Below are 144,179 nucleotides of genomic sequence, written 5' to 3' on the forward strand. Positions count from 1 at the left end.
GCGCGTATGGCGTCTTAATAAGTGATACTCGACTTAACTCGAAGCCTAATGCTAGATTCAGAATCAATTCAACCAGGTGCCGGACTGCCGGATTCATCGTCATGCTCTCAGGGCATTTTTCAAAGCTTCTTTTTCACAATAACTTTGATACCCGACTGCTGAAACTCTGACGCCTTGTCTTCTCCGCCAGGTATTTGTACTCTTGTATAATATCCAAGTGGTATGCTTTATTATAATGAGTGTTGTTAAAATGCGAATCCGCACAAGACACACGTTGTTGGCCTATATGGCGATACACAAGACGCAATGCGGTTTTTAAATTGGCTTGGGTCACTTTTCGGGTGAAGGTCAGCAGTTCACCCGTGTTGTCTGCGTATCCGAATAGTACATGGGCGTGCGATAAACCCCTCCAATTCCCCGTCTATACGTACAATTTACATCACCCACAAAGTCTACGTGCTTGACTAACGTCAGTTAAATCTGCAAATAGCGCGCCGATTCACACGGCGCGACACCTCAAAAATGTTTTCACACATGGATAACCGAAACAATTCGATTGGGGTTAATTTCCGCAAGTACTTACATAATAGAAGGGATAATGTAGACTCATAACCGGATATTGTATTAAAACGAGCTCGTTGTTATGGTGCTGTTACAAGTTGCTGTGTCACAGGTAACGAGGTCATAGTTGTTCAAGTTGTGGTAGACACAATTTGTGTTATGGCTGTATAAATTATGACAAATTGTGCACCTTGGAGTTTACATGTGTATAACGTCATATTATAGCATGATGCTGCAATCGTCATTTCAGGATGAAATCAATCAGTTCCTGATTTTCCCCAGCTCTAGTGTTTTGAAAATATGATGACTTGTATTAGTTATGCATTTTGACAATCCCACTCAAGATGACTATACACTCACATACAGTATACACGATGCAGCTCCTGCACGATGCGTACGTCATCGCCCACAAGACTATACGATATAATTTACTGGGTTAATGAAGTAAGCTATATACACATAATTAAAATTAGTCATCCCCGACCTAGCATGTGAGGTTTTGTGAACCTGTTCCTAACGGCATGCGGAAATATGTTGCTAACTCATATCGATGCCACCAACTTGTGTCGCATCAACACATCCAATCACATGTGGGTAAAGAGGTCTTGAAGTATTTAAATGTTAGTGTCTATAAAATAGCATGGGAATGGGAATGACACTAATGCTATCATGTAAAAAGCGTCTAGCTGTATGTACACCGCCTCAAAGGAAACGATAAAGGGGAGATCAAACTACCGATCTCGCAATTGGTTTCAAGCTCCCGGCTATCTTTCTGTTTGTGAGGTTCTTTATCGTTCTACGTGTCAAAAAGCATTCGTGCGCTTCTTTGTGGCCAAACTGTTAGCGGCAGTTGGACGGATGCGAACGCGGATGAGACAAAGACCTGCTACAGGCCTGCGTCGCTAATCAATCACGCTGTACAAAGGAGCAGGATCGATGAATCATTATTTTGCAGCAACACGCAGACCTATGCGCAGTCAGCGGATCGCAACGCCGACAGGTGTCGGCTGTAGATCTATAGCTTTCGATAACAGATTAATATTTGACGACGTCGAATTTGATTAAAACTCGAGACAGATGCTGTATATGCTGTTTTTATTGTGCCAGGCAATCTGACTGTTGGAAAAAATTATTCGAAATATTTAATTTTCATCTTTGAAGCGATTTGCGCCGTATTTTTCACGACTTGTACGAGTTGACTAATTGCCGTAAAACTATCATGACTAAATCGGGAATGCTGGCGCGGACTTCGGGTCAATATTTTCGAACAGTAGCGCAGAAGAAATGTAGCCAGAAAAAATGTTTTCTGCAATTAAAATACGCGCGAGTTGCACTGTGACGTCACGCAATGGAAATTATATGAACAACGCTCTCCCTTTTATATTTGGGTTCAAATAACTGAGCTGCTATGTTTTAAATTAGTAAAGGGCATATTGTAATTTTCTTAACGCACCCAAATTTCACCAATAAATGCTAAAAGGGTTGCTGTTCAGTATCCATGGTGTTTTGACATCTATGATCATGGTCATTTACACCAGACCAATATTACTTGTTATGATCCCGTGTAGCACGGAGCTCGCCAGTTAGTAAAGATTTTAACGTTGAGATGAATAGATGGATGGGTAAACTAATATATTAGCGATATGTTGGCGTCTCCTTTGACTGACATTATCGTTACCCAAATCTAATTTGGATATAGCCATAATCACAGCAATGGCTATGGTTGTGGGTAAATTTTGTGTCTTCTGAGTTTTTCGAAATGCCACAACCCGACTAAAGGGGAAAACGTTGGAATATCATTCTCGAGCCGCAGTGGCGATTCTAAGAATTCGCTCGCCAATGGGAACTTATAGCCGTGTGCTTACTCATTGCTACAGTGATGCAATTGCACCTACACTTCACCTGGTTATTTAATATCGATACTGGATCATTTGATATGTCACTACAGCTGGTCAACTCTACGTAGGACGCTGCAACTTTGATGCAGATGTGAATGAAGAGAATAAATTATATCTCTTGATATAAACTAACACTGGATGCAACTGTTCCTGTGTGGGAGGACAGAATAGAAGGCTGCAAATCTTTGAGAACGAAAATTCTTCGATAATAGGCAACCCATATATATGTAACCTATATGGTACATATATAAGAACCTCTCTTTCGTAACACAGTGTTGCACTTCCAACCTGGTGATCGATCAAATTATATCTTCACCGGTCGCCAGAACTGTTATTTCGGGACCGCGTTCTCTGCGGAATTCCCCGACATTATGAATGGGGAATTCTTATCGGTTCGGCGATTTTCGAAGTACAGTTGGCAACATTCGATGTTGAACTTTCTGCATTGTTTCAGCAGATGTGCGCGTTAATACAGAATTATAGCTTTGACTGAAATACGATTTGCATGACTTCCGTCACACTCTAATGTTTATAAGGCACAAAAACATCGGCTCTCATGCCTGAGGTGGTCAATAACGAATTACTTCTACTTTTTCGGAGTACGCAAGTAGATTTTGCCTACCTGCACGACATACTCAAGTATTTATGTGTTAAGGCTACTTCCACTTCTACTTGGTGTAATTTTCAATTAGTTGGGAAGATGCATCTTCCAATATCGAAAGTAGGAACCTCCGATTGACTGCTAACATATGCAACCCCACAATCGAGTCTACTTTGGGGAAACTACTTACTTGAGTACTTCTCAGACTCTGAAGTATTTTCACCGTGTTTTAGAAATGGTAACTTGTGGGTATGGAGATATGTTTGGCGCTCAGCAACTAGGGCTTTGCGCGCCAGGTCCACCTGGGAGGGTTGATATGGGGTTATATTCCCCTTCCGGTCAGTATCACATAATATATTATTGGGTGTACCCCGGGACTACGATATCGTAGGCCCCGGTGTACCATTATACGATTGTCAGTAGTACATTAAGTTCCGTTGGAAGGTGTTGCAGAGTATGCAGACTACACGCCCCGAGTATATATGTAACCTCTGTGGGATCGGTAACACGTACGGTTGCATTTAAAACAAAAATCAATTTCAAACAAACATGTTTAAAACATGTTTTTTATTGTATTTTTTTTAAGCAATTACGTCACGAATATTTAATTGCGACGTCATAGTGTATTGACAATTGAAAATATAGGGTAAATACAGCTCCTTTGACGAAATATCTACATAATACTATAGCTTTTGAACCGACTATTTTGAGGGTTCCAACCATCCCACATCGTACACGTCGGCTATATTGGGTGGTAATCGTCCGTCGGCTCATACAACATGTTTTTGGGAAAGTATTTACAGAATTATGGCATAATTATACAACTTGAAAAACACATTTTTTTAAAAATGGCCTTTGTTTCAAGCACTGTTCAAAACATGTTTTAAACAAAGTGTTTCAAACAACCATTTGTTTTAAATGCAACCCTAGTTAACGCGTGGATGTAAAAACGAAGTGCTCTAACGTTTTGTACACTTGGCCTTGTTCACAAAGACCACTGTCATGCTGGCCAATTCGATGCATGTGTGCATTTAGTCGAAATTGTCCTGTTTGATGACGAATCAGGATTGAGTTTTGATGCGGTTTTCACGCAGTTTTCATCAGTTCAAGTAGGTAGGTAGTAAGCAGTTTGTAGGTAATGCGTACAGAATTCACAATGCGTACATATCTTGAACACGACTCCTGATCAATGATCACTTATCTCGTTTTTCCATTTTGTTCGACAAATGATAACTTGTAATTCTACTTTTACTTTAGCAGCAACTCTGAGTCGACACGAGTCATCAAAGTTGATACTCAATGAGGTACTCGAATCGTTATGCGAAGCCCTACCTATTACCCAATGCACGACGATACAATTCGTGATGAATATTATTTCTTGTGAAAAATCTATGCGTCATTCGTTGTTCAACTGTTTTGCAGCTTCATAAGAAATCTCTAATTATTAATCCTATATTAATTCCCACAAACGAAATGAAGCCTGAGCGTGGAAATATCCTCAAACCTTGTGTGGATGATTGTGCCCGCAGGTGTTTAATCGCTCATTGTCAACAGATGGAGCGGAAATTGATATTGTCTCCTGCACTTGTCCGCAGTCGTTCAATTCCAAGCCATCCGTTCAAAACAATCGGCACTGATCCCGTATTAGGAAATCAGTCATTGAAAGTTAAGTATCATAATAGTCTTGTATTTCGCAATTATGTGAAATAGGGTATCACGATTTCGAAATTCAGTGGGGAAAGGAGCTTTTGAGGAATAAAACCGAGCTAATTGACGCGGCGCGGTGCGTTTCGAAAAGTATTACTTGGCAATAACACGCAATGCGTTTCGTATCTTACACAGTACGCAGCAATACTACGAGGATCGACATTATGTTTGTCAAATTCGCTTGCGAAAATGAACAACACTCGTGCGTTGTGTCGCTGACTTTCCGCACGATCAGCATTCGACTTCAGCCGTGCTTCGTCATCACATCAAAGAAGGAGGTCAATATTGGTTGGATTGTGGATATTATTGTTGTGTAATATCTGTCAAATTTTGATATCTGCAGATTGCATGCGATGTAAATAGCGGGTATCGCTGGCACATGATGAAGCGCATCCGAAATTCGATTTTGTGGTACAGATTGGAGTCGCCACAAACACTCGTTCGGGTGTTAGCAGATACCAGATCTCCTGATGAGTGAGTGACTCATGACATGAAAAAGGTCAACTTGTAAGGCCACTTCAAGAGGCAGATACGCTTTCCATGTTTCGGATCCGATAAGGAGAATCATCCTCTCAAATATATTTCACGGTCCAGACCCTTCTTTAAAAGAAGAAAAAAAGTGCGGAGTACGTGGTTGAGCACAGCAGGATAGTAAAATATCACTCATGTGTTCAAATAATGACTGTATTATAAGTGTATATGGCTACACGGAAAATATGTGTTTTGTATAGTCATCATAAAAATTGTTTTTACTCAATTATTATTCACTTTGTGATAGCCGTCGAAAACATTATAAGCGAGTATGCTAATTTGGAGAAGATAGGCTACTACTGGTTCTACGCCGTGCCACCTGCTGGCACATAGATATAACCCAACAGCTCGTTAATGTGGAATAGCCGATGTCGTGACCGCATCAGACCGAAAGACTACCTTCTTCATGGCTGTAAGCGTGAAGTAAATGACATTTCAGTCATTTCAAATCATTTCAGTACACCACAAGACTGTGATACAATGAAAAGATAGATAGGTATCGAAGCGACTTGGAGTAGTCTTTGAAATCAGGCGCCCACCTGGCCTACGCGACGTAAACAGCACTGAATGAAAAGTAACCATAGTGACGAAACATTGTACTGCATATAGGGGTTCTAATGTAAATGACCAATGACCGTAGATGTATGAGAGATAATTTAGTACATAGCCGTTTCGAAACAGGCCCCAACATCCTTTGCCGGATCAAATCACACCACTATTTTTTGCACATATATTTTGGAAACTGAAATAAAATACGAATATAGTACTTGGAATGCCCGTGTCTGCACTACATATGTGCTATGTTCAATAATTGCATTGTATATCCGGGCATCCGCGTGGTCGCGTAGGTTAGTTAACATGGTTGTTCTGAACTTTCAATCCAAACTAGCATGTCTAATGATAAAATAATAAGTACTTGCGATGCGGTTATTCCCTGTTGATTCGATAGACAGACTTGGTTCGAATCGCAGGGCATTAAAGGGGAACGAATCAGTGACTCGCATTGCTCAAAACTGTTGTACTGGTCATCAGATATCGCCGAGGCGGTCAGTACGAATTGAAACTAGGATTTCCAAGGTTTTAAAACACCTGACAATTGGAATGTAAACTTCCGACTTACTGACAACGGAAATTTCCAATCCCATCCGACCCATCATTCTCACGGAATGGTCGCGAAACTAGGAGTCCCTAGGAAATATTCCGAAACCCCTTCGAGCAATCTCGGATTAACTGTGACGGCAAAAGTCCGTTCGTGCGATAAGCAGCGTAATTCTAGATCTCCCATCTTGATTATGTGATAGCGAAACTGATGCGCGGAGATAGGTGAACGCGGGAACGTCCACGTGGAGCCCAAAAGTGGTCACGTGATGATGTAGTTACGCTGAACTGCCGACTATTTCCACATCAAATATCGTAAGCGAAGTTTCACTTGCGGAGACTTGCAAGGAGATTTCAATTAAACTGTCCCTTGTCACGTACGACCTGGTAAACGGTTGCTATATAGATAGAGTTATTTACTTCATATCAAGTAAAATGTGTTGTACCAACAGAACCCGAAATACACCGAGTACATTATGAACAAGAAAAATTCTTCAAGGTGTAGTAGTGGTATGTATAAAGACTGTATAGTACGCAGTATGCGGGCCCACAACCTTGAAGAACTCCAAGCATTGTGACCACCTTGTAGATATTGTGGCGTCATTATAGGCGTTCAGTCACTTCCGGAAAACCCTATTTGCATTTGAATACCTACGTAGTAAACATTATATATTTCTAGTGGAGGTATGTGCTGTACGGTAGACTGCTTGACTTTGTCCACTCTTCCGGAATTCTACGTATCCGGAATCTAGAGAATTTCCCCACTTCTATATTTGCATTAAAGAGATTTAGACCTTGAAGAATGTGACTTTTTTGATCTAGGTATGTAGTCGATGCAGGTCAATTCACTAGGCGTCTAGTATTTTCTATGATGCTATCGCCGCATTCTTTTTAGTGAAACTTTAGTAATGTGTTTTCTGCCTTGCGGGTAATCGTTTACTCTAGTGTCGTTGAACAGGAATTACGTAACACTATAGTAATTTGATGAACCCTTCCGATGAAAAAGTGGCGGAAAAGCTGAGTTTCATATTGTCAAATGATTAAAAATACGCTATTTACACCTCGCTACTTGCTGATATTGACTACTATTTTCGCGCCGTTTCGCTATCAAGGAAACGGATGAAAATGTCCACGACTTCTGACGAAGAAGCTACTTGAAGTGGGGGAGATGTTAGCTCTTCCAATGCGATAGCTAAAAACCTCGCAATTTCACTGAATTATGTGTTGAATATGTTGATGTGCACATAAACTAGTGAATACATATAAACACCATTTTAGCGGTACCCTTCATCGCATCTGCAACGCGCGTTGTGGCTATGACAGTGCATTATTGCGTACACTCTGGAAACACATGGAAATATAGCAATGTATTTTCGTGAGACATTGTTTACGGCCAGCATATATGTTGACGACCCATCGACCAACCGCGAAACTAATAATTTATCCATAATAATTACACACGAAGTGGATGTTCAAGTATAGAAACCGCACTGAACAAACATCGCAAGATACTTAGGCCTAGGCTACTTTTTCGGTGTGTATGAGAAATTGCCTGAACGTCATTGTTCTATATCTGTGCGATAGCCTTTGGCAGAATATGACTCTCATGAAAATTTATTAGTACCATGGATTACGTGACCTACTGGCGGTTAGTGATTGCTTTCGAGCGACGGGAAAATTTTGCAGACGCGTGCTGAACTGATGAAGGACACACATCTTAACGAAACTGTATCATTAGTGATTATCGCGTAACAACAGTGAAAACTCCCTAATCAGATATATGTCTTGAGTCAGTAAACCCTTTTTCAAGCCCAATGGGTCAGAAGGCACAAACAGTATAATCCTGATGGTGGCTTATTATCAGTTGAGATCTTGTGATACGTGACGTACATCTGGCTGATTAGCTCCGTGACATATCTATCTCATTTCAGTGTTTTTAACTGATTCTATAAACAATCTAGCCTACTTGGTTTACTTCGGATTTACTTCAGACTTTAGTAAGGTCGCTAGGATTTTTATATAATCTAGTATTGCCATATTTTTAATTTGGAGCCCAACGCAAACTACTGACACATGCGCTACTGTAGCAAGGCAAAGTTTAGAAAAAAGGATTATCTGCCTACTGTCCAGAAATCGGCAAGTTCTCTCCAAGTATTACGAAAACGTAATTAAGTACACAAGACAGTCATATACTCAATACTCATAAAATTGATCTAGAAGAACAATAATGATTGTAAAATGGGCGATCGGCAGTTTATAGGTTTGACTCAACGATGAGGCTGCATTACAAGTAAAATAATACTCATATTTACAACCACACAATTATGAAGTATATAGTTACTGACAAATAGTATAATAACGAATTGACACGGTCAACTGAGACGACATTGTGAGCAAGCACGAAATCCAAAATCGATTTGTTAGCGAAGCGAAATAAATTCGCTAGTTATTCCGTATCCTTGGACCGCTCCTGCATCGTGTGAGATATTTTTGATATATATGCTGAATTGAACAAATTTATAATCCAACCGACGCGTGCCTTAGCGTGCAAGATTTGGCCATCGACCCACGTTGCAGTTACTGCATAGGTGGTTGCTCTTCGATTTACACAATTTATACGACGCACATGGTTTTACCCAAATATAAAACTTATTAGCAGGCTGCGTTAGGAATTTAGACAGGATGAACAATTTCGTAATCTAAATATTCTGGAGTAAATGTATATAATAATAACCATATTACATTTATATTATATATCATATTATTCATGGCCTTATTTTAGATTTGAATCAATGTAATATCCTGCACAATAGTGTTTTAGCCATCTTTTTCAAAATCATGCAGAAAAAATGTAATTAATTAGAAAAGACCAATAAGATAGCCGACCTTTAGCATCAAAATATTTCGCAGCTTAAAGATGCTTGATTCAAAACATCGAATACGGAATTTTAAATCATGAAAATAGAGCCAACACTGACCAATCAGTGCAGCCTACATCGAGCAAAGCTACATACTGTACTATAATCCTTGACCTTGGTCTGTGGGTGAGCTAGACGTTCGCAGAAACACATTTTTGTTTGTATACCATAAGGATTTAAAGCTGGTAAGCATCATTCGGTCGGATACTGAACGTGTGGGGTCATGATCGTTCTTCTGAGTTCAACTTATCCATATATAAGACGGTTTCCTAAGTGTTCAGAATCGTGTACCGTTTATGGCGGCGAGAAGTCGTATATGAATTTGGGAGTCAATTTAAAAAAATACCACAGCGCCACCTCGCGTAAGTTAATACCCAGTACTGACAAATAACCCAAGCTCTCACAAAAAGTTAAGTTCAGTCGCGTTGCAGGCATCGTACACTCATGTTTTTTCTCGGTGTGCACAGCCATCGATATAGGAAGGAACAGTCTGTAGGTAGGTCCAAGGTATATCAATACTAGTCGGCCAACAAGATTACCGGGCCTATCTTTTAATTGTATCGCAATTTTTGTGGTGTATTGAACTGATAAAAATTGCTAATAAATCATAAATCATGGTAATATCATGAGTCGGTGTATATGCCGCAAAAACATCAAGGACAAAACAAACTACGCCCTTTCCTAATAAACCGAATCGAACCGAACAATCTGACACATCGACCTCGCCTACCGACGCATGCCGCATTCGTTTTCGTCGCTTCCTTTTATGTTATCCTTCCTTAAATCCGGTGTGCTGTGCATGCCTGTTATTTACATGCTCTTAGTCCTGATTTAAAGACTACTGCAAGTCGTTTCGGCATCATCCTATCTTTTTATCATATCACAATCTTGTCGTTCGGTATCCTATCTGTTCATTATATCGCATGATGTCTTATCGCATTGTACATGTGTGTATTTTGTTCATATGAAAATATAATCTGACGATTTATTGGTAGATTGCGAAGCTATTTCAGGTGAGTCGAGAAGTATTTTTAAATGTTGCAGTTTTCTATTCAATATGTCAAAGAGGGCAGCTATTGGTTGGTATGGAATACCAGCAATATCAAAATTAATTTGATAGCAATTTGATAGGTATATAATTATAATTAAAACACCTTTATTCAGGGTTGCCATCGACATGGACCCAAAAATAAGGACAATCGAAAAATTAGATTAGCATTATAAAGCGTTTTTGTACATACTTTGTATTTATACGAGCCGTGGCATATCACATTCCATACTTTCCGCCAGAAACAATCTGTTCCAGCAACTCCTTGTTATTAGAAAAGGCTTTCATGGATCTCACGACAGCTCAGGTCTAGGTTTAACTTTTCTTGGGGTTGAAACGGCACTTCGTCACCCCCTCCAAAAAACCTTGGTCTTGGGCCCCCATATGGTGATTGATCAAGAAAAATTCTTCACCTCGTTGTGATTAGAGGCGTCAACCAAGATGGAAAAAGGCCGTAGCCTACACCAAGTTTAGACAAAATCAATTTTTGAGCGTATGAGGCGAGAACTCCAGTAAGCTCGTAGTCTTGGTCCTAGCCGAAGCAAACTTCTTTGCGATGTTGGAAAGAGGAATATTGCTTTAAACAATTGCGATGAGCAATCGTTGGTGAGGAATGATTGCTGGAGTTTGACAGTATGGAATGCCCAGGTACCCACAGCAGCAGCTGCCTTGTAGTCTGTGGTCGTTGGTGCCGATCGAATTGTGAAAAAAAATATTCATTGACTGGCTAGAGTTGATCATTATGACACACTTCTTGTGTTTTGTCTATCAATTTGAGTTGAAATAGCGGTTATTCCTATAGCCTCCAGGTTAATGTCACAATTGCAGAAATTGCAATGTGCGAAACACTCGCCCTTTAAGCTTCGTTAAATACCTTTGAATTCTCTCTCATAATCGTCACTAAAAACGTTTTTACGCCTGCTCATTTTAATAGGTTTACCATACGTCATCTTTCAAGAGGATTTGTCGTCTTTTTTGAAAGTGTAATGGGGGGAATCCCAAATATCCTTTTTTGAGAATTTTGGGTAAATATATGGCAAAGTTTGACTGAGATACAGTGAATCAGCACTGAAGTAACGCCGCGGCGATGAAAAAGCGTAATTCGTGGTTCGAGCCGGAAAGTTGACCTTTTATTTAGTAAGCCGACCAAGAAGTGCAAAAAAATTATAATATTCTTAGTATTTTTCTCCGGTATTGCAAGTCAAAAAATTTGGAAAAGGTGTCCTCTTTCCTCTTTTCACATTTCCAAAATATGGTAACCCTAATTTTAAGTAATCAGATTTGGCCTTGTCAATAGCTAAAACTATATGTGCAATATAATTTAGATAATTTTATCGATGATTTATAGCTTTACTACTTTTTAACACAAATGTCGACTGCACTGCTCCATTTTTCACTACGCAATAAATGCTGCCTTCCCCACAGCTTATTCTGCTGTAGACTAAACAGCAGGAACCTGGTACTGCTAAAATGACATCCGCTGCGACAGCTTGGTACAACCAAAATGCTATGCCGCCACTCACTGCCCTAGCTACCTCACCAGTTAGAAGTCAAATCCTGCGGTTTGTGTACACCACGGGAGTTCCATTGATTTATGATGTCATAAAACCTCAACGCAAAATTTTAGAATATTATGCATCACGAATACCAGATGAAAACAATCGAAGTTCTGTAGTGGTTGAAAATAACACAAAATAAGGACGCAAGACGAAAACAAGGACATTTCTTAGAAATAAGGACAGTCGAGTTTTCTAAGACGTGGCCCTTCAAAATAAGGACAAATCTTAGAAATAAGGACGGTATGGCAACCCTGTTTATAATGATGACGATCTTACATTAGGCTACGTACATGTACTTGTACAAGGTACAGTAAATGTTGATCGAAAATGTACCTCAATTTTCAGCATTCCTGGTTATTTTCCAAATAAGAAAACGAAGCCAATTGAGCCTAGTCTTGATCTGACAATATCTAATAGACAAGCTCAACTTTCGCATTCATAGAAAAAGGGATGTGAAAACACTGTTTGATTCCTCATTAATTTGTTTTTAATCGTTTTTCAATTGTGGTCGTACTCCAGTGTAGCCCGAATGGCGATTTCGAAATGTTGAACCAAATTACAACGTCCGGGATTACCGTTGACAACGCATATACGAGGGGCCAATGTCAGATCACGACCAAAACAAATAAAAGTAATCTTGTGGTGCATTGATTTGATAAAAAAATTCATGAAATGATGATGATGATGGTGATGATGTAGGATAGTGGCTCTCAACCTTTTCGACATCGCGGCACCCTATCATAAGAGAAAATAGTTCGCGGCACCTCCATAACACGTAGTGGTACATTGTACCGCTGCAACACAAATGGGTCACGGATAGGGCTGGGCACAATGATTGGAGTACTCGAATCTGAGTATTAATATTAATGATTCGAGTCGAGTAGTAAAAGGCTATTTTTTCGAGTATTGAAATCATATACGCTCCTCGCAACTGAAATTTAATTTATCAACGAGAATTAAATTTAGGATACTATTTTCGACTGTGGTAGCCTTGAAACCTTGATTGTCCGTATCACAGCATACAAAACATAGTAAAAAGCTAAGAACGTTGCTATAGAAAGAGCACATTTACGAAGTCATCGTTATCCCACAACATTATCACAAAGTGCAATGAAATCGGTATGGTCGAAAAACACCCAAGACCCAAGTATCTTTATTGTGATGAAAAACAGGCACTATATTCTTTGTGGTGACATAAAAGGTACATATTTGAACTTTGACATATCACATTCTGTCTTGACGTCATAATAAGTGGTACTCGAATACTCGACTCGAAGCACAATCCGTGATTCAGAATCGAGTGATTCAGGTACTGGATTTTGCCCAGCCGTAGTCACGGATTCGAGACCAGGATCCCTTGCTAAGTGTTGGACTAGTTGGAGGTATATCTGTTGCCTCCTCCACGCCCTCCGATCTGCATCAGCAGTGTCTTACAAACAGCCTAGAGCGAAAGTGGTCCGTGCTCCAAGTGGGCATCTCAGAAATCACTAAACAATATCGGTACGGGGAAAAATGACCATAGATGTCGAAGATTTGGGAAGATGATGACTAAAAAAAGATCAGAAAAAGATCATCAACCAGCGTCATGTCACTGTTCAGCATCCAGTTATGACGGGAGTGACTAGAAAAAAGGTTAACATTTTCGTCCACACCTCAACATCACGGTCCAATTGTCCGAGTGAGGACCTTGTTTAGTTATCACCGTCCCAAATGCTACCATATTCATCATCATCATTGGTTTATTAGCAATTTTTATTAGTTCAATACACCACAAAAATGAGATACAATGAAAAGATAGGAAAGTGTCGAAGCGACTTGGAGTAGTCTATGGAATCGGACTCCCACCTTCGCCTAGGCGATGTAAAGATGGGGCATGCACACTGAATGAAAAGTAAAAGAAGATAGTTTAGAAAAAAGCAAACGACAAAAATGGGATGACATGTCATGGAAGGCGAGATCAATAGGTCAGGTCTTGGTCCGGTACTCTTGAGGACGGACTAAAATTTCTTTAGTAGTGATTGCTTGTATTTCGACTTGAATGTGGACATGCTCGTCGACTGTCGGATGACCGGCGGGATACTGTTCCACACGTGAGGTCTGGCATATTTGATAGAGCGATGATCTTTTCGGTCGATCGTATGATATTTGGACGACGTGGACGCGCGTGTGTTGTACTTGTGCGCTTTCGATTCCAAGGTAAAGAAATCGTTGAAATATTCAGGGCAATGACCGCAGTGGAACTGATACATAAACTTGGCGATTTCTAGTTTCCGCATATCTTCTATGTTTAGGACACCGAATCTCTTCCAGCAGAGACTTGTTGTATGGAAAACCAGGCTCCCTTGGGGCCCTAGCTACGATACGGATTACGTGGACGAATTAGCGTATCACCACTATTGGCGGCGGAGGCCCCAGTTTGATTCATGACAGTAGCGAATTCCGAAGCGTCGGAGATTTATCTGAGATCCCCCTTCCATCATTCTACCAAGGACCAATCCAAGGAGGGGAGGATGAAAGGAGCGAGGAAGGTCGAACATCGACTGATGAGGATGACTGGTATAGATGCCAGATTGAGAGACCGTAACTGATCGTTTCGACATCCTTGTATCTATTCATTGCATCGCATTGCACATTGTGTGTATTGAACGAGTAAAAATGTTAGAACGACCGATTAATACACACTCACTCAGAATTTGGATTCCTTAATTTTTGTTGTACGTCGACCTTGTTTTCTACATTTGCTCTCGAATACGAGAAAAGCGGGTAATGGACGATTTTCATTTTTGCTCTCGGGCGCCGCCATCTTGGCCTATATGGTTGGCCGTAGCTGAATCGAGCTTCCTATTTCATAGGCGCAGGTCCAGGTGGCTGTTTTGGAGAAGGTTACGTTATTTAACGCCGTGCGTTTTCGCTTTATGGTGGTTCCGCGTTATGGTGCAAATAACGGTTCAATGACGATGCGTATATTAACAAATCCTCCAGCACACTGAAGGGAGGATACACACAAGTCTTGAGGCATGGTTGACTGCTATATTCTATCATAGCATGCAATCCTTTCATTTCCCATCTGTTCAATAAATAATCAACTTTCGACAGTTCTGTGCGTTATTTTATATTTACGAATTAGGCACGTAGACAATGGACGAGTTATTGACAATGTATTGGCCATTTGCTAGAAACTGGCCTGTTATGCAGAGCTATCCGGGGCACAACTGGAAGTAAGGGGTTTGGTGCATGAAAACACCATGGAGACCAAAGTAGAAACCCGGTTAAAATGAAAGATCTCCGAAAGATCCCTTCCATATCCAGCAAATGGGTTCGGTGTCACTGACAGTTCTAGGCAGTTCGTCATCAGATCTTGAAATAATGTCCATCGTTCCATATGGTCCACGGCGTTGTGGTTGGTCAATATGGCACATCTGCACCTGGAAAATAAGAATATGCGGCAGCATTTGTACTCGTATAATTTATATCCTTTGTCTTTATTATTTCCACTGCCCCTCGATTCACTGGCAATCCTGTCTACGCCAGCAAAACTGAACGTGGGTAAACCCGTCAACAACTCAGAATATACTAGTTCCATACTCTCGGTTCGATTACTGACTAAAATGTTCCTGCCATTTGTGACATTGGAGATAAACATTGGCATCAGTGCATTTTGGCAAAATACAGTTTAACGCATAAGGATTCACAAACAACTAATGAAGAAATAGGGGCCTGATTTCGCTAGCAATGATATGAAATCAGTCATATGAGGTGTAGCAATAACTAAGAACTCATACGCTCGCAGTAAAGCGTCGCCAGAAGGGGAAAATAATGAGATTTCCTCTGCTGATAATGCTAGCCTTATGGAGGCGAAATCACTACGGCCAACCGTCCAAAAGGGGCGCTAAAGCGGTGAGAATCGTCTATTCGGCAGTCCAATCAAAGTGATGACCTGTTTTAGTCGTTACGTAGGCCTACTGTTGTCCAATGCGCCGCGTAGTGATCTGGTGAGTGCGCGCAGACTCGTGAAAAATTAGAGGGAACATTGCTGAGCAGTCCAATTGGTACACTAGTGTGACGCGGTTGAGAACCGCTGATGTAGAAGTATATGCACAGAAACAAGCATGAATAGAAGTATTCCCACGTATATTGTCGTTTGATCCACTGTATCGGGGGTCTATAACTGTATTCAATTGATCAATCATTGTACTTCGTAATTCTGTTGTTTGCGAGTACAGGTGTTGCTAGATAGAGCCTCGTGATCTGATCTAATAAAGCATACTACTATACATTTACATGTTCTTGATAAAAAGGCATTCAAATGAAAAACAAGAATGTGGATATAGAGGTGCTATTTTATAATGATTTGACTGGTCCAGCCCCAATGCGACCAAAAAGGTTTGAATCCAGCCCACGACCGAAATTGAGTTTGACACCCCTGCTGTAGAGTGTGCAAAGTTCAGCTATAATTTGGGCATTAGGCATATCAATTTACAACGTATGATTTAGGCTTAGATTTAATCTTCCTCTGAGTTTTGTCATCTGCTTCTTGGGGTTGGAAGTGGAATTTTACAGTTCCCCACGATAATAATGAATATGTTATTATAGTGATTAGCCGTCTGTGGTAATGTTGAGAGTCTGGGGTGGAAATTTCTGGCTTGTACTCTTAACACCATGGAGATTGAAATTAGTGGACCACGACTTCTTTTCTCTTTTGTTTTGATGCTAGAAGTGACTGTGAGTGATCTACGAGCGAGCTACGACAATTCGGTATCTAGCTAGAGTACGTGGGAGGCATGGGTTTTCACGCGGCTTGTCTGCACACTGTTGCAATTGTCATTTCAACGTAGTTTTCGATAATTCTACAGTACGATGTAATCATTTTTTGTCAATCAAGTCGATATTGCTTCGCACAAGGTTTCTTTCTTTATGTATCGTAATTCTAGATTTGGATATTCATTGCATGGGGTTGTATCACTAGTGCAGTATGACGCACACGTCCCCTGCAACGTCTTGTTCTGTATGTTTCTTTATAGAACTTTCAGCTACCACTATACGCACAGCGGTACAGTCATACAATTGGGCAAGTTATCAAAATTTGATTCATCCTGTTCGTCACTCAGTGATGTGATGTCACATCGGATTCACTAATGTTTACATTGTGGATAATATTTTCCTAATTGTACTGTGTGGTAACATTAACTAACGTAGGTTTCGCTTTGTTGCTTGATCAGATGGTGTTGCAGTGATCCGCAAGCTGTGAATCTTGATATCAACCAGTGAGGCATGTGATTTTTCAAGTGTAGGAACTTGGTATCAACCAAGTTAGGATGGCCAGTGGTGGAGTGTGGTGTCTATGTTTTGTGTTGTTGAGTTACAGATGGCGACGGCTGCAAAGGCTCGTTATTAGATTGATTTTCAACGTCATCATAACATGGTTATGTATGATGGAGATGGAAACTACTGCTTTATAATGAATATTCACTTGAAGTCTATATACCCTTGAACCAGGCATCTTGAACAGAACACCAATAGCCTGCTAAAAATTGAATGCAGTGGTGGACAGGTTGCCTAGAGCCTAGCCTACTGACTTGAACAATAAAGTGAAACCCAATTTAGGTACAATACATTTCTCCAGCTTGGTAAGCAATTGCACATGGCTCACTCACTAGCAATTACAAGGCTTTGAGTGGAAATATTTCTATGTCGACCATGAAAACAGAGGTGTGTGCAAATTATTGGATATTGTTTGTGTTCATTTTGCTTGATGCTGATTCCGAACCTAAACTATGAAAATTTGAATAACGTTGGAATGTTTCGGTCTACACATATTGGTCTGGTTGCCAGACGCTCTTATCAACTCTCTATTCAATGTGACTGAACACTGAACTTTGTCAGATGAAAATGGTTACTGATTTGGTTTCTCCTGAGCTGAGTATGGTAAGCATATAAAATACATTAACATTGTCGTGGAGTTGTGAAGTACATCCATAAGCCTAAATTTGGATGTTCAGCGCGTGAGTTCACGTTTTCCTGTATGAGAGATTTCATGTGGGCAAAACCAGATATCTTGAAATTATGCAAATCAAATATTTCGAATGTTGAGTGGACGAGTTTGCATTTACCTATGGGGATCTGAGAGATTTTACCTGGGCAGAACCAGATGCAACGTAAATGCAAATATCAACAACAGTTTCATACACATTATGACATGCAAAAATGGTAAGGAGTGTGTCAGTTTTTTGGGCTACTGCTGAAAGTATGGCATGGCACATTGACACATTCCACCATGTCTTTACTCTAGACATTTGAAACCTGTTTCGTTTTTCCAGGTTTTCCTCTCTAACATATGAAGTATATGCAAACACAGCAGATCCATCTAATAGTAGTACGACCAAGACAGGATGTATCGCTTCTAATGTATAGGGCTGGGCACAATGATTCGCGTACTCGAATCTGAATAGAGTATTGATTTTAATGATTCGAATCGAGTAGTAAAAGGCGATTTTTTTTAGTACTCAAATTATACGTGTCTTGTGACTTAAAGTTAATTTATCAACGGGAATTATAGCTTCGATACTAGTTTTTACTGTTGAAGCCTGAACCTTGATAGCATACGAAACATATAGTTCAAAGCTACGAAGGTTAGTGGACGAAGCACATTTCATAAGTCATGATTATCCCACAACAGTGTCACCAAGTGGAATGAAATCGGTATGGTCGAAAAATACCAAAGTATCATTTATGAGATGGAAAACAGACATTATATTCTTTGTGGTGGCATAAACGGTACATATTTGAACTTTGACGTATTACATTATGTTATCACATCATAATGATTGATCCTCGATTACTCGACTAGAAGCATATTACGTGATGCAGAATCGAATCACTCAGGTACTCGATTTTGCCCAGCCCTACTGATGTGTCAAGTTGTATTTTCATCGAATAATGAAACCTCAAAATGCCACAATGACCGTCTGACTTCAAGATATATTTCACATGCAAGTAGAAAACATTACATTTCATTGTAGGGTTTGTTGAACAAGTTGAATTTTTTAGGAGTATTTATGACAAAGTTCAGACAGTTAGTTGTTGGTATCCATTGTGGTGTGGAAGATCACCTGTTAACAGTTGTTCAAAGGAAAGCACCCCAGCACATTCGTGGAACTGTATGTTTTGGTGTCTGCCAGTATTTCCAAATGAATGACTTCTGTATGATGGATGGTTGTAATTCAACTTCAGAAATTACGCGTCCATGTAACATAGATGCTTTCTAGATTTCTTGGGTCACTTCACCCGACTTGGTTTGTAGGACTTGCGTGCTGCATTGTGAATTAATATAGTCCATTCGATTCTTAACTGCTGGTGTTCGTAGCCTGTTAATAAGGCTTCCTTGTGTATCTATATGGTTCAATAGTACAACTGTAACATGGTTTATATTTACCAGCTATATCGTGTTTTAACTGTGTTACCTACATTATACATATTTTATCACACTGCCGCCACCTGCAGATATCGACTGAGCTGTCATCCAAAGCCGCGTGATTTCAGATCTATATATTTCAAAGGAAATGATCAAAAAACATTGGCTGCCACGTAATATTAATGTGGGTTAGTCACCTATTAATGAAATATACGAGACTGTGAAGAATCAGACGTAGCTGTGAAGCGTTTACGTGAAATGGATATTCATGGATTGCTTCAAGTATGCGGTAAGTTGAACCAATTATTTCAGGATACTGCTAGTGCTATCTTATTCTTGATGTAATGTGAGCCTTGTTATGGATAATGTGCAATCAATAGGCTAGCATAGGATATGCCCATTGATCGCTAGGTGATTATATTTATCATACTGGTTACTTAGTTCCAATAATTTCAATTGATTATGCAGAGTTTTTTGAGTGACGAAATCGTGTAATGGTAGAGGCCATAGAGCATCATCTTCCCGAATGGTAGGTTTGAACCCCAATCGGGTCGGACCAAAGACTTAGTTGTAAAACTGGTATCTTCGGCTTCCCTGCTAGTCGCTTGGTTCTGTGGGATAACGTAGAGGGGAAAATCGTGGCAGTGCTGACTTAATCACCTTGGCTCCTTCATGTCTCCAGTTGTCAAAGCACCACGTTGGTGTTGATGGAAACAAACTGCATGCCTTTTTTCTTTCCTCCTGTGCAATTTTCTGAGGTACCAGCTACGTCTGACGAATCCTTGCTTCACCGGCATTTCCATATACTGGTTATTGAAAGATGCAAGTTGTTATGATTGTTGCTAGTATTGTAGTATGTGATACATTCCTCATCAATGATGCGTTCATTCATACGAAGATTTCTGCATTTAGTCATGCACTGTATGAAGCAGCCTATATTCAGACAGGATATGCCATGAATTATTCATGGGCATGAGTCTGACTTTGCTGTGCGATATCTTTGTCACTTAAAAGAATTTTCTTCCAACTAACATAATTTGTCAGCATATAAGAAAAAGCGTTGTCTTTTCCAGACTTGAAGTATTTGAATTCTTGAAGTTACTGTATTGCCATCCTTAGTCGAACATGATTACTTTTGACGCAGCAATAAAATATGTATCTGTCTGTCCGTCTCTCATTTTGACTTAATTATGGTTTTACAGAAATAGCCTACTTTTTTTTTTCAATTCACAAGTTCACCCTACCATAACCTAATAACCTATACCGCAATCACATGAGAATGTGTCGTCGTAGATATTTATATGGATTTATAAACTCCATGGACATTGTTATCATGCAGACAATCTTAAATTTTCCTGTAGCGAATGTTATTTGGATATAAACTTCCATTTGGCACTTGGTGAAGTGGTTATATCATGCATATGATACTAATTCAGTATCTGAAATGCTGGAATTATTTTATAGAATACCAGAGCTGTTGACTGTCACAGCATAGTAGGTATATATAAGTACTTTCTAACATACTTCGTTAGCTTCCTAAAATAAATGTTGATCGTTTTGTTGAAATTTGTTTCAAATTCAGCATGAGCCATCAAATTAGATAAATGCATATTTTTAGTGCAATAAATACGCTTGCTGATTCTTTTCTACTTGAAGATTGTTTAAGATGACGAATCAGCTGTTGCCAAAATTTGTTATCATAGATCCGATTTTTACACTCGGAAAACTTAAATATCTAATTCATAATTACTATGTTGAGAAATGAAAAAAGCCTTCCAGGATAAAACTATCAACTACAAACAAAAATGCTCTCACATTTTAGTGTGGATTGAAAATATTTAATACAGGCCTACCTCCAATAGGAAATTAACATGTCAAATAACAGGGCTCTCGGATAACCGGTGCTCTTGTAATACAGGATACCATATGGATTTCAATTGATCTAAACTTCACTCCATGAAACGTCAGTTAGCGTTTCATCTGCCAAAACCTCATATCACCTACTGAACAGTACCACTGTCTTTGTACAATGTGCAGTTAAATGGTTGTGATTGTCAGGTGTCGGTGTTTTATCACTGTTATATTGACTGCTATTAAGATTTAATGCTAATTTAACGCTATGTAAAACAGTGATTATGAAGAGTGATGTCAATTTGTTTGTTTATATCGAACATGCATCGAAGATCTTTTCAAATGATACCTGAAAAAATGAATGTTTATCATTTTAGCAACGGACACTGAGGAATATGTTACATTAAGAGCATAAAATAGTTGATGCACCGCTCCATACATGTTTCCATCAAGGCTTGACGAATCAAATCCGATTCTGCAGATTATTATGAATGATCAGTTTTGAGTATTGTTGAAAGTAGTTCATTTCCATAGGGGCATGATAATACATAAGATTATTACAGTAACCTTCACTCAATTGAGTCACAGCACGAGCTCAGCTTTATCTCAAAACTCTCTGCAAGCCTGCTGATTAAGGTTGTGACTCTTGGATAGAAAATGTCACATTGATAATTGCAGTTAATGATATTCTACTGTATTTTTGTTGCTGTGGTGGACTGCACTTGAATTCATCATGAATCATACATGGATTAGCAGTCAAGGAATTCATAATGAAGTGAGGAATGTTATTGACTCCAATCAATCAGAGTGCTGCTTTCGCCGAGGTCCATGTTGTAAATTCTGTTGATCCAAGCTTTAGGAAATGTTATGGAATATTGATATCACTGGATGGGTAACACCAGCCTTACAGTAACTGCTGATTTAGCAATTGTCAAGTGTAGAAAGTACAGATCAGAATCTCAATGATTGGTTTAAAAAAATATGGTTGAATGCATCAGACAAAACAATATATGCTAACATCTGGTGAATCTGGTGATCCTAAAGAGTAGAGAATTAATTATTTGATACAGGCATCAAATAAGCTCTTTCTCCCTCATTGAGATCTGTGGTCCTAGTCCCAGAAGTAACTTTTCTATCAGTCCTTGCTGTCAGTAATGTATTTTGTAATGTATTTTGTTAATGTCGAATATATTGTTTGGATTGCACCTAATAAACCATTTTACCACTCGCCAAATTTGAAGTACCAGTAGCCTATGTTAAGGTGGTTAATAATATAATCTTGAAAAAGATTTGATTCCACTATCAGACATTAGGCTAATCCGTTGTAATTTGGTAGATTTTTCTGCAGTAGCCTTCTGTACTGCAACAGTGATGATTTTCAACTTGTATCTTCTGTTTTGAAACCGGCTATCATTCTTAGGATATGTGTATACTTTCAGATATCCGTGGAGTCCCAGCACATCAATTATCTTGTGGACAAGCAGCACCCACTCAATGGTTCTCCAGATATTGCTATTTGTCAGAGGGGAAGATATGGATGCTCGATCCAGATCAGGTGAATTGGCTGATCTGTACTGCTATCTAGCTGCTGTCGGATACTATACCAAAGCTCCGATCATGATCTGTCTGAAATTTTGCAATAATCAATGTCATGATCTTGCTAAAAACCTCCCAATCCATGTATCAGCACAACACAAGATCTGCACTTGACGACCTTTTGTCTCTGTTGTTGCATTTTAAATTATTTGGGATGATTTGGTATCGCTCTCAGCTAAGGAAATGGACAGTTGGCGCTGTACTAGAGTGGCCACCAATTGTGAAACTTGTTAGCTCCATGAAAAAGAGAGAGATAGTTTATTTCAGAATCACATAAATATAATGAATAAAAGGAAATACATAGTACAGTACAGGACATCAGGACAACTGGTTACTGAGGAAATGAGGCATGATGTCCATGATTTGAGTGCTAGCCTAAAGAGCACGTATTTGAAGAGGATAAGGGATTAAGTTAAAACCGTTGGATTATCAAAATTATTTATTACACTTGACTGACTCAGGATGTTACACCATTACTGCTTGAGTGGAATTGTTCAATCGATACACAAATCTTTAGGTTAAATCCAAGCAATAAGGCTCTCATCAACCCTGTTTTTTGCTCATTGCTACAATAACCATGCTATTAATGCTGTATAGTACATATCGGAGCGATAAATAATTCTTACGTTTCGAACAAGTGCATTAAATAACACGGGTTTATTTTGTAAACGGCCCAGTGCCTTGATAATGATGTCGGTAATCTTAGAACCGTCAACAAAAATGAACACATCACACGATTTGGTATCTTTCGTACACAAGATTTTATTTCTTGAACATGATTTTGCCGCGTAACAGATTGAATCCGATTATTGATGCCTTTCTTGTAGATTCAGTCGTGATGTTAATCATGTTGAAAACATTGTAGTGGTACCATCATACCATCGTAGGAGTGTGGAGTCGTTATTATAATTTTCTTATGAAAACTTTTAAATGGTACAATGAGCAGTGTAGCTAATGTGTATATGACAGTGTTGAGTTGTTAGTGTTTTTTGTGGGTATTAGCTTGCTTAGATAGCTAGGTGTGAGTGTGATTGACAGAGGCCTTTCCCCAGGCAGATGTTTTCCTGGAATTGGTGCATTCCAGAAACAGCTTACTTCCAACCATGCTATTTCTAGTGGCTGGCAGATTTTGAGATAATAATATTCCATGTTTTCTTAGTTATACTGTTGCTGCCTTATGCAATGTCACCTGTGACCCAATTTAGCTCTAAATGTTGTGGTTGTGAGCATTAAAATGTTTTGTTGGTCTTTTGACCACTTGAGAACTGTAATGCATTGGGCATTGCATAGGCTCCCTGTTCCGTGGCGGAATTCGTACTCTCAAGTCTCAACCAATGTATTTTTTACAGCTGTTGCAGAAGTTTATTTAAATAGGGGTAATTTCGACTTTGTGGTTACCAGTTACCGCTCTTACCAGTATTTGGCTGTATACACAATACCTGAGAATCTGAGATGGTTTGTGCATATTTCGTAGTAGGTCACGATTTGAACTTATTCGATAATTACCTAATTGATGCACGAAATCACAATACAATCACTCAGTAGGCTACCAACTCTGCATTTATCGATGATGATCGCGTGTGGTAATATATTTGAATGAATTGAACGGTTATCAGTGAAGTCGGCACTTGGTGCCCCTGACCCTAAATTAACCCTTGAACCGATTACACTATTATATACATGACAAGTACCCAGTGCCGAATTTAATTGGTGCCGTATATTCTAGGTCATATTCATTGAGACATTATCTCCGAATTTATTGATACGATACGGATGCATCGCTTTCATAAAAATAATAATAGTTATTACATGTCTAGTGCCAAATTTACGAAGTGCCGAATTCACGATGTTCCGAATTCACTGGTAACCCAATTGAACGTGGATTTGACATTTTCTAATCTAACATGCCTACGGCATACTGCACCAAATGCGATAGTTAATTCCTAATTGTTTCGATCGATGCGCATTGCACATAGTAATGTAATTGTGAACATCAAAAACTTTGCAACCGCGCAGCAAACCTGTCGTTGTTGCCGATAGTTGCTAAATTCAATATCTTGTATCTTAGATGGACATGAATGGCGATGGACCGGAAAGCGAGCATGTGAATGGTGACTATGCGGAAGGGGTTGCTGCTTCTGGGGAGATCAGCCCGAATGGTATGTTAAATATATTCATCTTACAACTGCTGCAATTCAAGTAGTGCCTTTCTGGGGTAAACTTGTGTGACGGTGACGTATTTTTGCTGTTACCGCCGCCATCGAAAATGTCGTTTCTGAAGCTTGGCGAGCATGCCCCAATGCATATGCAGATTTCGACTTTCATGGCGCCTTTGTCCTCTTGCTGTGTGCTGATTATTTGAGATTGATATCTTGCATATGTTCTAAATGTCCAACGTAATGTGCGATTACTTCCTATGTCTGAAGCAGTTCCAGCCTGCGTCGCGTTGTTGAGTTAGTCATGATTAATTCATTAATTACATGCCGAGTTAGTCGCGCGAATATGTGAGATGTTTATGAGTCAGAAGAAGGCCAACTGCCCAGTGGAAGGGTTTTGGCCTGAGTAACTAACAACAATCGCATTGCGCCGTCTAGCTTTCGCGTCTTGGCGAATTGCTTCTCTAGGTTTTGTCTATAAGGCCTCGGTTATATGTTGTTATCGGGCAGCGGTATCTCGAACCTGTGTCTAAAACAGACCACGATACGAGATTGATGTTATCCAGCGCTCGTCTATTGCAGGCAAATTGACAGTTTACTTCTGGTTTATCGAGAGCTTGAAGGGGTCGAGAATGTGTAAATGACCTCAATTGCCAGAATACACACGGCCAGAGTCGGGCTACAGTTTTTATTATCATGACGCCACTTGATTTGTTGCAGCGATTGCAATTACCCGCACTAGAATAGCTTGGGCTGTCGGCGATGTGTACTTTCGGACTTATGATTATTTTACGAGCGTGCCCGTTGTGGATTCTGGTACAGTGTCAATTCCGACCAGTAGAAGCGGAGTTATGTAAGTTTTTCGTTGATAAATCGCGGATTATCACCGATCAAGGATAATCCGAGGATTATCATCGAAAAACTCACATAACTCCGCTTCTGCTGGTCGGAATTGACTCAAATTTGTTTTGCAACGTCTTTGAAGACAGCTCAACAATTTCATGGGGTTGGCAGAAAAATTTGGAAATTTTTTTTTTTTAATTTTCCATAATAAATTAAAAAATTTAATTGGGTCTGCGGAGGCCGTTACTGGTTGGAATCGAGTGAGATTTGGTGAGCAAGGTTTTCTACTGCAACCTGACGATTTAAGAGGTGACCGGCTTGAATCGAAAAAAAAAAGTTATTTTTGAACAGCCCTATGGTACACCTACCCGTTGCGTCGATGGCGTGCTTCACGCAATGAGCAAGCCTTTTCAGATAGGCACTCTGAGCCTATGATCCATTCATTCGTGGTTGTAACTGTGTTTATATGTGGGTGTCTCTTGTCTGCCGCTCGTTTCGATGGCACTTACGATCGCTTCGAACACTTTACTTGACCTCTCTTCGGTTTTCATCTCCAAATAAAAGTGAGTTTGGCTATTTCGTGACCCCGCCACGGTGCGTATGTTTGGTGTTTTGACTCTCGGTTACGTTGGTGTAATTATCGGGAGTATCGTTGTGTTTTGTCATAACATGACCTGTACTGTACTGCAGTTCAAGTGTAATTCCGTCTCGCTTTTAAGGCTGCATTGTATCTCCCGCTGATTATGTCGATAGGATATAATTGAATTGGAGGCAGTGCCGTTTTTTCAACGCTGATCTACCTGTATATGACCTTGCCGGTATTGTGTGTTTTACACGTCGTACGCCGTTTTATTCACTGGGTGTATTGTGTCAAGAGAAGGACATTGGATTAACTTGGCACTCCTGCTTGACCCGGCCGCTATCATTACATTCCTAGGTGAACACTGAACGGAGGGAACGCTTAAGGTCGTAAATCATTCCTAGGCGTGCGCAATGTACGGGTGTAAATCGGCTGCCGTGGGCAAATACGACGGTCGGTTTGGGAAGCGATTTGCAAGTCGTTATGAATTTCCGAGAACGCTTGCAAATAGATTTTCAATGTGTACTGAGCTACTGACTGACGGTATTCTCAGAAATCCCGCTGGCACCGGCAGTCTGCGTGATTGATGTATTGAGATTTGGCGTCTGCGTTCAGATATATATGAGTGCGCCTTGTCTGTGTCGGTAATGGCAATGTACGGAAACGCGTACCGGAACCCAGCCTCGAATCCATTATAGTTTACAATGAAACCTGATTATAGTAGTGTGGCATATCCGTCTTTATTGGCAAGGTCTATAGCAGGGGTCACCAACCTTTTTGCAACCGAGGGCTACTTTTGCGTAATGATTGGGGCGGCGGGCTACTATTAACTCCCGCCGTTTACCCGTACCACACTGAATTTCCGCTTTGATATTTATAGCACTGGGCAGGACTGGACATCATGTTATCTGTTTCTATAGCAGTCAGTGGGAAGCCTGGTATTGTATGATATCAACTAGTGCGCTGTACTCTGGTATTTAACTTGACACTGTAATTCTGAGTGAGTGTTCCAGATGTGCAATAATTAAGCGTATTTTGTGTTTGTTATTTATGAAGTTCATGTCCGAAAAGGCTGATTCACAACGATAAGTTGAACCATAGACGCTTGCAACCTTCATAGTTGCTGCGCATACACCACTGTACCTCTCCGTATCAACAATAATGCACCAAACGTTTGCTGCACAGTGAGGTGGGGGTCATTTTGCAGTGTTACAATTTCATTCTCCTACTGTTCAGCATCCAGAAATGACAAGATTTCATTATACCGGACAGCAGCAACGATTACAGAAAGTTAGAAACATGGTATATTAAACTGTGTTGAGTGTAACAGACACAAGCTGTGCCAAAAGATGCAATACGTAATGGGTATACAGATACTGAAAATCTGCTAGTACTTCACGGCTATCTGAGTCCGAATAGTAAATATTGTTTACTACTTTGGCGTTGTCCTGGTCGTCGAGCTATCGTAACGGAACCCCCCACCATTTCAAGAAGACTGTGGACGGCATTCCGTCATGTCACCTGTATAGGCAATGCGCCGTATTTTGAGTTTCTGGTGATTCTATCACATACATCTATATATTACTATTTGTAATTGAAGATATTTTTAAGTGTTTATATATGTAAGTTACATGCTAGTGTGTTTTAAACAAGAATAGCTGAATCAATCAATCTATATTTTTAAAAGCTCAATGGTAATAATCTGACGAATATTGGTAAATGCTGCTATTCCACCTATTTTTAGAATGGGCTCGCGGGCTACTCATCTAGTCCTCGCGGGCTACCTGGTGCCCGCGGGCACCGGGTTGGTGACCCCTGGTCTATAGTTACTAATTGGCTAATGGGAATGGTGGATTAATGATGCATCAATGTCCGAATCCCGGCTCGGTTTCACAAAAGCACGCGCCAACACGGTTTTAAGTCTTAACTCCATTCGGTTGTAAGATGAAAAAATCACTCCCTGATCCGAGCTAACTATCTTGACCTGGCTTGGGCTCGGGCAAATCGAGTATCTGGGCGATTCGATTGTGAGTCTAGTTGAGAATTGGAGTACCACGAGTGATGATGACGTAGAAAGTTCAAATATGTATCTTTTTCGTGACCACAAGAAAAATATTCTCATTTACAAGTCATTCAAGATAATTTTGTAAATCGCGATGACCATGACTGTTGCATAGCGCTTTGTGACCAAGCTCTGGCTTCATTTGCGTGATCATTACCAACAGAAATGTCCAACATGCTTTAATCCCAACCAACCAATCGAGGTTTCAAGGCTGCCACGGTGGAAAGAAAGTACCGAAGCTATATTTCTCGTTGATAAGATAATTCTTGTTCGCAATGACCGCATGATTTCGTTACTCGAAAAATCGACTCTCACTATTCGATTCGTTTCATTAGAATTGATGTTCGATTCGGATTCAAGCGCTTGAATCGATGTGCCCGCGGCCCGGTTTACGGTTTACAGGCGCGTATGTTCGGTTTAGTGTTAATGGCGGCTTGATTAGGATACTATTGGCTAACGGCGCGAGTTTTTTTTAAACATATGGGCTGCGTTATTTTCATTCGTATTCATGCCACCGTTTTGACGGGTGATTGTCGGGTGTCGGTATCATCGCGGATAAGCTTGGCACGTGTGCGCTTGGAGCGAAACTTGTTGATCGCGAGCCAAAAAACCCACTGTTACGATTGCGCCAATCACGGAGATTTTGGCGTGTCGCCGGGTCTCGTTTTGTTTCTCGAACTCGATTGAGTCGGGTTGGCGGTGGAGATTTCTCTTTCAGATTCGTATATTTGCCCGTTCCGTTCAAAGTCATATGATGACGTTGCACAGTAGAGTCACTGTAACGGAAAATATGCACTATACAGTGTGTGCTTTAGCAGCTGCATTCATTGCCCTCTTGTCGGTAACCGCTGGCCACTGGCCACTCGAGAAAATAAGGGTATTCCGCATGGCGGACTACGCTCACTCAGGACCGATGGCGTGTTGATTCAAGAAATTTTTGACAGACTCCCGAGATGTCTTTCGGGTGTACCTCTTGAACAGCCACAGTTACTAACCAAAAGACTGACACGCATCTAACAGGATCAACTTTCGTGACTCGTTTATAGTTTGTAGTTTGAACGACTGGCAATGCATTATGCAACTATTTCGAAGTAGACGCAATGATGCTTTGCTTACAGAGATGATCAATAACGAAGCAGAAATTGTATTTTACGATAAGCGCGGAACTATAGCGATATTGCGAGTTGTACGTGTACTGTACATCTATTATCGCCGATAACCATCTCAACACATGCGATATCGTGAAAAGTTTCGTGTCATACAAACCATCAATCAAATCGACTAATTCGGCGGTTTCCCGATATCTCGTACGGTGTTTTGTAATGTCCTCCGTTATCGGATGATAATTCCGACACGGTTCCGAGTTTCGATAAAGTACCGATCAAGCTTGCGCTCGTCGCCTGATGTTTGTTTTTGCGTTTTTACTTCGTAGTAGACCTGCCGCCAAGTTGGTTAGACTCTGGCTTGTATGATTACGCCGATACGGTCACTGCAATGCTTTCATGCCGAATGCCCTGCACGGGTTGTGAAGATGAATGTGATATAATTTACGCGATTAATGCCCTATTGCCGCGTCGCAATGCATAGCGTGGGAATAGATTTGAAGTGTTTTTTTTCGCCGAAGTAAACGGTGGCTCTGATGAGTTGCAGTGCATTGGCGAATACTTTTCCTCGCATATCTTGTGTGTTGGACTGTTGGGTATTGCGAGTTGTGACATCCGGGCCTTATCGTAGGCCCGGTTACACCATATTAGTTCGCTACGCCGCAATTTATCTGTGTGCGACTCAACGTATAAAAATTTTAGATATATTTTCTAAATATTCTGCTTCGCAAATTTGATCTAACGACCGGGGCTTACGATGCGATATTGTCGCCCACGTAACGTCGCAAACTGAAATTATTATTTGATGACTTGAAATGGACTCAACTCCGATTTTAACTTGAACCACTTCGGAAAGTCCCGTGTCCTAACTTGTGACTTCACTTGGAAATGAAAATGACTTGACTTGACTCGAGTTAAAATTGTGACTCGGAGGTAGTGACTTGACTTCCCACTCTGGTGTGATTGAGTGTCTTTATTCAGTTTCAACACGAAAAGTACTATAATATTCACAGAAGAACTATATGCGCCCTACAATCAAACCGGCGCCGCCGTTACCTGATTTGTTGCTAGACCGACATCGACATATTCGAGATTAACAAGGAAATAATACGAGTTTGTGTAAAGGTAAATAAACTTCGTAATTAGGGATGCATTTAAAACAAAAATCAATTTAAAACAAACATGTTTAAAACAAGGCCCTAATTTAAAACATGTTTTTTATTGCTGTTTATGTTTTTTTAAGCCATGACGTCACGAATATTCAATTGTGACGTCATAGTAGATTGACATTGACAATTGAAAAAATAGGGTAAAAATAGCTCCTTTGACGAAATATATGTACTATTGCTGTTGAACCGACTATTTTGAGTGTTCCACCATCCCATATCGATATACGTCGGCTACATTGGGTGGTAATTGTCTGTAGGCTCATACAACACGTTTTGTAAACAAAGTGTTTTGAAACAACGTTTGTTTCAAATGCAACCCTATTCGTAATAGTAAATTAGCATTTGCTGAATCACGGCGATTCGCGAGATGTAAAAGACCAGTTGTGAGGGGCGCAACTAGGACTCCGGAAGTGCAGGAAAGTCGGTGACATTACTTCTCCCGCCATCAAATTTAGAGGACTTTTTAAAGTTTCATTCAGGCCACGATACCGAGACGGAGGTTCAGCTTTTGGATGCAGGTCACGTGGTTGCTTTCAGCGGGTTTCTTGCAAGGTTCTAACGCCGGCGCCAGCTGACGTGATCGCCAGAGGTCAGGAGCAAAGTTGTACGACTAGAAGCTATTCAACTTTTCCAAATCAGATTGGCATTAGAGTTGCTGAATTCGCAAAAACAATGAGCTGAACTGGAAGGAAACACAACAAAAATCAGGTTCTGTTCATATCAAATCAGAGTTATGGAAATGACAAAAGGTTGTACACGAAACTTGCCTCGTTTTGCCTTATACAGTTCTCTTGTAGCATTTTCAGGAAAAAACAGAAATTAAACAAGAATTACAATTAGAGCATAGGGCATCTCGCTGTAATTAGACAACTGGAACTATGACCAAGTCTTGTCAGAATATGCTGTCGCGCATTTTCAGTATTTAAAGTATTTTGCGGACTCTAGAGAGTCCGCGAATAACGGTTTTAATCAGCCTTCCCGCGAGTCACTATTGTTTGCCCGCGCGATAGGCGCAGAAATATGAAATTTGATACGCCTCGTCTGTTTACCTATCTGGCACCGAGCAGCTGGTGCGTCAATGATGCGCGCAGCCGATACGTGACGTAGTTCGGCGACCGTGCAGTTTTTATTTGCGCCACTCGATAAATCCATCGGTTGAAAGTAGGATTTAATCCCTCGCCGCCCTGCCGTGGACGGACGAATCATAATTACGGCTCGGCAAAATCGAGCGATTCGATTTTGAGTGTCAAACTTGGAGTCGAGTCCAGTTTTTGAGCATCGCTCATAATGACGACACATACGCAGGTAAAATCGGAGTTGAAATGTGTACTCTTCATGCGACTACGTGTACCACTAGACCGAGATGGATACTTGATTGAGAGATCGAACTATCGCCTAGCTTAAGGCGCAGTTCTAAAACTACAGAGTATGTAGTTGAACACTGAACAGTTTCACGGCCATAATCGAATAACCGTGCTCTTACATGAAATAACTAGAAATGCTGCATCTGGACTCCTGTAACTGTAAGATATATGAAATGTAACAATATTCTCAGTCAAGCAGTTGCTGACTGTGACTGTAGTTCTATCTACCATGTTCTGATGTAGCGAGATAGCGTAGTGGTATAATCCACAGTTGCAACACGAATGGGTTGCGCCGTTGCGGGTTGAGTCCGACCGATGTTGACTCCAGAATTCCTGCCTAAGTGTTGTGGAGGTTCATCCAGGCTCCTCCTCGCCATCTCATCCGTGCAAGCGGTGTCTTATGAAAAGCCTAGAAGTGGGCCGTACTACAAGTCGGCAGCTACGGAATAGAAATGAAGAAAATTGGCCTGGTGTAAATGACCGTAGTAGTCGACAAACACCATGAATCCCACAAACAACAACCATGTTCTGACGTCACGAAAACTGCCGTTTTTTTGCCTCTTAACGATCGACACCGATATTTCTGGATTCGATAGTGTGGTGTGAAGGAATTGCCTAAACGACAGTTTTCCTTGGAAAAATAATTCTCGGTCGCAAGTGACGTGCTCGGGGAAAATCGACTCGCACTGCTAGGTTTGAATCGTTAAAATCGAGAGCTCGAATCGTTGTGCGCAGGCTATAATCATGATTGAATTCTTTTTATGTCATGCCGCGGAGCGCCGTGATGCGAAGGTGGCTGCGGTTGTCTTTTTCCACATTTGTTGGCGCGACGATATTGTCGCTGAATATTTCATAGGATGAGCCGGCGGCCGGCTGGCGATTGTCGATTTTCACGCGTCGGTGTTACGCATCCGCGACGGTTTATGCGGAGGTAAAGTCTCGGCGTAGACTTATGTGCCGTCCGGCGATTAGTGCGGAGCTGATCGACGAATTCTCTGGTCCTACTCGGGTCCTGTTTTTTTAAAGCTCTGGTCCGACTCCCAGGCCGGAATCTAGAAATGACCGTGATTCGGTCCGAAAAACTCTCGGTAATAATCATCAACTCACAGGACGGTATTGAATATTGATTGAAACAATGCAAACAGGAAATTATAAACTCACAGATCAAGCCCAACCCTTATCTGAAGTAATTTGCCAACTTGGACTTAGCATGTGGTTTATTTCCATGAACGTTGTTTCACTTAAACTATTGATTCGATGGTGGATGAGGGCAAGGCTCCGAACCGGCTCCGGCCAAAAATGAGAAAATCCAGCCGGATATCCAATCCGGCTCCGGTCCATGCCCCGCTCTACTGGCGACGCGACGCTAAGAGGTGTTCAAAGTATTCTGCGTTGCTATTCAAGCTATTGTAGTATTAAGTTAGGGTTACCATACGTCCTAGCGATTTAAAGTGAAAAATAAGTATTTCAGACCCAAATTTGCTAAAAAAAAACTGATGACTGTTTAGTAGAAGTAGTTTGAAATCATAGCTGCACTTCGTAACTGACCAGTGACCACCTCTGTACCTTGAATTAATGTTGCTGTCTTTCCTTCTGGATTTGCCAGCGCGCACCAGCTACGTCGCTAGTGGGCGACACGGAATCGATTCAATCCTTGATTAAAAAATAGACTGAGCGGCTAACTTCTCTCGCAGCAATGCAAGACACCCAGTACTCATCCGTTGCGATTATATTGAGGGCTAATCCCCGTGTTTAGATTCGCTTTCTCTAACTTTTGGTTTTAATTATGTACGTAATTGCGATATGAGGCACGATTACGCTTGTCGTAGGCTACTTAGCGAGTGGTGTTACACAACGCTGTCCACTTCAGACCACTCAAATGGATTGTATAATGCGTGTTCCGGGGCTTACAGTGTTTATTGTCCGTTTTGTCAGTGAATTTCGAGTGCGTCGTCCGCTCGTGAACTTTGATTCTAAAGGGGTGCTCGATTGAAAAACGGTCTTTCCTAGTAGGTATCTCTGGCGATAAGGCGACTGTGGTTTCCGTAGATGCGGGGTGATTTGTTTTGGCGTAAATTTCAAATTCTCGCCCGACGCTGTTAGCCAAGCCGGTCGCCGGTCAATCAACAAGCATTATGGGCTGACGTTTTCTCCGCAACTGTAGCAGAGAACCATCCATAGCCGCGTGAGGTGTAATTTTGCATACCCGGACAGTATAAACCTTGCTCTTTTCGTCGATCGGCTCGTGTTCTTATTTATCGTATCACAGAATTTTAAATTCCTTCAAAAACGACTTTCGACCTTTTGATGGCATAAATGCGAGTTCGGCGTAACGGAAGCTCATTGAGGCTCCCCTAAATTGCTTGGAAGTGTGTCTCGTTAAGATCGTGGCGCAATTCGCCTTGACCAGGCGGCTACCGTCTCTGATGAGAGAATCGTCAGTATTTATAATTCAGAGTTGTTTCAATCTAGTGCTGAATGATATTCCGCCCGTAATCTGCACGGTATTACCCCTTTTTGCTTGAAATGTATCTGCGCTTATTCAATTCACCTGCTCTCGCCAATAAACCAGTCGCCAACGCAGATAATGTTTCGTGTTTGATGCATATTCGGCCCCCTTCAAAAATACCGCATCCGAAACTGCGATGCTAGAACATGGAATTATTATTAATGACTAGGGCCGGGCACTCACTATGACGTCATACCAGTAAACCAGACTTGACTTGTTAGAATGTGTGCCTTTTATGCGACCATAATGTAAATAATGCCAGTTACATACACTTCGTGATTAATTGAATCCAATAGATGAAATACGTCATAGCAATATGTAACATTACGACAGGTCGATCACTATTACACTATGCGGGTATGTCGTTTCTATGAAGGCGGGTAGGCTTGTCATACATGTCTAGAACGATATGCTACCTCGTATCGATGTTCTAAGGTTATCGCAATGGATAAAATTTTCACAACTGGACTCGAATCCTGAATGCGGCGTTGTGAATTTCCGGACAGAATTTTCCGTGTGATTGTGATTATCATATTTTTATTATCGGCCCCGCCTGCTCACCGAGTCGCATTTGATAACGATCTATACTAAAATAATGCCATCAGCGCTTGTGGTCGCACCGTCCTGGCAAACGCCGGCGACCTATAATAATTTATGTAACAAGTCAGCACCGCTAGTAGGTATTTCTTTGATTGTGAGTCACGAAAGTTGTACTATCAACCGTTTTGCTTCGCGATTTATGATTCCCATAAAAGTATAGAATATCGCCGTCGAGTGTCACAACCCGGTGCCGTAAAATAGTTCTTTAATTGCCGCCAGTAACAATCCCCGAATGGTAACGCGCAGCGGCGTGATTCATATGCGCGCTCTGGCGTTATGAGACGCATCTAGCTGCTGCACGGGCCAATGCCGCTAACTGTTTAGGTTCGTGTCCTACGTTAAAAACGCGTAGGCCGTTTCCCGTTATATCATCATCAAGTCGGCTATCGAAGAAATTCGACCGTTCGCGACGCAGCGCGCTAGTTGCCACGGATAGCCGCTGGAAGCTAGCTGAGATTGTACGGACTATACAGAAAGTTTGCTGCGACCTGCGAGAATAGGCACTAGGCACTTTAGGCAGTCATTGTAATGGCGACCGCCGTTACCTCTCCTGACAAGCACGCCGGTGTTAGGAGATCTCTAGGCGCAAGAGCCATTGGGCGCATCAGAAAGTCGTTTTCTGTGGCCGATTTCAGCAGCTTGGAAACATACCGGTACGATCGTGGTAAGCAGATTTTCCACGATCTATTACTTTGAGTTACATTACGAAATCGTGATTTTGATTGCTAATCCGTAAACCTGCTTAGAATACAGTCTCCACTCTGTGACTTGTGTATTTTATGGTGAATTCCTACGATGTAGTAGTAAGTTGTGGCCTCCGTAAAACGAGGTAAGTTTCCTGTAATCCGTTGCAGGCAGCTGGTTGCATTTGGAAGCGCTTCTAACAATGGTATACTCCAAGGTTTATTGCGTAATAAGGTGCTTGGTAAAGCGGAAGCGGCATACGCAGTTTGACACTCTTTCAAATTACTTTGAATAGTCGCTGAAATGTGTACCGTACGTGATGTAGTGCGGTGCCGTTCTTTCAAACTTGAATTTGTCATGGCCGATGTGGCATGGTATGACTTAATGCGTGCGAGTGTATTACTGTGCGCCTTGTACGGTGATGCCAATTGGAGCACTCTGTCGAAATCTCGGTTTGCTGCTTCAATAATTCATTCCCAGCCGTTGCCCGTGTGGTATGGCGAGATTTTATGCGTGTTTTTATAACCGTGCGTATCGTTTCACCGTGATAATGCCAATAATTTCAGTTGTTTGCTTTCGCGCCCTATCCGCGTGCAATCGACTCTAGCGGCACAATCTTCGGTCTTTATCGCTATTCTTTTTCATGAAATCCGAGTTGTTTGCAGTCGGTACTATGTTTTAGCCAGGTATTTAACTAGAGTAGGTATGACCAAGCCGGCTGAAATAGCGTCTAGCGCGCGACTGCAATTCAGCATTATGACTACCTGTCCTGTGCGCGTAGGCACAATGCACTCACTGACGGTTTAGGTATATTTCTCATTGAAAGAGGTATGATTGCTTGCCGAGTCATTGAGTTTTGTAACTCATATTTGATGCTCGTTTCAATGATGTTGTGTGGGCTCCTTTTGCTGTGCTATGTGGAATGATTGAGGCCTTGATAATTATAATAATCTGAGATGATTGTTCCGAGGCCTCCATTGTGTATTTACTTATCTCAAAGCTTCGTCATTATATCCCTTCATTGATGCGGTTTTGCTACTGCACGCCGCGTGCCGCTTTGAAGTTGTGATAAGCGTCACTTCCGACAATAGTTGTACAAATATCATTATGCGCCGTGAAATGATACCCAGCGATGCGGTTACCAACGCAAAAATCGATTGAATCGAGAAAAGTCGATATCCCGTCGGCCCTGTAAGGCCTGTTTACACCGATTTAGTAGCACTTGTCCCGTAATATCGTCACTCGTGTCGTGACTGTGATTTTGGCGAATTCTGACCCACGTGTATCATAACCTGCATAAAAGAAGCTTGGAATCGACCCGTACATTGAAAACACTCTGAAACCAACGACTTAGCGGTTTACGGGCGATATTAATGATATTTGCGTGTTGACATCTGTCGCGATTGCCACACTGCATTGCCTCATCTCGAATGGGTTGGTTTCATAGCTATAGGCAGCGGGCTGATAGCCGACCACGCATTGCATCGGCTTTCGGCTATGAGCCATCATGCATTGTGTCCCACTGTCCAGCATTGTTCGACCTACCTACCGATCGAAAGAATTTGAGACTATATTGTCACGCTTAATGCGACGTTGGATAATTGTAAGCCAACGAGGCAATAATGATGACATGGCTAATTTTCTCATTAAGAAAAAAGTCATGATCCGATTGGGCGACTTAGTCGCGTTTATCCTCACAAATACTCAGACATGGTACACGATCAGTGTAAACATTGGAAATGGTTCGTTCTCGTGTGGCGTTCGCCTGTCCGAAACGTGGCTGGTGATATGTTTCAACATTCGTAGTCAAATAAATGTCAGATACTATGAACTTTTCTCATACCTGCTGCAGAGATGAGTCATTAACACGAAAATACTGATATTTGATCATTTTGCTTGGTTGAATCATCTCTACTTCCTTGGGTGTCTTTGTTTTCATTTTGTTGCGCTCTATTGTTCAAAGTCTTACGATCCAGGCGCTTGGGTGTTTCGTGCGGAGGCAGGGGTTGAAAAGCGACTTTGGTCGCGTGGAATTGATCCTTGTATTGTCGCGGTAATAATTATTTGGCCATTTGGCATGCGTCACGCCTTAATCGACTATTGGGTGGAAGAAGAACAAGTCTTGGTTTTATTTTTTGCGTTTCGAAATTTTCAACGGTATCGTTTGCTCTTCCGGGAAGGAATTGAAGACGCTATTGAATGATTTCGAAATCTTCTGCATTTCCTTGTATTTGGGATACTTTTGGTGTGCTTTGTTAAGCATACTGGGACCTTAGAGTGTTTTTACTTCCTCTGAAGCAGTGGTTTTCAAGCGACCGGCCATGACGCATTGTTAGTGGGCCATAGAGCTTGCGTGGTATTATACCGTGATATCAGAAATCATGTTATTACGAATATATAAGGAATTCCACAGGTAAATAACAAACAAGCGACCTAATGCAACAAACTCGGCCTATTGTTGCGTTTACGCCATCATTTTTTGTTTACAATGGTATCTGCCATGGTTCTGTCGCATTCGTTGGAAATCTTAACAATTGGCAAGATAATGCTGCAAATGGATTGCTAACTTCGACATGTTTCACAGTTCCGCATGTCTGTCTGATATGGACGATGATATTAGAGATGAAATGGCTCCTTGGTACTGTATAAACTGATTTCAAATCCTACTGTCCAAAAATTAGCAGGTATCCTTTCACACTGATTAGGATTCCTTTTCCAGTTGCTGTTGAGTAAGTTGATGACGTATTGCGAGATGAACTAATTGACCTTAGAAATATTCAGGTTATCGCGACCCGGGATGTCTAGCTTTGAATTCACGATCCAAGTCTCCTCAACATATCCCCAAATTAGCAGAAACTATACGGCCATTTTCCACAACAGGGTTGTGTGAGTCAACATTTCAATCCCTGATAAATATCAAGCCCAAACCTCACAAGTTGCCGCAACAGATTTGGTGTTGCAGCTGCGAGACGCTGCTCACTCTCATCGACTACATCCAGAATACCAAGTCTTGCAAACTATTCATCAAATTTGAGCGAACTTTCATTTTATTAATTTATTGTGTTGTTGAAACTTTGTTTTTCATTGAACGTTGATGGGGCAACGCCAATTTTACTAATTTAGTGGGCCCTGCGCTAGAAAGGTTATGAACCCATTTATAAAGTATGGTTGCCGAATCGGCATTCGGTATTATTATAATATTATGTTATGGCACAATAGAACGAGCTATTTAGCCTCTTTGTCTTCATTCGTATTTTAGGCATCAACTCCTGTCTAGCTTCTGTTGTACATAAGAAAAACGCATGTCATTCTGGGTCTGTCTGGAAAATGATTAAAATGAAAAAATGTGACGAAATGAGCGATGTCGGTTGTGCATTGCCAAGATGTTTGACACCATGATCGCATTCGGCGCGTTTCAAACTACAAATTCGGACCCGGATTATCTCCGACAAGAATATCCAAACCAAGTAGGCCTACTTTGCATTCTGCGCTCGGGGAGTTACGTGCTCTCTTCTTGTACGGTGTACGTACATTCAGGCCGATCTTTGTCGTCATTGTTGCTCCCACTGTTTATTATCCTCTCTGAACAATAAGCTACTGTAGTCAACACACGGTATTCTGGGTTTTCTTGAGAGACCAAGGCAATGTCATGACGCTAGATGCACTCAGTTGTTATCTTTACGCAAGCGCGCGCATGTTTACTATTTTCTGCGTTGTTTTGGTGCGATGTCGTGACTAGAGTGCTGTAGTTGGTTGTGCAATTGTGCGTATTATAGCAAGCCATTGCGCTGGCGAGTCACGTGCCAAGACAGTCGTGAGCGTTGGCGCACAAAATGTCAATTTCATGAAGTAGCGAAGTAGCATCTTAATAACACTTGTAATTCATTGGCGTGACATTACCATGCAGTATAGCAGCCAACACGGACTGCTGACTATGTGGTGCAGCAATATCTAGTTCTGGATATCCATGATGTAGTGTATGGTATGGCCGTACGATATCGAAAAAGGCCTGTAAACCTGGTTACTTGAAAGCTGTAATTTGGCGAGAGTATTAATCTTCCCCGGGAGTATGATAACTTTGGATCAGCTGGAAGAGAAAGGGAATCTATTATCATGTCAAAATTCAAACAATAAATTCTAATATAACTGAAGCAAAAGCATTGTTTGAAATTGTGATATAAAGTGAACATTGTGTTGTGTTCACTTCGGGATTGTTAACAAACATGGCGGGGGCTCTCTGGTGTGGAAAATCGACCGTTGGTAGGCTGAGGTGCTCGCCCAATTATTATCAACCCGATAAAGTCGCGATGTCAAGGACTTTGTTACGTGATATTGGAATCCACTGGGTGTATTTGCGATTGAAAAACCGTGATTCTGCATCAGATTGGTACAAAATATTGGATTCTCGAAATGCGCAACCGGAACTAGACCTTTTCAAAACTAGCTTCTACAACTAGAACAATGGGCATGTAAACATCCGCAGCTAACAGCTAAAACACAACGAAGTAGATTCAGCTCGGAATCAACTTTAAATTTTTATTTTATCGGAATCGGATCGACTTTCCGTATTAACATCGTTACAAGTTTGAAATGGAAGGGCTTGTTCCCCCCCCCTCCCCCCCCCCCCACTGTTAGCAGTGATGATTCCGAGCAAGCAATGACAGCAAGAACATCGCACTCGAACACCGGTATTGCGATTCACGCCAAAAAGCGACACGTGTTTTCTAGTTGTTTGGCATGCAATTTTGTAATTTTAATGGGCAGCTAGAACTACTATATTTTCAAAATCTGCAACTCGAACTACAACTGCTCAAAAAGCAATAGTTAATTGACCGCCAACAAACTAAATTGCTAGTTTGTACGAGTCTGCTCCGCATCATTCGATTTGCACCAGTATAATATATATCAAATTCGACGCAGTCGGGACATACATACATTCATCCATCGACACATACTGGCAAATCACAATTGTAAAGTACCAGCATAGGATTTCCACATGTATACTGCGTACAGTACTTGGGCAGCGCGACTGTTTGAAAAAGAATGCTTAGTGCTATTCACCTAGCGTCCCTAGCTAGCCATACAATGTAAACGGGCCCTACCGGCACGAAATTAACGTTTGAGTTTGCACTGTGCAGTGTGCACGTTGCAGAGTACATCGCTATTGTTTACAGGTTTGCGATGACATTAGCTGTAATCGATTCTGTTCGATAATACCGGTCGAATCAAAGATGGTTTTGCGGCTCGCGTATCTTCGCGCTCGCGAGATGGCGTATCCGTGTCTTAGTTATCGCGCTTCGGCGGTCAGCGTGCAGCGATTTTTGTGTTCTGAACCCGATTTGAATCTATTGCGTGTCATTTTGTTCCGTTTGCCGCGACCTTGCAATCATGCCAATCAATTGGTAGAATCCTAATCGACGCAAATGTTATCTGTGCGTTGTTTGCTTGCTTAACTCGCATCGGTTTGTTAATCAATATCGATTTAGTCAACGTCAGACATCTGTGAGGTGTTCAAACTGGCGAAATGGTGCTAAATGAGCCGTCGCCGCGGATTACATTGTTATAGATTTTCCGTAAATTGAGCCTGGCTTGAGTAGCGAACGGACGGCAGACGCCCTGTCGGACTTACGGATGACTGTGACGTCACATTGAAGCGTTGGCGTGCGGTCGTTTTCGACGATTACGTGTTGCCATCATGAATTCGGGACATTGTGACGTCACGTTTTCTACCCTCTTTTCCACCCTCTCTTCCCTTTGACTGTAGCGTGAAACGGTATCTGTAATTAACTAGTTACGGTTGCGTTTGACCAGGGTATGAACAATGAACATGTGATGTTTTTGTAGTCCCCAGAATCGAACGACGTCTCTTTCGGCGCGAGTGCCGCGAATTTTTTGTATTGCAATTTCCTGAAGAGGGGTTTGTCGTTTCGATTCTGACTCCCGCGGGACGGCGGAAATGACGAATAGGCCCATGCTTCGGCGTGCGGCATTTGTCATATTCAAATACGTGTCCGAGTCACCCCGTCCCGCTTTTTCTGCAAAAGTCTGCGTGTTGATTTGGATCGAATCATGGAGGGCAGAGGACTATTTGCATATCTTATAATCCCGTATAGTACTGGTCTGGGCTATCCGTTCCACTTTGGTGTTTACTACGGCTCATTGCGCAGGCTGCGAGTTATTTCATCGACTGGAAATGTTGTTTCAATGCTTTCCTTTCGCCGTGGCAACTTACCAGTATACAAAAAACCCTGGGGCACATTGACGGAGGGGCATTTCTGTCAAATAGTTTGATAACCCGGGGCGTTGTGATAAAGGCCATATATAAACAATATCGTGAAAAATACCAAATTTTCTACATTGTAGCGGTCTGGCATCATTTTATTTGTGGTCTCATAAAAGTTTCATATTTCAAAATATGAGGAATCCGTACCGCGATTTGCCCAGCGCTAGTGTTGTTTAGTGACGAAATACATTTCCGTGGGTAAGACTGACATACGTATGGTATGCTTGTCTTAGGGCGAGATATTGTTTTGTGAGATTCGGACGTAAAAACGGCATCTTTTGTATAGTCTCACAGTTTTCAGTGGCGGACATTCGGTTTCAATTCCTGTGTATTTCAGCTCTTATTCGTACGCTATTCTGTCTTGTAGCCGATCGGGATTGCAGGATTTTTGTTCGTACAGCGCGTTGCGTTTGTTGAGCTATCGCATATCCTATCCGTCCTGCATTTTCAACGAGATACTTTACTTTTCAGATGTCCACGAACGGTTTCAGCGAGGAGAACCGGCGTCGGGACCCGGCAGCAAGGTAAATTTATATCAATCATCTACTATACCTAGATTGACTGCGTGCTTGCATTGGCAAATGCTACCGAGAGCGCCAACCAAGGAAATATTTGGAGTCTGCACCTACAGAGGCTTTCCGCCTGTACGTACACCGTAAATAGCCTACATTGGCGGAAAATATGTGTTTTAGTGTTTGTCAGATTTTCTACTCTAGCCTTGGCTGCAAATCACTTCTTGGTATCGCCACTGATTTCACACTCATTCCGATGGAGGAAAACGAGTCGGTGGTTCGTATGGAGATATGTCCCAGGGGCGGAGTGGGTTATGTGTATCATCTCTTTGCGCTTTCTTGGGATGCTCCTGGAATATAACTTGCGTAAGAATCGGTGTATTTGGCATGTTTTCACTCATTGGAATGGGCGTGAAAGCAAAATTTTGTACCAGAAAGTGTTATTGATCTTCGCACTGTTCCATGGTGGAAATCTGGAGATACGCGATTTCGTTTAAATACTGTCCTGATTTACATCCAGTAACGGCGCAAATTCATGCGCGAGTCTGGAACTTCACGTTGCGTCGCGATTCGCCCGTTTTTATCGCGGTATGACGTCAAATCCGCCGTGTTGAAGTTATTTAGCGATATCGGAAACCGTCCACCGACCATGCGGCTAGTCATTTCCCATTGCGCGTGATACAGTCATACAGGGGCTATTTCACCCTAATTTTACGACAATGCTTAGCATAAATGTGGTGCAAATAGGCAAAACGTACTGGAATCCCCCGAAAAAGTAGAAGTAATTCGTTACTGACCACTCTGGAAACGAGCGAGGTGCCGCTTTGCGTGATTTCAGATATTGACCCTCATCGCCGCGGGTATCGAGATCTGCGGCAAGGTACTGAGTCGTCGTGGCCGGTATCGTTCGCGGTTTCGCAGATCAGACTTGGACGACTAGATAATTCTAGTTGTCTAATTTCACTAAATTAGAGCGAAATGCCAGTAATCTAATTCTAATCTAATTTGTGAAATGCTTCCGTGCTCTAATTCTAATCTAATTTGTGAAGTGTTCTTATGCTCTAATTGTAATTCTAATCTAATTTGTGAAATGTTCTTATGCTCTAATTCTAATTCTAATCTAATTTGTGAAATGTCCGTATTCTCTAATTCTAGTTCTAATCTAATTATTGTTTTCCTGAAAATGCCTCTTTGTCCGAGGCATATTGCACTATTGCAGTGAGTTGAAAAGAATGTCCCTCTTGCGCAGGGAAATCCAGTGCCCAGCCGCCATCGCCTTACTTACACCGTGCAGTCATAGTAGATATTATGACGAACAATAGCCTGCTAGAGTAGCTTGTAGTCTGCGAACAACATTCTAGTTTCTAAAACCTTACGTTAGTGCATCGCCATTCTGACTAACATGGGCGATGCCCACGGTTACCATAAAAGAAGTAATATTTCATTAAAGTATAGTAAAAATCGAGCCAAGCTTGGTGTACAGAAGTTAACCATTCTCATGGTTATGGGAATGCACTGTTATTGTTGTTTATTAAACAAAAATATGTGGCGCTTATCGCCTCACGGCCTTTTGCACCACGCACTGTGATTTGATGCGAACTGCATTTTGCTGTATTCATTTCCCATATACAATTTCATTCAATTTCCAAGTTTTTGCGAACTAAGTAGCTCTAATTCCAATTATAATGTAATTTGGAAAAAGCTTAGTAGCTCTAATTCTAATTCTAATCTAATTTGGAAAAAGCAGTGTAGCTCTAATTCTAATTCTAATCTAATTTGGAAAAACTGTGTAGCTCTAATTCTAATTATAATCTAATTCAGAAAAGCTGAAAATTTTCTAGCTGTCCAAGTCTGTCGCAGATCGCACGATGCCCGAACGCGATATGCTATTGCCGGTTGAGATGTATCGAAAGTAATCCGTGTGAGATCATCCTTTGAGGTTTTGGAATTTCGCGGTGACCCTTGTACTTCGTTGGCGTCGAAATGAATCGCTGGCGATCCATGCGCTGACTGGTGGTTCTTCCCAGTCGCCGTGTGCGATACGCGGGCGGTGAAATGTCACGGTTTCTGTCGTAACGGTTGTTTAGGTGTATGGCCGTTTTCTGTGCGCGTGACGTAGTTTAATTGCCCGGATCCGGTGCCCATTAGGGACACTCATGGATGATGCGTTGTGTTTAGGGCTGTGTTTAAAACAAAAATCAATTGAAGACACAAGTTTAAAACATGTTTCTTTTTAAATATTTTTCAAAGCAATGACGTCACGAATGTTCATTTGTGACGTCATAGTTGGTTGAAATTGACGATTGAAAATATAGGGTAAATATAGCTCCTTTGACGAAATAAGCTTTCAACCCCTGTCATATACGGACCAAAAATATCTTTACCAGGACTACATCGTCATGCAGCATCTTTACGATCGGCGGTCATCATCATCAGAACATGCATTCCGTACCAATGAGCTATATCTACGTAATATAGCTGTTGAAACCAACTGTTTTGAGGGTTTCAACCATCCCATGTCGTATACGTCGGCTATATCGAGTGGTAGTCGTCCGTAGGCTCATAGAACATGTTTTTTGGAAAGTATTTACACACTTATGGCATAATTTCATAATTATACGACTTAAAAAACACAGCATGTTTTAAACAAAGTGTTTCAAACTACCATTTGTTTTAAATGCACCCCTAGTTGATTTAGTCAGCTTAGCCGTGTAAGATGTGCGGGGCTTGCACATGTGCACAATGCACATGCACATGTTATTTGGTACTGGCGATTAGGGATGGTTGGAAGTAGAGACTTTAGCTTCCTGTATGCTGGTGACGAATAGTTTAGGCGTTTCTTGGATGAGGCCGGGCTAGTTCCGCTGCTATGATCTCAGTGGCGTGGGGTCTCTCGGATATTCGTAATTTTTCGCGGGGTTTATCCGTCTGATAGTGTAAATGTGTCTATAGGCGTGACCAGGATGAAAACTTGAAGTGACATCTGATAATTTTTGGGATGCGAAATTTGCATTACCAATGATCTGGCGTCGTGGATATATTGTGATGTATAATGAAACAGTTGACGTCACATTTTCGCAATCGGAAATTAGAGTTGTCAAAGACGAATTTCGTCTCCCTGACTAATCCCCCTGTTCGTGGAATATCAACATAATATCACTTCTTCCGGGTTCAAGGCGAATTTGGCCTCGCTGGCTATGCCCCTGTTTGTGGTATATCAATCTAATATCACTTCGTCTGGGATCGAGCGTGCTGCGAATCTGCGATCATAGATTGTTATTTTATTTCAAACCTTGCGTATTTGTATGCGCAACGTTTCAGGCGTCGTGGCACAGCATTTGTCGCTTTATTACAGGGGTCGCCAACTCCAAACGGGTCGCGGGCCATTTTTCAAATTTCGTACAGGTCGCTGGCCGCATGAATTCAATATTGAGATAAAATACGCCACATAGATTAATAACCATGTTATTAAAACTTTACGCCAGTACAACGCTCTCAAACATGGACGACGGGCATAGTTACCGCAATAGAAATAATCTTTTAATATAAAAATACAAATTAAACAAAAAATATTATTTTCATCACTTTCATTATATTTTTAACCATGAGCGGCGCAGGATACCTGCCAACACTATTCAGCGCAAAAATCCTCGATATTGGGGTTAGCTAGACATGGTAGCCTACTTGCTGGAAAACTATCACCTCGTAAAGCTTGATCTTGTGGGGAAGCAATATACGACCTTAATGGCCGCATGCGGGCCGCGTGTTGCTGACCCCTGCTTTGGAACTTCAGTTTCATGTCCCGAATTCAATTCCTGGCATTTCCAATACCTGACCGTGTGATTTCTCGCGATTTAGCCAAGAATCAGCGTGGAAATCTATAATCTTTCGCAATTTGGCGTCTCAATACGCCTCCGAACTTGATTTCGTGAAACGGCGAGTAGCGTTGGGACCCCGGGAAATCCCGATCCCGGGATCCCGGGATTTGAAGCAATCCCGATCCCGGGATTGGAAGCAATCCCGATCCCGGGATTCGGGAACAGCATCTACCAAGGCTTATGTAGCGCCATATCTCTTATTTTGGTAATAAAGCAGTGTCACATACTCGGCTGATTGTCTAGAACAGTGGCCTCAAACACGCGGCCCGCCAGAACTGTTTCTGTGGCCCACGTCGGCGTTTTGACTTTTCAAGCATTCGACAATATTAAACTCGAAAATTTCAGATTTCGGATTTGAGAACTTGAAATTTCATTCTGAAACCACTCCAAAAACCTGAATCGCTATCACACATCAAACGTCCCCTAGCTGCTAAATTATAATGCGACAGCTTTTACGATGACACGATTCATTTGTCGTCTCGCATGGTTTCTAACTGTCTATATAACTCCTTATGTCGCCAAATTATGCCAAGCACAACAATATTTTCAAAAAATATTGAAAAATATGACTTTTTCGTGGCAACTGTGAATAATATTACAATAGTGTATTACATTTTCACAATGTGTATGGAATGCCAATCTGCAAGGTCCTACAAAAAAGGCGTACTGGGAAATACATATTATACCCCTATTTGATGCTGCTGCCTGCCGCGTCATCAAAAACTACGAAATTGCCCCGCGATAAAATTGGAGTTTGGGACCCCTGATCTAAACGATGATACTCTTGATGCTCTTATGTTTTGCGTCAATTCAATATCACAAGGACTAAATGTTATTTGTGTAACTTGTATGTCTATTTTACTACTTTTCTAATCCCGGGGAATCCCGGGATTGAGGAGCGAAAATCCCGGGAAATCCCTATCCCGGGATTTCAAATTTGATCCCGAAGTCCCAACCCTAATGGCGAGTCGAGGGCGGACGAAATCTGGAAATAGTTTTGTCATCTTCACGTCCAATTACGTGCTCTCGTCTCTGGTCGCTTGTTATCATAGCGCCGCGACAGCAAGCGTCGAATGTTATTAGTTGCTAAACGATCACACTAGTAAACATTGTTCCGCTGCGTAAGCAGAAACAAGAATGATGATTCCAGAGGCGCGCACTTGTTCATTTATTACTGACTCGCAATATTAGACGATTGGTCCTGCAGTGACGACTATTTCTTCCCACCACATGGAATTCTATTTAATAATACGATGTAAAAGTTTTTTCCGGATTCGGTTGTGGATCCGGGATCCGGACTTGAACTCCGTGTCCGGTTTATAATATCAAACACTCTCATCCTACAGTCCTACACCCACGGTCGTGCGCAATTAGAAAAACATTGGTAATTGTGAATCGGTTGCGTCTGGTCCAGTCTCTAGTGTAGAAGCTCAAATGTGCTCTGCTAACGAGTACATTACAGTGGACAAAGTGCAGTTAGCCAGGCTATTGTTCATCGGACTAAATTCTCTATTGCCAGCTAGCTTATTTGAAGCTGCTCAAGGTGATTGTAGGCTGTGATGTGTCTTTCCTTATGGTGCATATAGTATCGGCAACGCTGCGCTAACACGAGCCTTGCGCATGCGTCGAACGTCTGTCTGAATGGCGGCTGTTACGTCACACTAATCTAGATCATGCGCTGAGTTCGGTGATTCAATGTCGTTTTCGTGAATGGAGCCCGGGCTAAGTAATATCTTGTCATGAAATGACGAGCACACATTCGATAGCGCGCGGGCCTTTTCCTGTTCTGTGTCGTAACAATGCTGCAGATGAAATGTACCGCTTAGCGTGCGCTTACGAGCGGCCGGATTAAGCCGCGCTGTCTTTATTTGGGATTGCGGCGGTTAAGTGGCGGTGTCATTAGGCGCGTTTAGCTATAATTTTAGTCTTTGTCGTGCCGAGATCAGGCTCGAGTATATGTTCAAATTCGGGATTTATAGAATTCGCTGGGTATTTATAAGTGGTTTGATGCGCACTGTCTCAAACAGGGTATTCGCAGGTACACGACATCTGTTGTGTAGCCACGAGAAACAGTCGCAGTAATAAAGCGTAGTAATAAGTTAGGTCTTCCTTGGCGAGGCTAAAAAAACTAGGGCCAGTGTCCGACAATGTGCCTTTGTGGACGGATACAATCTGGTCGACTTACCAAGCTGTAAACCACGTCACGTTTCGGTGATGACGTGACGAAAACCCGCATTTTGGCTGAGCTGTTAGTAAATATGGCTGAGAAGTACATTCGTGATGCTTCAGTGTCTTGTGTCAGCATTGTTTGGGTGTGTTACTCCGTGTAGAGGCGCGCACAGTTGTCACTAGAGATGATCAAGGAATCCCAAATTTGTACTCAAGTATAGGGAGAAGTAACCGTTTCCGAGTAAGTAAAAAAGTAAGTATTCTAGGCCTGATTTCGCCTAGTAAACTGAAAACTGTCGAGTAGAAGTTGAAGTAGTCTACAATCCTAACCATTTGAGTAATTAGTAGCCAATTAACCTACTTTAGTGCTCAGAAAAAGTAAGAGTGCTTTGTTACTGATCACCTGGAGATCGCGTCGAAACTTTTTTCGCGCACGGCGCGGCAGGAGCCGGTCCTGTGTATTCCATGCTGCATTCGTCGAAAGTCCGTTCTCCCAGCGCTTCCTAGGTCGTCCATTCATCGCGCTTGTGATCGAGGCGCGTAATGTCGCGCTGAATAAACTGCTGGCAAAGACGGAAATTAGTAATACCGCGCGTGCTCCCCGCGAACCCCGTTAATCGAAGGTTACCGGATTGAAACTTGCAGAACCAGAGACCAGATAGCATTTATCTTTGTGGCGGTAGTAATTTAGACATGCGACCCGTCTAGTATTGGAAAACGCCGCAAAAGTTGTACTTGCGCGATCGCATTGTTCTGACGATGGGAACACTGAATACAGCGTATATAGCCTGGCTCCATACGACAATGCATCGTTCAGCGCCGGCGTTGGAAGTGTGCGGATGTGCTCATTCAGAAAAGTGTGGCTCACCCGACGCGGGGTTATAGACACAGTCGCTCATAATTCGAGTCCAACTTGCAATGAACGGAACGGGAATTGATGTAGGCCAGAGGTGGCAGGCGCGTCTGTGCCGCGCTGGAATTGGCTACTTCAAAATCCAGCGGAAGTGGGCCGACTTGCAACGGGTGTACGGTTACAGATTGCGGAGTTGTTAGAAACGTAAAGCGGGTGGATGTTTGCCGCGTTTTTGATGCCGCTGTCGTGCGCGGGCTATGTTGCTTTTCGCCGATTCACAGGCAGGCGTTCCTATGGATGTTCAGGAATTTGCCGTGGCTATAGTTAACCTATCGATTGACCCGGTTATGTAATTCGCAGATAATATGACGCATTTTCAAGTTGAATCAGCAATGGAATTACACTTGAGAGAGATAGAGAGACCGCGCTAACAGTCTAGTTGTGCATTGTGCATGGCTGGTTGGTCTCGTACGACGTCATAATCACAATTATTTCGAAGTGTATTAGTCGTCAGCTAAGTGAAATATATCAGGAAGTCGGTAGTACCGTGTTTTTCGACTGTGTTGAGGAATCTTGAATTGTAAATAGGTTGTTGGCGAGTTAGGAATTTCACATTTACTTCACAACTTGGTACCAGAGCTGTGCCTTCGGTGGTGGGGCTCTTGGAGCATTAATATTTAGTCGACCCCTTGGCTCGTGACCGGAAATGCCATCAATAAAGGTAGTAGCGGATCGAGAACGTTGCTGACCGTGGTTTAAAAGTAACGTACGCGCGTTTCGTTACCGTCAGCGTTTCTCTGTTTGATCATAATACGCCCAATACAGGATATCTCCTTGACGAAGGCCGGTTGCGGCGAATGTAATCTCTCCCGACTCTCAAAAACTGATGCAGTAGCCTGCAGCTGGAGTTAGCGCGAGGCCAACGGTGAATTGCATCAAAGGCAGCTTTTACGTGACTACCAGTTATTAATTTTGCTTGAGGTGCGCTTCTGTTAGATCGCGATTAGGTCGGCCGATAGCTTGGGAATTGGCAGATGTGTGGGGTGTGTATTTGAACAACTGCGCCGCCGTTGTGACATTCCGTGGGTGTGTTCTGATAATGGAAAAGTGTGTGCAGCCTGTGCTGTTTGCGGTATGCGTTATCGCGTATCGGCTGATCAAGATGAACAGTTGAACATGAACATGAACATGAACATGCTATTGCATCGATGCTTGCAGGCAGAGTGTAGAAGCAATTACCTAGCTGTGCGATGACAATTCTTATCAGAATGCTGACGGTGGCGTGTTTAAGTGTCTTTTGTCGCGATTTTGTGATTTTAGGAGAGTCTATGGTCGGTTGAGGCTTATAGTGGAATTTCGGCGGACCGAAATATTGTAGCATCGATTCTGAAGTGTTTTCGAATCTTCTGATTGGATTGCGCTGAGTAGAACATAGGTGTAGCGGCCAATACTTTGTGAGATTGGACGTAGTTGGTTTATTTAACCATCGCTATTGCCTTGTCACACGTCGAGAATGCATGTATTGGCCTCGTGTCGAGGGATGATAGCAGCTATCAAGTTCGCGGTATTGAAGTTTCTCCGTCGCGGCCGATAATGATTTTAAATTGGGCGGCGCAATAGGAAGGATGACATAATGTGAACAGTCCTCACCTCACATTTTGCGTTTATCTTATGACGGGCCGATGCAGCCCGGGATGATACACAGATTTAGTTCGACTGTATTATTTTTGGAACTAACGGTATTGGTTGCTTTATTTGAGGCCGCATTCAGCGCACAAGTGTACGTCGTAGATTTGTTTAACCGCCACAGAGTGGTAATATGAAGTGTATGTATGGTCAACAATTATCAGGCACATAGGTAATTACCAGATACGGTCAACTCAGTCATTATTTAAGTAGAAGTAGAAGTCGTAATTTTCTACTCTAGAAGAAATAGTAATTTCCAAGAACTATTCTAGGCCCAAAATGAGGTGTAAGTAGCCTGAAATTAAACTATTTTTAAACCAGCGCAAGTAGACTAACTTTCCTCCTAAAAAGTAGAATTACTTAGTCACTGACCAGTGACCACCTCTGGTAATTAGGCATGCCGATACCAGTGAGGAGCGGATATTGATTTCTGAGAATCCGAAAGACAGTCGAAGTCTGTGAGGATCTATCCGTCCTAATCTGAACCAAAAAATCCGCACGAATCCGAATAATGTCGCCCAGAATCTGAATTGAATAACTTCTCCGAATAATCCTGATTATACATATGAGCAGAGTAGTCTTTACAAAGGCTAAGGTTAGGGTTAGCTGGTTTCTATTTGCTTCGACCTTTGGCAAACATCCGAAACAAAAGCTGCAATAGAATCCGAATCCGACCTCAAAATTGTGCAAAATCCGGTCCGAACTCTACCCGGTTCCGAACTCTATCACTGGCCGACACACTTTGATAGCGCTGTTCTAGTGTTCTGGATCCTCGGTGTATAGTTCTCCGTACTCGGAAGGTCGGAAGTATTGTGAACGCAGGATGAAAATATCGCGATTTCCCTTGATGGATTAAAAATGGGAGTCAGGATTGTGTGTTATGCGGATGAATGATGTAGGGATGTAGCCATACAAAGATTCCCTATTTTCCGCTCTCTTAACGTTTCGATTTTTCCATCGGTTTCGAGCGGCACGTTTTCGTTTTCCGCCGGGAATCGACCTCAATGGAGCATGTAGTCTTGGTAGTCTGCATCAGCTTTCCGCGTAAACCTGCGACACGTGTCATTGTATTCATTCGTGGCAGTCGCCGAGCTACGCCACTCGTTAAGAAATCAGTCACGGTGAAAGTTAGGGTTTCGGCGAACATTGTGGTTGGGTTAGGGGAAAGCGAAATATTCCACGAAGTTCGGATGTGAGTAGCTCCGCCGACACTGAAACCGTACCTTCAAACCGTTTCGCACGAAACCTGCACATCACCGACCGATATACAGTGACTATGTCTGTCGCACATGGCGATTTTGTCACCACCCCGAAGACGTTTGAACTTGCGATGCGCACGACTCTAGCGTGTCATATGCTGGGTAATCTATGATTCAACAGATCGTTGTATATCCTGCTGATGGCGAACGCAATTTTCCACTGGTTGTGACCAATTTCGATCGATTAGAAATGGCTCCGTTCGGAACCGGTGTGAGTGCGTAATTCGTTTCACTCAAGAGAAGGAAAGGTTGGTTCAGGTTCAATGTCAGTTGTCTATACGTTATTTTACCGTGTTGGACACTGTTTTGAAGTAGGCTGCCTGTGCAAAGCGGACTGGTCAAACCTGTGACTGCTCCGTCGGGTAAAGGCCCATGTGTCTATTAAACTTCCAGTAATAGAAATACATGCGCGCGATTCCATAATTTGTCTGATCGGTGTTTTCTAATACGTCGCAAGTGAGCTTACGTGGTGTATTGTACATTGTCTATCCCGATAGTGCGTTGGATCCGTAGGCCTGTTTGCGATTCAACAAAAAATATTGCGTTTTCGGCAGTTTCGAGCTTTCGTTTCCACGCTTCATCTTACAGACATAACGCATATGAGATAGACAGCAATTGAATCATGACGTTACTTTCATGTAACATGTTACTTTTCGGGCCAATTTACATTGTTTTGTGTCTGTTCCATGCGTGTAGATCTGCAGCAGGGTCACGCCCCTGTGTAGTTAGTGTAGAACCATGGCAGCCTTCGAGACAAGGGGCCAATATATGCGCAAGAAGAGCTTTGAGGCCGAAGACGGGCTGGGATTATCTGGATCCGCGCGGAGATATTTCGACACCGGCGGCCTGGCGTCGATACCGGACAACAGCCCGTTGCCCTCGCCCACCGAGCCGTACGGCCGGCCCACTTCGCGGTCGGTGTCCAGCCGGGACGCGCTGTACGTGCGGAAGAACCGGTCTTTGCCCCGTACGAATTCCGATTCCGGGTTTTCGTCGCATAAAATGAATATCGCGGAGGTTAAGAGGAATAAGTCGCTGAAGGTTGGTATGCTACCTGTTGTCGATCCAGACTGGCGTAGTTGGTCGCCGAAGATGCGTTCTTACCCCTCAAATTGTGCCACACACATTGTTATGCCATTTCCTTGCGTTACATGACGATGAATCCGATACGTAACCTCTTTGTTATTATTATTTTTCCGTTCTGGTTACGTCACTGCGGAAGCGTTGATATGAACTCGCGATCACGATTACAGCAAAATCTCGATGTGGTCAGTTACGATTACGATTACATGTAAAAGTAATCACGATTATTAGCGATTACATGTAGATCGGTGGCTCTTAACGTTTATCAGCCCGGGTAACCCTTGCGGCATTCTGCTGACATACATGGAACCCAAGACTGTCGCTGGGTTATAAAATCGAAAATGTACATCATCACTCATGGTGCACAAAATGAACTATGCATCAGCAGAGTGTTCAAAGATCAAAACCGTTAAATATGATTTTCATCGTGTTTTCACGCACAACAAAACATTGTAATGAATATATTTATTGCGAATCTGCTGTTCCCGTTCAGACACTAGAAATGCGAGACTTCGCCTCAGAAAGTGCCATCGTATTCTTCGGTGGAAACGCAACAGCGGGAAGCCCGGTTGAGAACCACTGATTTAGATTTCTACAATGAGCGCATATTAAAAAATAACAGCGATTGAGACGAGGCGACATCATGAAAATTTAACTACAATTACTTGTAAGTCATATGTCCATTGCGTGACTTCGTCGCGCCCACCAATTTTCGTTCTGACTCAAGCTACAATATGATACATATAATATATAGTCTGTAGATTCAAATTATGAGTAAAGAGTAGCGAAATAACGATTCGAACAGCTTTGTGAGTCGATGTAATTTGTTATGACGCAATCAATGAGCACAGCTAATACTTAAATATGTGTAGTGATTAGCAGCGAAGCTCACAAATCCGATGTTCCCACCGTCAATAATGTGATAAGCCATTTGGGGTACAGAACTTCAGAATAACACGAAACAATAACTTCATAGTGTTAATTTATTCGCTAAAAGCTTTCGACTGACTCTCATCAGGAGCGAACGTCAGTAATAGGGTGAAATCAAATTCGAATGTCGAAATTCTGTATGTGATACAACACATAAACTTATGTTTACAATTTATGTCAAGGCCCTTGTAAGACTAAAGACTTTTGTAATCGTTTCTTTAAAATGAAATCGATTACCTTTACTTAAACATACTGTAATCTTTGTAATCGCATATGATTACAAATCATGATTACCCCATTCAGGCTACAGATCAAGTTCGACCTATGACCTTGGATGTGCGCCTACTGTGTATGTATGTATTCTGAGCGCGAAGCTCCCGCGAACCGAGTTCGTTGAATCTCAAACGTACACCGACGGGCTGCATTATAGTGTAATAATGGAGTGGGAAAATACCAGTCAATCGCCAGCCAAATTCCGACCCCATAATGACATGCGTGCGATGATAAACCCGTGCGGTGTATGGCTTCTAATTCAGGTGTAATGGGAGGCGTTGATATCCCGAAATGAGACATGACGCACACGCGCTATAAAGCCTAATTGCACGGTATCGCATTCCCACAGGCTGTTTGGATAGCTATTTCTGCGTGTGTCGCAGGTGTCTCGAAAACTCCTTGTACGCACTCGCTGTGAGCGACGGGAAGTGTGAATTGAATATGGTTAACGTCCGTTCATTAGTGTCGCGCAGTTACAAGTCCACTTCTGACTTCGTATTATCCTTGTAAGCGAAAAATCGCTGCCTTATAGAAACCTTTTTTCTTTTTTGAGTCGAAGGGTTTATTTTGAAAATTTGTGATTCAGATAACGGATATTGCTGCTGCTTGAGTTCAATTGCGTATGGCGCTCGGTCTACTCTTTGAAACATCGCAATGTTAGATTTTGCCCCTTCGCAAACCTGTCGCTCACCAAGGTTGTTTTAAATGTTAGAGTTGAAGACTGTCTATTACAACCGAATGCCAATGATCAAGTGTCAGAATCGAACGCCTTGCATTACTTTTCTGTCTGTTACTAATGAATGGACAGTGGACACGATAGCGGCCTGGGCACCGGCATCTTGTCGCGGAAGACTCGAAATAACTTGCTTCCGCAAATGCGACTGTTAACGCCGGTTTGCGTCATACCGAAACCGCCCAACTTTGCGAGATCATTTACCCAAGCAAACACGCATATTCGGCTTAATTTATTCAGCATATCGATGGATGAACGACTATTCTGAAAGCCTTATAGAACAGAAGTGAATATCAAAGCACGGAAATAAACGCATCGGAATAAGCGGCATAGCCCATGTCTTTAAACTGTTAGCTGGGAGACCAACCCGCCCTTTTCAAGTTGCCTGCCAGACTTCGTTCAACACGAGCCTGTACTTTAAATGCGTCCCCGTCTCTACGTTTTGATCAGTTGACGTTCTTCGTTTGATCGCGGTCTGTGTTGAAGTAAGCTTCGATTCGAATCAAGTATTCTAGTATGGCGTCGCATATAGTAAAACAATTGAGATGTGTTTCTTCTACATAAGGTAACGAAGTATATATAAATATAATTTTCGACCGTGCCAGCTCCTTATTATCCAAAATCATTTCGTTTTTCATATCCATCACCATGATACAGCCCTTTTTGACAATGCTGCGAATCGGTTAAGTCACAGAAACGACATTTCCACGAACATGCGTAGCGCTGTGCTGAGTGTCCAATGCCCCCCACTCCGGGAACAAAGTATGGAAATAATACTTCTCGTTAATAAAACATCGTTATTTGTAGAGTTACCTGATTCCGGTATTCAAAAAAACTTCGACATGGATTTGTTACATTAGCAAATTTTCTACTACTGTCCGAGTCACGTTACGTAATTGCGGTAATTGCAATCCATATTAGGATGTCGCTTCTCGCTAGTATAAAATATTTTCTCTGTTCATTGGAACGCACTTTGTATGAACGCCGTCAGTGTTGATTTATACTTATACGTATGCCGAACAATTTGTAGTTAACTATGAACATTGTGATGACAAAGGAGGGATTATGAGTACACACTTCTTGTAGCTCGCTGCGGGAATTATCAACGGAAGTCCAGCCGCTTTCGAAGACAGACGAGCGGTCTGTTCCACCGTTTCGCGGTCCCGCTCCGTCATTACCGAAATGCCCGAGAGAAATTACCGTTTAATTGCACCCTACACTGCCCGTAAATTGTGCCCAGGAGGCAAGGCTCCGCGGCGTTACTTCTACTAAACGCGTATCGCGAATATTGCACGAACACCGCTACTGTTGGTCGGTTGCCGGTTAGCCGCGATGGAGTGTTGGGACGAGGTAGCGCCGTCTGTACGCGGGTACTTGCCTTTCGCCATGAGAAACTTTCAGTCCTGCACCATACCGATACCGTACCTGTCGCGCGGGCGGTCCGGGAAATATTGCTTCCGCAAGAAAGAGAGGTCGTACTCTTGCGCTTATGAGGTAATGACTTTGTTGTTTCGTAACAGACGCCTGGTATTGGCGTTGGCATTATCGCGTTCTGTATGACTTTGCTGCTGATGATGTCTGAATCGTGTGATTCACAGCGCGAAGGGCAGTGACGGATGTTGTGTTGTTACTGGTAATGCAGAAAGCCCGACTATACTGGGTTTTCTAGGGTAAGCGTGTTTAGAGGCGTCAAGTATTCGGAATAAACTATATCTCCGGGCTTGTTATGAGAAGGAGTGGGCTCAAAGGTTCGAGGGTCAGTTTTAATAATTTGTTTCGAGTAGCGAGGGTCGATAATTTCGAGTAATTAAGTATACGCCTTCTTATCAATGGTAGTATTTTTATCTTCTCAAAATATAGTTTCAATGCTGTATTGTATATGCACGGCTGGGGCCTGTAAAGCTTGGTTGCCCGTAGTTCAGCAATTCAGCAAAGAAAAACTTGTACGAGGCTACTATTATTATTCATGGAGCGACATTTCTAACGTTACTGTTATGACGTCATAATATGCGGTACTCGTCTTCCGATCAAACTGGATGATCGATTTGACCTTGATTGGATGTTTTGTGTCATATATCTAAAGTAGGTACAAAATATTGCATTCGACGAGTTCAAGTTCGAATTATCCGCAGCGTAAATGCTAGGGCTGGCTACATCGATTATGTATCTGATTTGTTTCGGAATTAAGCATACGTGTGCCACTTATTATGACCTCATACCTAGAAGAATTGGCGGTTTAATGCAGGCACAGCGAAATCGTGGCGCTTAATATAGAAAAAAACTTCGCATTTCGCAGTCGAAAAAGTCGTTAGAGGGCTTAATTGTCGTTTCACGAACAGATATATCGCCTATCGCTACATACATTAGGTTTGGTCAATGTGTTAATGTCACGGCGTATCAAAGTCCCGAGGCTCCTTCGGAGAAAAGAAAGCGTCTAATCAGCCGATAAGTCGCGTAGATAATGTCATAATTCTTAATCGCAGCCGCGCGCTTTACGGTTCGCCGGCAGAAGTTACACGCGCGGCAAGACCCGAAGCGCATTGATTGCGGTTTTATGGAGATTTTTATTATGCGTTCCGCGTCAATTATTCAGTCCGGGCATCTCTTCAGACCGAATGAACTCTGCATCTCTATACTGAAATTGCAGACCGCTAATGGATGGGTCGATGGTCTCTATGCGATGATGCCTGCGCCTTTAATACTGGCGGTAATTCTACAATGTGTGTGCGACTCTGCGTAGGATCACAAATGTGCCTGGTGCTCGAACAGAAGCTCAATCGTATCTGTATTGAACGGTAGTCTCGCGCGCGGCCGAGTGAAACACACATTTTGCGACAGCCGTGTCCGTGATCCGTTATTTTGTATTCATCCTCGATATGTAGCGAGGTTGCCGAATCGAAAATTGCAATTGTAGGTCGAAAAGCGGATAATGGTAGAACCTCTTACTCATCCTATAGGAATACTTTGTTTATTGAGGCTTGGGATTGCTCGCTGCGTGCGGTTTTTGTGTCCTGCTGCGTGCATTACGTATTGTTTTCTTGGCGGTGCGTCATGCCTTCGCATGTAATCGGTCCTGTTTGCGAACGATTTTTGATTTGTGTTTCGCGTTTGTCAGTGTTGTGATGACCGGGCCTTTGTTAGTTACGTTATGGCCGAACTGAAGCATAGCCGCTATGACTCTTAGTTTGAATAACTGTATCGAATGTTACCTTCTCTGTAGAATTAATTTTTTGAGCGACTATTTGGCGAGGGCTTTGATTGTGAAATAACCGTGTGGTATTCGTCGTGGTAGCGAACCCAGAAGGTGTAATTGGGCCGTGCACACTGTATATTGAGCACAAGACAAGACAGCTGGACTTGAGTCACAATTATTTTCTAAATTCGAGCCCGTACAATAGGCTTGGTCCGTCCGACTTACACCTCTGAGCAGACCATGATCACAGTCCTATAGGACCTAGCTCAATGTTGGGCTACGAACTCGTTTGGCGGAACGGTGTACTTTATTGCCGACATGACTTTGGTTTGCCTGAGCTTTACGAAATGTCTACAGGTTAAGCTTTCTTTTATAAGAGTTCTGAAAAATAATATTATAAAGGCCTGTATTACGATGAGACAGCCAGAGGGTATAATACGCCTACCCCTTAATTGAAAAGCACGTTGTGACGTCATTTGAGAGTTTAGTCGCAATAGAGTGTTTGCATGCCATGAGGATGGACTACTTGAGTAACGAACTGAGGTTCTCAAGTAGAAATAAAAATCACGTACATTTTTAGTCAAGTAGCCAGAAACCTTCAGTCCTTCGAAAAGTAGAAGCACTTCGTCATTTACCACGTATGGTAATGAATGCATTGCTTGTGAAATGAGTTTCCAATTTGGCCATTTACCCGTCGCTTGACACAATCCATAGTACTGTGTATGCATATATTTATACCAACTTAGCGCTCCAGTTGGGACCTGCATATCTTCCTTGATAATTATTTGATTCCGCTGCGAATCGGCTTTGGCGGCTGATAGATGCTTCGCGAGTTTCCGTCAACCGCCTCTCGTCCCGGCCACGCCTCCCATTCACGGCCGCGTGACGTACGCCCCCCTTCCGTCAATCAGCACGGTTCGTTCGAACGATGCATCGTCACTAATACCCTGTCGCCGGTAATGAGAAGGGCATCGCCATTGCCGAGTTGTTTTAATTTCGCCTTCCGTTATTCGATTTTTACGTCACTAACTCATTGAAAACATCATTTTCCTTCCGTAAACAAGAAGCATTTCGACGCGTTATCGCCATTGCGGGGGCACAGATAATCCCCGCGACCCGACAATGAAAATATGACCGCGCACCGCAGGCTTAATGAGATCCAATCGACTAGGGCTGTATTCGTAGCGTGTCTGGCTGTAATCAAATCATCGCCGCCTTTGCTGGTATCACGTGACAAGATGTTATAGTTGTAAATATAGTTTTTGATGATCTCACTGCGGTCTGAAATCGGTTAGCCGAAAGTGTAGAATTATTTATTATTCGCTACTCGCGTACGATGTATGATATTCTGCCTCAAGCCGATAGCTGTAAAGACCTTGTTTTTGTGTCGACGCGCGAAGTGTTTTTACGAATTTGAGTGACTTATTAAATATTCGCGATGCAGGCTTTCTTCGTAGCGTGCAGATGTCGTTTTACGACGAAAAGTTAACTTTTACAGGGCTTTATCGGCAGGCGAGGGAGGCTTCTTTGTGATAGGCTGTTTTTTGCGTTTGGTTCGTTTACGAATTTGAGTAATGCGACGATTGTGTTATAGAATTTATGTGTCGCTTGCCAGTAAGGGCGACAGTGTCGGTACAAAAGACTTTGATTGGTTCGGCGGAATTGATTTCCGGTTTTCTTAAGTAGCGAATGAAATCATGGGCTTTACTGTTCAATACAGATACCCACAAGACGCGTGTATAGACTATTATAATATTTCCGCGCGTGGTCGCTGAAACAAAAAGTTTTCATAGGCAGGGCTACTATGTTTGGTGCTGTTGTTTTTCAAGAGATTGACGACTCGCGCAGTGATTAAATGGATCTGCTGCCTGTCGGTAAACAAGGATTGCGCATCATATTGCGCGCAACGTCATCATAATAGTATGCATTTGGTTATTGTGTCCCTGCTATTAACATATCTATGTGTAGTAAGTATCTATGTAAGCTATAAGCGTCTTGATATAGTTTCGACGCTCATCGTTATCGTGAGCTGCTGTTATTGAAGAATTAGGATTATCTTCATGGTTTTCAGTTTGGCTGATCGTGTCAACATGACTGCTGGCAAAAAGAAGGTAAAATCCCCGTTTTTCGCGAAGATATTCTCCTTTTCGGGATTGTGTGTTTAGGGATATTATCAGCTGGCGCGTCGGAAGCAGTTGTAATTGTACGAAGTTTGCGGAGGGTTCACCTGCTCGTGTATCTCCGTTTTGACGTCATTTAGTGTTTGCGTTGCTTATTATTTTGTGAATGTCCTACCGTAAAATGGTCTGGCGTTGTAGCACTTCATGAACCGGCCCGCGTTTATATGAGTTACTTGGCCTGTGAGATAGTACTCAGGTTTTCGATACAGGTGAGGCTGTAGCGTAAAGTCTAGCGTCTGTGTTATAGTATTCTTTGCTCCACTATTGGCGAATCATTGACGCATGCGAAGGTCACGTTCGTTGTTAGAAGTTTGTTTTGATGTATCGCTAACGCTCGGTCAAGTGCGTTGACGCATTACATCGAAACCCGATACGGACGCTGTGTGTAGTTGTTTCGACGCGCTGGTATAGGCTAACGATGTGTGCCCAAAACGGTCCGTTTTGATGACGGAATTGATATGGTGAAACCAGACACAGGCTGGCGGTGACGTTTGGTCGGCGAAGACAGTTAAAAATAGATGCTACATTTTAGGAGTCGGTAATGATTTCAATAACGACCTGTCCTACGGAATACTTCACGAAAGAAGTTGTGTGGTTATATCACCCGCGCGGTATAGAAGTTGCTTTTCTGCGCCTGACCTGTAATCTGGAACGACACATGTCATCATATCATTGTGACGTCATAGTTAATCACGAGTTCGTGTGGTCCCAAACACGAGCTTGAACTTATTAGGGTCTGGAGAAGTGTGTTTTTATCCCGATACGCAATATATTGTGTTATTTGCACTCAACTCGGAAGATCGGAATTGTGGATTGTATGTTTCTAATCAAACTTATCGCCGTTGTGATCGTGATTGGCTTCATCAACTGCAGACATAGTTTACGGTACGAAATTTAGCAGCGTTTAATAGCCGATGCACGGCTTGTCGCTGCTACGGCGAAATTCAATCGGGTAATTTTTGCCACTTGCTATGACGCAATCGCGCACATGCTACAGTGATTACTTTGTTCTGCGTGCCGCTCGGGCTATTCCCAATACGCTAAAACCTGCAATAGAACGCATTGACACCAGCGCCTTGTCTTGCAGAGCTACATACAGAGGAAGATCACGCCGGCCAACCGCTTGGCCAGATCCGCCCGGATGACGCCTGGAAAGGAAAACGTACCGTTTGCGTCCACCTCGTGAGTTGTTTTTTACGTCATTATTGGCTTGGCATCGCGCGTCAGCGACACTTCGTGAATAGACTTTGCAGGTCGTGTCGTCTTAAAGCTGGCACACTTTCGTATCATGGTTAGATGCGTTAATCGATCGCTAGATTGTTTTAATATTATCCTGCGCTAGGATCGGGCGCATTGCGAAACTGCTACTGCGGTATTGGTTTTAGTTGTGAGCCGTTTAGGTTACTAGTTACAGGGCGGTAAGATAGTGAATCTGGCTACGTTTTTGAAGAAGCTGTTTCTTATGCCGGACGGGTTTATCTTGAAACACTTGACAAAGTCGACAAAGTAAGTGTGGCGGTACGTTTATGGCCAACGACAAACGAGTGTGATAGGGTTTTATGACGGTTTATCTGCTAAGTGCAGTGCTGCGAGCTTATATTGCTTAGGCGATGTAAAGTCAACTACAAGAAGTTTTGTCATTAAGGTATAATAATAGCCTGACATTGTTTTCCAAAGGAATTGCCCTGGTGAAATGTAGGAAATTGTAGCTTTCAAAAGTAGAATCTCTTGAAAAGTAACTTTGTGATATGTGGTCACTGGTCATGGATTAACTTCATTAACTCCATTATGAATGTCTTTGTGAGTTGTGACTACCGACGAGCATTCAGTTGGTAACAGTGCAGGGGCAGTCTAGAATATCTTGCTATGGCAATTATTTTAAACTCTGAAAATCGATTTTTAATGTTTGGTGTTCGGCTAGTAATTAGTACTTTGTCATCAACATACAAGTCCACTTTCAAGACTATATTCATGGTTGATTTATACATTAACCCAAGACTTTTTTCATGTGTAAAAAAATTCAAGTCTTGCTAAAATATAATTATTGAGGGTCTTCGTGTTGAAAGCAGTCTTTGAGTTTTGCATCACCCACCATTCACCAACCATCTGCTTTCAATATACTGGCAAATCTTGAACCAAAGATACCAAAGTAACCTGGTAGTGTGGCCACTATGTTGGAGAACAATATTATGTTCATTTCCGTGATTGCGTCTGGCAATAAATCCCGTTCGACATATATCAGATAGAGGTGTTACCAGATTGAGAAAACGCTTGCTCAGGCAATCAACAACAGATGTGGATGCTGGTATTCTTGAAAACTGTCACCAAGCGTGATACCAATGTCAAAGCTCTGCCAATGCAGTTTTCATTAGACCGAGGAATTTTCCGTGAGAATTTTCCTTGCGTCTCGGTGGAATGACACGTCTTGAGGTGTTTCCAGACGCCGTTGATACGGAACAGGAAAGCGTGACTCATCTTTCCTATAGCTGCATGCGAGTCACCTGCTTGCACGACTCTGCTTAGCACGTAACGGTATATGAAGGAAGGACTATGATGGTGACGCATGGATATTACCGAACACGTCCGCTAGCGCAATGTATTGCGAATATGGTAGTGTGTCAGTGTTTTATACGATAGCGAGGTGCGGGAAGGTGATTATGCTGTGTTTGCCGGGTTTGAGACGGTCCTTTTGCTGCTCGGGACTGCTATGTTTCGGGTGAGGCATTTAAAGTTGTCTGAATTCGTAGGCGGGCGTCGTTTATTTTTGTGCTTTGAGTCTCTCGATTGGCCGCTAACAATCATAGCTGTGAGACACAAACATGTTGTTGTTTCCTGTCCCTCGCACCATTAATGCAAGCAGCATTGGCCTTCGTTGCACTGCAAATCATCTGTAAGTTTTTTGTAAGCTAGCTGGTTACCTGTTTCTGTGTTTCTTGCGAGATTTATCCATGCATTCTGTGCGATCTTCTATCTAAAGTATATGAAGCATTGAACTAGCCAGGGAGAGGGAATGGTTGGTATTGTAGTAGATGGATTGATGATGCATTCATGCTAGGCTTGTTCGGTGCCGCTTAGATAAGACAAGTCTTGAGAATGAGCGTATCAGCTTTGTGACAATTTCCTCTGTGTACTATCGCAGCTCATATAGTTCATTGAACGTGCACCTTTCATTAATTTTCCACCCTTTCTTTCTCGAGTTCTTCGGGGGCGAATTTCCTTCTGGCATCATTTTCATGCAGTAAATACATTGCACTGTACAGATACAGGAATAGGAGATAGAAGTATGTGTTGAATGAATTGAGGCTTGCGAATTGAGCAAGATGCAGGGAGAAGTGGGGAATGCAAAGATTTAGTGAATATTTTCACATTGAAATTTGAAGCCAGTCGATGTGATTTGTGTCATTATAAATTGACGCTTGCAAACGGTGCCGTGCTCCTTGCAAATATGCGATACTTTGAATGTTGAAGCTATCATGTTTTTTCAAACGACACCGTTCAAGACCTTGCAGCAAAAATTTGAATAGTGTAGCGTATCAAATGTTTGTGCCTAAAATTCATGACTGAAACCAAATACTAACTGCTAAATGCTGCATCTTGCAAATCCTGGTTGGGTTTACTTATTTTTTTACCCAAATACAAGCTCACAAGATCACTTTCTATCTTTCTTTCTCTCATTAGATCTCATTTTAAACTATCTGGCAATAGGGTCTGTTATAAATGGAGTGCAAATTGCAAGTCTAGCCATCCAAGCATTCACATTATAATATTGTCAAGTCAATCGAAAATAGTTTTTTGATTGTCCCGGCAATTTTTTTGTACCATGGATAGCGAGTGGCCCTGTGATAAATGGGTACTGTAATAGTTATGCTATGCTATGCTATATGCGGATAGTTTAATGCACGGTTCCAAGAACAACTGTTATTTAATAAAAGATAACAATTGCTAACCAATTTACAGAGCGATGAAAGCAATGTAGCGCTTCGTGACTAGGCTAATAATTATGTGCATATTACTCAGGTTTCTAATCCCTAACAGGAAGTGTTGGTGTTTGTAACTTATATCGATACCTGAATGTGTGTGCAGTGAGCACTCACTGGTTGTTTGAATCTGTTCACTGTTTATACAAATGAGTCTACAACCATATGCAAGGACTTTTGATTCTAATACTGACTCATTCTCTGAGTGATTTTGGAATGGTGGCTGCTAAGTAGCATTTGTCTAATTATGAGCACTGCGGTTCCATGTCACACTCAGGTCATTCCTGTCTATGCAGTGCTGGAAAACATATGCTTTAGTAGCCGACATGGAAGATATGTGATACACACATGGAAGATATGTGATACACGTAATGTTATTTCTATTCTTGGCTTGATTTATGGTTGCAGTAAGAATGCGGTGTCTTCCTTTTGGCCTTTATCAATTCATTATATGGCAAGCGGCGTGTGATATATGAATTATGCAGGCTTCAATTCGGTGGGATTAGATCCTGATATTGGTGAATGGGAGTTTAATCTGGAATCAGTGAGAATATGACGGAAAAGTAGACCTGTGTTAGACTTGAAAGGTATCAATCCGGTGAGCGCAGAGGGTATAAAATGTGAACTGGTGTTATTCTCAAAAGTGCGAGTTTTTGGGAATTAGCAATTGGGTGAAACTGCAGGCTGGTGCGTAAAGGATATATTTGTGATATGTATCAACGGATAACATGTATCTGTGACTATCGGTCATGCGATGTTGTATTTTGATAATGTGCGGTGATGTGGCTCACAGCAAACAAAGTTTGGAATTTCCATGTGTATCAATTTTCTGAAATATAGCTTAGAAGGTTTGTTCTAGGATTCAAGTCCAATGGTATCAATTGATAGAAACTATAGCCTGTGAGACTAATTTTACAATCTTAAAACTGCTCATTGGCCCATAAGATGCGTCAGTTTTTGTACATTGATAGCCTTCATGAATGGGTGTGTACTTGGTAGTGCTTCATGGTAGGATTTCCATGATAAATTGCAATTTGCATAATCAAACTATTGGCCTAGTTTTGTCAGGTTAGAGAAGGTCAACTATCTGTCGCATATGCATTCAGAGATACTTCCCTTCATAATGTTATCCCACTCACGCTGGGATTGATGCTCTGTTGCATACCAGCATACTGTATTTCAATCCCGGTGTTTCCTGCCACTATCGCAACTCTGCCTGGCGCTTAAAAATTTAGATGCTGATCACCATACTATCTGCAATTGTCTCAACTTTCTGCAGGCTGATGGCTTAGGATTCTATAGGTTTGAAACAGCTGCAATAACTTGTGTCTTGTAGTTACGGCTTCAGATAGCATAAAGTCAATTCTTATTGATCTGCCAATGTAACACTATTAGGTTTATTGGTCAGCCATTAGCGACCTGACATTATTAATAATTTGCAATGTTGTCTCAGTTCTGAATCATCTACTCTTATTTTTTTAATGATGATTTAAAGAAGTTTCAAAATCCATTTGAACATAGTTTTTGGTCTGCCAAGTCTACTTGTAATAGAGGATTTTTGTACAATACCTAGGACATTAAAAGCTGGTCCATTGGTGCATGTATTGATTAGGAATTTTTCTCTACAAGCGAGATGACAGCTTATAAAATAATGATCACCTAGCGCATATGCATTCACCATTTACGGGAATTGGAATTCTTGACCTATCACGGCGTTTTCAAGGAAATTTATTCTTGTGACCTCGTTATCTCTAAGATCTGTGTGTCTCTTCCTGTGTAAATAAGTCAGTTTCCAGTGGTGAACAGACCGATTTATAAAACAAAAATCAAGTTCTGTTGTGCACAAATGCACAATTTTATTTTGTGTTTGTGTCTTGGGTACGGACTATTTTAGCATTTCGCGCCAATATTTTGTTGTCTTTTTTCAGATCCTGGGTGTCGCAAGGGGTCGGCAACAAGCCAGAGTCTGAGATCGGATTGAATTTCTTCACGCCAACTATCGAAAGTCCCGAGATGTTGGATTTAACCGTAGAAGACGATGCCGTCATCAGGCCGTTACATCACAGTATTTTGGGAAAAGAGCACTGTTTTGAGGTGAAAAAATATTTTCTGCTATTATTACGTGCAAATTCAAGTATCAAGTGTGTTGAATGTAGCAAACGCAGCAATAAATATCATATGCGTTAAGCATGAAAGTTAGTTACACAGGTGGTAAAATTTTTGGTATGTTGTCGCTGTCAAAATGACATCAAAATTCAATATAGCCTACAAATTCCGGGACACAATGCATATTTCCTGCGTGTTATGCCGCTACTCTCACATTGTGTAGTACAAAGTAAAAAGCAGCACTATGCCGCAGTTTCCAGGAAGACTGTTTTTGCTGTCACCTTATTGATCGCGTGTGATTTTTGTAAAAATCGTGGTGCTAATTTGATAAGGTGGTTGCAAAAACCGAATTTGTTATCGAGCCATTACGGGAATTCGCATGCAGTCAGCAATTGGGGTGCAATTGCGTTGACTTGAATAATCTGAAATTTTTTGCCATGAGAGTTTTTCCGTTGTGGACAATAGGGTGTGTTGCACGATAATTTCGAGCCACCGCTTCCTTTCCGAGTTATTAATTTTTTGCCCGCGCAGGTCATCACTGTGAACGGAAGTAGATGTTTTTGTTGCAAGTCTGCCGGCGAGCGCGAATCGTGGATCGAAAAATTGAAACGAATTCTTAATCCGAACTTGGTGAGTATAGTGCTATTGTAACAATTAGTGAGGTGTGTCTCGTATGAACAGGGTCATTGCTATTGTTTCTGTCATCCGTTTTCAATGTATTTTGTTAATTCACTACCAATTAAAAATAACCCCAAACCTATCCTGGCCTTGCCCCTAAGCCTAACCTTAACCGTAACACCAGCTAACCCTGAGTCGCTCTCGTGAATGCCTTGCTATTTCGGTACTTGATGTATTTGTTAGTTCAAACCTTTATTTTTATAATTATTGTAGGCATCCCCTATCTTTTTGTGGCAGAGGAGGTGCTGTGGTGTCACTGACGTCTTTTCTTTTGATTTTACGTCGTCTTTCGTGCTTTTAGGACAAATCCAGGAGAATGGAATATCAGCTCAGTTTGTGGGTGCAAGAAGCCAAAGGAATCCAAATAAAGAAAAAATACTTTTGCGAGATATGTCTAGACCGGCAGTTGCATGCGAGGACAACGTCAAAATTGAAGGAAGATGGGTAAATGTCAAACTCATTATTGTTTGGTAAAAATGTTTGCTGACCCAGGTCATTTCAGAACTACGTTCTGGGGCGAGCAGTTCGAGTTCACTTCAATACCTGACGTGGAAAACATCACCATTCATTTGTATAAAGATTCCGATAAGAAGAAAAAGAAAGAGAAGGACTATGTCGGCCTTATTAATATATCGATCAAATCATTGCGGAACAGACAGACACACGAGAAATGGTATGCAGGAATGAATGACGTTTTTGGCAACTGTCATTACTTGTGAATTAGCCGCACAACTGTGAACTGCTGATATTCGGATTTGTGTCACGAAACCATTCGCCCTAAATGTTGTGAAGTTTGGACTTGTAGCTACCTTGTGCGATAAGTTGAGAGGCTACAATCGATCTATGTCTTGTACTTGGGCAGTGGGCACATCCTGTATGCTGATTCTGAGCAGTTCCCGTTTGAATGTGTGGTGTATTTGGTGAATTTAGTATCCTGAAGAACTTGATTTAAGAATTTTAGACTTCTGAACAAGTAGAAGTATTGTATTCCTGACCACCTTGAGTTTTAGGTAAGCCGAGTATCGTATTGACTTTAACATATTTCTACAGGTATCCTTTATCAACGCCGAGCGGAAAAAATAAGAACAATTCCGGGGAGACGATGGCCATTCGAATAAAAGCCCGTTTCCAATCGTTTTGCATACTTCCGATGGACGACTATAGCGATTTGAAGGGTTTTATCGCCAACGACTACATGAAATTATGCAGGGCTCTACACGGGAAGCTGTCGGTTTCGAAAAAAGACGAGTTGGCGAAAATTTTAGTCCATGTCGCGCACGGAATGGGCATGTCAAAGGTATGTGCGCAACGTGTATCTTCCCCGGTAGTCACATTCACAATGTACTTTCTTGTGGATTTGAGAGCAGTTTTTGTCGCTGCAAAATTTTTCCCTTTTGAAGTATGAACATTCTTCTTTTATCCTGTTTCGAATTCTTGTTACGAAACTGCTGGACAAGGCCGTTGTCTCTGCAGCACGTCATCGATTATGACATGCAGTAAAAACGTAGCTCAAGTTTTGGTCCTTTGTATAGTTGTTGTGAAATGCCACCTACGTCCATTCCAGTGACTTCAAGGGTAACTAGCAGCCCTCATTGACGCTATTCAAAGCTGTTTTGATGCATGTGTTATTAATGGGATCGTGGCGTTGCGTAGGAGAATGCGTGAATTCGTATTTCCGATGTCATCATCTTGTGACGCCGCTAAATGTTATGACATCGTCGTCGACATTCTGCTAATATTAGCGTTCCGGGAGCAAGTTGTTATTTTGTAACGCGAGTCTAAATCCACGTTTCCTGAGATTGAATTTGACGCCTTTCTCAATTCCTGTTTTCGAGCAGATGCGTGTCTACGCAGATCCTGTTTACGAACTGCCGTTACGTAAAAAACGAATAGGCATTCGGCACATGCTGAAGGGTTTGGCGACATCCACCTGTAGTTCTGAAACTGACATAGCTTGATATTTCTTATTGTCAGTTTGGATGACCAATTCCCAATTATTGTAGCCGTCTTAGGTTTCTGCCCAAACGCAGACGTGAAGTTTCTGGGAGCTTGAATCTCGATAATCAGAACCCAAATTTGTTCGTTACCTCTTTTGTAATATTCCTGTGCAGCAGAAAAGGCCGATTTGGTAGCCCCCTAGTTCATCATTCAATTTTGCATCTCCGTACTGACTTTCCGCTAGCCTGCCGCTTGATATTTTGCCAGGACTGGGTATTTAATATTGCGATCTTCTTTCAGGAGTTCATGAGCGAATTGGTTATGAACGATATCGCTCACATCGACGACGAGACCCTCATTTTTCGTGAAAACACCCTCGCCACCAAGGCGGTCGAACATTTATTGCGGCTGATCGGGATCGGCTATCTACATAAAACTCTCGGTAAGCCACATAAAATATTTTAATCACTACCTTACTATCGTTTTTACAACAATACTCAGCTAATAGGAGGTTCGGAAACGTTTTACATTGGCTACCACTTGTTGTGACTGCTCCTTGCGAAATAGCGCAACCTCGCTACCTTGATGTGTATTGTAAACATAGTGGCAAGCTTGCTTATGGATGTTTGCCCGTGCTCAGCGCTTGTGACTAGATACCTGTCTTTGTGGGAAGGTTTTTACTTGAAGAAACAAAGTGTTACTCGAGCAGATGTGAGGGCTTAGGAATACTTGCTGATCTGGCTGTCAAGACATTGATTGAGTCATGCTTGGTATTGCAGATGTTGCATAACAGGCTGTTGCAATGACTGGAGTGCATATATGCATGGGTTTTGGATTGGAGATTGTGTGTATCGTGTCCTCTGCCCCGCGGTAACCTGGCCTCATGCAAATGAATTGTATTTCTGTGTCCAAGTACTAGTTCAGTATGTATGTTCTTAGCTTGTTATGCACAGGCGCATTGTGCAAATTAATGAAATCAAGTGATTCAAAACTTTTAAACCTATTTGTTGTCGTGTAATTCGAATGTGCCGATGTTGAGTCACTTGAAAATTGGAGCTTGGAATGCTCAGAATATGTTTGGTCAGTCATTTTTGGCGAGCTATATGTCTATGATTGTTTGTCGCAGGTGATTTTGTAACTGCCTTGTACGAGAGCGACGAAGATTGCGAAGTCGATGGCAGCCGGTTACCGATCAACGCGGTCTTACACACGAATCAAAAAAATCTTCAAATGTGCTGCGAAATCGCAATGCACAAGATCCTAGGATCGATAAAGTAAGTCTTTTCCCCAGCTTCTTGCATGTTGTGTAGTCTCTTTCTCGTTTGCTGACAAGTTTGCGTGATGGCGCAACAACAAACTCTACAGTGCTCTTTCATTGCCACCTTCCAGTCAAGCCAATGTCATGCTTCGACAGTTTTGTAATCGCTGTAATATTCCCAAGTCTGTTAGACGAGGTACAGCAGGCGAACCTACTGCTGGTTCAAATGAATCATGTCTTAAGCATGCTAACTTGCTTGTGAGTAACCGAATTCATGCATTGCGCACGGTTGCAATGCTTACATCTGTCTGAATGCAAAAGTTATGTGCGTAGGCCTATAGAATTTTTAGGAGTCTGTCTTCGTAATAGCATATCCGGCCATTGGTGGAAATTTTAACGCACAGTAGCGATATAGAGAAGTTTTTTGCTGCAACTACATGCATTCTGTACTTTTACGCACTTTACGATGGCTTTCGTGTTGGCTGATATGTTGTGCCGTGTTCATGAGTGAATTACTGCTAAATAAGGATTATTACCAATCCACCACCTATCTTAATGTGGTTATGAGTAGTTTAATGAATAGACTGTACCTTCAGAGCAGTTAAGCTTGGAATTGGTCAGTGAATAGTGATGCTATACATTAATATCCGTCACATAATATCAAGCTCTTCTTTTCTTATGCTTTATGTCATTTCAGTTTTCTTGATAATCCTTTCCGTGATCAATATAAGGCCTATGAATCACTGCAAACTTCCAGATGCACAATGCAATCCTGTGTTTTCCTGGTTCATGTCCTATTTTCATTTCTTTTTTGTTACGTAATCGCTACAATAGCGATTATTGGTGTTCGCATATCAATGAAGTCATGATTGGTTCTTTTTCGGATATGTTTGGTCTTTTTAAATTCTTTCCCGTTTGTTAACATATTTCTACATTAATATTGGCTGCCTTGTGGTTCTTTAGGATATTGACGTGAGCGAAAGATTCGGTTAGGTCTTCATATGCTATTCAAGGATACCTGTCTTAGTCCTGTACTTGCACCCCGTACAGGCTTTGCGTTTTAAAAGACGATTCACACATCAAATTTGATAGGGTTACCATATTCTGCATAGGGTTGTTTAAATAACTGCCTTCAAAACAATTACTGCGCTCAGCTTGAGTCCTAAAGCCGCACAGTTCTAAATAGTTTTGCGCAATGACTTCCGCGGTTTCTCAAATTTCAATACTCTCCGACTTGGCGGGTTATTAACTGCTCTTCTTCGAAACGCCGGTATAGTCAAAGGTAATGTTACAGAGCCATGGCGACTTTGAATCTATCAAGACACGCGCTGTATGCATTGCTGCTCGTAGTACTAGCTAGATTGAATTTCCCCTAAATTGAAATGTAATGACAGTTCTCTCGATCGGTTAACTACAACAGGTTTAAATGCAACAGAACTTTCTAGTAACTTAGAGCGTGACGCTGATGTAGCTATCCAGTCATGTGAATATGACACGTTTTCACTTTGATATTGAGAAAAACGTTTTTTTTGCCTTTGGAATACCCCAAACACGATTCATGTTCTCTTCTGAAACAATCTATTCTGTGGTAAACGCATTGGTAATGTCCGACGGGGAACCGCAGTCAAGAGAAGTGCCTAGCAAAGGATGTGACTTGCAGAACCCAATCGAATTCGTAATATTTTCGTCAACGAATCGCTAATTTGACTGATACATGTTTTACTGTGGAGTTGAAGACTTTTTGCCTTTACATTCGTGAGATCATGACAAACTACACCCCGAGCCTTGTGGCCTGAGTGGAGACCTTGATATTCACCCTTGACGCGCCTCCTTATACCACTATCCAGGGTTGTAACCAAGTAGCAAGGTTCCGAGTCGTAAGTCAATTTAAATTTTAAGTTTTGACTCGAGTCCAGTCAAGTCATTTTCAAATCGCCATAGATTCAAGTCCGAGTCCAAGTCATTGTGTTGACTACTCAGTTTTCATCTGATTAGGTCATGTTGAATCCAATTTTTATAACTCCGTTTGGTGATATCGAATGGCTCGCATTTATCATATACTAATTTCCTTCACTTTTAGTAGTTTCTGGTCGCCTTTTCAAGTACCAGTACCAATAGACAAAATCGCAATATAGTGTTGTTTACTATTCTTAGCAATTACAATGAAATGTCAGTCTTGACCGTTTGAGTCTCGAGTCATATGACTTGGTTCGAGTCATGCGCAATGACTTGGGTCCAAGTCGAGTCAATACACAGATTGACTCGAGTCGAGTCATTCCTGTATTTTGAGGAAATGACTCGAGTCAAGTCGAGTCATGATAACCCGGTAAAGTAGCACCCTCAAGCCTTAATTTTTTTACATTCGTTCAATCAAAGCCCTGTCCTCAATTTGTAAAGTCTGCGCCCAGCTTCGTCCGTACTAGCGTGCTTTTATTTATTTCGCAGCTTTTTCCCCCTGGAACTTCGCGAGGTTTTCAGCGAGTGGCGACATTGCTGCGAGGAAACGGACCGAGCCCGCATAGCGTCTAGGCTTATCACGGCGTCGCTGTTCCTGCGTCTTATCTGCCCGTCGATATTAAACCCGTACCTGTTCGGTCTCGCCAACGAATTGCCGAAACCCAATGCGGCCAGGACGCTGACGCTCGTCGCCAAAGTCATCCAGAACTTGGCCAACCGGTCCAGGTGGGAAATTGTCTTTGAAGTACCAGGGCCTAGTCGGTCAGTCATAGATTGATAGATATTATTATCGGTTCAAAACACCATGAGATTTTGATATAATGAGAAGATAGGACCAGGGTTGTGACCAAGTCACAAGGCTCCGAGTCACAAGTCAATCTCACTTTTATAGTTTTGACTCGAAACAAGTCGAGTCATTTTCAATTCACCACCGAGTCAAGTCTGAGTCCAAGTCAGCAAGCAGAGGGCCGAGTCCGAGTCATGGTATTATGACACGAGTCCAAGTCATTGTATCGACTGCTTAGTTTCCAGTCAAAGTCGTGTTAAACCCACTTTTTATAACTCTGTTCGGTGATATCGAATGGTTCACATTCATGATATATTCATTTTCCTCACTTTTTGCTGTTTGTGGCGGCATTTTCAAGTACCAGTGCCAATAGACGAAATCCCAATAGTGTGATTACTTCCCTATTCTTCGAAATTACAATGAAATGTCGGTCTTTTGCCATCTGAGTATCGAATCATATGATTTGGTTCGAGTCATTCGCAATGACTCGATTTCAAGTCGAGTAAAGACACAGATTGACTTGAGTCGAGTCATAGTCATATTTTGAGAAAATGACTCGAGTCAAGTCGAGTCATTACAACTCTGGATAGGATGGTATCAAAACTACTTGGTGTAGTAAATCAATGAGACACCCACCTTAGTAACCTAGGGCATGTAAATACGCTGAAGGAAAAATAATCTCAAATAATGTCATATCATAAAAGGGGAAGCAGCTAAAATTAATGTGTCGTGTTTTGGTAGGCGAAGTTGATGAGTCAGTCAGATTGTGGTCCGGTAATCTCGAGAGCTGGTCTTTATTTATGCCGTAGAAACTTGGTGTTGGCATCGACGGTTGGCGTTTTAAGGTTCGGCGATAAGGAAGAGTACATGAAGTTCATGAACGTGTTCGTACGGGAGCAGTGGGACCAGATGGGAGCGTTTCTTAACGAGGTGGCGAACGCCGATAATGTCTCCGCCGAGAACGGTTTCGAAGGCTACATCGACCTGGGCCGGGAGATGGCCAAGCTGCACGCGTTTTTGAAGGATATCATTTCGGAACTGGACGACGTAAGATTGGACAGACGTGTTCTCTAATAAAAGTATCGGGGACCGCATAGCCCTAAGTTTCGAATTCTAAATATTTCGCTATCAGAGTCGGAAATTTTTGTGGCCTTGACCTTTGATTTCGTTTTTTTTCCCGCCAATTTCCCCCTAATACCCCGTTTTGTCTTTCAGAAAACTGTGCAGCAGCTCGGAAACCTGCCTGACATCGTCTCCAAAGTCACGGAAAACGTGGACAAGCCCGCCATCATTTCCGCCACGCAAAGCGAGTCGGACATCAGCCACTTGACGCGAGAGGCCACTGTGATTAGCGGTTCGCTGGACCGCATTGCTGAAGACGCTAGGACGACCAAGTAAGCAGGCTGTGATCCGGTGGTTCCCAAGTTTTTAATCTTGGTGACCAGTAAAATTTGAAATAAATTTTAGAGACCGGTGAACCACACCAATCACACCAATCGAAATTAACCCGAAATGTAATTACAACAAAAGCATTCAACTCCAAACCAAATTTAGAAACTTCAATCTTTGCGGGTTGCAGTTCTGCTCAACACGACCGACTTGATTTTGATTGTGCGGTTTCTTTTGAAAGAACTGCAACTTTGCTGTTTGCTGTCCTCCATTGTACTGCCAATTTTAGCGAATTTTGCTTGAAAATTCTTCATAGCGTTCATTTGTAACTGGTCTTAAACGTGTCGTGCTCTGCTTTGAGCAGTTTGGCACAATACTTGCAGCAGAGCAGACCATGAACTCCATAATATACATCACGATGCAGAAAAATGCGTGCCAAATTTCTGTATCTATTTAAAATTTTACGTTTATTCTCTCCAATTCCTGGACAAGCATGCGACTTATTGCATTTTGCGATTGAGACATGAAATTGTATTTTATTTGGCGGGACTGCCACAAAAGTTAACAAAGACTGGTGGTTGACAACCACTGCCGTGATCGCTAAATTGTCAATTCAACACTATTTCTTATAATATTTTTCAAAAATATAATGTAATATTATTCTGATGTTGGATTTGTCAACGCATATTCTATTTCCAGCGCAAACGAAAATGTGGTCGTCTCCGAACCAGCGCGCCAGGGCGGTAAATCCCTAGACATGGTCACGGAATCTCTGCCCACGCTGGCCAACGTCCACGCCGCCCATTTCCAATCAGACAGGTCCATTTCGGTAAGTTTGTCTTGCTTTGTACGGTATTCAAGCCTTTCGTTAGGCACAAATTTACCCGCAGACCACCGGAAGTTTTAACAACAGCAACAACAGCCATCGTCCGTCGTTGGCTCCGTTGGAAAACGTGATGGAGACGACCCGCGTCGATACGGAGTCGTCCGTACGAGGTGCGGCACAACGATCCAAGCCGCCTCTGTCGTTCAGCAACCCGGCTTACTCGCAGCCCGCTTGCGATTTGAAACGAGGATTGAGTTCGCCCGCTGCCCTGTCGTCGTTTATCGCGTTCGGTGATGTAGCTGATCATTCGTTTGCGGCGTCTCACAATTTGAACGCCATGAATTCGGGGAGTTTTAAGGAATCGAGTAAAGGTGTGATTTTTTGATTGTGCGCTTTGATTTTCGGTTTTTTCTCGGTCGCGTGTCGAAGGATATGCTCAAATATCGTCAAAGTTATTCAGCTCGAACGAAGCTTGTCGTCTGACTCTCCACCACGATTAACAAAATATGAAATACGGACTTCACGAACAGAACTTGTACCGTCAGATTTATTCCCCTGTTACTGCTTGTCACAGTTACCGTGGAAAAATTCTAGATTTGTCACGATGTAGATCGAAATCGCAGACTTGAAATAGCGACAAAACTGAAAGTCCTTCGTGTATAGGCGTGGGCCGACGTCAGACGCCGGTGTTGAGTTTCATTTTTGTTTGTGTGTGGTCCAATTTTCAATTCCGGCACTAGACCGGGTGTCGTGACTGGAAGGAAACTTGTTACCGAGATAATCTGGGTTTGAAAGTGCGGCTGGATGTGGAAAATGTCATCTCGGAGAAATTTCGGCGATCTCCGCGAATTCTGATGATGTCATAATGCGATTGTTGGCGTAGATATTTATAGATTCCGCAGCGTTAATTCGTATCGATTAGGCGGCTCGCAAGGATGTAATTAATCTTTTCGTGCGCTGGCTGCGTTGCTTTGCATGCAAGATATCGGGTTACTTTGGACATCGTATGATTTTGGGCTCGGTGTCGATTGCATTCATTTCGAAATGAAATAGGCTGGGAATCAATTGTGTAGCATCATCAATCCTTGACACGTCAAACTTGGTGGCCGTACAATCTGGCTTTTCAGAACCCATATTGAGGTGTGAGCTGATAGGTTAACCACTGATAGTCTGTTCTGTGGTCACTTGAAACAGGGATGATTTTGATCGTAAACTCTGGCTGTTGATACAAACGGGGTGGAGGTTGCGTTGAAATTACCACCATTCTCTAAATATAACCTAAATGATGAATTTAGCAACGCTACTGTTTTCTCCCGCCTAGAGTGTGTTGCAAGCAGAGGCGGTCAGTAAAAAAGCCTCCTACTTTTTCTTTGTAATCTGGTACGTTCTGGCTACTTGCATTACTTACTCAAGCGGTTGTGATTTTAGGCTACTTCTACTTTGCAGCTTTCATTTTTCATGCAAAACTAGACCTGGAAAACTTCTGGGTAGAAGTAAGCAGCAGCATTCGATGTGCGTCAATACAATGTTTTCGGCGAGGCTCTGACCAAATTTGAAAATGCTTTTCTCAAGGCTGGTTGCGCTTAACGCTCATACCTGTCATCTGTGAGCCTCGATTATTCGAATCTTTATGCTGGCGATGACATTTTTGGTGATACGGTACTGTTGGCACAAAAAGTATTTTTGAATACTGTACTAGTTGCTTAAGATTGCCGCTGACGAGTATTAACCGAAAATATTCGGTTTTGTTTCGTTATTATTATATCATTCGATTGCGTGTTGAAGTTCTGTAACGAAGTCACAAGGTTCCGAGTCACAAGTCAATCTCACTTTTATAGTTTTGACTCGAGTCAAGTTGAGTCATTTTCAATTCATCACCGAGTCAAGTCCGAGTCCAAGTCAGCTGGTAGAGGGTCTAGTCCGAGTCATAGTGTTTTGAACCGAGTCCAAGTCATCATGTTCACTGTTCAGTTTTCAGTTCAACCCACTTTTTACTACTCTGCTCAAGTGATATAGAATGGCTCGCATTCAAAATATTGTAATGTTCCTCAGTCTTGACAGTTTCTGGCGCTATTTTGCAAGTATCAGGACTGACTCACGAAATAGGTAATGTGGTGACTTTACTATTCTTCGAAGTCTGTCCCTAGTCTCGAGTCATGCGACTTGGTTCGAGTCAGTTTACGCATTTGAAAAAAATGACTCATAGTCAAATCGAGTCACCAAAAAAATCACGCCTCGAGTCGAGTCATGACTCCTGTCATTGCAACCCTGGTATCGGTACAAATGTTCGGAATCTCTACCAATTGCTGACGAATGTCGACCGAAAATATTCGGGTTTATTTCAATGTGAAGACATTTTTCAATTGTATATTGAAGTTGTGTGTCTCCAAGAGTTTTTTTAAATCTCTCTCTTTCAGGCCAAGTGCCGTTATCCTTCGCGAACCCGCTGCAGTCTCTCCGATCCGAAGTCTCGAGTAACCGCAACAACAACGTAGGGACCGCCGAACCCAGGCCTCACGCTGCCCAAGTCAAAATCCTACGACAATCCGAGCGCGACCATGACCAGAGCACGCTGGAATCGTCTCAAAGCGACCGCGCCGTCCCGGACAGCGACGACACGCTGTCGTCCCGGCAGTCGTCCACGACAACCAGCAATTCGGGCGGTAATCGCAAAGAACCGGCAGTCGAGGAGAGGCCCGGCGCGTTGAAAGTGAAGGGCCAGGCTCTCAAGAGCAGGGCGAATAACGATATCGTTCGGGACAATCGGAAGCATCGGAAGATGTCCGCGCCCGGTAACGTGTTTGTTGGTTTTTCGTAGTTGATATCGCGAGAAGTAATGCGGTCTTGTAGCGGAGATGAGCATATTTTAGATTCAAATCCAATCAAATCGGTGATTAATTTGGTATCTTATCCAAGTCCGAATCCAGTAATTGCCGATAGTTAATAAAAGTTGCATGAAAATTGAAAGTTATTATTGATTTCATAAATCGAAATCCATGCTTCATCTCTTTATTGCACATTTTTTCTTGAATATACGGCCGCGTCGCATGGACTATCGCTTTGCGGGGTTAAATAGCCGCCCGTTACGACTCTGATTGGGAGAACGGTGATGCGGATGACGCTGAATTTTTATCGCTTTGCGATTATGCGCTGTCTTTTTGGGACTGCGTCTGGGGCCGAATTTCTGGCGAGATAAACGAAACGGAACCACCTTGAAACGGTTGTGGGTTTTGAAAATCGGTCTAAATGTATATCCCTTTACGGAGGTCTCGCTGTATACGTCAATAATAAATTTCTACCTACTGAAATCTCTGCGTCGTCAGATGGCTTCGGGGGACGTAATCAGTGCCGGCGATTTAGAAAGGGTGAATTTGACGTTCTCGGCCGCGCAAGACTAAGGAGTTTCAAGGTCGCTGCTTTGATCCAGCACGCCTACTGTGTTTGGATCGTAGCTAGGTTTTAGCTGGTTGTGGACCAGGGTTTGTTCAGACTCAGGCCCACCTCAAATTTTAAATGATTCGCGTTGAATTCGGTATTCTAAGATTCTCTGCTACCATTGTAGACAGTCGAAACATAGTGTTTTCCCCCATTTCCAGCCCTGCCCGTCGAATTCTCGGAAAACAACGTGACCGCAATCGCCACCTCTACCACCGTCCCGATACTGAGCGCCCGCCACTGCGTTGGCCTACAACGCCGCCAACCACCGCCCCACTCTTCACACCACACCAAGCCAGACCAGCTCGACACGCAAGACCCGGCCAACAACGTCCGCCGTGTCTCTGTCGCGTCTGCCGGAAACCCCGGGTCCTCCCCGAGGGGGAATAAAACGTCCAGGACGCGCCCTGGTAAAAGCGGAGCTCCTCTAACCAAGCCCGCCAGGGCCTGGTACCCAGACGCGCAAGCTGTCTTGACGCCTATCGATGGGCCGGATGTGCATGATGACCCGGTCCGGATGGGTGAGAAGACATTGCAGCCGGTCGTGTCCAACACGGCGAACGCGGCCAGGGTGAAGATTGTGCGGAGGACGCGGCCTTCTGATATGGGTGGTAATGGCAACCCTGGGAAAAGTCAGATGCCGAGGGTGTCGGAACCTGCGCATGTAAGTTTGCTAGTGTTTCTATTAAAATTTGTATATAATAATTGTTAGGGCTGGTCACAAATCAATTTGGCTTTTATAGTTTTGACTCGAGTCACGTCGAGTCATTTGTAATCCTCCACCGCTGCGAGTCCAAGTCGGGGAGCAGAGGGTCGAGTCCGAGTCCAAGTCATTGTGTTGACTGTTTAGTATCGAGTTTGAGTCAGAGGCCTTGGATTCATACTAAGTTTTCTCGCTCTAGACATGTTTACTCAAACAGATAAAAGACAATTTCTGGGCCTATTTTTCAATTATTGGTAAGCGAGACTTGAGTAAGTCATTTGGAATGTGTTGAGTCATTGAGTCAGAAAATGACTCGAGCCAACAAAAAATTGTGACTCGTGACTCGAGTCATCACAACCCTGCTCGAATCGAATGTTAATTGCAACGATTTAAGTCGAGTGGGTAAAGATGAATTTTTCAAGTACCGAAAATTAACGCTCATTTCTACCAATTGTCAATTTATCAACGAGAATTATAGTTTCTGTAATATTTTACCATCTGACGATCTTCTTGGAAAGAACATTGTGTATCAACAAAAGGAGTTCGTATACCATCTAAAAATAGTACATTGAACGCTCTCTTATTCGTAATTTGATGCCGGTGGCGTCATGTTTTGTGATACGATTGTTGATATACAATGCTCACCAATTCTCTACTAGTTGCTGACGATCACCCTGACGAGTGTCAGCCGAAAATATTTGGATTCATTACAATATGAATATACTATTCAGTTGTATTTTGCCATCGTAGAAGCCTTCAAACCACGATTGGCCAATTCACCCCTTACAAAATTGGTAATACAAGGCTACACACCGAAGTATAAATGACATTTCTATGAAATCGTGATCAACGTATGTTGGTATGGTCGTAAAATAACTAAATTATCTTTATTGTGATGTAGAACTGAAGTTATTTTAAAGTACGTATTTCAACTTTCAATGTCCTACGTGCTCTCATAGTGTCATAGTAAGTGATACTTGAAAGCCAAGTACTTGATTCAGAATCAAATCACTCGGGTAGTCGATTTCGCTCAGCCGAACAAATAATCATCAATGTTTTATCTAGGGTGTGACGAGAGTGGAATATTCGCGCAGCGGTGGCGTGAAAACGAGTCAGCCCCCCACCAAGGACGCGGTGGCGATGCTGCCCGCCACGTCTGAAGACCCGCTGTCTCCCGAGGAGAGAACGGCCCAGTGGGTGTTGAGCAGTATCGTCCCGGTTCCGAAAGACGCGATGGGTCAACCCGCCGGTAACGCGCAGCGTCTCGGTGTAGCGAAGCCTCCGTCGGCCGCTGCCAACGTGAGTCTGGTATTTTTATCGTATAGTTGTTATTTTTACCTAAAATACTCAAGTAGCTGTTTACTATGAAAGTACAATCACACGCTCATTTTTTTAAGAACCCCATCCAAAGCCAATCGTTCTCAAATGCGAAATCGCTTTTTCAGTACGACGAACTCGTGTCCTGTCTCAAAATGGACTTGGAAGCGTTGAGCGTTCGGCTCTGCGAAGCAGAGGACTCCAGTCGGTCGTTTTCAAAAAGGGAGGAGGCCCTCCTCGATCAGGTAGGTGTCTGGGACTCTGGCGTGCCCTGCTAGGACGCCGGTTGAACCCTGTCCTTTTCTGTATCGCCAGTTAAAAGACCGGGACCGTAGAGAGACGAGGTTGCTGGAGAAGCTGCGTATGGCGGAAGATAAAATCGCGCACAACACGCAGGAAAGGGAGGAGAAGAAGAAAGAATTCTCGCAAAGGTAACATTAGAAATGGTTGTCGCTCGAAAAAGTTCCGTTTGATTCAGGGTTGTAATGACTCGAGTCATTGCGCATGACTCGGACCAAGTCATATGGCTCGATACTCAGAGGGCCAAGACCGACATTTCATTGTAATTTTGAGGAATGTTAAAGTAACCACACTATTGGGATCTCGTCTATTGGTACTGGTACTTGAAAATGCGACCAGTAACTGCTAAAAGTGAGGAAAATTAGTATATTATAAATGCGAACCATTCGATATCACCGAACAGAGTTATAAAAAGTGGGTTTACCCAAACTTTAGCTGCAAACTGAGCAGTCGACACATTGACTTAGACTCGGACTCGAGTCATGATACAATGAATCGGACACGACCTTCTGCTCGCTGACTTGGAGTCGGACTTGACACGGTGTTTGATTGAAAACGACTCGACTTGATTCGAGTCAAAACATATTCTGTCCGGAATTTTGACGTGATGCGAAATTATTATTATTTTTAGTGTAGTTTCGAAAATAGTAAATTGATCTCAATTTTTGTTGCAGGATCGCGGAACTTGAATCGAAGCGCGACCGCGAACGCAAGGACCTGCAGAGCGTCATCAACGAGAAAGACAAGATCGTCTCCAAGCAACGCACCCACATCGCCAACCTGGAAGAGAGCAACGCGCGTCTCCTACGCACCATCAACGAAATCAACTACGCCTCATCCTCGTCGTCGCCGTCAAACAGCAGCCGGGACAGGTCCGTAGAGGAGCAGCGACACGTCGCCGTTCCGGCCCGGGCCGTCCGCCACCACAAACAGGGCAGGGGCGATAACTGCCAGCTGCTGACCGGGAGGTTACGACACCGAGAGCGCCCGGTGAATTCGGAACTGGACAACGGGGTGAATAATCGATTGCCCGCTAACGGGGAGTATAGGGTCGAGACTTTGTCGTTTGGGACATCCACATCGTCTTCGGGGTGAGATTTTAAGAAAGCAGTTCGGATTTAATGCAATCGGAGATCTCTCGTCCCAGACGATCGTCACCCCACTGCCCGAATGGATGTTACGTACGCTTTTTCTTCGTGTTCCGCGATTATTTTGACGTGTGAGCCGGTTTCTGGCTTGCGGGCTTTGCAGTAGTTCAAACCCCCGCTCCTATTTGTCAAGGCCTTTCTTTGCTGTCAGTGCATTCCAAGACGCGAACATGTCATGTTCGATTTCAGAATCGTTTCAATTCCTCACATCACGCCCTGAACCAGATTTGGACAACAAGAAAATTCTTATCTTTTCCAAATTATATTAGAATTACAATGACCTAATTCGCGAACCCTTTGAAGTTGAATTAAATGTCTGTACGCTACAACGAGCTTGGCTATACTGTTCTCCCGCATCATTTTCAGGAAAAGCAAAAATCATGTTAGAGTTGATATCACAGTATAGAAACGTTTCACAAATTGGATTATAATTAGGTTACCGGCGTCTTGCTGTAATCAGTCAAATTAGAATTAACTAATTGTCCAAGTCTGCCCCGAACCCCCACTCTTATTTACCACGCCCATTCGATTGCAAAATCGTTTTCAATCCGCCCACTTTCCCCCCGCCCCCGCTAACTGTGCATTCCGAGATTCGAAACCCGACCCCTATTCCCCCGTAGGCACCGTTCGCTTCACAGTTTCGCTTCGCGCCGCTCGGCGGTAGTTTTCTATTCCTTTTATTAAATCTCTTTTTCTTTCACTTTTTTTTTCACTGTGTGTTCACGAACTAGCCTGCGTCTGATCATGTCCTCGCGTGTCTGTCCCGTCTGTCGACTTTGAGATTGCGAACCCGCGGCTTTTTCGTAGCAAAGGTGCCGCCTGTAAGAGTTCCTGTGTCGTGTCGCTTTCTTTGCGACCGAGAACGCGAGTTTTGTCGGAATATGTCCGCTTCAGAAAAAAACGTAATTTTACGACCGGCTGTTTCGTTATTTATTACGCTCTAACCTCTCCCGCACTCAGTATTTTATTCGGAACCGATTCAACATGAAGATCCACAAAAGATCTGTTTCGGGACTTTGGAAACAGCCCGCTATATCAAAACATATACGGAAGCTTATATTATATCTTGCGGCTGAGCAAAAAACGACGCCGTGACAAGTCTAGCAAATGTTTCTACGATTTTTTGTATTCGCCCGAATGGAATGTGCGCGCCGACGCCTCGTCGGCGGCTTGATGAATTTGTGATTATTGAAAGATGACTTGCGTTCTGAAGTCCTACTGTGCGTCGTTGCGCTTTACAATGTCTTCTACGTAGTTCTTTATAGTGGAGCGCTTTTTCTGTCTGGAATAAAATGAACTATGGTTGATGCGGGTGGTGGTGTCCTAGTTTGCTCTCGTAGGTTAGGCTCTGTAACTAAAATAGCGATTAAAACCTCGAATTATTGACTTGCGTTGTGAAATCAGTCCCGGTCGTGGCAAAGTAACCTCTCATGGGTGATTATTTAATAATGAATCATTTAGGAATCGAGTCACGTTAGAATTGGTCTCACTTTGAATGTCCAAATCCATGTGACATGAATCGCTAATGCGGCCTGGTGGGATAACTGTGTCATCGCTATCAGTCAGTTGCGGTGATCCCCAACCGCGGCTCTAAGGTAGCCTTCTTGCGGCTCTGACTGACCTTTAAATAGACTATGCCGGGGCCTACGATACGCCATCAAAAATATAACAGACGACAGTTGTTATTTGGTTCTATAAATAATTATCTCTAAAGCCGTCCAATGCCGCTTCTGAAAACCGGTAAAGAGAATTCTTACAGATTAGCGTCAAACGCATGGATGAACAGTGTGAACAGTGAACACCCGTCAGACAAGAACATATCTTGACTTCTACTGGTCATAGAGCTTTACATATCGTCTCTTTTGAAGAGCGAATTTCGACACGATTTTACTAACATCAAAATAACGGCTCATAGTCAAGTCTAAATTGCAATAAGTCTAATATTACTCAGCGTATAATCCCCCGCAAACTTGTGCATGAGGGTAAATGCTGGAATGTATGAAGAGCTATCACATGACGACCTAATAGTATGTTGTAGTAATGATATGCGTTTTCAGTTCATTTCTATGTATAGCACTCGCCAATCTGCGTCTATCGATGCTAAAATAACCGATACAGATTCTGTGCAAGTGTGCATGCTTTTGGATTAGCTGGATGATGATATCCAGAGGTAGGCTAGTAACGTTGAAATTAGGGTCATTTCACAGAAGAACTTGAAATGCCACCATTATCTGAATTTTACCGCTATCCGATGAACTGGAGATCCGATGTACTGGAGGGCCGATGCTGTAATGAACTCGCCATCTCACCCCGTAAATGGTGTCTTAAAAAGCCTAGAAGTTGGCCGTGCCACAAGTTAGCAGCTACGGAACAAAAATGAAGAGAGTTGGCCTGGTGTAAATGATCAATGACCATAGTAGTCGACAAACTTCATGCATACATAAAACAAACAAACAAACCTAAATATCGTGGATATAGATACAGCTGCTGCAGCTGCTAATATATATATTTCTAGGCTCGAGATTTGATCTTGTAAGATTCATTGACAGAACAGTCACGATATCCAGGCATTGTAGATTTTTTTATTCGGATTTCTGGCTGTTAGTCGTACAAGACCACAGATGTGGTTTGAATAGGGCGTGTTACTGATTTAAATGAATTGTCCCTCGCTTTGAGTAAATTAAGAATTCACCAACATCGAAACCAGGCTATCATTCATCGGAATATCCGGGTACTTAGCGGGTGAATTTGCATTTTGATCGAAATTGACGAGTGTTTCACAAGTGTGTGTACAACTCAAAGGTGGCGTGGACTCAGGGAAGAAGTTCTATTCGTCACGTTTAAATTTGATAGTCAACATTGTTATTGTCGATCAGTGTTGGGATCAAGTCACTACCTTCGAGTCACGAGTCATCTCGAGTCATTGCACATTTTGACTCGAGTCAAGTCAAGTCAATCGATTTTCAAAGGTGACTCGAGTCAAGTCAAGTCACTCGTTTTTTGGAGGTGACTCGAGTCAAGTCGAGTCAAGTCAAGTCAAGTCACGAGTCAAGTCACGATTCGAGTCAAATTGAATTTTCGAAGTATATGTGATGACCCAACTGTGTGACTGTGTGCTAACTGTGTGAAGGATAGATTAATTGGCCATTTATCTTGAATCAAATGACGATTATAAAGTTAAATATTCATTCAAAAAGGTGTTTTATCGCTCACGCACACGTAGAACTGATAATAAAATACACGAGTAACGTGAGCTACATGTTACAGTCTGATTTTATCAGCCAATATAAAGGATCGAATACGAAGCCTCGTGAAGTTGAACAAATTGATATGGTACAATAGGCACTACCGACCTACACCTTTGTGAGAATATAAAGGCATAAACTATATTCGTTCGATTTAAATCCTACAAGAGTGTTGGTAAAGGTGCGCACTGCGCAATGTAAGCACTAAGCTGCCTAAGAAACAGAGATACGATGCGATTAGATAAATCTACTGCTACTACGACAATGTAGGTGTGATGGTTTCGTAAGCGGTCAAGTTATTTGTGATGTAACAATCGATGATCAGTGAAACTTATAATGATCGAAGATTGGTTGCTCTCGCAAGTGACACCGGCGTATCGCTGACAACCAAAACATACATAATATAGGGTGATTTAATCGACACCGTTTACTTAATGACTTGAAATTGACTCGTGAATTTTGCTCCGAGTCACGAGTCAATCCGCATTTCTGAGGCGTCGAGTCAAGTCAAGTCAAGTCATTTTTGCAAAGTGACTCGAGTCAAGTCAAGTCATACGAAAAAGGTGACTCGAGTCTGACTCGAGTCAAGTCATGACTCGAGTCATCCCAACACTGTTGTCGATCCGTCTGCTACATTGATTAAATTATGGTAACCATATTTTCGTAACACAAATTTCAGACGCTCTTTAGCGCCCACTAGCGGATTTCAAACGTGAGGTATGAGCACATCGATCACAAGCAAAGCTTTGTCTATCGACTAGAGGTGGTCACAATCCGGCTCAGGAGTATGTGGTTGTGTGTTGTGACCAGGGCCGAAGTCACATTTTTTCAGCCCTCTCATGCCCGAATAAACCTTGATCTTGGGCCCGTCGTAGCAGGGTAATCGATGCAACGTCTGGGGAGTTACTAATTACTATATCCATCAGGTGTCTATTTGCATCTGGTCGTTTATTGATTTGAATGAATTCGGTCAATAATATTGGCTCTTCCGTATATTAAGAAAGAAAGAAAGCACTCACAAGGAAGGAAAGAACTAGTAGAAAGGGCCGCGGCTTCAAAAAAGATTAACAACGAAAAGAACTGTGACATCGGGCACTCTAGGCCGAAGTGGATGTTAGAGTAAAGGATCGCTACTGATGCGTGTCGTTCGACATCCTCCTATCTGTTCATGACATCGCATTGTGTCTTATCGCATTGTACAATGTGTGTGACTTGTTCAGATAAAAAAAATATAACCCAACGATGTTATGTTATTACTATATAATTTGATCCTCTCTCCGCGCACATGATCAGAGTTAGCGGTAGAGCAGGTGGAGGATGATGACTTCGAAAATACAAGGCGGGTAATTGTACATCGTTCATGTCATACAAGATTATTTATCACCCTAATGCTGGTGCGCACTGCACCACTGAGCTATATAAACACCGCACATCCGGTGGTTTTAAACCTTTTATGGTCGCGACTCCATTTCCAATTTGAAAATGTTCCGTAGCCAGCTCAAAATTTGATACGCGGATTACTAATTGAAGGTCGGCACATTTGCCCAGACTTACTCACGGCCTATTTCTGAAGCTGATTACGTTCAACATCTTCGCGAACTCCATAATACAGGCAAACTATACCCACAGGTTTAGAACCACTATTTTCGAATACAGCATCCAAACGATCTTGTTGCTGTTTATCACTCGCCTATGGATAATATTGCCACAAGACAGATGACGGTCACATGATAATCGAGCTAAATTTCAACTGTAACTTGAGGGGGTCCGTGATGGTCTAAAACGGGTCCGTGAATGCAAAAAGGTTGAGAGCCACTGCCCTAGATTAAATGCAAAGCCGTTATTGGCATGTCTTAACTTTGACGATGTTTCATATCGAGATGGATATCGATGTTGAGACATTCCCCGGATCCCACGATGGTACAAATGGTTGAATCCAAATTCTGAGTATGGCATGATCGGCATATCTATTATTTTTATCACTTTAAAATACACTATGTTGGCTACGATGCAATAGGAGGATGTCGAAACGACCAAGGACGGTCTTTCAATGTCGTACCCTCCTCAGCCTAATGCCCCGCGTTACGATGTTTAGGGCTTCCTCGCTCTTTTCATTCTTTACTTTGAAATCGTCCTTCTCTGGTCCTTTTTCGTAGGGATGATTTGAGCATACCGATGTCGGGTAGGGGAATCTCAGATTAACCTCCAACGCACTTTTTGTAGAAGACAGTTTCGATTACGTGGATTGGGTTGCGAGGAGAATCCTAGATAAACCTCCCAAAGTCCCTGTGTCGCATGCTCAAGTGTCGAGTAACCCTGTATAACGGCCCATAGTAACGTAACCACAACGCACCGGCTTCTGCAGAGTTTTTATTACAAAATCAGTGAGTCACGGTCCACGACAACCTATCAAGATCTGTGCGTGATAAAATATAAATCCATATATACAACAGATCCAAACGTCGCCACAAATCCCAAACGCTTTTCCATGATGCAAAGCTCATACACACACAGAACCGAATCAAACTGCAGTCCATACATCCCTGATCGAGTTGTCGAGCTGTTGGTCGCGACAGTAGCGACAATGACACCAAAACGTAGCGACACGGATTCGCGGCAAAATAGAGGTTAGCGATTCAAAGAAGAGACCGTAACAAAATAGAAAAGCAGCAAGTCTGATGGTAGCGACTAGAATATTTCGTAGCACCCGTCGACGCCGGTGGTTCGCGTGACGCTCCGACACACTTTGATACATTCCAAGAACACGCCAAGTTCCGTCTTCAAAGCAGTTCGCGGATGCGGTTTTGTGAGCAAAACGGCGGGCGGCCTAGTCGCGTTCTGAGATCGCGCAAGCGACCTTCGACGCGCTATCGCTGACGACCGTGACTTCGCCTCCAACTGCAAAAAAGGACGCAATCAACATTGGTGATATAATGACGTTGCTCAAGTGAAATCTACGCCCAGACCATCATCAAACCAATGCCTACCAAAAGGCAAGATGTCAGAGGCAGAGTTGGAAAATAATAGGGCTGTCCAAAAATGACTTTTTTTTCAAATTGTACTAGCTGCTTGGTAAAATTGTTGGGTTACCTTAAACGCTGCACGTCAATTTTGGTGCAATTCTGACCTATAGAGCAGGGGTGGCCAACCTTTTTGCCATTCACGGCCGCATTCCAGGACATAGTCATAATGAACCAGCTGGACATCAAATCCCCACGTTGAAGTGTCTACGTGAGCACCGGACTAATCTATCTAATCACATAGGCTTACTACACGCACCTACTTCGCGAATGGTTACTCGTCATGTTTCAAAATTAACATTTGGATTCCGTCATTAATATTAGTAGTTTTACACGTATCTCTTCTCATGTGATCAGATTCAACGGTGGAGTTGATAGAGGGGGTGTTTTCGAAAATTTAGGGCAAGTTATAAATGATGAATTCATGATGCATATTCGGGTGAGCCAATTATTATTATCAATCACTTTGTTGCATGCCGTTATCTCATGATCTCCCATCAGGATTGTCGGATTCCGAGTTGGTATTTCTATGAGGCTTATCATTTTCCTGTGCTGTTCGCGTATGTGCTGTGAGGCTCCGATTACAAAGGGCGTTCCCATATTAAAATCGAAAAACGTAGTCACATTGAAAATTTCAAGATTGCTTAAAATCTCTCATTAAATCGGGAGTCGATTCGTAAATTCAAATTGCATGTCGACGGCCGCCAACACATACTAATCGAATTACGTGTCCACGGCCGCACAAATTTCCTTCTACGGCCGCAGGTTAGCCACCCCTTGTTGGGTTGTCCGAAATAAAAAAACGATGCGCGAAAAATTTGGCTCAATTCCGACCACTAAAAGCAAAGTTATTGGAGTACAAAATTTTGGATCTGGAAAAAATAGTATTTACAGTAGCAAATTCTTTAATTATATATCATAGGTAAATACTATGATTTGAAATGGCAAATTTTGAACATCAATAACTTTCTACTGGTTTAAATCGAGTCAAATTTGTTGTGAATCGTTTTTTCACACAATCCAACAATTTCATGGGGTAGCCCGTAAAATTTTTAAAAAATTCATATTTATTTTTATTAAATAAATCCAAAACTCTTTCTGTTATTCGAATTGAGCTTGAATATTGAATTTTTTTAAACCCTACAATTTTATCAAGTTGCCGGCACAATTTGAAAAAAGTTATTTTTAAACAGTCCTCTTGGACATCCAGAAAAATTTCAGCTTTTCCAAATTAGATTAGAATGACTGAATTCACAAAAACTTAGATATCGAATGGGAACGGCGTTGTGGATTGACGAAATGTCGGTTGACCTTAAAAACAGATATTCAGCAGGAATTACACCAGGGTAAATAGGAGGTGGTCTGGTCGGTACCGGAGGCTTTTGCCAGGTACACGACCAGGTTTTGCTCGCTTACTTAAACGGCCGAGAAGCACATTACGTTAATAAATACATTAGGCATGATTTATTCCTTGTATATGTGGATAAATCCGCAATTCATCTAGTCCTACTTGTAATTGAGTATATATTTACAGCAGTGCTTCTACTTCAACATGATTAGCGACACTTCGAATTGATAGGATTTTAACCGGATGGAACAGAGTTATTTTTTAATAATTCCAAGACGCCGCTATTACATCAGGCCTAATTGTTAAGGGCTCTTTCATTGGCGACTTCCTAGACACAACACTCGGGCCAGACTAAACCTTGGATTCTACAAGCTCAGCTGTAGAAAGGGATATTTCGACATTTCAATAAAACAGTAGGGCAAACAAGGGCATTGTCCTCTATCTGCCTCCAGTCAGAAGGCAATCGCCGTGCTGGCTTACGTCTGTCTGCGGTGGGCGCTGTAGAATGTGATTCATCCAGCAGATATTTCACGGTGACTCAGAGCAGACGATTTTGCCACTGAGTAATATTTTCAAAAGACCCACAAGACTGCGTTCTTCCCAACGAGACAACTCAATTCACAAAACCTGCGCTTTACATGACAGCAATAGCAAGCAAATCGAGGATACGAAGGTAAAAAGAGCAACGGTTCTTAACCGGGTCCAGAAATTACAGCAAATATTCATTATACTCTTTTTGTTTTGTGTGACAAACATGTTACAATGTTGTTTTTTCTCTTTTTAACACTCTTAAATAGTATATTCAATTGTAGAGCTTCTTGGAGGTGCAGAACTTCAATATGAAATTGAATAGTATATTCATATTGAAATGAACCTGACTATTTTTGGCTGACACAAGTCGGGGGTAAACGTCAGCAACTTGAAGAGGATTGGAAAGAATATTGTATATCAACAATCGTCTCACCGGCATGAAATTACGAATAATATTGAAGTTCTGTACCTCCAAGAAGCTTTTATCATTTTTAGCAACAGTATTCTATAATAATGTATTAGATATATAATGTGGTCATTTTTTTTGAGGTTTGCCAAAACGGGCAGAGTTCTCCAGGTTATTTAAGGTTAGAAACCCCTCAACTAGAGGCTCTTATTCAGAACGAGACTCGTTCGCGTTCGCAACCATGAACTGAACACCAAGAATTGCAATTCACAGAATCCGGTAAAACACCAAAATAGCTACCCCGTTGTCCGTTGGTGGCCAGCTTCCAGGCTTGATTGTATATCGTGTTGAACGGCTGAGAGGTATTAGTTGAAGAAGCACCTGCGAAATAGGCCGCACTGTATCGAGACGGGACTTGCCGCATAAAATCAAATGCAAACTCACCTATCTGGGGTGCTTGCTGTGTGACGGTGGTGGCTGACGGCAAAGCCAGAGGTGGCAAAGTCGTCGCAACCGAGGATGAAACGGAGTCTGGCGTAAAAACGAATGAAGTTGTGAGAATGTGAAATCATTTGGAGCCGACATTAAGAGTGAAGTGCCCGCTCATTGAGCAGCCAACTCAGATCCATTCTAACATTAACCTGAAGTACCACATTGTGATTTTCCGTTGTCAAATTAAATACGCTATTTCACAAGTCCTTTCATTATATTTGAACCAGGCAGCTTTTCCAAGATACAGGTATATCGGAGCTTCTTTAGAGTATAGTTTGCATCACCCATTGGTTCGGGCAATTCAGACGAGAATAATTCAAGCGACAGCTGATATTCTACAGCAGCTGATACTTTACTTACGAAGAGCGTGAATATTCAACGCTGCCTCTCAACTAGTTGAATGGTTCAATTGAGTAACATGCCTTAGAAACCTCAGCCTCTACTTGCAACCAGACCATGGTTAAGAAGAGTAACGAGTGAATCGCTCAGTATGATGTCATGACAGTATGAAAGATCAAATCTGCACCTTTTAATCAACCACAAAGAATGTTATGTCAGATCTACATCATATTGAAGATATATTGGCGTTTTTCGACCGTACTCATTCCCTTGTACTTTGCGGGATACGTCATTGTTGTTCAAAAACATCATTTTTTCCCGAACACCGGGGATTCGCTGATTAAATTGTTAGGTTGCCTTAGAAAGGCTGCACACCAAATCTAGCTCAATTCCAACCAGCCGAAGCCGCAGCAAGCCAAATGAAATTTTTAAATTTGGTAAAAAAGGTTAAATTTTTTTTTCAAATTCTACCGTCAACCGCATGAAAGTAAGCTGCCTAAAAGAACGATGCGTTACAATTTTTGCTCACGTTCAACCACCAGAAGCGAAGTTATCGCAGTTGAAACTTGTGGATATGCAAAAATAACATTGACGGTGGGGTAATCCCGGGATTATTGATGAAAAAATCAAGTAACTACGCTTCTACGGGTTGGAATCGCGTCGAATCGTTTTTGTAGACAACTAAACAACTAACAATTTATTCAGTGAATCCACGGAATCCGGTGAAAAAGATATTTTTGAACAACGCTAATACGTTCGAGTACTAGTGCCCAGCCTACTTGTAATAAAGCAGAAAATTACGACGTTATTCCCACTTCTACTCGAGTACGAACACTTACTACTGCGACAATCTCTGCTGACGTGGCAAGCTTTATTCGACAACATAATTCTTGTATTTCCCAGAAAAGCAACAAAATCGGACACTCGCGCAAACCAGGCGTAGTTTACCACAAAACCTCCCCCATCATCCTCGCAAACCCCAAAACCCACCTGCTGCGCCAATCGTCGACGAATTCTGAATAGACACGGGCCTGAGCTGGCTCAGCAGGGTCCCGACCGGCTGCAGCTCCGTCCCCGTCTTCGCCGACTGCCCCGCGGCCGACAACATCTGCGCCACGGTCAGCTGCCTCTGTAGCGAGTTGTTATTGTTCGAGTTTGCGTTGGGTCCGGCCTGTTGCTGTATTTGGGCCGCGGCCGAGAGGATGTGCACGATGCCGGCCTGGTCCTGCTGGGCCTGCGTGGTTCCGGCCCGGGCGGCCTGCTGTTGCATCATCTGCTGCTGCTGCTGGAGCCCGGCCAGTTGCTGCTGGAGGGAGGCCAGGACGTTGGGGCTGGCGGAGAGGATCTGCTGTTGGGCGCTGTTGCTGTTGTTGGAGTTCGTCAAAGCTGAAATTGGAATACATGCATTTATATATACATAAATACGTAGTTACTAATTTATTATTCAGTTCCTTCCGTTACAAGACATATCAAAATATTTTGGTACTGGAAATAAGAGAAATCGAAGGGATATATATCCGTTTCAACATTTGGCACTGAAAACAAGCCAGTAATTGAATCTCAGACCGCTGCTATGGTCGGAACAGACATTAGTGCTACAAAGCTAACGATAGGACATAGGCCTACAGAGCAATCGAGGCAAAATACAGAATATTGCGGGCGCATCTCGGGTTTGAACTCGACATATTAGTCTGCTACAGGAAATCGTTGAAACGGCTTAGCAGTAATGTCCATCGATCGAAAATTCGACTGCGCGAGGTGCTTAAAAAGAAATGTGTGAAGGCTTAGCAATTTCGCACTACCCATGTCATGTCATTGCCATATAAATCACCCCATTTGCTGAATTGAATTCAATTTCCAAGTCTTTGCGACGTCACTAATCCTAATGCTTGAAATTTGGAAAAACTGTGCAGCAACAATTATAATTCTAACATCATTTTGAAAAGCTGAACACGTTTCAGTTGTCCAGCTATTCCGTCACCCACCTATGGAAGAAGCGCTATTCTGAACGTCGGCCAGCGTGGCGGCAGTCAACATCCTGGTGTCGTCCTCGGCCCCGTTGCCGCCTACCTGCTTGTTCTGCTGCTGGAGCTGCTGCTGCTGCGCAGCCAGCAAGAGCTGACTGACGGCGGACGACTCCTGGCCTTCCGCCGGATCCATCGGTTCAGGCTTGACGAGCACGGCTGAAAAAGGTCTCCCGTAAAGTTTCGGCTAGGCTGTCGCGACTGATACAGAGACTAGGCCGTATTGAAAGCAGGGCAGGGCGTAATCAAGTTTCTGAATGTCCAAATATTATTCATTTCGACGTCGAAAGAGTATGCACCTTGTATGAAGACACAAAGAATATAATACCAGTTCTAAATCACATTATAAATATTTTGGTATTTTGTCGACAATGCCTATTTCATTGCACTTTGTGACAATGCTGGGGGTTGATCGTGACTTCACAATATGCCATTTCCACTATCACGCATGGCTTTGAAGTACGTTTCGTACGCTGCTATAAGACCAATCAAGGACTACGGCCTTCACCAGTGAACAATGGTATCTAAATTAATTCTCGTTCATAAAAACTCCTAGCGGAAAGGACTACATGGTTCAGTACTCGAAAAAGATCATCCTACTTATCTCAAATCATTGGAATTATTACTCATACGCAGGGGCCGCCAACTCAAAACGAGTCCGCGTGCCGCATGAATCCAATATAGAGAAAAAATAGGCCACACAGTTTAACAACCACCTTTTCCAAACTTTACCTCAGCAAAACACTGTGCTCTCTGACATGGGCGACGGGCAAAGTTACCACAAATAAAATATTGTATGAAAGAAATACAAACAACAATAAATATCATGATCATCACTTTATTCTATTTTGAACTATGAGCTGCGCACGATACCTGACAACACTTATCGGCGACTAAAGAATCAATATTGGGGTTGGATAGACACGGTATTTGCTGGAAAATATCTCCTCGTAAAGCTTGACTGGAAGCCCCAAACTCGACTAGCAATTGAATCAGTCAAGACTAGATTTTGCCATCGCACTACAAAACCATTAAATACAAATTTATTTTCGATAAAGTATAACTAGCTTCTTGGAGGTGCAGAACTTCAATATACAATTGAATAGTATATTCATATTGAAATGAACCCGAATATTTTTTCGGCTGACACTCGTCAGGGATAATCGTCAGCGACTAGTAGAGCATTGGAAAGAACACTGTATATCAACAATCGCATCTCGAAATATCACGTCACCAGTTTGAAATGAGATATCAAATAGAGAGCGTTCAATGTCCTATTTTAAGATGGTACGCGAACTCCTTTAGTTGACAAAGCTTGGGCTGATGTATTTTGATAAAGGTCCACTCCAAGGCACATAGATGAAAGTGTGTTCTTTCCGATTCTCCACTAGTTGCTGACGATTACCCCTGACGAGTGTCAGCTGAAATTATTCGGGTCCATCTCAATATGAATATACTATTCAATTAAAGTATAGCTGGTACAAAGATATATTTCGGAATTCTCCGTGACGGTACGATCGCTACGACATCCCGAGAGCACTCAACTCGGGAATCGGGTTCCATAGGCATTCAATTTTTCCTGCCTTTATTACAAGCCTCGTTAATTACATGCGCACTACGACTCACAATTCTGAATGGCCTTCAAAATATCCTGTTCTTGCTCGGCGATGCTCTGCGCGTGACCGGCCGCTCGTGCGTTTTTCTGCAAAGCAAAATCAAAACGGCGCGTTCGCCATCAGTTTGACGAGAGCCCGGAATCGCATGCGGCGTAGCCGACAATCCCACCTCGGAGTCGTCGTGCGACGCAGACTCTTCAGCGTTCGTGTCGTCAGGCTTAGTCTTCTTTTAGTTTTCAAGACGCATTCGCGGCGACAAGCCAATGTAGTTCAGGCACATGCAAGAGAAGTCGACGGGACGACGGTTAGAAGCGGACCTTTTTAGAGAGTGTACACCGACAGGCGTGCATCGGATACAGTGTTTAATATTTCATCCACGTAGGAAATGACGTTAAATATCGGCAGTCATAAAATTCATTATTCCACCCACCGTAGGTGAATGGGCTGTGACTATCTCACGATTTGAAGGCCGCCGATCTATACAGCGAATGATCAATCAAATAAATTTCCGAGGTTAAGCCCGCATGCTTCGAAAAGGAATCGCCGGCATCGGAAATTTTGCCTAATTTTACGGTCTAACAATGGCAGTTTTGGACCAACCGTCAAGATGGATGCTATGTTATATTAGCCTATGCCACGGTAGGCCATTCTAGCACTGCACTTCAAGTCGATAAGCAGCAAGCCCGCCATTTATCTATTTATGTCACAAACAAATCATTATTGCCACTGCACCAAGTCTTATTTCGTTTGAACTTGAAATAAGCAAAATAAAAACATGATTCTTTTGCAGTTCATAAAAATATAAAGCTTACACGGACTTTTGTGAAGAAATTATAATATTTATGCGCGCCATACTGTACCGATTCTGGGGTATTTCACACAATACACAAATTTCATAAAATTGATCCATCTCTTCGGAGGTACCGAAAACAATTGATTTCCTTGATAGGGTTGCAGCGAGGTTGGGAATCACCGGACTAACGCCAGTGTATTATAAATTCTGACAAAGGAAACTAGTGAAATCTGTAGGGCCAGCGATTGGAACGTTGTTCCATTTTTAGCAAGCAGCATACTCGAAAATGCTGTCGCAAACCGAGACGACGCAACGTTAAACGGCGGAACCTAACATGTCAATTCCGTTCATGCAATTACGCGAAATCATGCGAAGTAAGCATGCAGACGAGCGCTTACCTCAGGTGAGGCCCGTTGCAGTACGATGCCTTGTTCCGTCAATTGCTGAAGCTGCTGTTGCGACACGGTGATGAAGCTTTGTTGGCCTGCAGTACAGTAAAATGTGCCAGATTTTACTGTCATGCTCTCTGGCTATTTAGTCTGGATTATAGTTTGAACTTGCCCACAAGGCTAATCATAGCGAAACGAAATTGGCAAGATATTTAATCAGTTTAAATGGTTCTGATCTCATATGAAATGTCTCAGGTCTTATCGCAGGCAGTGTGGGGATGACTCTGTCATGACTTGACATGAGCCACTTTTCTAACATGACTCGTTGTATTTAAAACATGAATTGACTTGTGACTCAGAGATAAATCTTCAAATAAATTTTCGTATCGTCCTTAAATATTTTGTTTAGCCAATACCACTCCACAATCCTGTATTTACTGGATTCAATTTCCATTTACTTTGTAGTCATAATGGCCCTAACTTGCATTATAATACCATTGCAGCCATGCGTAAATATATTCAGTCACATAAGACCTGGAGTTGGTCCTTTCTTGGCAATAACAGTGAAATTTCCTTTCTTGGCAATAACAGTGAAATTTATTTGACAAAATTCTTGTACATGCTCAAACATTACTTTCCTAGACACAGTTATAAGGTTGACACAGCCTTTATTGCCGACCAGTCAATAAACGTCACTTACCGTTGAATCACACTCCCACATTATTTTGGAAAGAGCATAACCTGTGGGCAGCATTCTGATCAATTTACACAAATAGGCTCCGTGACTCACATCATTTTAGTCATGGCACGGTTTAGCCCAGGGCTGGCCAACCTTTTTGGCCAAAGGGCCACATTCGAATCACGAACTTTTGCGCGGGCCACTATCCGCGCGAAGCGCGAAAATTTTTGAAGTTCATAGGTCAATGACATTGTCACTTGGCTATATTGCGGGCCTGCTGTATATCGCTGGGCTAAGTTTGCGAGGACTGGGCTATTCGGCGCATGGACATATCGATATCGAAAGCTGCGACCAACATGCGTCAATCATTTCGTGCTTAGGTTTCATAGTCGACAGTCTTACTGCGAGCGCAAACGCAAGGTCGCATATGTTGAACGACACTTTGTCTCGTAATCCCGAATATAGTTAGACTCAATCTGATACATTAGGTCAGTGGTTCCCTACCTTTTTCGTCTCATCGCCCCCTTTTCAAGCTCAACGCCGATCATCGCCCTTCAAATTTTGTGAACCGAAAAATCGATATACCAACTGTAATCACCGGCTGGTTGACTAAAATAAAGGTCAACTTTTCGGCTCGATGTCGAATTTTCCACTTTTGCAACTGAATTTTCGTGGGTTGACTAAGAAAAAAAGGTCATTTCTCCGATTTGGCTCTCTTATTTTCGCCCCCCTAGACCGCCAAATCGCCCCTGGGGGGCGATATCGCCCACGTTGGGAACCACTGCATTAGGTGTTCTTCCATTTTCACGAAAGGGCAACGATATTAAAAACAAGAAATCGAGTGACAACATATTCCGCTAAGCTTATAGAAAATTTTTACCTTTGACAAATATATCGCAAATTATTCTGCTTTATTGTAGTGTACGAAGATATACCAATATTTGAATCGCTGATGGATCTGTTAATGCGTCAGAACTGATATTTTAGTCATCACATCTCAAGTATTGCGGCAAGACTAATCAAATTTTTGGTTGTTCTTGCAAGTTCAAAATCTGTGCAATCCATTTTTGATGATATTGGAAATTTGGGAAATTAACTCGCGGGCCACTCAAAACCTTCTCGCGGGCCACATGTGGCCCGCGGGCCACGGGTTGGCCGGCCCTGGTTTAGCCTTTATGTAATTGGGCATATGCACCCACAGCCCGTTCAAGTCAAACTGAACATATTTGATCCCTCGAAATACGAAAATTTGGTACGACATGACTCGGAATGGAGTCCAAATTTGCGGTAACTTGCGACTCAAAAGTAGTGACTTGATTCCAATCCAACACCGATTGCTGGCTTTCTGGATAGTTGCCAATATATCGAGGAACATTAATTTTTTTTTCTGGGCACCCGCCCCAAAATATGTTTGATGATTATCAAGTGAAAATACAGGGGATTCTAAAACACACGTAACTGCATTAAGTTATAATCGCAGCAAGTTAAAAAAACTAACTTACCATCAGCCCTCGTAATTTGCAATTGCGCCCCTGATGACAAGTCGGCGTTCTTCGCAGCGGCAGCCTGTTCCTGTAACAAGACCCGATTTTAATAATGCACGCGAGGCCACGTCAGACCAAGATAAGTTTGAGATATCGCATGTCGAAGACACTACCTGATCGACAGTGTTACTGACGTTGGTCAGCAGCTTGTTCAGGTCTTTCAGCTGCATCACGACCTGGGCGAGAGTTAGACAACAACGGTTAGAATAGGAGAAAGCAAGGTCGAGACGGAGTGGTAGAAGCAGAGATGGCTGATACAGTGCTGCCTCTTTTTAAAGCACCCGAACGGGCGTTGCCTATTCACACCACTTACTCAAAGTTGTTATATTTTTAATGGTTTTTATAACAGTTTATTACGCAAAACTACACACTTTTCAAGGACTTGGTACTCGGATTTGGTAAGGTAAAAACAAGCGTTGCAATGTGTTCTCATCGCCTATACGGGCAAAATCGTCCTTCCAACCTGGCAAATAGCCCCTGTTTGCAGTGTCTTCGATCATTTTACGTTAGTCACGAAGAGGCATTTTCTACAAACTTCTAAAGTACCTGCCTAAAACTGCTGTGTGCGACCAAGTGAGCAAATCAACTTTTTAAAACTACTTGCACACCTACTTACGTACCTCGATTTTAAGTAGTCTTGACATGTCTCGGATATCATTACATCCACTTATACTCGAGTTGAAATTTACGAAATTACTTATACTCAAGGTGCTGCTAGTGATTTCGACACCTCTGTGTACGTGGCGACGTAGCGTATAGAGGTGCACCAATATTGATTTTTGCCAGCCGATACCGATTATCGACACACTCACAAGGTCGACAACCGATAATAATCTGGAAGGAGCAGATAACCATTTCGCCAAAAATATCATTATAAAAGGCAAGACGGCACTTGTACATGCCACAGAAAGCTGAACAACAAACAAGAAAAAAAAGTAAAAAGAATTTTTGCTTAATCGTGCACATTCATTGAAATTTGGAACAACCCCAAAAGCAAAACATGATACAGAATTGCAGATCAGTCCGGTAGAGGTATGTAATGCAGGAAACATAGTTTCTCTGCTCATGCTCACGCAGTTAAACGCGTCCTGCAAGGATAAATATGTAACGTATCGCTCTTTGGGTCGTCCATTTCTTGAGATTGAGAACACGGAGCGTTGAATTTCTAGTGTTTTTTGAATTTTTTTATATCTAAAATATCGGTCGCGATATCGGCTTTCATCGACAATCGGGAAGTCTGACCGAGGTCGACTCCACAATTCCTACTCAAGTATTGAACGCTCATCTAGGCGACCTCCTCGCCATCTCATACGTGTAAGCGGTGTCTTATAAAAGCCTAGAAGTGGGCCGTGCTACAAATCAGCAGCTACAGAATTAAAATGAAGAAAATTGGCCTGGTGTACGTGACCAATGACCATAGTAATTACAAACACCATGAATACCACAAACAACAACTCACAAAAAAAACAACCTGTGTACAATCATACTGTCATACCTCCGACTCACCTGTTCCTGTTGCTGCGTCGTCAACGGCGTCAAATTCTGCCCCTGGACTGTCACAATTTGCTCAGAAGACACCGACTGATTAGCGCCCGCGTTGGCGTCGTCTTTCTGCACGCACAAAACACGTAACCGGTGAACAGACACGCTCGGCATTGACATAAGCACGCTGCGCACAACTCACTTGTGAAGTTACGATAGTCTCGCTGATCGAAACCTTCTTCAGCAAGTCGAACTGTTGCTGGGGTGAGAGATTGGCAAAGATTTGTTGCGGTAAGGCCTGGACGTTTTTGGCACCCTGGGCCGACGGCACGACCGGCGGAGGTGGCAGTGATAGGCTCGCCGCTGAAACTACTTGAGACGCTACGGAGGCCGAAGTCTGAGACACGGCGGCCTGAACCGTGTTGTCAGCGCCTTGGCCAAAGGCTGAAAATGTACGAGTAGATCTCACGTGCTGCTAGTATAAGGTGCAACTCAACACACCAATGGTTCTCCAGCTTATCACATTGCAAAATTTCAAAAAGCGAAATCAGTCAAGAACGTAATTACAACAAACGGTTTTCAACGAAAAACAAAGAGTTCGATTTGCCGCTGTCTTTCCGATTTAATATCTGTTACGTGGGGTTCTATAGAAGTTGCCGTCGAGGTTCTGTTAAAACCGGAAAGCTTATTTTGATTGTGGGGTTGCTTGCGAAAGAAATACGACTGGTAGACTAGATAGAAATAGATCATTCCAAGCGCTGTTGAATGTCATCACATTTCGATTAAAAAGTATTCTTAGCTTTCACACATTACTCTCGTCTTGAAAGAGTTGCGTGCTACTTTGAAACAGTTTGCTACGACACTTCCGGCATTGAGATGTAGGATACGTCACAAGTAGACGATTTCTAAATTAATTTAAAATTTGGTATTATATTTTTGTAATTTTTGAAAGAGCTTCACATTTAACAACTGAAATGAAATTGAATTATAGACCTATATGGCTGACTGGCCGGAAATTTGATGCAGACCAGCACATGTCCACGGACCAGCGGCTGAGAATCACCGCTACACACAAGTGTTAGCGAATCCAATGCTTCCAACAACAGTAATCAGAAATTTAAACATTGAATCAATACCGCAATATTGCAGTCACCAATATCAACAAGCAGAACGCAAGCGACACTCGCGCGTGTCAGGTGAAAAGATTACGTGATTTCTAACCTGACGATGGCACCATTTCGATCGAGATATACTGCTGCATCGAGTCTGGCTCCCGTTGATTGTCGGAGGCCTGCATGCCTTGGACCATGGCTTGAAATTGGGGTTTGTCTGAAAACGGGGAAAGATGACGATGAATAATGCGAAGACAAGTAATCTCATCTTTACTGTCAGCTAAATTAGCGGCAAGCTGACAATTTCGTAAGCCTTACCTTTTAACGAGAGTAGCGGCGATGTCATGTTAGCTTGGTTTGTCAAGTGTTGGTTGTCTTTCATGAAGTCGGAAGTCTTGCTACGAACGATTCTGTGGTGAACAGCTCGAGTTAGCATCGCATCTTGCGATATCATTACTATCGCTGCAAAGGTCACATGTCTCAGCACCTCTACATCAGTGGTTTTCAAACTTTTTTAGACACGCCCCCCTTTATGGTAGTGAAAAATTTCGTGTCCCCCTTGTTGGCATATCACAAAACGCAACCGGAATGCTAGCAATCCCAACGGATAGTTTGATGGCATGGAAGGTTATGACTTGATGAGAGAATTCTCGACTATGAAATTCGGACAATACGCAGAGGAATAACTATGAATTGGGGGTAAATAGCGCGGAACGCACAAAAACAAATTTCAGCTTCGCCCCCCCCCCCCCTCCCAGTTTAAGAACCACTGCTCTACATGGTCATAGATTACATATATCTTCATAGCAAATGCCCGCGACAAATACACTGTAGGTAGACAAGGACAGATTACAAACGGAAACGTCAAATCCAACAGGCAAGCTTCAGTAGCATTGATAACAATTGACCTATCAAAATTCCACTTATCAGATATCCGGTTAATTACAGCGTCTGTTGTAATTCAGAATTGCTACAGCATGACAAAATCAAGCAGGATTACTCATTGTAACAAGCTGCGTTACCAGGCATTTCACCCCAACAGTCCTTAAACAACAGGCATCTGATTTGCACCAGAATCTTAGTTTAGACAATAGACATGTAGAATTTCATCAAAAACTGCATTACACTAGCCTACCATATCTGTGTATTAACAGTCTGTGAAGTACAAACCAACGATCAATCTGGCCAAAGGACTTTTGTTTCAAGATTGTACAACATGCTCCACTATCTCTATCCAATCACTGAAAAGATCAATTCGACGCAGCGCAACTATCTTATGTAGCCATAGGTGCCAGAAGCTAATTTTCCGTAGGTATGTGGTTTCGATGACCTCACAATGTGGCAGAATTAATGAATAAAGCTATTTGAATGCCAAATATCTACCATAAGAGCGACTCGTATGCGTTTACTATCACAAATTACTTGGTCGCTTGTACACGGTGACAAAATTACGATACCGTCAAGAAGGCGCGTACCCAGCCGACGGTAAAAGGGCCCGGTTGAAAAAAATGAGATTACAAAATTCGAGATCGCCGTGAAGTGCATTTTTGAGTCTTTCTAACTGAAAGCAACGAAAGCTAACAAAATTACAGTGTGTGTTTAATATTGAGGTCGCAATCTTGTCATATGTGTCCCTTCTTTTAATTACTCACGTTCGATCAATGCATGTCATTTGCTCACGTACTAGCAGCATGTAAACGGAAAGATATTACTTATTTCTAAACCACACAATTTATCAGCCAGTTTAGTCAGCTTTTAACGGAATTATGGATATGTCCGCATATCCAAAAACTGTATTAGCTTTGCGCAGCATACCTGCGTCCGACACCTATGCAAGAAGCACTGAACACCAATCTCACCTGTTGATCGACGATACACTGGGGACGGAATCAGGCGTGCAAACGCCTTCCGACAGCAGCCTGTCTCTTATCTCCCAAGCGAACATGGTCGGATTTTCGCGCTTGTACTCTGTAATTTTCACCACGACCGGCGGGGTGGCTACCTTCGGCTTGCTGCCACCGATGACCCCTGGCCGTATGCTACCGGTCTCGTAAAACCTGCAAAGCAACAAGATCCTCCATGTTAATGACATCGGCAACAGTACCGCACAAGACAGAATTTTATTTAGAAAAAATGAAGATAAAATAATTCCGTGAAATGACGGCCAGCGATACGACCATTCATAATGAGGTAACCCGCAAATATTTTTGGCTGACACTCACCAGAGGTAATTGTCAGCAGCTACTATATCAACGATCCTATCACCAAATGGATGGAGAATTGGGTTGGTGAGGACAAACAAGAAACAAGGTATAGATGTGATCTTAACTGCTGGGTTGTATTTTGCGGCATTCGTCATTGATTATTGATTTCTGCTAACCCATATACAATCTCAAATTCAGGTTCGGCAGTACATATTGAGCCGGTTAATAGTATTAGAGTGTAATTGATACATATATTCATATTGAAATAAACCCAAACATGTTATAATATTTTAATATGAATATATTATTCAATCGTATACTGAGGTGATGTACCTCCAAGCATAGGCGCAGCCACCTCGTCACCATATTTACGAGGTGGCGGCCACCTCGTACGAAATGCTCAAACGCCCAAGTTGTTTGTGACCAGTAATTAGTAATCAGGCGAATCGATGCGATCTCGTTCGAGACGTCTTCGTTTTTGATACGCGCGTGTGCCAGGCGCGTAGTCAGGGGGTTTCGGGGTTTGAATCCCCCTGTTTGAAACGCGAAACCCCGTCATTTTGAAATGACCATTCTAACTCCAATATTCAGTTGCAATTCAATAACTGTGTTATCAGTGTTCCGTGCGGCCGATTTCCGAGAGGCAAGTTGTCAATTAGCGGGAAGAGTCTGTCATGATATCCCGCTGAGATGGTCGCGAAATTAGGTCAGTCATTCCCGTGCGGCAATTGTTGCCACCTGATTTATCGCATCTCGAACAAGCCTGATTCCGCTGGCTTGAACAACCGCACCTGCAATAGGCCCATCGCTTGTCTACGCAATCGCATCTGCATTGGCGGATTCTGCCTGGTGTGCACGATATAATCGTGTTGACGATTATACGCGTACGATAAGCTTGTCGACGAGTCCGGAAGTGCTGTTAATTAGCGAGTCCCTGATCTGTCGTGAACAATTGAATACGCGCGCTTATCAATGCGTCCTACGTCTTAAGTAGCCTTGACGACGATTTGCGCAAGTCAAGATGTACGAGTTTTTATGGAATATGTGCTATAATGACACCGATTTCAGGTGGTTCAAACTCAAGCCTTACACACAGCTTCTGATGGTTATGTTCAAGTATTATCGGAAATCAATTACGCATGTACGATTGTACGCACGCGTCGCACATGTCCGCGGACATTCGATTTCATACAGTTTCGAGATGTCAATCTTTAATCAGAATCGCTAATCAGCATATACTTGAAACGGCATTTTATCCAAGCCATCGGGAAGTAGGAGCCAAAGCATCCTAGGCCCGAGACGCAGTAGCTAGGTTAGCGATATATTTCGCACTAGACCTATTGCAGATGCCATTATGTAGGCCAATGATGATGTCGTGTGCACCAAGCCAATGCAGATGCGATTTTTTAAACCAACGATGATATCGTGCGCATCGGGCCTATTGCAGATGCGATTATTCAAGCCTGCGGAATTAGGCTTGTAGGTGGCGCGACAAATCAGGCTAGCAACGATTGACGAGCGCGGGGTAATGAATGACCGAATTTCGCAATTCTCTCAGCGGGAGATCGCGTCTCGTTAGATTGTGCAGTGCAATGCGTACGGACGAATCTCGCCTATTGTCGACACACCTTTCGTTAATGGGCCGCACGTAACACTGATAATACGACTTATTGAATAGCAACCGAGTATTAGCGTTAGAACACTCATTTGGAAAGGATGTTTCGCGCTTCCAAATGAGGGACTACGCACCTGGATGTACTCCAAAAATGCTTAGCGAACGTAAATCGGGAAATGCAGCAATGCCGCCAAAATCGCTGTTTTAATCTGCAAACAATTGCCGCGATGCGAGCTTCTCAACGCGAAGCCGGGAACCGCAGAGACAATTGCTGATTGGCTGCGCGATTTCGCGTTCGTCGGCTTGAAACCTCATATTCGACAGTTGTCGTGTGTTACTTGCGAACTTGCCAGGCCAGTGCGTAGTGTATTTCGTTACTCACACGGCGCATTGCACGTTAATAACATTGATGCAACTCCAAATTCTCAGTGACGTAAATTCTGATTTTTGTTCGATGCATTCCGCCTGACGGAATGCATCGTATACATCGTCGGACGAATGATCGCGCCGCTTTAAGATTCCACTTAATAACTCGACTGCATGACTGATATTAATGAGTGCAGGGCCGGTATTAAAACGACACGTAAATGGTTTAACGCTGCACGTACACCAGCGGCATGTAGTAAAGTGCGTTTTAGTGCGACGATGACGTCATCGACAGGGAACAATTATGACGTCACAAGACTTCGCCACCTCGTAAAAAATAAAAAGTCGGCGCCCATGCCTCCAAGAGTCTCTTCAAATAGGAGTTTTAAATTGAGTCTGATATTTTCATTGCAATTATGAATCACTAGCCGTTTGTTGATATACAACGTTCTTTCCAATACTCTACTAGTTGCAGACGATTACCCCCGATGAGTGTCAGCCGAAAATATCCGGGTTCATTGCAATATGAATATACAATTCAATTGTATATTGAAGTTCTGTTCCTCAGAGTATATTGCAATAATAGGGTACCTGGCCAGAATTTTGCTGACGCATCCGTGAGAGACGCGTAGCTGGCGAGATATATCGCACGGCCGTACACCCTGATGGGAGAGATCCACGATACGCTTACGAATGGGTTCCGGTAGGGGTCGTCCGTTCACGTACATGCCGCCAAGCTGGTTGACGCCGCTGCCGTGTCCCGCTGAAAATTTCAGAGAGTTATAACCACAAAAAAACAATCGGCAGTACAGAAGCTCATAATATATTTGTAAATCATAAAATACCGCATTACCCAAAACTTTTCCAGCTGACACTCCTCAGGGGTTACCGTCAGCTATTATGCCAACATTAAAACCAAGTTAATGTTCATGCCTGCATTATATCTCTCTCGTGTTATGAATTTTAGTCCGCTTAACGCCATAATTGATGATACTGATAGTTGTAAAACGAAGATGTTCGATGTTCGTATTCAAAACAAGTTAATGTTTGCATCTGCATCATTTCTCTACTGAGTTTTGTATGTTACTCTGTGTGATATCTTAGCGACATTGATTGTTGTTAAACAAAGTTTTTGAATGTTCGCAAAGCAAAAAGCTTTAGGTAATAAACATGAATATATTATTTAAAAAAACTGTTATAACACGACAATGTAAATAAAGCGCCCGCGTCGCACCATCATCACCCTCCTCCGCTTTCGCTTTATTCGTATTTTTTTCAGACTCGGCAGGAGAAATCAAAGGTGTCCCATCGCTGGAATGCGCCGATATCAAAGTGCCTTGACTCGTGACAAGGTAAGTGAACACCGGCTGATTCGTTGGCTGGGGTATCATCTGCGGTTTTCCGTCCTCCCCTACGCCGATCGTCTGCGGGCTTAAAGACTGCGGCGCGATGCCAGACGCCATCAAAGTTTGGGTGTTTTGTACTTCCGAAGCCGGAACGAGTTGTATGGTACCGGTTGCTTGCCCCGGCACGACTTGCACAGTAGCAGCTGCCGCGTTCTGAGACGCAGCCACTGCTGCTGCAGTATGGAGCAGATTACTCATCATGGCAGGGTTGACGCCTTGAGGCGCCGCTACAGTAGCGGTGTTGCTCAAAGATCGCTTTTGTTTTTTGGGTCTAGTTTCCGTTCTTTGTTGCAGAATCAGATTGTCGTCTGACACTTCCTGCTCCACAACTACTTGTACTTGCGTGTGCTTATCGCCGATCATATCTAACGAGAAATCGTCGGACGCATTGTCTGTGGTCATGACCGTCTCTTCTTCCGCCACTTCGCCTTGGAGAATAACAACGTCTTGGGATGTAGCATCCTCGGATTCTTGTTGCAAGCTCTTTTTGGAGAGCTCCATCAGTTCTCCGTCATTTACCATCTCTATGATTACTTCTCCGTCGCTGCTGACTTTCAGCAGTTTTGCGGCCGGGGTGTTTTCGGGGTTTTCTAAAGGCCGTTTCATCGTTTCTGAACTGTTGGCTGCTTCACTCACGGCGACCTCGGAACTTGTCTCGCTCATTTTATCGCATTCGTTAAGTAAGACATAAGATTTGCTGATGTATGGAGAAAAGGGGTTGGTGAGGACATACAAGCAGGCGCGTAGCCAGAGGGGGGGTTTCGGGGGTCGGTACCCCCTCCTTTAGAAGCGTGAAACCCCCTTCTTAAACGCTAAACCCCTTTCTTTTGAAATGATCGTTCTGACGCTAATGGTCGGTTGCAATTCAGTAAGTCGTATTATCAGTGTTGAATGCGGCCAATTAGCGAAAGGCGTGTAGCCAATTAGCGTCCGTGCGCGATGCACTGCACAATGTAACGCGACACGATCATCGGCTGAGATGATTGCGAAATTAGGTCATTCATTGCCGCGTGCTCGGCAATAGTTGCTAGCCTGATTTGTCGCGTCTCCAACAAGCCTAGTTCCGCTGGCTTGAATAATCTCATCTGCTATAGGCCAGGTGTGCACGATATCATCGCTGACCTACACAACCGCATCTGCAAGCGGCCTAGTATACGAAAGATAACGCTAGCCTAACTACCGCGTCTCGAGCCTACCATGCTTTGGCTCATATTTCCCGATGCCTCGGATAAAATGGTCGTTAAGTATATGCTGATTAGCGATTGTGATTAAAGAGTGACATCTCGAAACTGAATTACATCGAATGTGCGCAAACATATGCGACGCGTGCGTACGTACAGTCGTACATGCGTAATTGATTTCCGTTAATACTTGAACATAACCATCAAAAGCTGTGTGTCAAGGCTAAAAAGAGGTAAGGTTTGAACCACCTGAAATCGGCGTCATTATAGCCCGTATTCCATAAAAACTCTTACATTTTGAATTGCGCAAATCGTCGCAGAGGCTATGTAAGACGTAGACGCATTGCTAAGCGCGCGTATTTAGTTGTTCGACGCATTGATAAGCGCACGATATCATTGGTTGGCCTACATAATCGCATCTGCAATAGGCCTAATACGAAAGATATATCAATAGATCATCGCTAGCCTAACTCCATCGCTAGCCTAACTATCGCGTCTCGGGCCTAGCATGGTTTGGCTCCTATCAGTCGATGGCTTGGAGACCATGCCGTTGAGGGTGCCTTTATTTTGTACATGCAAGCTAATGAAAAGCTAATGCAGCTAATTAAGCTAATGAAAAGCTAATTAAGCTAATGAAAAGCTAATTAAGCTAATGAAAAGCTAATGAAAAGCTAATTAAGCTAATGAAAAGCTAATTAAGCTAATGAAAAGCTAATTAAGCTAATGAAAAAGTAAGCTAATGAAAAGTAAGCTAATGAAAAGTACGCTAATGAAAAGCTAATGAAGCTAAAAGCTAATGACACTAATAGCTATGCTGTAGCACGGGGGACTTTTGACCCGCCTGGCGGGAGCAGACCTTTTAATGTGGCCCATGCATTTCAAAGGGGAGTTTGGACTTTGAAAATCTTCGAGCTCGCCTATACTTTAACGTGGGCGACATAACTGTCGCAACTTTGCCGCGCGTCGCCTACCCCAAAACACGCGGCCCTATGGCAAACCACCCATACTTGCTCGGATCGGTCCCAGATTTCGTGTGAGCCTAGTCGTGGGGGGTGTTTGGCCGAAAAATTTTTTAGAATATTTTCCGAAAATTTTTTCGAACTTTGACTTTCTTTCAATTTCGTCCCCATGTTAAAATATAGGGAAATTGGACTTGAAAATCTTCGAGATTTTTCGGACTTTCACTTTTTTCGATTTGCTCCATGTTAAAGGATAGGAAAGTTGGACTTGATCGTTTTTTCGATTCCCACTTTTCTGGTATCGTTCGACCCAGCGGACGCAGTAGAACACGCCGCTACCGTCGGCGTGGCTCTAGGACAGTGATTCCCAACCGGGGCCCACAGCTAGCCTTCTTGCGGCCCCCACGAAAATATTGAGAAATCGGTATATGAAAAAAAAAATTATATTTATAAAATACTCTTGCTTGGCTTGGAGTCTGGAGTTTTCAATTAGGATTGCTTGAAAGTTGTGAGTAGACTGCTAAGACAACGTCACTGCTGTTTCAATGCAATGTGCCCTAACTTTGCAGTTGAACGAGCAGTATTACTTATAGATATAGGTAGCCTATAGATAGCCTACAGGTATTGACAGGACCGTAACTGCCGCACCCCAAGCCCCCAGATTGGGGGGAGCGAGCTCGAAGGAGGCCAAAAATTATTTAGTGAATTAGCATAAATTATAGAGTATTTTATGAAATTTTCTGCAACTTTTTCAAAAATGGCGCGATTTCAAGTGTCCAAGTACGTTAATTATTGGGTACTCTTCCACCAAGATAAAATGCGCAAGATTTATAGAAGTGGGCATATCGGCGTTGGCCATTACCGGGCCACGACGCACGAAGACATATAAAGTTTTAGGCCATGTAACATGCGACTCCAAGAAGTGTGCCAGAATGATCGGCAGCGAGAAAACCTTGGCCGAAAAGGACTGCCCTTACGCTGACCGAAAACTTCGTTATGTATATAAAAAATACATATAGGTATAATTGACCATAGGCGCCTAAATGACTGGCGCTGAATGTTCCTGTATTGGCAATCTGAACCTCACGAGACAAATAGGCTACCATCCCGCAGGGAAGAATTATATGCCAATGAAGAACTACCAATTTGAAATCGTGTGCATCTTTCAGTTTAGTACGTTTGGGCGATTCTATATTTTTTGATATAGCAGACTGGAGATCACGAAATAACATCATGTAACGAAGTCGTACCAACGGGTTCGCCCGTCCGAATATGTTTAATCATTATTTACGGGCCCTACAGTTTCCAAGACACCTCACTCAGCTCTACCGGCAAATCTGATTACGTGAGCAGAGAGGACAAGTAATTGATAGCAATATATATGCAATTCCCGATCTTATTGACCTAATTTATTTTGAATTATCGAAAATTTTCGGGCTCTACGCTGGCTCACTAAACGGGGATCCTGATTTCGTGGCAGAAGCGAACAACGGGACGGGGGTCGGTTTATCACCCTATGGGAACTCAAGACCAAAGTGTTTTGGGTGGCCTGACGAAGTGCTGTTTCGTTCCTGCCAACGGGTATACGCCCGAAGATGTTTAATTATTATTGAGTGGTCCTACCATTTTAAACACAACTCACTCGGCTCAACCGGTCAATCTGATTACGTGTTAAAGTATAGGGAAGTTGGACTTCGGTCGATTTTTCAGAAATTTTATGATTTTTCAATTTTATCGATTCCCGACTTTCTGCTATCGGTCGAAGCGGCGCACGCGGAAGTTGAAGTCCGAAAAATGTTTCGGAAAATTTATAAAAAATTTCTCGGCTAAACATCCCCACGACCAGGCTCACACGAAATCTGGGACCGATCCGAGCGAGTATAGGCGGTTTGCCATAGGGCTGCGTGTTTTGGGTTAGGCGACGCGCGGCAAAGTTGCAGCAGTTATGTCGCCCACGTTAATGTATAGGCGAGCTCGAAAATTTTCAAAGTCCAAACTCCCCTTTGAAATGCATGGGCCACGTTAAAAGGTCTGCTCCCGCCAGGCGGATCGAAAGGCCCCCGTGCTACAGCATAGTTGTTAGCTTAATTAGCTTTTCATTAGCTTACTTTTTAATTAGCTTAATTAGCTTTTCATTAGCTTCATTAGCTTTTCATTAGCATACTTTTCATTAGCCTACTTTTTCATTAGCTTAATTAGCTTTTCATTAGTTTAAGTAGCTTTTCATTAGCTTAATTAGCTTTTCATTAGCTTACTTTTCATTAGCTTACTTTTTCATTAGCTTAATTAGCTTTTCATTAGCTTGCTTTTCATTAGCTTACTTTTTCATTAGCTTAATTAGCTTTTCATTAGCTTCATTAGCTTTTCATTAGCATACTTTTCATTAGCCTACTTTTTCATTAGCTTAATTAGCTTTTCATTAGTTTAAGTAGCTTTTCATTAGCTTAATTAGCTTTTCATTAGCTTACTTTTCATTAGCTTACTTTTTCATTAGCTTAATTAGCTTACTTTTTCATTAGCTTAATTAGCTTTTCATTAGCTTGCTTTTCATTAGCTTACTTTTTCATTAGCTTAATTAGCTTTTCATTAGCTTCATTAGCTTTTCATTAGCATACTTTTCATTAGCCTACTTTTTCATTAGCTTAATTAGCTTTTCATTAGTTTAAGTAGCTTTTCATTAGCTTAATTAGCTTTTCATTAGCTTCATTAGCTATTCATTAGCATACTTTTCATTAGCCTACTTTTTCATTAGCTTAATTAGCTTTTCATTAGCTTTTCATTAGCTTTTCATTAGCTTAATTAGCTTTTCATTAGCTTAATTAGCTTTTCATTAGCTTACTTTTCATTAGCTTACTTTTTCATTAGCTTAATTAGCTTTTCATTAGCTTAATTAGCTTTTCATTAGCTTAATTAGCTTTTCATTAGCTTAATTAGCTTTTCATTAGCTTAATTAGCTTTTCATTAGCTTAATTAGCTGCATTAGCTTTTCATTAGCTTGCATGTACAAAATAAAGGCACCCTGCCGTTGATTGTATGCTGATTAGCGATTGTGATTAAAGAGTGACATCGCGAAACTGAAAGACATCGAATGTCCGCAAACATGTGCGACGCGTGCGTAATATATCTCCGCTAATACTTAAACATAACCATCAGAATATGTGTATCGACTTGAGTTATAAAATAGGACAGGTTTGAAGCACCTGAAATCGGCGTCATTATGGCACATATTCCCAAAAATCTCGGACATTTCGACTTGCGCAAATAGTCGACGAGGCTGCGTTGATGAGCGCGCGTATTTAATTGTTCGACGCTTTGGTAAGCGCAGGTATTTAATTGTTGACGACAGATCAGGGAGTCGCTAATTAACAGTACTTCCGGACTCGTCGACAAGCTTATCAAACGCGTATAATCGCGAACACGAGGAGATTGTATAATGTATAATCGTCATTTACGCATGTACTTAAACCTAATGAATTGACGCTATATTAAGTAAATTCGCAAAACATCGAAACCCCGCCCTTCTATTTTAAAACCCCTTCCTTATTTTTCGGCTGGCTACGCGCCTGCATACAAGATACAAGGTACAGACGTAACCTGAACTGCTGGATTAAATTTCGCAGCACTTGTCATTGCTTTCAGCTTACCCATATGCATACAAGCTCAAATTCATGTTTGACAATGGATATCGAGTCGGTTAATAGTACACGAGTTTAAAATTGTACAGATTCAAAGTCGCGTCAATTGACATTTCCATTAGAATTATGCTTTACTGCCTATTTCAGCAAACAATATATTCATATTGCCGAATTTATTCCACTCAAAGCTTTTTGACTGGCTCTCATCAGGAGCGAACGCCAGTAAATCAGGTTAAACAAGTTCGAAAAATAGAAAGAATGATGAGAGCCAGTCAAAAAGCTTTGAGTGGAATAAATTCGGCAATATGAATGTATTGTTTGCTGCAATATTGAAGTTCTGTACTTCCAGAAGCCTACTGACTATACACACTTTAGTACAATTTCTCTAAAAATCGAACTCTTTTCTTCACTAGGTGCAACCCGAAGAGAAAGTATGGCGTGATTTCATATAAGTTAATTCATAGACTGTTTCACTGATTTGATTTTACAAATTTCGAACCGCTAGCCTAACCAATACAGTTCTTTTTTATGGATTGTAATAGCAAGTCCACAAAATCGTAATATTAACTGTACTATACCATGTTCTCAATCTTCATAATGATAGTCTTGAATGTGGAGTTGGTGACAAAGGCGAAATATGCATTCTTCCTGATCTTATATGGTTTATATATGGTGACATCATCATTTCACGAAAAACTCATCTGTGATGTCACCTACACATTCTTTTAAAATTTTCAACTTGAAATTGACCTCTACTTTCATTCCGGAATAAACTGGTGTTGAATCGATTCATGCATTCACGGTAGTAAACATTGTTAACGTTACAGTCGTGAGCACGTCAGGATTGAAAACATTCTAATGAACATGATAGTTTAATCGGCTAAACCGCGAAATATCAGTCACATCCAAAATACTGTCTGGCGGCGCAGCGTAAAATCGAGGTTGCGCACTTTCGGATGACGTTACGATCGTACGATGCGACCACGCGGTCTCAGTGTGGCTTGACAAAAGTACAAAGCATTTTCATGCGAAGATACCGTTGATAACATTTCACGTACGCAGTATGAATATCGCTGCATGTAAAGACGCTAAATTGCAGCAATGTTTTCGAAAAACTCATCCAACCGCGAATTTTCATCGCTTGACTAAATACTCCCGATACCGGAACGGCAGTTACAGCAGCGGAACCAAGAACACAGCAACTAAACGTTGCATGAACAGCGGTTTACGAGCGAACGGTCTCTGGCTACCCGCCGCCTATGCAGAGTTCCGAGCTAAATTATTGATACGAAGATCCGAAACACATCTCTCTCGGCGTACCAGCGTATTCCAGCCCGCGTTACCAGACATTGCAGACTATAAAATGGCGAATAAGAACATTGGTCCGTGACAGTTCTCCATTCACGCGGAAAGGAAAAACAGGGCGCGTCTCGATCGGGTGAGCACGCGGTGACGCAATTACCGCTGCTTTGAGACTAACGAAGCGAGAAGATCTTTCCCGCCAGATACAATACAATGGATATACCAGTTCTTCCACGAAAATAATATACCTGCCATCGAAATTTACCAGCGATAACTTAACACAGTAATAATGCGATGACAGAAAATCTAACCCACTGATCCATGACAGCCTTAGCTCAGCAAATGCGCTGTATGGAAGCAATCGATGCACCGCGTTGCTATTGTCATTGCTATTTCGCTATTCTTGCTTCAAAATCCCTGGAGTGATAGCGCTAATCAATAATTCTGAAATCTTCTAGCGGCTGATCCTCTAACTCAGTGCCCTCGGTACCGTGGAGATCATTTCTGATACTGAGAAATACGGTTCGTTCATGCGGACAAAAACCAGAGAAGCGCAACGAGTGCTCTGCGCTTTTGCAGTCAAGCGGAATCCTTTCATATGAAGCGTAAAATCGAATGACGGGCTCGATTTATCCACTACACTGCACTCTCTTTTCACCCGAGTATGACTGAAAGCGCCGAAGCGGTGTTATGGGATTATTTTACGGAGCAATAGAGCATACTAGGAGAGCGATGAGTGGCCGAGTTGAAATATAGGTTCTGGTTGACTGATTTAGAAGAAAAGAAGGATCTCTTCTCTTCGTCGTATATTATTTCAGATGCCCCGCAGTTGAACGAAGATGTGTTATTTCAAGTAATCCTGATTTGAAGCGGCGACACGATTATTCCCGTACGCACGTATATTCGTAACTACTAACTCTCTTTCGGTAGATCTTGAGAAAAATCTTCGTTGACTAAACTTACAGACAGACCGATTCACCGATGTAATATAGTCAACGTTCGCCAAACATAATTTCTCGGGCAGCTTCAACACAAGCGATACAAACGAATATTCGGTATCGGGCATATATATGCAATATGCATGAAATTTATCTGATACAAGGTGTTTTGATATATTTTCGTGTCGTATTAATTTCTTAAGACATTGAGAATCCAAAATTTCTTTTATTATATATGTTATGTTATGCCTCCTCATTTTGTCGCTTCTGATTATATATTAGGTTCTTTTACTTTTCGTTCAGTGTGCAAGCCTCCTCTTAACGTCGCCTAGGCCCAGGTGGGTGTCTGATTTCAAAGACTACTCCAAGTAGTTTCGACACCTTCCTATATTTTCATTGCATCGCAGTCTTGCGGTGTTTTGAAATGATAAAATTCATATTACCACTGATACTGGTAATCGATATATCTCGCCATGCATACAAATAACAGGATGGAAGGCTGTGAAGACAACTGTGTGTGATGTGTGATAGTCACATTACATAGTGATAGCAATGCTATGAGGTGATTGTTGAACAATGATCATTCTTTGAATGACCGATGAAATTTTCAGAAGGGAATTTTTCAAGGATATCGACCCACCTCAAACTTGCTTCCTGTCGACATCTAGCGGCAATGACGGCAATGATGAGAGAGATGTTTCAAATAAGTCCATGAAACTTATACTGCAAACCAACGCGCTAAATTGTTCTGACGTCAGTTTCCTTGCAGGTGCATAAGTGGCCGTCAAACTTATTCATAATTACGTTCATAGTATATAATATACATTGGGCTTGCCTTGACTAAAAAGGCTTCATTTATAAAATTGTCGTCTCCAGTGTACTGCATATGTGTGAAGAAGAGCTAATAAAATTGTCTCCCATGGCATCTGCGAACGAAACCAAACATCATGGTCATTCGAATATGTACGAATAATATGGCAATATCAATGTAAGACTACAGTGGCTGTTCTCTATCGATTTAGGGGGAGTTGGTGCGGTTGAAAAGTCTATCGGCACGAGAGACCGCGACTTGAGTTTTCGCTGCAGCACATTTAAAAGTGACGCAGGTTTATCTTGGATCCTCCTCCTCCGAGTCGCTTTACCTGCGGCGTCTTTTTCAATACACCCAGACTCGATGAAGTAAGGAAGGGAAAAAGCCGGATCCGTCAAAAGAATGGCAGACGAAAAATCAAGATCGACCACTGTTGTATCGGACATTGATACCAGTATTTCAAGGACGAAACCGTATATACTCGGCTGCTTCGAAATCGTCCGTCTTATCAATATATTGAACTGTGTCTTGCGCATCGCAATGAACGATTTACGACATTGTGCGTCTTGAGTGGATGAAAATAATAGAACAGCGGCATATGATTAGGATCAGGGCCGTAACAGCATTTCGGAAGGACCCCCCCCCAAACAACGTTGGTCTTAGGACCCCCATAGGATGATAAACCGAAATTCTGGGGGGTTTTGCCCCCACACACCCCTCAGACTATACCATGTTTCCCGCTACTTGTCATTTACGTTGGGGGCCGTTTAGCTAGTCAGCTTTTCTGGCCTATAATTCATGATAGAATCGGTCAATATTATCGGGGATTGCATGTATAGGCCTGTTGCTATCAATTGTTTTCCTCTTTCTGCTCACGCAGTCAGATTTACCGGTAGAGCTGAGTGAGGTGTGCTTGAAAAGGTAGGAATCCTCAATAATAATTAAACATCTTCGGTCGTATACCCGCTGGCAGGAAGGAAAGAGCACTTCGCCCCTCTCCCCTGAAAAACTTGGGTCTTGGGCTTCCATAGGGTGATAAACCGACCCCCCCCCCCCCATCACGTTGTTCGCTTATGCCACGAAACGGACTGTACACTGCTTAGTGAGCCAGCGCGATAATAAAATCGGTCAATAATATCGGGAATTACATATATTGCTATCAATTTCTTGTCCTCTCTGCTCACGTAATCAGATTTACCGGCAGAGCTGAGTGAGGTGTCTTGGGAACTGTAGGGCCCGTAAATAATAATTAAACATCTTCGGGAGGGCGGACCCGTTGGTATGACTATAAAAATTAAACATAGAACGGCAACGACCGATTTTGCAGCTTCGTTCCGCTTCGCTGAGGCTGGTGTATCGACTTGTTTTGCGTAAGCGACTGTAGGATTTATGGCAATCCAAAAGCTATCTTCCCGAGCGCAGAAGTTATTGAATCTGGTCTTGATCGAAAGCTACTGTTGCAAGGATTCCGAAAATATAAATTAAAATAATGATCAGGCACTGATCCACCTAGAATCCGTCCGCCAAGTCTGAAATATCGGCATTGTTCGAACAATCGGAGAGTCGCAACGGGTCATTGTTATGGCAATTGTGTTGCGGTTACCCGATTGTTCTGAACAATGCCGATATTTCAGACTTGGAGGACAGATTCTAGGTGGATCAGTGCCTGATCAATATTTTAATTTATATTTTCGGAATCGGTGCAACAGTAGCTTTCGATCAAGACCAGATTCAGTAATTTCTGTGCTCGGGAAGATAGCTTTTTGGTTGCCAGAAATCCTACAGTCGCTTACGCAAAACAAGTCGATACTCCAGCCTCAGCGAAGCGGAACGAAGCTGCAAAATCGGTCGTTGCTGTTCCATGTTAATTTCTATAGTATGACTCTGTTACTTGATGTTATTTCGTGACCTCCTGTTTGCTACATCAAAAATATAGAATCGCCCAAAAGTAGGCTACTAAACTAAAAGAAGCACACGATTTCAAATTGGTATTTCTTCACTGGTATATGATTTGTCCCTGCGGGATGGTATTTGTCTTGTGAGGTTCAGATTGCCGAGACAGAAATATTCGGCGCCAGTCATTTCGGCGCGTATGGACAATTAAGCCTATATGTATTTTGTATATATAACGAAGTTTTCAGTCAGTATAAGGGCAGTCCTTTTTGGCCAAGGTTTTCTCGCTGTCGATTGTTCTGGCACACTACTTGGAGTCGCATGTTACATGGCCTAAAACTTAATTTTTGAAAAAGTTGCATACATTTTCAAAAAATACTCTATAATTAATGCTAATTCACGAAATAATTTTGTGCCCCCTCCGAGCCCGCCCCCTGCCCCCAATTAGGGGGTGAAGAAGATGGTGAGCTGCAGCGAACTAAGATCATTACCAGTAGAGGGTGTAATATTCTTCATCACTCCAGTCGATATGCTTCTATTTTGAACAAGGCAATCTGTTGATCTTGAATCACAAAAATGACAAGATATATGGCAGACGTAGGGACGGACTATCAATTACAATGACACTGCCCACACGGCAGTATTTTATCAAACACGTGTTGACATTAACTTCTAAACACAACGAAAACCAGCGTTGAGTGATAGAGGGGGCATACGAAAGAAGCCGTACAAAGCCCTCGTGCGCTGAACCGTAACTATTGGATCATAACACCTGGCGTCAGTGGTTATGTTACATGCCTGTCGACGGGGCTCAAAAGTATGTTTCCAAACAATGCGGGACCACCTCCATATTAGGGATCGAAAAAGGAGAACAAAACACCAATACGGTGGAATAAGTGCATTTAGAATAAGCGAGCCCTATCATAACATCACTCGGATTTACCACAGATTATATTGTCTCGTGGGGTTTATAGTAGGGCATCATGCCGATTTGCCACACATGCAGATCCACATGAACATGAACATATCAACAGATATCTAGCAATATCGTAACAGCGTACTCGGTTACGGTGCCTTGGGTGGGTAATCATTGTACGGGGAACGCAACGAAATCCGAAAAATATGGTTTATGAGGAATATTTGCGAGTAGGCAATGCACGATGTCGCTAAGGCGTAGTTAGAGTTCAATAAGAAACGTTCTTCGTCCAATGCCTTATTGCGATATTGCTCTCGATAACTCCAAGGCAAGATCAATCATTTTCTTTTAAACATTTCACCCATTTGGTCATGGGATAGCCGGGTGCGTACATTTACAAAACAAACCCAATGCTCAGCGAAGCATTCGTGCGTTCAACCATAAAAGACAACCGTCTCGGGTTAAGTCGTCTCGGGAAAGCGTCAGATCACGATTTCCTTGTATCTTACCTAACATTATGCCGATTGCTTGTTTTTCTACAAACAATATAATTGAGACGGTGTGAGGCTGGCAGCGCACCAAAGGGCGATATCTCTCACGTAGGATCGTACGGGTGCGACACGAAATAATAGCGACGGGCATCTTGCACGCATTATGACCGAACAGGCGAACACTGTAGATTGGTAAATTTCTCATCGTCTCAGTTATTGACATCTAGGCGTTGTGACTGAAATTAAATTAATCCCGAATTTATTTTAACGTACGTACCATATCTATCATTATATCTATCATATGTTCGATTATCATGAACGTAGTACGCATACGCGTGCGGTTCATACGACTCTAGCACAAATACTGCGTATGAAGTTAATGCAATAGCAAATAAGCAGCGCGCTCCTTCGAAAGACAATATTAACAAACTATGTCTCATAAAGATCCTGATTATTGCAATATAGCGCCATGCGTGAAAGCAAAACACGGGTATAATTAAATTAACTGATTGCGGAACACGCACGCTTTTCCGCTGATAACATCTTTGATCAGGAGCCGAAAAATCTCACTTGAAAACGAACTGGCTCCACCGCGTCATCTGCATATCGACGTGAAAGGGGCATGTTTGTTCAAATGTTCAGTGACCACCATTTCACACATTCGCTGTAATACTTGACAATCTTGTCTTGACAATCGTGATTTATATCCAAAGATCACAGGATCTCTGGACTTGTACCGCAGCTGAATAGGTGGCGCATCCCCAATCTCCGTGGAGTTTATTGATTATTTTGAAGCGCCACACGTATATGCATGGTAACTTTTCGTTTAGGGACGTGTCACGATTTGGTTGTGATGTTTATACAATGCCAGTCAACTAGCATCACCAGGGTTTCGATTGGAGATCAAGCTATAATCAGTCAAACACTGTGGTTTTGAAGTAATATAGGTATCGTCCAAATTCTCAGAACATTCAAAAGCAGGGTTGCGAAACTAGTTTAAGTCATACATAGAAACTATTTTGCGGGTGCGTTGCTTGTCCACATGTTGTGTATTTAAAAGCGATATATTTAAAATTGTAGGTCGCCTGTTGGTACATTCTTGGGTCCTGCTGTCGGTTAGTATCCTTTATTAGATATTGTTGACTAATTGTGTGTTATTGTCAATCCTCGTCGTCACTTTATTGCGACGCGAAATGTCCAACACGCCGTGGGAACGTATCTAAAAGCCATAATCTGGTTTATCTACCATTGGAACCACCACAATATCTGATAACTATGCTTTTATCATCTTTCGTCACATTATTTTATTTGCTTTGTGGAAATTCAACATCGTCAGATGGGATCAAGTTATTTGTTTTCAGAGAAGCGAGGCTAAAACGCGAGAAATCTCTCTGATGAGCTCGGACATCAGTTACCGATTCACGAGATCATCGTGGCGTCAGTTGCGACTTCACGCTTCTAGTTTATATTCGGAATATACTTTCGGTGTCAGTGCCGTTACTCTTACGTCCACAAATCATTTATGGATAATCTGTTTAAGTGTGAATTCCATTCGTGTTGTTCAACATCGGTATAAGATTTTAACATCAAATTTAACATCCGGCCTCATGGACTTAAATACATCAGTATCCGCATAACCCATCCGAATGAGATAAAGTATATAGTAGCCTTACATTGCCGAACCGGCGCCATCTTTCTCGGTGCTTGGGATTTTCCGTTGGAAGGTACACCGACCATTGTCATAGGGTTTTCCTCGACTTGCATATGGTAGTGCTGATTGGCGTTGCTTTGCATCACCATTGAATTTTGATCGTCGGCAGAGATTTTGATGGAGGTCTGGTCGTAATAGGTCTGGATGGAAAGAAACTTTGGATAAACAAAATGTACGAGGCGGAATAGGTAGATATTCAAATTTCAGTATCTCAGGATGTAGAAATAGTATTGCAGCAAACAATACGTTCATATTGTCATATTTATTCCACTGGAAGCTTTTCGACTGGCTCTCTTCAGCAGTGAACGCCAGTAAATGAGGTTAACCAAGTTCGAAATATAGAAAGAATATTGTCGTTTGTGACGTAATAATGACAAGTACAACGATAAGTACAAGACCAGTACAAGACACAACGACAATATTCTTTCTATATTTCGAAGTTGGTTAACCTCATTTACTGGCGTTCACTGCTGAAGAGAGCCAGTCGAAAAGCTTCCAGTGGAATAAATATGACAATATGAACGTATTGTTTGCTGCAATATTGAAGATCTGTACTTCGAAAAGCCTATAGAAATAGTATTCTACGCGAGTTATATAATGTCTTTACACAGTCTTATTTTAGAAGATCGGCGATTGTTAAAATGATTCATACTAGCGAATTGAAGACGCGTAGCTAAAAGAAATGCGCAACCCATCTCAAATAGCTGAGCCAGTGAGCCCATGTACTGTACACTCATACAGCCATCCATACACGTAATACCGGGCTGTTCAGCTTGGTGTAGCTGCGATGAAAACTAGGAAAGGGTCAAATTACATGGTTATACATTACATGAGAATCATGACATAGCAACATATAGATGACGTCCCAATAAAATCTCAAAAGCGCCTTATGACCCGCTACTATGCCGGTGGGTGTTCAGAAGTGTCAAAGCCCGTCCAATATTGGCAGTGTGGCTGGGTTACATTTGTTGATGCATGTTTGCGTTTTAAAGGCAGACCAACCTCATAGTTACGACGTGACCGACGCTATCGCCCATGCATTCATAATTCGAACCAGAATTGGAACACATTAGGCAACCAGCTTGGCACTTGTACATGTACAATACCACGTGTGCTGCTCGAATGCTTCTTTTGCAAGCCCAACAATATTCGACCTCCGGCTCATTGTATGTTAGAACAGTGCTCTTTAACCTTTTTCGACGTGGTACACCCTTTTAACGTTTCCTCAAAACTCGTACACCCCTGTTCATTAGGGGTCTTCAAAAATGACTTTTTTTCTCAAATTGTTAGGTTACCTAACTTAAGCCTACACACCAAATTTGGGTCAATTCCATCCAGTAGAAGCGGAGTTATTTCCGTCAAAAAATTTGGATTTGAATAAAATAGTATTTGGTCACAGAGTCTATTCGCAGCCAGTTAGGCCGCCCGCCACGCAAATTGGAATTTATTTCGTGTCAGCCCAAAAACAGCATGACATTACGAACGATAATCAACCTAAATGTAACAGTATTGGGGAGAGAGTAGGTAAAGCTATTGCTGCAGAAGCGCTAATTCAGATCAGCGATGATAGCAGGCGCACCAGCCTACTGCGTATCAGGCCTGCCCCACACCACACACACTCACACAGTCGATAGTAGCACATGGGCTGCAAGAGATGTCAGTAACCTCAGATCGTATGCCGCTATACACAGACTATTGTCGCTAATTTGCATCACTAATAACAAAATACTAAATTGCAAATGTATGGCGAAATATTGGACATAAAATCGGCATTTTAAAACAAAAGGATTTCGATTTCAACATGGAAGCTGTTTCGACCCGGGCTGGCTACGTCAGTTCCATTATGTGCATTGCGGTATTTATTAACGTCGGGTAGGAAGTACCGATTCAAGAAGTCTGAGCTATCGCGGCGGTTCCCTCAAAAATCACTAAAAGACAAATGACTAGCTGAACACATGCTTGTTAACTGCATACTTTCCAACACCAAACGGAACCATTGGTCTATTGCTAACGGCTAAATCAGTGTCTCCCAAACTTTTTTGAGCTACCGCCCCCCTGGAGAACGATTCATGTACCAACGCCCCCGACACCCACCTCACCACGTCTAATCGTAAAATGAAACTTTTTCTGCATTTAATACAGTTAATATTGAGGCAGATGAAGCTAGTGTATCAATATCATCATTCTCGTCATATTGGGTTAACGTTTTGAAAGGAACAATATCAGTCTAAAATATCCAGTGTTCACTTCATGTAGGCCTACTCCCTACTGGCTAGTAGGTTTCTGCTGTGAGTCAGAAAATATTCAGGGCGCTTAGAACGGTCTATCAAATATGCGCTGGGAAGGGAAACGACGAAAAAGCCAACCCGACTGCAGTGAGAGTTTTTATTTTTATTCAATTGTGTGCCCAGAACGATTGATTGGAGAAATTGAACTTTTGGTTGAACTCGAAATTGTTCTACACTACAACTATAGGGTTACCATACTTTGGGAATCTGAAAAGATGACGCTTTTTCAAAATTTTCAGACTTATAATGATGGAGGAAAATCCGGAAAAAATGGTAAGGCTAGTTGCCTAAAAAAGGTCATTTTTCTGGCTTAGGTCCCGAAAAAACCGCCAGACAGTTACTCGAACGCTGATTTCCTATATCTCAGTCCAATTTCCACGAACATTTACCCAAAATTTTCAAAAAAATAGACAAATTATCATGAAGGAGCACGTTTAGGCGTCTTCCGAGGACACTTTCAAAAAAGTCAAAAAAGAGGACGTATGGTAAGCGTTACTACGGGCGTATGGTACCCATGGCTACAATGTACTTAGCTGCTCAAACATTTCATGCCTGGAAACTTCACAAAGTGGATTGATTATCCAGTGAGGAATTTCTAATTGGAACATATCCTGGAACCAAATCATCCATCCTCGTGTAATTTTGCGAGATGATTGATTCATGTTTGCCCATCAATATCAGGTATTCGAGTTGAACCGGTAGCTCAAAGCAAGCTTTAGAATTTGACGTGTCGCAAAATTCCGGTGAATTATCACCGACTTGTCAACGAATACGGTCAGTACCATGTTCACGTTTATAAGGTTTCATACGACCGTCAAGTAGGAGTGATGCCGTTTCTCGCAACCAGAACGCCGTGTCCGAAGGCCGCGGTGACAGCGCTGTGGAAAATCCACGATCGTTTGAAACAGATAATAAAATCATGCAAGACAATTTCTCTTAAAAAGCCATCACATCTTGCAGTGAGCAATAACTGCTCAAATACACTTCGTAGTTCTCACAGCAGCACACAATGAACCACGCTTTTCGGGGATGCTGCCGACTGCTAAATTAGTCCATTGACGAGAAGGAATAGCATTGACAAGTAACAATGGACTTTTCTGGTACAGCTGAATAAATAGACTGACGACCGTAAATTGCCCTGACTGAATCTAGTATGCATTTTTACTGCCAATCTAGCCTCTTTATTGATGAATATTTACAGCGAATCTAGCCTCTTTATTAATCAATCGTTTCAGCACTATACGCAGCAGTTGACTTCTAAACCTACACCGCCCGCATTTGCTCTCAGCGCCCCCCATTTGCTCTCAGCGCCCCCCTACCGCCCAATTTTCAAGTCAGCGCCCCCCAATCGCCCATTTCATTGCCAGCGGCCCCTTCACGCTCGCGAACGCCCCCAGGGGGGCGCTGGCGCCCACTTTGGGAACCACTGGGCTAAATGAATAGGAGAAATATTTGTTTATGACATCACAATCAAGCGGTGTACAGTATTACACTTGAGATAACATCGTACCATATTGCTCATTAACCTGTGCGTCAACCTGTACTGACCCATATACCTGCCTTTGTGATAGCTAGCCATCGGCTCATTGTAATTCGGATCTGGTACACCCCTGTACACCCCATCCGAGTGGTACACCCTTTGCAAATTCTGGTACACCCTAGGGTGTTGTACGACAACCCCGCTTGAAGAGCACTGTGTTAGAACACCCATGGAACTATGGTGGTGAATTCATGTAACTTAATTTACAGATGACAGTCCATGCTCCCTCCCCTCGCATCAGAGTTGGGGAACTAGAATATTTTCAGCGCTTTTCCAAATTAGATTAGCATAAGAATTATAGATACAGTTCTCTTCCAGAATGGATTACAATTAGAATTACTAAATTCTCAAAAAACTTGGAAATTATATAAAATTCCGAATTAGAAAAAAAAATAAATATCAAGTTCAATTCATGTAAAATCAGAGTACAGGCATAAGAATGGCTAATGCCTGCACACCAAGCTTGGCTCTGCTAGCAATATATAGTTCACTATAGACAGCATTTACAGGAAAACCAGAAGTTGGATTAGAATTAAAATTAGAGCATAGAAACATTTCACAAATTATATTAGTATTGTATCACTTATGGCGTCTCGCTCTAATTGGTCTAATTTGACGACTGGAATTATTTAAATAGACTAGTCTAGTTAACTAAGGGTTACCATATTTTGGAATCGGAGAAGTAGGACTTTTTTCAAATCATGAAAGCTAGATTACCAGAATTGTATAAAAAAGGTCATCACTCCGACTCGACTCCCGAATGAGCCGATCGAACGTCCGCATTACAGAATTCGTGTCATTGATGGCGTTTTTTATTTGACCCTGACTATTAGCCAAGCTGTCAAAGCTGTGAAGGAGGGCGAATTTCCAAAAAAGAGGACATTCCGGCGTCCTGGGATGGCATTTTGGATTTCCTGAAAAGGAGGACAAATCCTCCTGGAGCAGGACTTATGGATACACTAAGTTAACCAAGACTGCCCCGTATAAAGTCATCATTCGGATTTATTTCATCTGTTTAAACCAATTGTCAATTTGGGTTTATCGGAGAAGTGATTGCATCCTACCTGCGACAGCGGTACATTAGTGGAGGTAAGTTGTGGCAAATTCTGTAACCCTCCGCCTCGCAAGGGCACGTAAATAGGTGGCATTAAACCGGCTTCAGTCGAGTTCGCAGCCTGCGTCGTCTGAAATATCGAGCTCGGTATTTGATTAGTCGGTGTCACAAATGTCCCGTTGATGAAGTGGATAGGCCCGATTTCGTTTATTGCGTCGTTGGCGTCCATCGGCTCTTCTCGTTTGATGCGATACTTCAGCTGCTGGCCGTCTAAAATCTGCTGGTTCCCGTTCATCATGTCGCTGCCGTACGGGTTCATCATAGTAATGGATTGACCTTCCCTGTCAATTGGCAGTAGGGAAGGAAGATGAGCGTGACTTTCCACAAGCCTGACGCCATCGTTGTGTGAAATGAGTCCGGATGAACTGGTCACGTGCAGGCGAGACACTTCATGCTTTATACTGGTGGGCGGTGGGGAGCCGTTCTCTGTCAAAATTCTCATATTGCCTGGGTATTTCATTGTGTCTTGATTATGATGGATTATGTCGATGCCTTGGCTAGTCTGGGCGTATTGGGCTGGCGTGGGTATAGTCATTTGCGCGGCGGATGAGCGTCCGAGGTTGTTAAACTGTGCCATTGATGGCAGGTGCGTATGCGAAGACTGCATCAGGGACAGTATGGAGTTTGCGGCTAGCGCGGTAGCGGAATCCATACTTTGCAATCCAGACGCTTCCTGATAAAGGGTTGAGACACGTTAGGCGACAAATAAAGTACAATTAACCTAAAACAGTTCATGGAAACAGGATTTTGAATCATTGAAGGCCGCAAGCGGTAACATCTCATTCTCAACGCACATGTATGCAATATAGCAGAGGCTCTCAACCTTTTTGTCTTCGCGGACCCCCTTTGGACTTTCACGGACCCCCGCGGACCCCCTCCACAGTCCACACACACACATAGTTCATATTTAGCCCTATCATCGTGCAACTGCCATATGTCTTGTGCAAATATGATCTCAAAGCCAATTCTGTAGCTGCATTTCTTGAAATACGCGGCCGCGTCTTGAAAATCTGTGCCGTCGATTTGATATGAACGAGTGCCGAAAATCCATTGCCACAAATATAGGTGATGGCGAATAGACATATATAGCGCTTCCGAAGATGCCTTCGGGTATGATCGCAACATATATGACACCAATATAATGCCTAGCCTAGTCATTTCTATATCTATATCAGCTCTTATTGAAGTTATTCTGGAATAGCGGTAATATATCACCGGAGAAAATGGGTTTCTGCTCATCTCTAAACAGTAATGTTTTTCTCAGTAGGCTATTGGCAATTTGGTAATTAAAATGAGTTCGCACGGTAGAATAGTTCATATCAGACGGACATTCTGTTCATGTGAGTCCTGAAGCTTTGGCAGTTATGAAGCGAATGTGCTTCATGATTTCTCTAATTTATAACAAAATACACATTAGGTTATCAACCATTTTACAAATTTGAAGGTTTTGCGGACCCCTGAAAATGCTTCGCGGACCTCCGGTTGAGAACCAATGCAATACAGGTATGACGTATACTACGTGTACGATTACACTAGTGTCGTACAGGTGCGAAGCAGCGTATCCGGTTTACGCTTCACACGGATTCGGTAGTCTGAAGCAGCCCTTCGTTAGATGCCCAATTGCTGGTACATGCACATTGCACATTGCACATCCAGATTGATCGTATATGTTACTCCAGCGTTTTAGGTTACACGTTATCAATTTTTCCCCGGCGTTGGATCCGTTAGAGACTGTTTACAGGCCATGGTCACATGAAATGTATGGCGCACACAGACGTTTATTGATTTTATCCATAAACTTTACCGAACGTGAACTGGGAATTCAGCGCAACCGTACAACGAAAAAGGATGCCTGGCTGAAGGAATGTGACGGGGTAATCATCTTCGAATGCATACCCTGGTACTATGCATACTAGGACTGCATACTATTGAACCATTTAGAATTAAAATAATTAACTATTACTTTCAAAATAATTGATAATTATAGAGTACAGTGCAGTCCGAAACATATTCATCAAGTATTATGCAATGAAAGGAAAGTGCCAAACATAATATCAGTCACGTCTCACGGCGATCGGTATAGGATTTTTAAAGTCTGCTTGTCAATTACGATTGAGGACTGCGTAGTTGTGGAGTCTTCGGTACAGGACTGTAATCACTTCATAAATGCGCAATGCGCACTGACGTAAAAGGTTCTACAACAATATTGCAACATATCAGGCTTCACAAACCCACCCAGTCTAGATATAGCATCTATCTATCGCACATGAAAGAATTTGGCGATACAGTGATTTCATGACGATATCCACAACCGGTCTTTTTGCGGTGTGAACGACCAATGAGATGATGACTGATGTATTGGTACTTATAAATCATATGTTGCCCGGCGGATTGTGAGAGGTCAACATAACATAAATAACTAGATTAGCAATATCTTATGCTCCACGCAGGAATATGAGTGGTATCACAGAACGTGAACAGAGTCAACTGACTCCCTGCGTCACACTTCAAGTCAAATTGGAGTCATTTAACGACCGATATTTGGTGTCTTGTCAACACCTCAGGACCGCGAATACCCAGAAACACCCCTTGTACTCTGGTCACGGTTTTGCAAGACGGGCGAGGAACAATCTTACCTATACATAAGGTACCAAACATTTATTGAATGAGTCCTACAGAATCAGAATGATACATCCATTGATATGTTATAGTAAGATCTCATGATTGTTTTCATTGCCAATAGGTCGTGCAGGCGGTGTTTTTGTAGAGACGGGACGTGCTGACCGTAATTCCCCTCGCCCATGTTCACAAGTACCTGATTCATTCAGTCGTTTAGGAGTATCAGATAAGATGCGCGAGTAATGATCGCGGTGTAGATAATAAACATACCTCAGTCTTTGTATTGATGCCGTTGGGGGTTGACCTGACTTCGGATGGAACCGCAATATTTGCAACTGCCGTTTGTCCATTGCATGGCGCGATATGAGATTCATCACGATTGCTGTTCACTGGTCGCAATGGCGACAGCAGACTCTCGTCAGAGGAGGTTGGCGATGACGAAGAGTCGGCGTACTTCGGCAAGGTTAGTGACGTCAGAGAAGACGTCATTAGGTTAGGATATTGGGCAAGCATGTCGATGAACCGCGATATACTTTATGATTGTGATAGATAGCAACTTCCTGTGTACTAATTCATAGAATATATATATGTCTATATATATTATATACAACGTTTCTGAACACAATGTAGCGATGAGTTTGATTTGCTCGCTAATTCAATCAACCGGTATCAGCACCGGTTCCGCATTTGGAAACAACTCTGTCTACATTGCAGACTCGGATAATCGCTGATTTTGGATAACATGTTCGATAGTTAGTCTTCGCTTTTGATGTAGGCTTAAAATATATTTCCACCGGCAACACCCACTTAGTAAACCCCTCATTCAGTGTATTAGCACTGTCCGCAGCGTCACATTCATAAAAACAATGCCTTCCGTCTACTATCCTGGTCATTCAACGGCTCGCTCACGATAGCGGAACCCGAAATATCTCAACGTAGCTCATTTCTGGCACCCACTCAATTTTAGAGAAGTTGAGCCCAACACACATACCTGCACGTAGTGGGAGAATTGCGAAATGGGGAAAGGGAAAAAATGTGTGAGAGGTTGTATGCCCCATTATCTTCAGCTCGTAATTACGGCGAACCCGTATAGGCTTTTGCATGGTTGAATAGCCTGGGTTAGTCGGTACAATCTCAGTAAGTAAACCCCTCCAACTTACTATTTGCAAGGTTAAATGACTGTAATCCTACCCTTCTCAGCTCAACCCCTCTTTAAATTTTTACGGTTGATTTCGTTCGGAAAATGTTCATGGGGGAAAAAGCGAAAAAATGGACCAAAGGGGTAAACAGCGGAAAACTACCGACGGAGGCTATATGCTGCAAAGTTTGATTTAGGAGGGTAATCAATTTTTGTTTTAGGACAAATGAGATACCTTCATTGTTTACTACAGCTGATGACCATATACTACAGAGATGCCATTCGTCCTTGTGTTTTTTCAGCTACTATTGATCTTCCAAATTTGTTTTGATTCTGCTTTATTGAAGCGCGCCGAAAACCTATCCTTTGGAAGAGCGCCCTCGCCAAAATTATACGACTAATATGATGTCCCCTCGGAAGAGAGACTGATGTCTTGCTTGGTTGTCCATGCGTTTTTGAATCAGTCAAGCAAGTTCCATACATATAGTATATGAGACTATCTACAAGAACTATTTCCAGTAGAAGCGCAGATCTGTCGCACGAACCATCGCTAGTGACCCTGTAGATTAGTGTTCTGTGTACAATGTACATGAACAGATTGTACAGTGTACACTGTACAGTGTTTCGCTGACGCCCTTCCAACCGGGTTTTGTATCAAGATATGGAACGACGTGTTAATCAATCAATCAAGTTTATTAATATTTTCATCGTTTCAAAACATCACAGGATTGCGATACAATGAAAAGATAGGAAGGTGTCGAAACAACTCGGAGTAGCCATTAAGATCAGAGACCCACCTTAGCCTAGGCGAAGTAAATAAGAGGCATGCATACACTGAATGAAAAGTAATGCAGATATTGGAGATATGATATATGATATATTGGAGATATGATTTGACGAGACCTATGTTATATTATGAAGGAGCTCACTATATGCAGACGGTAGCATTATGGAAATCGCGAATACGACCTTCATGTTCTGATATCGCTGTCATTGGTCGCGGAGTTGCAGATCAACACGAGGATTTCGGCATTAAGGTATAGCAAAGAAATATGGTGACTTATGAAATCGACATATCCCTACGAGACCGGTTCTGTTACGACGAATACCGACCGATGCATGCTGCAAGTAGCAAGAGCGATGTCAATGTATGAACAGCTGAGCATATTGAGCAATGCTTATTGAGCATTGAGCATTGATCAGTTACGGTGATTGCATTTCTTCAGCATGGTTTCAATCAGTGGTGGCTTTTGGGGTGGGCGAGGTGGGCGGTCGCCCGGGGCCCCCCTGGTCGAAAGGCCCCCCTATTTAGATTTTGGGCTTTTTTCAAAGATAATGACGAATAAACATGGAAATCCATGTACCAAGCAATAATAGATTCCGTACAGATGTGTCAATCATCATCAAATCACTGCATTAGTTAGAAAAGTCCCGTATTCCGATAATCATCACGTCTCTGCATGCGGTAGAATTACTTCGTTTTGATGTAGTCTATCCTTGCACACATGCAAAATAGACATGGCCAAATCCCCAGAAGTTACGGATAGATACTTATAGGGGGCCCTCCGGTAAGTCTCGCCCAGGGCCCCCTCCGTTCGTAGGGCCACCACTGGTTTCAATAATGGGAATCCCCATGATAGTCTAATAGTGGGTAGGGACCTACAATAGTTGCAAACTTACGTGCATAATGCAGCCCTGAACGCCACCAAGATACCCCAAATAGGTCAGTTATCTACTGTTCTATTGACTCCTTGCAATCACTACTGAGGTAATCCTCTTTTAAAAGCTGATCATCCTCTGGACTACATTCTCTTTTGAAACTAAAAGCTTAGCAAAATATTTCATCATACTCAATGATGATTTAAACCTAGAAGAATTCCCCACGTCTAAGATTTCTATCTAAACACATTCAGTCTACCTACTAGTATCATGCGGTATCACCTAGTAATATATCTATATGAGTAATAGCGGTGCTGAGTCTCTAGTTATCCTAGTTGTCTCATCGCCAATTGTTCAACTCTATTGTGAGAGGTAGCGATGAAAACAAGTGTGCCGTAATTTGGGGCAAACCAGGCTTAGTATAGTAATCCACTTGTAGGACAGGATTTCATCGCAACACGGTAGATGCCTTCTTGGTATTGGATATAGGCTGTTTAGTGTTTACGAATAATAAAACTTCCGAATCCTTACAGAACTGGAAATCTACCGACAGGATGTTTGTCAACTTAGGCCACTAGGTGCATGTTACTACTTGGTGTAATTTCCTCCATCATATCCCACCTTATAACTGTACTATATTGCCCCCAGATCAGTTTATTAACAATATTACCACATTACTACACCACACGAATGACACGATTATGATACAATGAAGACATGGAATAGAGTCGAAACGATTAGAACTAGTCTCTCCATCAAACACCAACGTTGCCCTATATATATAATGGTAAATGAAGAAAATGCACATATGAGACATGTACGTACAGGTGTACACCGAATAAAACGTTACACATCTTTAAAATGATGTAACCCAATCCTAGTCCAGGTCGGTGCTGTTGAGCTGTTGGTATCCAATGGACTCTGGGTTCACCGACATACATTGTATAGAGACGAGTGTACCCGTTTTATGCTGGCATGATCCGACTAGTTGACCTTCAAGGTCGTATCCATCATTTCTGTCTGATACCGAATACTGAGCAGTGTGCATGTGCATTGTGAAATTGTGCATGCATATATTCTGTATATCACCATCATTGTCGTCTGTTTATTGTGTATTTTGGTTGGATGAAAAATAAAGATTCTCTCTCTCTCTCTCTCTCTCTCTCTCTCTCTCTCTCTCTCTCTCTCTCTTGCATAGAAACTATCCGATCTGATGCGGTCATGTAACAAAGGAGTTGCGATTCGCGTGGAGTTTACGGCTAGTCGGCAACGCGCTTCAAACCCAAACGAGTATATGCGCTATAATGGACGACTTTATTAGTTTATGGTAGCAAGCAGGATCGCAAAATCCAAGGGTAATCGAAGATGGTAATCCATAAATTGAAAGAAATCGGACGCGCTACGCTAAGTTGCATTTTGCGCTTTGACTTATTATATTCGTTATTATTCACGGATATATGGCCGGAATAAACGTATGCTTGACTCTCCTCGCCGAAAGCCTCGAAAAGGTGGAAAACCACAAAGTTCGTTGCAAGTGTGAGATTTTTCGGAGCGTCCAATCGCTGTCGGTTTGGCGGAGCTTCAGGCGAATAGCATAGTTGAGAGTCTTAATCGATTACGTCGGAATATTTGAGACTACGGAGACATCGTTGTTGTTGGTTAAGGGGTATTCATGGTGCTTGTCGACTACTATGGCCATTTTCTTCATTTTTATTCTGTAGCTGCCGACTTGTAGCAAGGCCCACTTCTAGGATTTTTCTGTGACACCGCTTACGAAAATGAGATAGCGAGGAGGAGTCTGGATAAACCTCGAACACTTAAGTAGGAATTCTGGGGTCGACCTCCGTCGGACTCGAACCCGCAACCCATTGGTATTGCAGCTGTGGATTATACCACTATGCTATCTCGCCACAATGCCGAGACATCTTGATCGTTTGCGTAATTTTTACGGCTGTATTTGGGCAGGTAGCCTACTCATGGTCCATGGGTCAAAGATTTGATGCAGCCGAATTCTGAGTAGCATAACCGCGAAAGTGGGGAAGTGATGACTAGGGCGATTTTGACCAATAAAATCAAAATTCTGACTTTTTGTTACCTACAAAAATTAATTTTGACCAAATTTTCGCACATAATGTTAAAATTGTATTATACTTATCTTCAGTTCTGGTTGGAATTGTCTGTCCTTACGAAGTAGTTTGGCATGAGAAAAGCTTTTGACTTGAAAACTGACAAAATCTTTACATGAAAAAACTAGTATTTAACGAATTCTGGCCCTACGAAGAATTCCAGTAGTTACATCACGTTTATGGTAGAAATAATTAAAATTTGTTGTAGTGCAACGAAAGATACTTTCCTACATTCTCGGGTAGAAAGTGTCTGTCCTTACTAAGTAGCTTGCCAAGAATGGAGAAAGAAAGTTCAACAGCAGCAGTTATTGGCTGACAACACTCAAGTTGTGCGCACACTGCTGGGGACACACCGTGTTGCTTCATTCTGACACTGTTGTCTATATCACAATTTTTCATCATGCGCTTCTTGATATAAGAACCATGCAATGCCCAAGCAGTCTTGCTTCAGTTAGGACATTGCGGTACGTTGACCATAATACCATGACAACATATTTGTTTCATTTGACGGTTTATGATTCACGATTAGCAGACAATGGGCCGTCTACAACGGTAGGCCTATAAAGTAGGCTACAAGCAGTAAAATATCAAATGATAAGTTACCTACAATGCAAAATGCACGATACAAACGAAATGCACAGGTCAAAAAAATTTTGACTTTGTAAACAACTTTGACAAATTTTGACCTGACGTTACAATTTTGACAAAATTTTGACTTATTTTGACATGCCAAAAAAATCCCCCTTCTGATGACTAAAGAAATGTCATCACTGTCACCCAGTCCCAATCACGACGCAATTGTCTTCTTGTCTCGTAGAAACCCTCATTCAAAATATCGTGTAACTATGTAAGGTTGGTCACGGTAATCAATGAAATTAACACAAATATGCACACAAGTAAAAAATAAGGACAAATCTTACAAAAAGAGACGGTATGACAACCCTGCCCATACATATACATTACATATAAAATATACAATATACATGCACTTGATGGCGGCAACTTCTCCAGCCGGCGGGTTTGATATGTGAAATTGAAGTAGGCCTACCTACTTGGCGGGACGGAATACTGAATCGATAAATTGATCGTGTGTTTCTCTACGCATAAAAGTAATAATTCATATTTATTGTAAACTCTAAGTTTAAATCATAGAGAGCTTATTGAAATTATTAACGTAATATACCTCAATAGCTGTTGAAGTCAATGAGACAAATGTGGTCGATCGAGATTGTCAAAAAGTTCTTTGAACTCTGGTTGCATGTCGGACGAAGAAAGGCCAATGCTGAAACTATCCTTAAAATATCCCTATACATTGTCCCTTACAAGCTCTGTCCCTAATTTTTTGTTTCATTTTCAGTAGTCACCACAGGCCACAATAGCCACACGGGTCATCACCAGGCCGATTTTTTTAGAACCGGCTTCCGAAATTTCGCGGTTGGGGGTCCACGGAACACAAAAAAAGATCTACGGGTCCGAGCTAGCAAACAGGTTGAGAAAACCTGCTCTAGTGGTTTTGTTCGTACGTCATCTACATCGCACTGTTCATTTTGTCCGCTAGTAATTTCCAGTGATGTGTTACATGCCTATAGCTCGACGTGGAATGTGACAGATTCTTACTTTTGTGAATGAGCGAAAATTTGGGGTTCCTGAAAGCTGTGCAGATTAGTGTAAGGCAAGGTATACAAGTCACGAGGTTCCAGGACACAAGTTAATCTCACTTTTGTAGCTTTGACTCGAGTCAAGTCGAGTCATTTTCAATTCACCGCGGAATCAAGTCCAAGTCCAAGTTAGTGAGTAGATGGTCGAGTCCGAGTCATAGTGTATAGTGACTCGAGTACGAATCCAAGTCATTGTGTACACTGTTCAGTTTTGAGTTCAATCCGGTTCAATCCACTTTTTTCAACTCTGCTCGAGTGATAAAGAATGGCTCGCATTCATAATATCGCAATTTTCGTAAGTCCCTACAGTTTCTGGCCATATTTTCCAAGGACCGGGACTGATAGACGAAATACCAATAATGCCGTGACTTTACTATTCTTCGAAGCTACAATAAATTGTCTTGGCCGTCCAATAGTCTCGAGTCATATGACTTGGTTTGAGTCAGGGTTGTAATGACTTTTTTGGTGACTCGACTTGACTCGAATAATTTATTCAAATGTGTAAAATGACTCGACTCGAGTCAATTTTTGTATTGGCTCGACTTGTACTCGAGTCATTGTGCATGACTCGAACCAAGTCACATGACTCGAGACTAGGACGGTAAAGACAGACATTTAATTGTAATTTCGAATAATATTAAAGTCATCACATTATTGGTAATTCGTCTATCAGTCCTGATACTTGGAAAATAGGGCCAGAAACTGTTCAAACTGTGGAAAATTACTATATTATGAATGCGAGCCACTCTATATCACTCGAGCATAGAGTTGAAAAAGTGGGTTGAAAAAATCGTGACTCGAGTCAATACAAACCTGGTGTAAGGGTTCCTCAGGTTATTAAAGGCCAAGAACAGCAGATGGCGCTGATTCTATCACGTGCTTGTGAAGCCTATTTCGCCGTTAATAGGTAGTATCAATCGGTCGGTAATGAAGTTTCGTACTGTATACAGTAGTCACAGTGCCATTTGAGCATATTGCGTGTCGTATTCTGATTTGAGCCCATATACACCTGGATCGGGGTAACGCCTGGATATACACAGGCTATATCGGAAGTAATGTTGTATTGCTTGAAATAAAAATGCATCGAAAATAATTCATTTCTTAAATACAAAAACATTAACGCTGGAAATGTTCATCGATGGAAGGGAATTCGTTGTACATCAGAAATAGATGTAGCAGTAGGCTAAGGCTACTGATGTTGTTTAGTGATCATAAATGCGTAGCACTGTACAACCGGAATGCGCCTATAGTTACTAGACAGCCCCACCGCAAATGCCGGCCGCTATTCTGATGTCACATAATACGACGAAAGCTTGCAGCTGTTTTTTGAGAATCAATAGTCATTGAAACTAATTTTTCGATGGCCTGATAGTGACGTAATAATTCAGTTACGAGTAGTTGTAGTTCCAGATGACTGATTCAAATAAAAACGTCAGCACCCGAGCATATACGAATCGTCGAAGTATATCGCTATTGATGGGGGTGGAAACAAATTCCAATGGCGTTGGGAAACTACGAAAAGAGAATCTCTGCCCTCAACGGTTGTATAGGTATCCCAGTGACCAGTGTGCATTATAAGTCTAGTTAGAATATGCGAACAATGATAAAGTGTCCGTCTTGAATCCTGTATGATTTCAAAGTCCTATTCTGAGACAACCGATAGCGGGTCGTATAAAACTGTTGCTTCCACTCGGGATAGGCGGGGAAAATATTCTGGATGTCGATCTTGACAGATTTTACTGTGGAGTTGATATCCACTGGCAGTTCATGGATGGTGTATTCCAACTTGTCGTTACGCTCGACATAGATGAAAAAGCGGACTGTGATTATCCATGATCTGGGATCTGTAGAAGTAGTGGTAATACAATGTAAGCTCATGCGTAATCTATATATCTGATATTGCAACTAGTAACCCTTGTTGAATACGAATGATCATATTCTCATGTCACTGAATCGTGATATATTAATTCCCATATTTTCAATTAGGCCTATATTATTATCTCGCAAGTCACGCTGGGTAACATAAAATGGAAATCACTTGCCTGGTGTTTAGCTAATAGCTATGATGCATGTTATATGTATAATACCGTACCATCTGGACATGTCAACTAGTTGACCCTAGGGTAACAATTACCAGACTATTTACTGGGTGTTTGTTCACCTTTCACGCCGCTCTTATACGTCTCCGTCTTCTGTGAGATCCATGGTACATATCTGGTGACGTTCATAAAATATCCGGGAAAGACGAAGCCGTCGCTGTTCTCATTCGCGCAACCCCATCCCCAACTCACAAGTCCGGTTAATATCCAATATTCGTCTCCGGAACGTGACGTCACCTAAAGCAATATTGAATATGGGTATCATACAAAGCTCGAAGTGTTTCACAACTAAATATTCTGTTTGATGCGGCATTTTACATTGTGCATTTCCTGTTCTCGAAGCAAATATCGCGTTGCCATTTTGTCCAATATTGTTTATCTCATGTGTATACTTGTGATGCAGTGTCAAGATGCAAGGTGAAGACTACACCAGTCTTTGGTATGCTAAATCATTACCTTTTGCACCAGTGGTCCGCCGCTGTCTCCCCGACAAGCATCCTGCATGTTGTCCGGATCGCTGCCCCGTGCACAAATCATATTATCGGTGAATTTTGGTTCCTCATACTCAGTGTTAATCAGTTTTACACCTTTAGCGCATCTACAAAAAAAGATAAAATAATCTAGGGTTACCATATTTTGGAAATCTGAAAATAACACTTTTCAAAATTTCCCTACTTGCAAAACAGGAGAAAAATCCTGAAAAATGGTAAATTTTTCACACTTCGTGGTCGTTAGACTAAAATAAAAGTCAACTTTCCGGCCTAGCTCCCAAAATACCCGCCGGGGCGTTACTTCAGTGCTGATGTACTGTATCTAAGTCTATTTTGCCATATATTTAACCAAAATTCTCAAAAAGAGGACAAAATCTCAAAAAAGAGAACATTTGGGCGTCCTCCGAGGACACTTTCAGAAAAGTCAGTATTCAGAAACCCGTGTGGAATCCCCATAATCATACGTGTATAGCTTACATATTGTTTGGCAGCACTTGTACCGTTCCCTGTCGTAGCACTGTTGACCATTTCACCAAGAAATTAGGTTTTTGATCAATCGGGTCCATTCCTCCGAATCCAGTTGTAACAGCTGGTGTTTTGAAGATATTGTTACCTCGTGTTTCTGCAATTTCAAGTAACAGCGTCAACTTAAGTTACTGACAAAGTATCGCTGTGAATATCAGGGTTCCATGTTCTATGCGGAATGAAATATACTCCACAAAACAAACTAGATATTTACAGCGACTTGAGTGGTTCTGTGCTGATGCAGTTCAAATTTAATCCAACTATTTCTCACCACATCTATTCTCATGGTATTCCGATTCACTAGTTGCATTTGAAGAGCTGTAAGCCCATTCATTAATGCAGGGAAGACAAACTGGACGGACAAATTTCGTGTACGTGAACCTGTAAGACGGTAGCAACGGGCTCGGCTGGAATAGTCCTTGCTGTCCGCTTACCATTCTTGCCCCCACTTGAATCTGAAAAGGATACATGTATTATGCTGTCTGATTTATACATTTTCGTTTATACATTTTCGTGATGCACACTGTAAGGGATTATGACCTTCGCTGCAGATTCGTTTACAACTTTGGTTCTTAACCGTTCCGGCTTCTACAGCGCCCCTTTTCAAATATTGTCATAATATTGCGCCCCCGACATTGAATAGTATACAATACATAATCACTACTCGACTAATCAACGGTATATAATTTGCGGTAGTTTTCGGACTAAAATTAGGTTGACATATCAGCCTTCGGGTTCGAAGCCGAAAACTGGGGATTACGTGTAGCACGTTCCTCCCAATATAGATAGAATCGTAGACTTCATAGTTTGTCATTATCTAATGTTGCAGCCCAATCACTCACCAAACAGATGTCGTTGTCATTGCTAGGTTTATGGAATTGTGAGTGTCGTATGACTCTGCTCGGTCTGTAAACCTGGATTTCAGGATCGAGTCGATCGTAAGATTCCGGGAGCTCCGTGATACCTAAAAACAGAAAATATTGGGAGTGGCGAATTACTAACTCCCTGATCTGACTTTTTCAAATATATTACCGGCTACTAATAAGATGCTGTGGTCCAAGAAATAGCGTTTCTTCCAAGACGAGCCGAGGAATAAGTGTGCGGCAGTCAATACCCAACGTTCGTTAATTATGGTCCCAGCTCCGTGTAATGCCTTAAAACTCTGAAAAGAGATTGAACGTACAGTCTATATGCAGTGCATCTAGTGGATACTATTTGTTGCCTTGGTCCTATGCATATACAAATACAACCTTCACATAACGAATCCATTGATACAGAAACATTTTCTGCCTTACAACCCCACATCGTGGTGTATGCCAATCTAACCACCAATATATTGGCAAGTATAGCCTACTTTATCGATAATTCCACCTCTGCATTCACAAGCTAAATATTTTCTTGGCAAGGAGAGTATCGAATCAAGTATATGTCTGACCACTCACTCGACGACCACTCACTTCAGAGACTTTGTTATCCCGATTTTCTATCAAGAGAACATGCCAAGGCCACATCTTTACGGTTGTTTTGGTTCCTCGAACCACTTTCTTCACAATGATTTTTTCTTCTGGCTTTTCTACCAAACCGCACGTAGATACGGCTAATAAAAACGAAAATAAAATCATTGTCAATCGAATAGCAACACTAAATGAGAATAAGCTGACATAAGGCTATCGAACTTGGACTGGACCAGAATGGGCAATCCGAAAATGCCACCAATCGAAGCATAAATGTCGCTTTCGTGTTCTACACGTTAATATAGGTGGTTCGCGCTCACAAGAGAACAGCGAAAGATTCGTCACTGTGGTGCTTTTTGAAAAGACACGAGGCTACCATAGTCCTGTGCTACTTTCACTTTCAGATTGTATGAGATGTTTGACATGCCTCATCTATAGGTTTGGGATATATGGTGTTCTGAATTAGGAATTCGAGATTAAGGCATTGTAAGTCGCAGATACCTTAAAGCATCAGTGGTTCTAGACCAGTGGTTCCCAACGTGGGCGATTTGGCGGTCTAGCAGGGCGAAAATGACGAAGGGGGCGATAGGGGGGCGAAAATGGGCAAAGGGGGCGATAGGGGGCGAAAATTGCGAAGGGGGCGATAAAGGGGCGATGACGCGTTAAAACGGCTATATTGGAGTCAAGGCGGAGAAATGACCTTTTTTTTAGCCAACCCACCAAAATTTGGTTCCAAAAGTGTAAAATTCGACATCGAGCCGAAAAGTTGACCTTTTTTTTTGGTCAACCCGCCGGTGATTGCAGTTTGTATGCCCATTTTTCGGTTCACAAAATTTGGGGGGCGATGATCGGTGTTGAACTTGAAAAGGGGGCGATGAGTCGAAAAAGGTTGGGAACCACTGTTCTAGACCATTTTGATCTCGCGACAACCTCTGAAAGGTAACAATAGTCCGCGGAACCCTAGCGCTTTGAGTTCTAGAGTGCATCATTTGAAAAGCTGATAAGGACGAAACCATGGGGAGGGGGTATTTAATGAGTTCAACGAAACTACAAAATGACCGTAACAGCACATTTTCAGGGCGACCAACACAATAACTTCTGAGGAGCTTGCTCACTAGACACACACACACACACACACACACACACACACACACACACACACACACACAATCCGTGAATTGTCAAGCGATAGGGTACCGTTCTCGCCACTTTTTCGTCATATTGCGTGTGGACTGTACTCACGAAGACATCTTGGAGAGACGCCAGTCCAGCTCCCGTCCGATCGACACCGTCTGTGGTTTGGCCCACTAAGTATGTAACCCGAATGGCAATAATATATCACAGTGTCGTCGTAATACATATCGTCTCCGATAATATATCCGAAGCGTGGTGATTCCAATTCGCCACACCTCAAACCTGGGAGGCAATAATATAGTTGTTATCAACTTTCTCTATCAATTATTAACCCATCAAATTTTAACAAAAAATAGGGTTTTCGCATGCAGCACTGTATCGCCCTCTGTCGCCACGCGACTGTCAATGTGTAGTATCAATCAGAGACATCAACGCCATCGGAGGAACAGAGATTCAGCAAATTGATTTGATGTCACAATACCACAACAAACAAAATGAGAGCATTGCCCAAAATCATGATTGGCTTCACACATACGGCTGAGACAGTAAATGCTGAAACATTGTCAATATACTAGAAAGTAGAATACCGGGATCAAAGCAGGACCATCCACATACATCGTCGCAAATGCACTTTTCGCGGGGGCTGGAACAACCTTCGCTCCGGTTACACAAAGGATTACATATTCTTCCCTCTTCGATTCTTGTCTCGTTTCGGACACAAGCCTGAACTGAAACAGATGTAAGAAGTTTTGCAACTGGCATAGATATATCGTAGCCCATGCATTCATTCAGTGATGCACGGAAGTCATATTTTCCATGTCCCTTGAAATTGTTATCAACTACGCAAATGTGTTCCCTTTGGTACACCGCCTGTGATCACATGTTGTCCATAATTCTACGCGTCGATATTCATAAACGTGTTTGATGCATCTCGACCTGTGTCGTCCGCGAAGAAAAAGGAACGTAATACCCATTATCTCACGAAATTCGTGGCATATCTTTGCAAACTTGCGGTCAAATTAAGAGGTATTATGCACTTAATCAACTTGAATATATCTATTATACGGAGCGCTAATTAAAAACTGTCAATCAAAAGACCGCGAGGAAAGAGGTTTGGAAACCTCATATGGTATAAATTCAGGGTCGTGCAGTCACGTAATTTCCATGGCTTCAGTTATACTATACTGTCAACTGTTATTAGTAATTGGTAGTAATGAACTTCCGGTTAACTTGAAGTCTTGTTTCAAAATCACACCAACGATACAACATTTCGATTTCGTTTCTTCGTGTTTCGTAAACTTGTTCCAGTTTCACAGTTCGATTTCACACAGGCGGCGGTTTGTGAGAAACGAGTAAATTCAAAGCAATCACTGGCGCTGAACGGTGCCTTTAACGCGTATATTTTCTATTGGACACTGTGACGCCATCTATGTATATTACATAGCAATGGATCATTCTTGTAAATATTTTCCACTCCACCCCAATTTCTACCCGCGTAACCCTATTTTCACCCTGTCTACTTTTGGACATAGGAATAGGGCGTCGTATAGTTTTGTCCTTGATGATTTTGCGTCATATACACCGGCTCGTACGTAGTACACAATTACACAGTACACACGATCAGTGCATGATGTACATTTGCAGTTGGACAAGGAAGGTTCAGATATAACCTTGTAAGGTTTTCAAAGTCTTGCATCCCCTCCATGTTATCTCGAAAATGTTCAGCGCCATGCGGGGTGCACATGACCTTAATGTGGGAAAATCGCGATTGTTGTAGGGGAGATGTGGTACCGGTGAGACACTGGAACCGATAATACTTGAAATATTCACCACGATAATCCTATGATTACGCTCCGTGAATTCGGTAACTACTGCATGCTGGCGGAATCTTTCCACGCGTGCAAATAACTTTGACCTGTGCGAGTTATGGGGTCCGTGACAGATGTTATCTGTTTTGGGGGTATAAAATGAATTTCGATAACCATATAAATTTTGCTTTGTAACCTTCAACACGAACAAACCAGCAATCATTTTAATCGGAAGTGTAGGGCTTGTATCAGGCTATATAATGAAACATTTTTTATTCAATGTCATCCTTGAGTGAACTTTTTTCAATTTAATTACCAAATTTATAGCGTGGGGACCGGTGATAGCATAGTCCGGAGTTGACCTAAAAATCATGCTACAACAGAAACACGCTTACATACAGAGAGAGAGTTTGTATGCCATAATGTCATGTGATATTTTATCGCTATAACGAGCCATATGGAAGTCAAAATGTCGATTTTCGGGCAATAACCCTCCAATGTCGAAGTTCGAGCCTAATCATGAACACATGAGATAATTATTCGAATTTTCTGAAGTGGCGACGAAACATTCTTATTTGACTTGCTGTAGGTTAGATTATAGTACACAGCAAGAAAAGTTGGAACATCTATGATAGGGTTACCATACGTCCTCTTTGAAGAAGATTTGTCCTGTTTTTTGAGATTTTATCCTCTTTTTTGAGAATTTCAGTTAAATAGAGGGTCAAATCCGACTGCGATACAGTAAATCAGCACTGAAGTGACACTGCGGCGGCTATTTCGGGTGCTGAGCCGGAAAGTTAACCTTATTTTTTATTTTTTAGTCAACCAACTGATAATGTGAAAGAAAAACTGTATTTTGGCAGCTGAGCGAGAAGGTTGAGCTTTCTTTTTAGTCGGTAGTTGAGCCGGAAAGTTTCGTTTAGTCAACCGACCACATGAAGTGGGAAAAATTTACCATTTTGTCAGGATTTTCATCCGGTATCGCAAGTTTGAAAATTTTGAAAAAGTGTCCTCTTTTCAGATTTCCAAATTATGGTCACCCTAATCTATGAGTTTTTGAGCGTATGTCTCAAGAGTCCCCAGGTGCCTATGAACCCACCCGGTGGGGACCGATGATACGTTGGAGCAACAATTTTTAAACATCATAAATATTTTTTTAGAAGGCGGATATTCATGAATATGTCCGCGGTAGGTAGAGCTTGGATCAAAGTGTTGAGCCAGCAAAAAAAGTGCTGTTATCGACTGAACATTTGGAGGTCAGAGATCATTTGGTGATTTTTGATCCATCGATACCACATCTTCCCTATGCGTGAATAAAAAAAAAACAAGCAAGGAGTGCGGAAGTTTCAATCTTGTTTATTTTTACAACTATTGACACA

General features: G+C 42.3%; 3 protein-coding genes and 1 long non-coding RNA gene across 14 annotated transcripts in view; 2 read left to right on the forward strand and 2 right to left on the reverse strand.

Annotated features, from left to right (window-relative positions):
- Nucleotides 1-19,324: 19,324 nt before the first annotated feature.
- Nucleotides 19,325-84,004, forward strand: LOC145459056 (uncharacterized). Of its 8 annotated transcripts, XM_080337636.1 has the most exons (23): nucleotides 19,325-19,621; nucleotides 22,623-22,738; nucleotides 24,848-24,938; nucleotides 42,604-42,656; nucleotides 61,969-62,063; nucleotides 66,787-66,952; nucleotides 67,496-67,594; nucleotides 67,944-68,086; nucleotides 68,145-68,315; nucleotides 68,693-68,939; nucleotides 69,881-70,022; nucleotides 70,707-70,854; nucleotides 73,284-73,520; nucleotides 74,427-74,628; nucleotides 74,797-74,975; nucleotides 75,670-75,799; nucleotides 75,861-76,167; nucleotides 78,214-78,588; nucleotides 79,393-79,895; nucleotides 81,000-81,233; nucleotides 81,380-81,496; nucleotides 81,567-81,682; nucleotides 82,226-84,004. In XM_080337636.1, exons 1-23 carry the CDS (start codon nucleotides 19,591-19,593, stop codon nucleotides 82,644-82,646), a joined length of 4,323 nt encoding a protein of 1,440 aa, XP_080193762.1. In that variant the 5' UTR covers nucleotides 19,325-19,590; the 3' UTR covers nucleotides 82,647-84,004. The 8 variants fall into 8 exon arrangements, with proteins under 8 accessions (XP_080193762.1, XP_080193763.1, XP_080193761.1 ...); XM_080337637.1 differs by lacking the exons at nucleotides 19,325-19,621; nucleotides 22,623-22,738; nucleotides 24,848-24,938 and adding an exon at nucleotides 35,322-35,829; XM_080337635.1 differs by lacking the exons at nucleotides 19,325-19,621; nucleotides 22,623-22,738; nucleotides 24,848-24,938; nucleotides 42,604-42,656 and adding an exon at nucleotides 52,991-53,530.
- Nucleotides 84,005-88,301: 4,297 nt separating this feature from the next.
- LOC145459112 (uncharacterized) lies at nucleotides 88,302-129,375 on the reverse strand. Of its 4 annotated transcripts, none has more exons than XM_080337727.1 (19): nucleotides 128,979-129,375; nucleotides 126,040-126,762; nucleotides 121,110-121,287; nucleotides 106,496-106,667; nucleotides 103,579-103,776; nucleotides 102,038-102,129; nucleotides 101,829-101,936; nucleotides 100,810-101,051; nucleotides 100,632-100,736; nucleotides 99,239-99,301; nucleotides 99,084-99,153; nucleotides 96,912-96,997; nucleotides 95,890-95,943; nucleotides 95,731-95,806; nucleotides 94,066-94,263; nucleotides 93,071-93,466; nucleotides 91,694-91,780; nucleotides 91,550-91,630; nucleotides 88,302-88,842 (listed from the first exon to the last, which is right to left on the reverse strand). In XM_080337727.1, exons 1-19 carry the CDS (start codon nucleotides 129,219-129,221, stop codon nucleotides 88,772-88,774), a joined length of 3,243 nt encoding a protein of 1,080 aa, XP_080193853.1. In that variant the 5' UTR covers nucleotides 129,222-129,375; the 3' UTR covers nucleotides 88,302-88,771. The 4 variants fall into 4 exon arrangements, with proteins under 4 accessions (XP_080193853.1, XP_080193852.1, XP_080193854.1 ...); XM_080337726.1 differs by having other exon boundaries at nucleotides 95,890-95,946; XM_080337728.1 differs by lacking the exon at nucleotides 95,890-95,943.
- Nucleotides 129,376-129,821: 446 nt separating this feature from the next.
- LOC145459115 (uncharacterized) lies at nucleotides 129,822-136,382 on the forward strand. Its single transcript, XR_013921280.1, has 2 exons — nucleotides 129,822-130,883; nucleotides 132,704-136,382. It is a non-coding gene; the product is annotated as an uncharacterized LOC145459115 (long non-coding RNA).
- LOC145459114 (urokinase-type plasminogen activator-like) overlaps nucleotides 136,334-144,179 on the reverse strand; it is a 12,798-nt gene continuing 4,952 nt past the window's right edge. The window contains exons 2-11 of the mRNA XM_080337730.1: nucleotides 141,580-141,720; nucleotides 141,101-141,274; nucleotides 139,862-140,001; nucleotides 139,437-139,566; nucleotides 139,247-139,368; nucleotides 138,676-138,859; nucleotides 138,357-138,501; nucleotides 137,845-137,986; nucleotides 137,451-137,625; nucleotides 136,334-137,133 (exon numbers count right to left, since the gene is read on the reverse strand). Of these exons, the coding sequence (XP_080193856.1) occupies nucleotides 136,874-137,133; nucleotides 137,451-137,625; nucleotides 137,845-137,986; nucleotides 138,357-138,501; nucleotides 138,676-138,859; nucleotides 139,247-139,368; nucleotides 139,437-139,566; nucleotides 139,862-140,001; nucleotides 141,101-141,274; nucleotides 141,580-141,720 (1,613 nt within the window). The 3' untranslated portion in view covers nucleotides 136,334-136,873. The remainder of the gene's footprint in view (nucleotides 137,134-137,450; nucleotides 137,626-137,844; nucleotides 137,987-138,356; nucleotides 138,502-138,675; nucleotides 138,860-139,246; nucleotides 139,369-139,436; nucleotides 139,567-139,861; nucleotides 140,002-141,100; nucleotides 141,275-141,579; nucleotides 141,721-144,179) is intronic.

Source organism: Botryllus schlosseri, chromosome 16, assembly GCF_051294905.1.
Source record: "Botryllus schlosseri isolate E-star chromosome 16, Bs_hap1, whole genome shotgun sequence".
Lineage (NCBI taxonomy): Eukaryota > Metazoa > Chordata > Ascidiacea > Stolidobranchia > Styelidae > Botryllus > Botryllus schlosseri.

Excerpts from the sequence above, each read along its gene's own strand:
- LOC145459056 (XM_080337635.1), top strand. The coding sequence starts at position 53,228 with ATGGCAGCCTTCGAGACAAGGGGCCAATATATGCGCAAGAAGAGCTTT. Across the intron at positions 70,023-70,706 it reads CTATCTACATAAAACTCTCG|GTGATTTTGTAACTGCCTTG; the intron begins GTAAGCCACATA and ends TGTTTGTCGCAG. Across the intron at positions 73,521-74,426 it reads AACTTGGCCAACCGGTCCAG|GTTCGGCGATAAGGAAGAGT; the intron begins GTGGGAAATTGT and ends TGGCGTTTTAAG.
- LOC145459112 (XM_080337726.1), bottom strand. The coding sequence starts at position 129,221 with ATGCTTGCCCAATATCCTAACCTAATGACGTCTTCTCTGACGTCACTA. Across the intron at positions 99,302-100,631 it reads CGACGCAGCAACAGGAACAG|GTCGTGATGCAGCTGAAAGA; the intron begins GTGAGTCGGAGG and ends ACTCTCGCCCAG. Across the intron at positions 95,807-95,889 it reads CGTCGCACGACGACTCCGAG|AAAAACGCACGAGCGGCCGG; the intron begins GTGGGATTGTCG and ends TTTGCTTTGCAG.